The 115573-nt window shown below is 38.4% G+C and overlaps 3 protein-coding genes across 10 annotated transcripts in view; 2 read left to right on the top strand and 1 right to left on the bottom strand.

Annotated features, from left to right (window-relative positions):
- Positions 1 to 17935, top strand: part of dnaaf9 (dynein axonemal assembly factor 9) — a 36950-nt gene extending 19015 nt beyond the window's left edge. Inside the window, exons 29-37 of one of the 2 annotated variants that reach the window (XM_077538176.1) lie at positions 6043 to 6080; positions 6477 to 6612; positions 8618 to 8704; positions 12403 to 12509; positions 13059 to 13133; positions 14639 to 14811; positions 15972 to 16037; positions 16115 to 16208; positions 17630 to 17935. In XM_077538176.1, coding sequence (XP_077394302.1) covers positions 6043 to 6080; positions 6477 to 6612; positions 8618 to 8704; positions 12403 to 12509; positions 13059 to 13133; positions 14639 to 14811; positions 15972 to 16037; positions 16115 to 16208; positions 17630 to 17730 — 877 coding nt within the window. In that variant the 3' untranslated portion in view covers positions 17731 to 17935. Of the gene's footprint in view, positions 1 to 6042; positions 6081 to 6476; positions 6613 to 8617; positions 8735 to 12402; positions 12510 to 13058; positions 13134 to 14638; positions 14812 to 15971; positions 16038 to 16114; positions 16209 to 17629 lie in introns of those variants that run through there. The other variant, XM_077538177.1, reaches the window with a different exon arrangement.
- A 14143-nt stretch (positions 17936 to 32078) lies between these two features.
- On the bottom strand, positions 32079 to 34230 carry ky (kyphoscoliosis peptidase). The gene is made up of 3 exons (XM_077539248.1): positions 33961 to 34230; positions 33645 to 33835; positions 32079 to 33400 (listed from the first exon to the last, which is right to left on the bottom strand). Exons 1-3 carry the CDS (start codon positions 34017 to 34019, stop codon positions 32079 to 32081), a joined length of 1572 nt encoding a protein of 523 aa, XP_077395374.1. The 5' UTR covers positions 34020 to 34230.
- Positions 34231 to 42884: 8654 nt separating this feature from the next.
- Positions 42885 to 113880, top strand: slc4a11 (solute carrier family 4 member 11). 7 transcript variants are annotated; one of them, XM_077538836.1, is made up of 21 exons: positions 42885 to 43043; positions 72186 to 72236; positions 72504 to 72638; positions 79381 to 79424; positions 80812 to 81040; positions 83330 to 83353; positions 87324 to 87405; positions 87589 to 87712; positions 91242 to 91451; positions 93758 to 93842; positions 94990 to 95115; positions 96127 to 96240; positions 97735 to 97867; positions 98423 to 98496; positions 99900 to 100128; positions 101160 to 101266; positions 103855 to 104020; positions 107522 to 107695; positions 109212 to 109407; positions 110722 to 110891; positions 111928 to 113880. In XM_077538836.1, exons 1-21 carry the CDS (start codon positions 43004 to 43006, stop codon positions 111992 to 111994), a joined length of 2580 nt encoding a protein of 859 aa, XP_077394962.1. In that variant the 5' UTR covers positions 42885 to 43003; the 3' UTR covers positions 111995 to 113880. The 7 variants fall into 7 exon arrangements, with proteins under 7 accessions (XP_077394962.1, XP_077394968.1, XP_077394967.1 ...); XM_077538842.1 differs by having other exon boundaries at positions 42899 to 43043; positions 72509 to 72620; XM_077538841.1 differs by having other exon boundaries at positions 42899 to 43043; positions 72509 to 72638.
- The last annotated feature ends 1693 nt before the right edge of the window (positions 113881 to 115573 follow it).

Genomic DNA, 115573 nt, shown 5'->3' with positions numbered 1-115573 from the left:
GAGGCCATTTTAGAGCTTCACTTGGGTGAGAAGCAGCGGACAATTTTTGTCAAATGTTCTGCAAACGAGATTTTGGAAAGGGACGTCTGGGGCTTCTAACGGGGCCTAAATTACCACCAAGATATATGTGCTTACCTAACCTGATGAATATTGTGACATTTTAGAGTCCCCTGAAAGGCTATTTCAGGTGGTAATCACCAAAAAAATAGGCCATTCTTGCTGTAAATAATAATAAAAAATAAAGCATGATTACATTTTTATATCCTGTCGCAACTGCAGGGAAACGCAGCGAATGGGAGTCAATAAAGCAAAATGAGCCGAAAACAGGATTCCCTGCGTCTGTCTGACTGACTATTTACTTGACGGGGCCAAATGTTAGTCGTGAGATCTCACGTGGTGCTTTTACAGCTATTGAAAGTCCAGGCGGATCAGCCTTACATTTAATCTGCCGCTCTTTGTGTTTGCAGGCTTTTTAGTGAGCCACTCCGGTTAATAGACTCTTCACATGGCTACATCATGGATATTAGCACATGATGATTTATTTTATTTATTTATTTCTCCCAAACAGCTTGTGGAACACTATTTGAGGCGTACTCCAACCCTGCGACGCCCTATACATTGCGCCGAGGTCTCGTGTTAATTTCATCAACAAAAAGTAAACAAAATAATTTTGTCAACACACATTTTTCCACCAGAGTAAAACTTGACGAGACTAAAACCCTCATTAATAAACAATAACTGGGACTAAAATCAGTCTGCGTTTTCGTCGACTGATGTAGACGAGACGAAAATGTCCTTCACTTCATAAAAACTGGACTAAAATCGATGGACATTTTAGTTCATGACCAAAAAAAAACGAGACGAAAATTATAATTTTGTTAAATTTGGCTCTGCTAATCTGTCACGTCTGTGACAATGTCATGTGACACACAGCACAAACACATGGGACAAACAGGAGGTGGACACTCACGGTGAAAGGTTAAAAAAAAAAAAAAAAAAAAAGTAATTTATAGTTATAATGTAACATTAATCCAACGGCTGTAACGGTTTAACAATAATGTTAATGTGACCGCTAACTAATCCTAGCTAACTGGCTAGCTCATAGCATGGAGCCATAGTAGCCACTGTAATTGTGTGTCAAGTTGTTTTTCATCAAAAAGATGAGAAAATATTACGTGAAATAGTTTGAGATATGAAAAGGTTTAATACAATCTGCTGACAAAAAATATACAGGGGTAAAATGGTTGTCCTGACTAAAACTAGACTAAAACGTTGACAGTTTTTGTTGATGAAATCTAGACGTATGGTTTAAAAAAATAAAGACGAAAATGCTAGATTTATAGTCGACTAAATAAAAATGGGTTGAGGTTGACTAACCGTGATAAAAAACTAACAAGCGTGACTGAAATTGGGCGAAAACTGGGACTAAATTTCAAAATGGCAGGCAAAATTAACACTACCGTGGTCGTTGGACCACCAGCCTCATTGCTAAGCCTATCGTAGGTAGTGGTGGCAGGCAGGTAGATCCAAATGTCGATATTATCAATACCAGGTCAGTATCGATGTCTGATCGATACTGTTACTCAAAATATCGATCTAGTAGTTCAGTTTCAGTTTGGCTCTTTTATGCGCTGCTGCGGTTTGGTCCAAACATGCAGTATTGTACTTGAAAAAGAATTATTTTTTTTATGTTGTTTTATGTTTTATATGATAAATATATTTTATATTATGTTGTTACATGATAATCTTTGACATTGTTTATTTAGGTTGAAAAAGAAGCGATTTATTTTATTTTTTAAATTTGTAACAGCACAAAAAACTGAAAGGTTGAAATTTGATTGTGAATAAGCAATTCAATAATACAGCTACATGAACTATTTGCTCCCAAAAACGTATAAATACGTTCTATTTGAAATGTTACCAGTGTACCAAAGACGTATTTTTTTTTTTATGCTAAAGCCTACAGAAGGCTTTGATGCAGCTTCTGAACTGAAAAGAACAGTTGAAGCAATAGTAGTTATTACACAAACTGCCAGCAGGTGGCAGCAGAGTATAAGAGATCAACCATGTTGCAACAAGCTCTTTTTGCCGGTGTTTTTACCAGGAATGTGAATTAATGATGAAACTTACCTATATTCTAATGCTAATCGCTGCAAAACGAAAACAGATAGAAATTTACTTCTTTTTTCCTGATGAAAGAAGAGACTCTAATCTTTCTTTTGGTAGGTTCCATGTTTTTATTGCAATAGAACACAATATTCTGGAGGCCTTGCAAAATCAGTCAAAATCCAGTAAGACAGCCAGGAAGGATTGGAGTTGCTTCAGTGAAAATGGCTGGGAGTGAATGAGGTAATTAAAAAATAATAATTATATATTTTCAGTATTGTATACCACTAATCTTAGGCCTGACCCGCCCGTCACCTCCCTCAACAAAGCCCGCCTAATCCCCCCACCACCACCACCACACACGCCGCCATCCTCGGCCGAGCTTATCAGTCAGTCATGATCCATTTTTTTGTGATGGATGCAGACAGACAGTTCATTACATCAGGACAGGGAAGATAAATGCCTTTCAAATGACTGATCCGCAGAAGGCGGGCGGGTAATGGATGTGTGTGTGTTGGTCTGCTAATGACTCGGTTACCATGAAGACTTGCCCGGACCCCGCCTGCTGCCCCCCCTCAACCAACATTCCAGTTCCCGCAGTCGATCAGTTTGGACGCTAAATTCAGAGACGGTGACATCATTCAATGGCATCACAGGGGAAAAAAAAAAAAAAAAAGTCTGATTGCAACGAGCGAGCGCCACATGCGCACGTCTTCTTATTCGTGTCTCAGTCATGATGGGTGCTCGTCCGTGTTTGGAAAATTCAAACCCCGTTTCATTTCGGAACATGAAATATACTCGATACGCCTCACATCAGTGGACCCACAAAAAACAAAAAATTCAAGGAGCCATAGTCTTCCATTCTGTTTTGAAGAGGCAATTTCAGAGTCAGTTTGGACATTTCCAGGTGTCCGAAGAACAACTTGTCAGAGATATTTTGAAAATTCTAAATTCAGTAGAACATGAAATTTGATCAGGATGTCTTATCAAGCATTGACCCGCAAAAAAAGTCTGAAGTAGCCATGCCCGAAAGGACGCAGGCTCGGAGTGTGCCGACATATTGATATCGCGATAAATCAACATACTTTGTATCCCGATAGCTTATCTATACGCCTACTCAAGTATGGCAATATTTGTAGTTAATATTCAGCCACTATAACGGCTCCATTGTTCATAACTTATTGTGCAATTACTTGGTAGCCCACTAGGGGGAGCGCCTCCAAAGAGTGGTGGGGAAATGGACAGAAGTCTTCAGGCGAAGAAGACTTATGAGCTTAGTTTTATTATTATTATTATTATTTTAATTATGTATGTTTATATTTATATATTATATTATATATTATATGTATACATTTCATTATTATTATTATTATTATTATTATTATATGATTTTTTTTATTTTTATTATCTAGTTATTATTTATTAGTTATTTATTATTATTATTTTTTTTTATTATTCATTATTTCTTTTATTATTCTTACTTTTTATGATTAGTTTTATGGTAGATTATCGTGGGTTTATGACCTGACCAATATATCGCTAATTGCGGTATCGTCATGTAGTGAGATAATCGTTATCGTGAGCCTTGTATCGCGTATCGTATCGTGAGGTACCCAGAGGTTCCCACCCCTAACAGGGCGGTCTGCCATTTTTCAGTAATTTAAAAAAAAATTACGGGTGTCATCTAAAAAAATTGTCCCAGAGGTATTTTGAAAGTTCAGCCCAAAGCCAGTTTGACTTAGGAACATGAAATTTGGTTGAGAAGTCTCCCCCCAAAAAAGTCTGAGGACATCATGCTCAGAAAGAAAAAAATAAGTCTTGGCTGATAAACTTGTCCCAGAGTTTTTTTGTTTTTTTTGTTTTTTTTTTAATTCTGCAGCTGAAGATTGTTTCACTTAACAACATGACATTTGGGTGGCATGCCTGTCATGAGTGGAACCTAAAAAAAAAAAAAAAACTCAAGTCATGCCCGAAAAAAAACACGGAAGTCTGCCATTTTGAGTTCGCAGACATTTTTTAAAAATACAGTTTTGACATAACATGAAATTTGGTTGGCATCTCTCTCAAGGCAGCGAGCACCACAAGTGTACCACTTCTTATTAAAGTCTTAGTCACTATGGAAGCAAGTCTACTTTAATGAGCGCCTCGGTTGTGTTTGGAAAACTCAGCCCCTGAATAGCGGTGTCATTTAGGAACATCATCTACGCTTGGTAACTTTGGTATGTCGATCATAAGTTGGAAAGACAACCATTTTGTTTCGAGGGTCAATTTTGCCATTTCTGGCTAACCTTGCCAGCAAGCTGAATTCTCGGGGTATTTGTGAGTTCACAAGCTGATACGTTTGCAGCCGACCTTTTGTATATATATATATGTATATATATATATATATATATATCGCGATACTACATCGCGCAATTCTCGAATCGATTCAATAGGCGGCTGAATCGATTTTTTATTTTTTTTTATTTTATTTAATTTTTTATTTTTTTTTATTTTTTAAAGAGCTCAGAATTGTTCATTCGGTAGTCTTACCGATTCAACGTCTTATCATCATTGCCTCTTTTTTTTTTTTTTGTGTGTGTGTGTGTGTGAATCGATTTTTAAACTTCCATTTTTAATGGAAAAATATTCAACAAAACGTCTGACTTCGGGTTAGGATTCACACCTTGAGCATGGAAGAATGTTATATGAACGGACCATTAAGCCTTAATATTTTATTTGAATGCTGTTCAAACATGAAACAGATTACAACCTCTATAAGACTGAAATTTCAGATAAATAAATAATACATTTTCATATAAATCTTACACTCTACAAGCTTACTGATTAGTATTTTCTAAATTTGAATGAAAAAAAATCGCAACAATCGAGTTATAAATTCGTATCGGGATTAATCGGTATCGAATCGAATCGTGACCTGTGAATCGTGATACGAATCGAATCGTCAGGTACTAGGCAATTCACACCCCTAATGTGTATATATATATATATATATATATATATATATATATATATATATATATATGTATGTATGTATATATATATATATATATATATCACGATATTACCGTTATCGTTATATTACTATTCATAATGAGTAGACCCACACAAACTGAAAAGATGATTATGTTCTGGAGTTGGATCCCAAAAACTCAGACACAAATAAGATTTTAACTCTTTATTCGCATAACATCAAGAGCCGTCGAACAAACTTGACTAGACGAGAAACAACGAGAATGTATCGAGAATCACGAGACGCTAAGCTAACTTGGGGTGTGGAGGTGCACAGAAGAACAGAGGTAATAATCCGACAAAAACACACTTATCAGACCGGCTTATATAAACAACGAATCGATCTGATTGGCTGTGGCTAGACATGTGGGTAACAGGACTGACATGGTATTATCTGATTGGCTGTTGACCAGATAAAGAGATTAAAGATTCCTGACATAGCTTAAGACCAGTTGAAACTAGATGCTGGTTACATCAGTTCAAAACAGACACTTGACCTCATGGTCATGACCCAAACATAACCCTTACATGACAGTAAACATAACCATTACATGACCCTAGTCACGACAGTAAGCATAACTCTTGCATGACCTTAGTCATGACAATGATGTCCGCCATAAAGGTATCAAACCTTGTCCAAATTGGCTTTCGGAAACCTCCCATGACATTAAAAAAAAATAAAATAATTGTTACCAATTTGAATTTGCACACTAGACAGATTGGTGACCCTGAATAGAGAAGAATTTGTGTTTTTCCATTGCACGTGGGTTGTTTGGCTCAAAAGTTTGACGACATGTCATAAAACAGCAAACGCTGAATAATCTCAAGGTCAGTTGTCCCAATTGAATTCACATTTTTCATTCCTTGTAGGCAAGTCGGTCTGAAAACTGTCCTCAGTGCTTCTTTTGTCTGCTCCTTCTTCAGGTTTGCTTTTCCCAAGCTGCTGGAGCAGTGCAGCCAAGGTAAGTCCTCTCGCCTGCTTTTCACATCCCTTAGGTCTCTCCCTAACAATGACGACACGTTCAATCCAATGCCTGCCACGTATTCATAAACACTTCCGCAAGGGGTGCACAAAGGGGATCCGCCGTGTGTCTTTCAAACCGAAGGCAGGCAAACCGGAGACAATTGATATGCTAATTCTATGCAATTTGCAATTTTTTCATGTCGGTGAACGTTTTGAAGTTTTGTCAAAATGAACGAAGCCCGCCTGGGAAAGCCATCCATGCAGTCATAGGTTCCATTATAGGTGATCAGTGGATCTGAAGTTGAGCAAGAAATGGCACTTATGACGTAATTGCAAATCCGGATGTGTACGTTGAGTGATGTGTCAGCATGTTTTGCTTGTGTTTCGTTTGTAGGTGTGGTGAGCACGGTGGTGTTCACCGGTGCCGCTGCGGACCCGACGCATCCCCTGGTGCGGCACGTCCAGCAGGTGGTGCGCGCTGCCAACCCCACCGCCGCCTTCATCTCGGCGGCGAGAGGAGCCGTCACAAGGTCGGTCGCCCACAGATGCTTTTTTTTTTTTTTTTTACCGTAACAATCCGACTGCCGTGAAGTTACGATCAAGTGTTGCCCTACTACATCGCGCTTCATCATTGGCACCCATTCAGTATAAAGCAATTGCAGATTCTAGGTTCACTATGCTATTTTGCAGATAGTAAAATTTCGATTTTAACTCATTCACTGCCTTTGACAAGTATACTTGTCAATTGTATTTTCTAGAGCGGTGCTAAATGGGGGCGAATCTGATTATGCTCCACTGTAAATATCAAACTTGGAAACAACTTTACTGATGCCCAACCACCGGTAGATGACATCATTGCCCCATTTTATACGAAATAAACACAGTTTCAGAGTCCAAGCATGAATGGGTGTATTTTGCGCAACCTACATTCTTCTGCTGTCAATTATAAAAGAACGGGACGGGGCAAAAAGTAGGGAATCTAATCTATTTGCTAGATTCGGTTTATATATAATTATTGAATGTAATATCACGTGAGTATTGAAAATTTTAAAATTTTCTAAAATGACTGGCAGTGAATGAGTTTTAAAAACTCTTGCTTAAAGGGAAAACTTACCATCATCAATAATGATGCCCAAAATTGTACATAAAGAGAAACCCAAACTGTCACTTTATGGAGCCGTAAATAGCAGGATTGCTATTCAGAAACAGAAATACAGTATGCACTTCCTGTTTGTTACTTTTTCTTCTTCTTCTTCCAATTTCACGTGTTAGGTATGCTGCCAGCTAGTGGTCAAAAGTGGATTGATCCTAATTTGAAGGGATACTTAACTCATTGAGCCATTTTCAGCAGTAAAAAGTTAATATTTTGTCCATAATTACTGTGGTAACGTCATTATTTTTCATCTACAATTAATACCTTTAAAAAGTAATTTTTCCACTTGCTGTCGACTGATGATGACATCACTTGTGCTGAGGAAGTAGGTAACGACCAATCATGGCTCATTTTACTGACCAAACCCAGAAAACAGGTGAGCCACGATTGGCCATTACCTACTTCCTCAGCACAGGTGATGTCATCATCAGTCGACAGCAAGTAGAAAAATTAATTTTTTAAAGGTATTAATTGTACATGAAAAATAATGTAGTTACTAAATGAATTCTGGACAAAATATTCACTTTTCACTGCTGAAAAATTGTTCAATGAGTCAAGTATCCCTTTAAATCAGAGTCAATCCACTTTTGACCACTAGCTAGCAGCACACTTAATGGTGTAAAATTGGAAGAAGAAGAAGAAGAAGAAGAAGAAGAAGAAGAAGAAGAAACAAACAGGAAGTGCGTACTGTATTTCAATACTGCCAAGTTTGTGATTGACTGGCAATCCTGCTTTTTACGCCTACATAAAATGACAGTTTGGTTTTCTTTTTATGTACAACTTTGGGCATGATTATTGATGTATATTATGAGACGTTTAGTTTGTTAGATTTGAAAACAGAATTGGTTTATTATAAACACATAGAAGAATTGGTACATCAATTTCTGTTGCTCCCTGTCAATATATTACGTATTTAAATGTGTTTGCATGATTGTAAAGGTTTTTTTTTTTTTTAGCATACAGTGGTACCTTGACTTACAAGTGCCCCAACGTACAAGTTGTATTATTTATTTATTTTTTTATTGCTTTGTGTTGCAACTCAGCAAAAATTCAACAAAATCAGCCTCAGTCACTGTGCCACTAGATGGTGACAGTTTTTTTTTTTTTTTTGGTGCTGGTATTTTGCCTAACATGGAAGATGTCCGGAAAAAAATGGTGCCACACTTACTGATGCATTTTTTAGTTATTTTGAACACCAAGCAAACTCAGGCACACAAGCTCAATAGGTGCAAATTTATTTTCTATACATTTTTTTTTGCGTGTGTGTGTGGGGGTGTGTGTGTGTGGGGGTGTGTGTGTGTGTGTGTAAATTACAATCATGTGTGTTTGAATGAATTTCAATCTAATTGGGTCTTCTTTACTAAATTGTCATCTTTGAACAGGAATGAAGATGTCAAACTGATTTTGTCGGAGAGCAGCTTCAGCGGACCTCAGATGCTGCGAGCGCGTTACGTCCTCTACCCTGGCTGGTGAGAGCCTTCCTCCGCTCTCAATTCCGTGTACGGCCGGCTCTAAAATCTCCCCTTGTATGTCTTCCAATGTGTTCTCCGTTATGATCATCATGACACCCTCCCAATTACCTTTCCTTTATGTTCTCCTGTAAATCCGAATTTATGTCTCCACGTATGTCCTCCTGCATGGAGTCCTTTTGCATCATGCCTCGTGTTCTCTTGTTATATTATACTATGGTGCATGTGTTTTTCTCCCGACCTCTAATCCCGTATCCTTGCCACGGAAGAACCTCTGATCCCAAAGCACCGAAACGTAGCGCTAAGACTGCCAGTTAGTAGTCCTTTGAAAACAAAATGGCAGATTGCCTGTGTCTTTCCAGGCAAAGGCTTCTAGGGAGAATAGACATGCCTTGTAAAATTCATGTTTCAAGTCAAACCGGATTCAAGGTCTTAATATTTCTACCGGTAAAAATTCTAGAGGACACGACCGAGCCAAAATATTCACTTCAGACTAAAATGACAGACTTCCCTTGTCTTTTCAGGTAAGTCTTATTTAGACACTATTGTTAGTCACGATAGATATTTGACAAACATCACATTACCCAGTTGAAACTAGCTTTGGGGGGGGATGATTTTTATTTTTTTTTGTAGTACAACACACTTATGTGCCAAAAAGACTGCTTTAAACCAAAATGGCAGACTCCTGTCTCTCCTGTGCAATGAATCGTTAATTCAATTACAATTTCAGTTATTACACTCCACGATTACAAAATCAGCACAACCATAAAAAAATTATTAATACTAATTTTGAGTCGTTATGAGTTGTTCATATTTATACATTTGCACCTCTTTTAAATTTTAAAATAACTAATTTAATAACTAAGTTTTGTTTTGTCTCAAAGGAACTTGCATAATTATAGTGTTTTAAAGAATTGTATTTGTCTTAATATTTTTTAACGTTTAAACATTTTCTTGGTTTGCACCAAAAAAATAAATGATCATCCTAATTGTGATTTCAATATTACCAAAATAATCATGATTAGTATTGTCTTCATAATCGAGCAGCCCTACCTTAGGCATAACTTCTTCAGATTTTTTTTCAGAGTATGCCACTATTTCCCAATTATTTATTGTTATAGCCCCTAAAAAAAGAGAAAATATTTTGCACTCACCCTAACGCTCCACCGTGACTATAAATAGTATCATTTGTCTCTAAAACTCTTTGCACACTCTCTAACAATGAGATCACGACTGCCACCTACTGTAATGGATGTATAATTACACTTTTTGGGGGGAGAAGCCATCTCCTCTGGCATTCCACTGCTTCCCCCGCCATGAGAAGGATCGACATGTCTACCAAACTACGAGGTGGACCCGTTTTTGGAAGCCGAATATTTTTGCTTAGTTCTTCAGGGTGCTACCATGGCAAAATGGCAGACTACGTGTGTACTTTTGGGCATGGCTTCTTAAGACTTTTTTTTTTTGGGGGGGGGGGCCTTCTTGTGCTAGACATGCCTACCCAAATATCATGTTGCGAAATGAAACCGGGCTCCAGTTTTCTCTCCGTAAGCAGCCTTATTTACTCAGGAACGAGGCCAGCGAGGACATTCGAGAGCGCTCAAATGTGGAGATTAACTGCTAAAAAGTCCAGACTCGTGCCAGAGTATAATCTTGGGAGAAGGGAAGAAGAGGAGGTGGGGGGAGGAGAGGGATTAGTGGGGGTGGGTTTCTGAGCACTGAGGCACGAAGACGGGATGGAGCAGGTCCAGGCGGGAAGGCGATCCCTGTGCGTACATGGCAACTGGCCTGTGTGGCCAACAGCTTGTTACTGGGCTGTGAGCGGGCAGCTGCTGATAGGACACAAGATGCCCGGCGGGCTTCACAGCAATTGCACGCGGCGGAGCCTGGGAACACAAAATTGGAGTTTAATTAACTCATTCACTGGCCGCCATTTTCACTGAAGCAATCCCCCCATCGCTCCCGGCTGTTTTACTGGATTTTGACTGATTTTGCAAGGCCCACAGAATACTGTGTTCAATTGCTAGAAAAACATGGAACCTACCAAAAGAAAGATTAGTCTCTTCTTTCATCATGAAAAAAAAACTACATTTCTATTTGTTTCCATTTTGTAGCAATTAGCATTAGAATATTGTTAAGTGTCATGAATAGTCATATTCCTGGTGAAAACGCTGACAAAAACAGCTTGTTGCAACATGGCCCTGGTTGATCTCTTATACTCTGCTGCCACCTCCTTGCCGTTTGTGTAATAACTATCATTTCTTCAACCGTTCTTTGCAGTTGAGAGGCTACATCAAAGCCTTGTATGCTCTAGCATACAAAAAAAACATCTTTGGGAACATGGTAATATTTAAAATAAAACGTATTTATATGTTTTTGGGACCAAATGAGTTTAAGGGGCTGTCTGCCGGATTCATTCAGGAAAATGCACTTTTTAAATACAGGATGTACACACTTTAACTTTCTCTCAGTCTACACATCTGTGTTTTTGTTCATCTTTTGTGGTAATTTCGTCCTAAACCCCCACCTCCCCAGCCTGTATTTTGCCATTTTGTGTTTTTTTTGTTAACAGCGGGACGTTTCAGTGGAAAGACAGTATTTACAACCCTCCAGCCAATCGCAGAGTGGGGGGTGGCGTGTCGCAAACGGGGCCGGGCGAACGTGTCTGCTGCGTGACGTCACTCCCGCGGCAATTTGAAAGCACGCACGGATTTTTTTTTTCTTCACTCACTCATTCACACACGTAAGCTTCTGTGAGTGAGTGAGTGGGAAAAAAAAAATTAAAAAATCCGTTTAGGACGAAATTACCACAAAAGATGAACAAAAACACAGATGTGTAGACTGAGAGAAAGTTAAAGTGTGTACATCCTGTATTTAATCCGGCAGACAGCCCCTTTAAGCATACGAACGCGTAAAATCCAAAATAGAACAAAATGGTACCAGTACCAGAAACCAGTTTGCTTGACATGTTGATCATGTGTAGACCTACAAAAAAATAATAATAATAATCCAAAAAGAGACAGGAAGTCAGTTTTTATTGTTTAACATGGAGCCATTCAGTGTCCTAATACTTTTGTACAATTGCTACCAAGGTTATTTTAGTGAATTAAAGCTAACAAAAAAACTAAAATTCAAAAAACAATTTCGTTAATGAAATCAAATAAAAACAAAAATGCTTTTTTTAAAAAAACGAACTGAAGCTACATTTTATGTTTACAAAACTAACTATAATTACTGAAAAAATGTCCTTTGTTTTAGTCTTTGGTAATTAATTTAATGCATGAGCATTTGGGAATGATTTTAAATGTGATTTTAAGTAGATTTATTTTGATATTAACAGAAGTGATGTCATTTAGCAGCAGCCAATAGAAAAGCACCTTCAGGTGACATCGCGCCCATGGTGTTTTTTTTAAATATTGCGCACAAGTGATACACGTTTTTTTAAAACTAAAATTATTACTGAAACTAGCTAAACTAAAACTAAGCATTTATTAAATAACTAAAATAAAACTAACAGAACCACTCTGAAAACTAATTCAAACTAACTCAATTTAAAAAACAAAACTCAAAACGAACTAAAATGAAAATTCCAAAACTATAATAACCCTGATTGCTACCAAACATGAACAATTGCGTAGCAGATAGACCAGACGCTAAATTGAGAAAAATTTGTCCACATGACGACCTTTTTGTTGCAGGTGCAATGGCCGCTTCCTCTCGGGTTCAGGGTCGTTGGTCCTCACCCAACATGGCGTAGCCTTCAGACGGCCCCTGGAGAGGATTCTGTTTGTGGCCCGCTGTAAAGGTAAGAGGGAACCAGCTCCGTCTTATCTCCCTTTTTTATTCCCCTCACACGCGTGACACAAGCTTCAGATACGAGCTGGCAGAGTGCGGAGCGATTACATAACGCCGCCATGGCCTCCAAATATGAGCACGGCCGCCGGTGCCAACGAGCCGTAATTTGTCAGCGCAGGCCTGCCAAGCTTCTGCCTCGGCGCTAGCAACTGGACAATCGTCGTGCTTTTTAGCACCGCGTGAAAGGGCTACACGATATTGGAAAAACATGCGATTTTTTTATTATTTAGAACTCGATATCTCCTCCCCCACAGGTTCTTCTGGATTGTGTATTTCCAAATTAATTTGAATTACTTAAGAAATTTTAAGGATATTTTTTAAAAAAACCTAAAAAAAAACCTCTAAGGTATATTTTGCGGCACAACCACAAACACAAGAGGGTTTAGATCATCGTTTTTCTTTCTAGTTTTTCTTTCTAGTACAATCATTACGAAAAGTTCTGTTGGCATTTAAACTGTAAAACACGTTTTTGCTGCTTTTGTCTCTCCTCTTTATTTAGCATTCAAGGCGTCACTCAGGCCGAGCCCCTTCAAAGGAAATGTCTACAATGTGTGGGGGAAAGTCAGGTTTTCTGGTAGGAGACTTTTTTTTTTTTAACCTTACTTGTAGGCCTAATTAATTATAATAATAAGTATTTTATTATTATTATTATTATTATTATTATTATTATTATTTGTATTATTATTAGTATTATTATTAGTATTATTATTAGTATTGTTATTAGTATTGTTATTATTGTTGTTATTATTATTAGTCACAATTAGTCAGGTTTTCTGGTAGGATATTTTTTTAACCTTACTTGTTGGTCTAATTAATTATAATAATAATTATTTATTATTATTAGTCACAATTAGTCAGGTTTTCTGGTAGGATATTTTTTTAACCTTATTTGTAAGCCTAATTAATTATAATAATAATTATTTATTATTATTATTATTATCATTATTATTATTATTATTATTATATTATTATTGTTGTTGTTGTTATTATTATTATTATTATTATTAGTCCCAATGAGTCAGGTTTTCTGGTAGGATAATTTTTTTTAACCTTACTTGTAGGTCTAATTAATTGTAATAATAATTATTTATTTATTTTAATTATTATTATTATTATTATTATTATTATTATTATTATTATTATTATTATTATTATTATTATTATTATTCACGATTAATAATTAGTCAGGTTTTCTGGTAGGAGAATATTTTTAAACTTACTTGTAGGTCTAATTAATTCTAATAATTATTATATATTATTATTATTATTAATATTATTATTTATAATTAACTAATAATTAGTCAGGTTTTCTGGTAGGAGAATTTTTTTCAACCTTACTTGTAGGCCTAATTAATAGTAATAATAATAATAATAATAATAATAGTCATCATCATTATTATTATTATTATTATTAATAATAATAATAATAATAATAATTATTATTATTATTATTAGTATTAGTATTATTATTAGTATTATTTATAATTAATTAATAATTAGTCAGGTTTTCTGATAGGAGAATTTTTTTTACCTTACTTGTAGGTCTAATTAATTATAATATTAATATAATAATAATACTTATTATTATTATTATTATTATTATTATTATTATTATTATTATTATTATTATTTCAGACTCCTCTTTGGAGGCCTCTACATGCCCCAAAAACTCAATTTTTACACGCATGTCTATCCTGGTGAAAAATCCATCTTTCGCAATCTAGCTCCCCCTGGAAAGTTACAAAAAAAAAAAAAATCGACTCCCGACACCACTTTCAGCCATCGACCCGAAATTGGGTGGACATGTTTATGTACTTTTAACAGTAAGCACTTTGCAAAAATCGAATAGGAAGTCAACCATTTTGTTGTGACATAACTCCTACTGAAGAATTTTAACCACGTCATGTTTTTATTACTTTTTCTTGACTCTTGAGTACACATTCCTCCTTCACTGCGCACATACGGTGTTCGAATTTTTGCCTTCGCGCCCCAACGTGGGCTCTCCGAGCCGTTTAGGGATCACAGGTCTCATTTCGCCCCTCGGCTGTGAGCTTTTCCGTGTTCCACGGGGCAATCTAGACCGGCCGCACGTGACGGAGGTGAGCTACAGCGCGGCCAGTGGCGACCTCCGCCTCGTCCCGGAGCAAAACTCCTCGGAGCCGACAAGCGGCGCTTCCTGCTTCCTGGTTTTCGATGGCGTCGGCCTGACTGAGGATGCGCTCAAGGACTGGCTCAGACTCTGCACCAAGCAGGTAGCTTTGAACTTTTATGATAAAAAAAGAAAATCATAATTATCATTATTGCGTCATCATTATATTATTTAAACTGGATTTAATGGAGCAACAGCCTTGACTAAAATGCTCGCACTTAATGGGTCGATTTTTGTATTTTAGATTTTTTGCCTTATGTTGCGAACAACATTTTTTTACTTCTGAGTGAACAGACAAGGTCCAGACTGCTGTACATTTTTTTTTTTTTTTTAAGATTGATGCAGATTCCTATTTTTGGTAGAATGTCACCGATTAATGACAAAGATATATATATATATATATATATATATATATATATATATATATATATATATATATATATATATATATATATATATATAATATATATATACTGCGGTTGGCTGGCAACCAGTCCAGGGTGTCCCCCGCCTACTGCCCAGAGCCAGCTGAGATAGGCTCCAGCACTTCCCGCGACCCTTGTGAGGAATAAGCGGTCAAGAAAATGGATGGATGGATGGTGTATGTAAGTGTGTGTGTGTGTATATATATATATATATATATATATATATATATATATATATATATATATATATATATATATATATATATATATACACACACACACATAATGAGTAAAATAACTAATTTTTTGGTCCCTTAACGTTTACAACAATAAAGTTATGAATTACAGGCAAAATATTTGACTTGTAACTTTTAAGCAGGGGCAGTGTTTGAACGTCATTTTCTTTTTGGCAAAAATCGGCTGATTTTTTTATTTATTTATTTTTTTGCAGATTTGTTTTCAGCAAAAATCGACTGATTTTTTTTTTTTCGCAGATTTTCTTTTCCGCAAAAATGGGCTTATTTATTTAGTTTTTTTTTTTTTTGCCGATGTTAAAACAACTAATATCGGTTGATTAAATCGGTTTAGATGATTAATGCGTCGGGCCCCACTTAAGACATTTCTGTTGTCGTATTTTCCATTTTTCACATTACGATTTATTTATTTATTTTTGGCTGGGACAGATTAATGGAATGTTACTTGATTTGAGAGGCGGCTGATTTGGGTTTATGAGCAATAGTTAGGGAACAAATCTAACTCGTAAGTCAAGGTACCACTGTATATTAAAAAAAGATGTCAATAAAAGCAGACGTTATTCAATTGCTTCTGCTGCACACAGATGCAGACCAAGAAGACTAAAAAGACGGAAATGACGCTTTCGCCTGAAGAATTGAAGAACATTCACGTGAGTGTTTTGAGACAGATGTCATGTTTATGACATCATCGAACTGCTAATGTTTGATGCCAGCCTCCTCCGCGCAGACGAGGCGACACTTGGACCCACTGCCGCCGGGATTTTTCTACAACGGTTGTCAATACGTCGACATGTTTGGAGAGAAGCGAGACCACCATCCAAGTATCCTTCACCGATGACGCCAGGTGCAAAAAAAAAAACATCAGCGGGAAAACGGGAAACGGCATCGTGATTAATCCATAAAAATGTCACATTTATGAGGATGATTTTTGTAACGGTTGTTTTTGGTTGGGTTTTTACAGATTTTGATGTTGATATAGCAGTGGTTCTAAACTTTTTTACCCCAAGTACCACTTGAAAAAAAAATACTTTTTAGTACCACCATGAAAGCCAATTTTAAAAGACATCAAAAGCTATGCAGAGGTTTTATTGTTAAAAAAGTATATTTAATATCATTGCAAGCACACTGCGCCTCAAGAAGAAAATCAAAAATAGTACTTGGACCAAAATAAATTTAATGTATATATGTATATATGTGTAAAATACTGTATATGATTAGTACTACTACAAGTATGCACATGCAGATGTTTTAATTTGTTGATTTTTTTGTGTGTTTAGGGGTCTAAAAAATTCTTACCCCCCCCCAAAAAAAAATAATTATTTCAATAGGTGGCTTAAAAAAATTAGGATTTAAATAAAAAATATTTCTCCATGTTTTTGACATAAAATGCAGCATTTTTTTAGGGGTTTAAAAAATTATTCTTAACCCCCCCCCAAAAAAAACAATAATAATAATAATAATTTCAGTAGGTGGCGTAAAAAATTATGATTTAAAAAAAAAAAATCATTTCAGTAGGTGGCTTAAAAAATTAGGATTTAAAAAAATAATAATTTCTCTGTTTTTCATGTAATATTCAGCATTTTTTAAGAGGTTTAAAAAAATTATTATAAAAAAAAATAATTTTAGTAGGTGGCTTAAAAAATTATGATTACAAAATTCATTTCAGTAGGTGGCTTAAGAAAAATCTGATTTAAAAAAAAATTCTCCCTGTTTTTAACATAAAATGCATAAATTTTTTTTAGGGGTTTAAAAATTTACTATTAATTATTTAAAAAAAAAATCATAAAATAATTTCCGTAGGTGGCTTAAAAAAATATTTTCAGTAGTTGGCTTAAAAAAAAAATGATTTAAAAAAAAAATTCAGTTTTAATTTTAAATGGATTTTTGCAATTTGTGGGCCGCTCCAAAAACATTTAACTTGGGCGTTCCACAGTATTGTATTTAAAAAAAATAATAATTACATTCAGTCCATGAAATACATTTTAATTGCATTATTATGTGAGTCCAGGATTTTATTTGACTATATTGAAAGCAGTCTTTTAATGTTCACAATAAGCAGTGTCTTAAGATAATCTTTTATACTTTTGAGGAACCTTATTTTTGATGTGTTGGTCATTATTGTAATAGATTATTTATTTATTTATTTTTTGGTGGTGTTTGGTGCAAAAGGTTTGAGAAACCAGCGCAGTCGTAGAAAACCACTTTGGTGTCCATTCTCCTTCACCCTCGCATTCCCGCGCAGACATGTGTCAGTTTGTAGACGAGTATGTGGCCGAGGCCAACAAGCACATCGAGACGTTCAACCGCCAGCTGGACTTGCAAGCCGACTTGTTTGATCCCTGAAGTGAAGTCGAAGTCGTCAACTTGGGGTGGGGTGGGGGGGGGTTCACTGAACACTCAAGGTGAGCTTTTGGATTCTTCTTCTTCTCCCGGACCCTCGCGCAAAACCTTGACGGGAATTTCCACGGCCGCTCTTTTTTTTTTTTTTTTTTGCGTTTGTCAGGCGGCCAATTAATGCCTCTATTTGCGGCGGCAGTGGGCGGGCTTTCTCAAGAGTTGTCGTCACCCAATCCGCCCCTGCACCTGTCTGCCCCGTCCGTCCCCGATGTAAACAACAAACGTTGAGGCCACCGTCACGACGACAACGGCACGTTATTTTAAGAATCCCCGCCGCACAACAGCTAATGAAAGTGCAATTAAGCGCGCGCGGGTCCCCATCATGGCGCAACAGCTGAGGACGGTATTACGTGTCGGCCGGAATCTACTCTCCACATCACCGGCCGCTTTTTTTTTTTTTTTCCGTTTTTTCCACTCATGGTTACCAGGAAAAAAGGCAACGATAGATGCCAACATTCCGTTTTTTTGTTTTTACAAATAAATTATTTGTACAATTTTTAGGACTAAACACAATTTCTCTTCATAGCATTATGTGGCCCTTGCGTCCTTCTAATTTTCTGTATGTGGCCCTCAAATGAAAAAGTTTGGACACCCCTGGTTTATAGTACCGATACCACTGTTTTAATGCAATATCGGCACCTCTGCCGATACCAGTATCGGTATTGGAACAACACTAGTACTAATGTTTGGGGTTAGGATGATGCTGACTTTCAGTGAGGTTGTACAGTACACATTGCGTCTTTACATGAGACACTAATGGTTGAGATTAGGAAAGGCAGTTGTACAAAAAAATGTAGTCATAACTAGGGATGTAACGATAAGGGCAATATCGTGATATTAAAATCGTCATGTTCACAATATTTAAAAGGAACGCATCTGTTAAAAAAGTCAGGTTGATTTCCATTTGTGCAGTTCTAGTACCCTCTAGTGGCTACTTTATTAGTGCAATTTAATTTTCATTAGGGATGTTTTGGCCTTCTATGTTTAAAATCTATGCTAATTGTCAGATGAAGGGGAACCTAATTTGCTTGTGAAGCGATCAATGTGGGCTTGCATTAGCAAGTAAATGGCAAAATGGCACTACATTTTATATAGCGCTTTTCAACCTTACAAGGCCCTCAAAGCGCTTTACATTTCAACTACCCATTCACCTACTGATGACGCAGCATCAGGAGCAATTGGGGGTTCAGTATCTTGCTCAACAATACTTCGACGTGTTCACCATGGCATGGGATCGAACCCACAACCTCTGGGTTGGGAGATGGCCACCATACCACTTATCCACGCCGCCCCCATAAGTAAGTAAGTGCCTCAATATTGTTATTAGAGATTATAGGTGGTTTATATGCAGGGGTGCACATAATTTTTTTTATGGGTTACTCACATGAGTACCAAGAGATTGTGTTTGGTACTCACCGAGTGGTCTTAAGAAGAGTCTTCCTCAATGTCCTCTTCTGTGTCGCCACCGCTATCATCCGCTTCATCCGTTTCCAACATGGTATATGATGATGAAGTTGATGTAGATGCAGCTACCTGTCCCTGGTTGAGCCTCCGATTAGCGGTGTCCATCCATAGGTCAACAGCTGGCTTTGGGTCATACGTCACTGTGGTCTTTCGAGACAGGTGAATTTGCATCAGGGCTGTGAGCCGAGCATGTGACAGACGAGATCTGTACTTGGTTTTTATGATATTGAGATGTGAGAATCCCCTCTCACAAGCTGCACTGCTTAAAGGCAGTGTAAGAGACAATTTAATCAGTTTGTTGATGTTTGGATACATATCCAGGTTACTTGAATTTACTATTCGAACCAAGTCATACACAGAGGAGGCTCCCAAGCGTTTTCCTGTCTGTTTTAAGTGCATCCATTCTCTCACAGTCATTTCACTGTCAAGTTGTAAGATGACTTCATATTTCTGAAGAATGCTTTGAACAGTTGTGTTGCCAAAACGGTGGAGGTCTTGCATTTCTTGAGGCCATGTTGTGGGATCAAATACTAAGAAGTGGTCACATGACTTGAGGGAGTTGTATCTACTTTCAAATTCTTCAATTAACCCTCTGAGTAAATTCGACTTGTCTCTGTCAGCATCAGTATTGGAAACAGCGTGTGTCCTGTGGTGACCTTTACTATCAAGCAGAAGTGTGAACTGTCCAATGGCCACCATTAGTTCATCTTTACATTCTCCAATGGTCATTTTTTCCTTCTGAAACCTCAAAGATGTGGTCTTCAAAATGTTACCAATATCAAGCATGTTGGCCAGAAAACATTGAAAACGCTCTGTGCAGATATGCTGAAATTCCCTTGTGTCACTTGTAGCCAGCTGCATTTTAATGGCTGGCAGTAGTCTTGATATTTTTAACAGTGTTTCATGCCTCCATGCAGACCATCTGATATTATGAAACTTACCCAGTTTCACAAAAGAAATCCCATTCTCTTGACACATTTTTCTCAATGTAGCAGTGTTTTTTGCACCACCTTTCTGCAAGTAAAACTGCAACAGCTTGATCAAACAGCGATTAAATGTCTCACAGTAAGGCACACTTTGATCAGCTGACTTTGCACAGTTCTCTAGTGTGTGTGCGGTGCACAAAATGTGCACCAGGGAGCTTCCAACTGCAACGAGTTGCTTAAGTTTTGGCACAACACCGTTGTACGCACCAACATTAACAGCAGCACCGTCTGTGCACACAGCAACCAGCTTGCCCCTCCAGTCATCCAATCCTGCGTCCTGAAAAAGTTTCACGAGTCCGTTGGTAATGGCTTGTGCGGTTCGATCAGCACCCAGTTCAATTAGTCCAAGGAAGTCCGAGGAAAAGTCTCCGTCAGTGGACACTGACACAATGTAAACAATCTCATGCTCAGTTTTTGTGATATCCTCCGATCCATCAAAAAGTAGCCCCCAAAATTCAGAAGACTGCAGCTTTGCTCTCAACTCCCCGCTGATGGTTTGCGCAATGCTCTGAACGATCCGCGTGCCACCTTCACGCGAATGATACGCACTGCCGACATCCACTCCAAGCCGCTTCAGTAAATGAATATCTTCAGAATAGGAAGACATAGGACGTGCATGCTTAGCCTTATGAAAGGCGAGGAGAAAAATATTGCACAGAGCTTGTCGTTGTTCGTCATTAAGTCTGTCTCGCCACCTAGCAAGAGGACGACTGGCTATTTCTTCACGGCTAGCTTGTTGATTAGCAATAGCTTGCGCTATATTCGTGTGTTCTTTGCTCTTTTCATGTTTGTCAAATAAAGGATGGCTGAAATTCTTTGATCCCTTAAAAAACGCACCTGTTTTGTCCGCAAGATGTGGATGTGCGCGGCAAATGTTGCACCACATTTCAGTGCGCTCGTTATTAGCATCAAGCCACGGCACTTCTTGGAGCCACTTTTCAGAAAAAGCCCTCTTCGGCTCAGGATCGATTGTCTGTTTCTTTTTTGGTGGTTCGACTCCAAAGAAGCTGCTTAAAGTCTGTTGTTTCTTTGGCATCTTTCAAAGTTCTCTCCTTCACTGTGCTCGACAAGAATGAATGAGATGGCCGTGTGATATGTGAAAGACAGGTACGCAAAGGCGCGTCGTGACTTACTTGACGTTACGCTTCCGTGATTTCTGTTGCGCATGCGTACCTGCGTACCAATTATGTGCACTCCTGTTTATATGCATTGTTATGTACAAAAGCACAATATTGTGCTTTTTTTTTTTTTAGTATGAGCTCTTCTTTTTTCAAATATTGTTCTTTTTTAAATATCGCCAACCCCGCCACAATATTGTGATAATTATCGTATCGTCACCTTCATATCGTGATAATATCTTATCGTGATGTTTGGATATCGTTACATCCCTAGTTTATACGGTAGTCTGCTCGCGAGGTGGGAGTGACAAGATGGCCGCCCTGTGACTTCAACAGCTCCCACTGGCGCGTATGGGCTATCGGCTATCCGGTCATATATACAGGTCAGTGGTTGATATTAGCTCTTTACAAATTGGCAACAACAAAAAAAAAATCTAGACAATACTTTGCGGATGAAAAAAATGATAATGACCTTCATACATTCCCCTATAACCAAATTAAATCAACAAAATAATGGGCAATGTACTGCTGTATACCTTTTGAGAAATAGGTTAGCAGCTACCTAGCGAGTTTTCTCTCGGTCGGATGGTTTATATTATTTTGTCGGCGGCTTGCCAGCCAGCCAGCCAGCGAGAGGAAAGCAAAACAATAAAAGCGTTTTCTCCAGGTCGACAGGGCAAAAGTGATAAAAGTTATTTTTCTCCGCCCCCACCTAACCCACCACCAGCGTCCCCCACTGTCAAGCCATAGCATCCAGCGCTGGTGTGTTTGCGCCGCTACCGTCTTTTCCAATAACGGAATGCTTAGAATAGAAACCAACTATTAGTATTATTATTATTATTATGAATTTTACAATAGAAGTGCAATTGTATCTATAGTTTGATAGTGCACACCTTGTACTAATCAATTGTCCCCACTGGCTCTTTAAGGACCTTTAAAAGTGTTGTAAAATGATACATGAGGTGTGAAAAAAAAATGCCTCAGTGATTTTGTCTTTCAGATTAACGGCGGGATTACAGCCGTGCGGGATTATGTGTAAGTGACATCCTTTTGTATGCAAAAATGATAGAATGAAACTGGATGCTGGGGCCTCTCGTTCCAGCTCGCCTCCCGCTAAGCCCCGCAACAGTTGCCGTCCGTCTATCTCGCGGTGTCAGTGACGTAATCCCGCCGGGGATTTGTCTCCACAGATTGGGGGGGAGAAAAAAAACGCTAATTGGCCGAAAGAAGTCCTTAAAAAGACGAGAGGGATCTATCTGCGGGGTGGCTTCCATGCAAGCGAGGTGTGACAACAAAGAAATGAGACTGCAGCGGGCCGCACGCAAAAAAACAAAACAAAACGTAACAATCTTCATGTGTTACTAATAATGGAAAAAAACACATTTAAAAAATGTAATAGAAACCAATTCAAATGCATATGTAAATATGTTTATTGATTTTGTTTTTTATTTTATTGGATTTTTTTCATGTATTTTTATTTGTTTCCTTTTTTTCTAATGATTTAATTATACAATATTAATTTTGAAAAAAAATCATTTTTAATTAAGCCTATTTATAAACTTCACTTTTGTCATTTAAAAAAAATATATTGTGATAGAAACCAATTCAAATGCATATGTAAACGTGTTTATTGAATTAGTTTTATTTTATTGGATTTTTTTTCATTTATTTTAATTTGTTTTGATTTGTTTTCCTTTTTCTAATGATTTAATAATACAATATAAATTTTTCAAAAATTAACAATTTTTAATCAACCTTATTTATAAGCATCACTTTTTTCTCATTAAAAAAAAAGTTACAATGGTTATATACATAAATTAAAACATCATTCTATCCATCCTTTTTCTAATCGATTGGCATTTTTTTCATCATTAATATTTTTTCTCAATTTCTGAACTAACAAGATATTTTCAATTAATATAACTCAACTAGATTTTTAATTCCTTTTAAAATATGTTTAATACACGAAATTAAACCAATAATAAATATTAAATTCATTCATTCATCTAATTAAGTAATTGGTTGATTTGTTTATTCCAAATAGGAATAATTATGAGCAAAAAAATGTTTATATATATATATATATACTTATCCATATTTTATATTTATTGAATATATTTCATTCTATTTTAATAACTAATTGGTCAATTTTTTCTAATTAAATTAATTATAAATAATTCTATACCAATTTTTACTATTTTACTATAAAAAATAAACTTTTATATAAACATTTGAACTGTTTTTATGAATAACCTGGCTCATCTATGCATTTAAAAAAAAAAAAAATATGGCAGACGTTGCACAATCACGTTTTTTTTGTCACAGCTCGTACACCACTGAGATTATACCTTATACTGTACCTTCATATACTGTGTATGATTACTACTACAAGTATGCCTGCACTGTTTTTGCACGTGTTATGACGTTACCCACAATGCCTTTCACCAAGCAGCTGATTGAGCAACAAAGATTTTTCATATCTGCATAGGAACAAAACATGCACAAAGTGTATTTTTGTAAAACTGCAAGAGTACAAAAAAAAAAATGTTTTTCACATCCTGCCTTGGCTGAAAACGAGACCTTCATCACCGTCATGGTCGGCAAGGACACGTCTTTAAAAACAAAACAGTGTTGGTGAAAGGAATCTGTGGAGTCATTGTTATTATTGATCTATTTTTATTTTATTTTTTTTTACTCAGCCACAGCCATATATATATATATTAGGGGTGTCAAAATTAGTGCGTTAATTTAAAGCTCCTTTAATCGCCACAAATTTTTTAACGCGAATAATGACCACCCCTTACTTGGAAAGTAAGTAAGTAAAAATTTAGCAGTACTAATGCATATATTTGCGGAGACTGGGGTCAAGTTGTATTTTACAATTTTAAAAATGTGCAGAATTTCACAAGTTATATCATGCTAAAGATGAGCTATCTCTTCATATGAAAAGAAAAATGCACTGAGCTGTCACCAACGTCTTACAATTGCAATTTTGCCATCTAGTGGCAGAAAAATGGCCTCAACACAAATCAATATCACCTTCATTTTTTACAGGACAGTATACCTTTTTAATTTTTTCTCACTTTTATGAAAGATGCAGCCATATTAGTTTAAAGGGATACTTTAGTTATTTAGCCCATTATAGCATTAAAAAGTTAATATTTTGTCTATAATTAATGTGGTACTTTAATTATTTTTCACGTGCAATCAGTACGTTTAAAAACACAATTTGCAACTTGGTGTAGACTGAAAACGACATCACAAGGGCTCAGGCAACCAATCACAGCTCAGCTTGTGAATGTCACATGACCAAACCTTGAGGGTTACCTAAGCCCTTGTGATGTCATTATCAGTCGACAGCAAGTTGCAAAATGTGTATTTAAAGGTACTAATTGCACATGAAAAATAATGAAAGTATCAAATTAATTATAGACAAAATATTCATGTTTACCAAAAATGGTTGAATAAGTAAAGTATCCCTTTAACATTTTTTTTCTACTTTGAAGTTCACAAGAGTATGAAAAATTATTGTACATTTTAGTGTACATTTAGAACAGTTATAAAACTTATGATTAATTGTGAGTTAACTATTGAAGTCATACGATTAATTACAATTAAAAAATGTAATCCCCTGACACCCCTAATATATATATATATATATATATATATATATATATATATATATATATATATATACGTAGCCGTAGCAGCACGTCTCTGCAATGTAGGAGGAGCCTAGATTTTCTAACCCACGGTGGTAGACTGTGAGCCAGATGCGTTAATCACTAGGTCACCCACCACGCTGCCGCGTTTTGAGTTTTGATCATAGTGCTAACGAGAAATAATTTTAATTTTAACGGAAGTTAACCGTTTCTGTTTGGGAGGTAAAACCAAAATCTGTCAACAATGCAGTTTGGGACCAAATTTGGGACCCAAAGGGCCCTCCTTACACCTCCCTAGCTCGCTAGCTTTCCGGCTAGATTAATGTTTTCTAGCTGATGTTATAGGACAAAAACAAAGTTTGGTGTGACAATGAAGAGAAATACGGAATGTGTTAGCCTGTAAAAAATCCAAGTGCAAAAAAATATTTTCTCAGGCCTCGTGGGGGGTGCGGAACGGACGGCGTGAAATAATTGTCTGAGCTCTTTGCATACATGACCCGTATCGTCCGTCCGTCCAATCTGCATGACTAATAATGTCCGCGTGCAGCAAGAAGAGGAAGCTTTTACGATTGCTGTCCCCAGTTGAGTTGCGATGGATTTTTGATGTCACGCCGACAAAATTCGATTACGGGAACAAGAAAGGGGGAAAAAAAATAAAACAAAGGGCTCATTTGTTCTCGGGTTGGATCCAAAGGTGCCAAACATTTGTCTCAAGGGGCGTGTCCAATTTGTATTTTGCACACAAAATTGCTGGAACTTGTGTTGTGTTTTTTTTCCTGTGACTGATGCTTCTGTTTTTTTTGTTTTTTTTCTTGACCATACAGTAATAATCTCATTGTGTGTGTGTACTATTTACCACATTAAATATTTATTATACTGGATCCATGGCAGCTTTGTGTTCAAACCGGTGGCGGGCTGTAAATTTGCTACTTGGACTTTCAGTCTTTTAAAAAAAAAAAAAAAAAAAAAAAAATAGTGATAGACTGATGGTTTTTTTGGGCCGATAGTGATTATTAGTAGTCAAAAAGTCAAAAGAGAAAATATTAGTGTCATTAAAAAATAAAAATAAAAAAGACATTTACAAACATCTGTTTTTACTTTGGAAAAGAGTGACCAAACCTGGAACACAATACAACATCAATCCCACCTTTTTTTTGAAATCACTTTACAAATACGAAATAAAAAAATAATTACTGGTTAATAAACAGAAAACTGGGGGGGGGGAATGCTTTTTGTAATGCACTTTAATGCAAAATTAAAATGAATCTGATTAGTCAATTAATTGATTCTAAAAATATTGAGACCAGGGTTATTTATTAGAGTTTGGGAATTTTCATTTTAGTTAGTTTTTATTTTGTTTTAATTGGTTAGTTAGTTTTAATTGGTTTTGAGGGTGGCTCTGTTAGTTTTTATTAGTTTTAGTTTTTTTTTTTAAATGCTTAGTTTTAGTTTAGTTTTAGTTAGTTTCAGTACTAGTTTTCGGGGGGGGGGGGGGGGGTATGTGTATTGTGGACAATATTTAATAAAGAACATAGATTTTTTTTTAAGTTTTGTTTTTTAAATTTAGTTTAAATTTGTTTTTTTATTAGTTTTATTATTTTTAAATGCTTAGTTTTAGTTTAGTTTTAGTTAGTTTCTGTACTAGTTTTCACTTTTTAAAAATGTGTATTGTGCGCAATATTTAATAAACAACATAGTTTTTATTTCAAAATTAATTTTTGTTTTTTAAATTTAGTTAGTTCTAATTAGTTTTCAGGGTGGCTCTGTTAGTTTTTATTAGTTTTAGTTTTTTTTAATGCTTAGTTTTAATTTAGTTTTAGTTAGTTTCAGAACTAGTATTTGTTTCTTTTTTTAATGTATATTGTGCAAAATATTTAATAAAGAACATAAATTTTATTTTGTTTTGAGTTTTGTTTTTTAAATTTAGTTAGTTTAAACTAATTTTCAGGGTTAGTTTTTAGTTAGTTGTTAGTTTTTATTAGTTTTAGTTTTCTTTTAAATGCTTAGTTTTAGTTAGTTTCAGTACTAGTTTTTGTTGTTTTTTTATGTGTATTGTGCACAATATTTAATAAAGAACATAGTATTTATTTCATTTTGAGTTTTGTTTTTTTACAGTTAGTTACTTTTAATTAGTTTTCAAGGTGGTTATGTTATATTTTATTAGTTTTAGGTTTTTTTAATGCTTAGTTTTAGTTTAGTTTTAGTTAGTTTCTGTACTAGTTTTCGTTTTTTTATGTGTATTGTGCACAATATTTGATAAACAACATAGTTACTTTTTATTTCATTTTGAGTTTTGTTTTTTACATTTATTTCAGTCATGTTTTATTAGTTTTAGTTTTTTTATGCTTATTTTTAGTTAGTTTCTGTACTAGTTTCAGTTAGTTTTTCTTTCCTAAAAAGCATTTTCGTTTTTATTTTATTTCGTTCACGAGATTAATTTGTGAATTTTAGTTTGTTTATTCCTTAGTTTTAGTTAACTAAAATAACCTTGATAGTCACAGTACTACTTTAGTACTACTGTATCGCCGTTTTCTTACTTTGATCGACCAAACATTGGAATTGAATGTTTGTAAATGTCAAACAAAGCAAAGCTTGGCTGTTGATGGCGACCACCTGTTTGATTCCGTGTCACTTGACGGGCGTTAAAGATGGAGGACGGCTCAAAAAAAAAAAAAAAGTGCCAAGAATGCCTCCCCACACATGCTGAGCTTTTACGGCTCCCGTTTCCTCATGTTGCGTGTGCGTGTTTATGAGTGAGGGAAGTTGTGTGTGTGTGTGTGTGTGTGGTGATGTTGTTGCCAGGCAGATGGAGCGGTCCACATGGCTAACCTCTGACATCAGCCTTTCCTGCCGCCTGTTTTACCCCCCCCCCCCCCAGCGACTTAAGGCAAGGCCGCTTGCACATAAACACACACATAAACGCGCACGCACCTTGACTTCAAATATCCAGCAAGTGTTTTTAAGCCCCGCCCCCTCATTGTGTTGGTTTATTTGCGGACCGCCGTGACAGCCTGGCGTAAACACTCGTCACTCTCACTAGGGTTGAGTGGACGCAGGCCTCACATGAATGTTAATCGAGAGAGAGAGAGAGAGAGAGAGAGAGAGAGAGAGAGAGAATATAAAAAGTCTACACACCCCCGTTCTGGTGCTGTTCACTGGAAGGGGAAAAAAAAAAAAAAGAACTGTTCATAATTCCCTCCGCTCTTGAATCGTACAGGCGATAGGCCACCTGCAGCCAAGTGCCTCTGATTAACCCCAAATAATGTTTGGCTTTTCTAGTAGGCTTTTCTCTGATATTTGCTGCCTTTCAAGCAAGGTCAAAACGTTTTGTGGCAACACGAATGACGAATATTTTGAACACTTCCAGTCTCAGTTTAGCCCGAAAGCATGATGCCGCCTCCAACACCGTGTCTCACTTTTGGTGATGAGCAGCGTTGTGTTTGAAAGAAGAAACTTGTTAAAAAAAAAAAAAACAAGGAATGAAGAAGTGACGGTTGTTTTACTTTGTGTTAATGTACATTTTTAACAAATGGCAAAAGTAATGCTATTGATTGGGAGCAAATCAAAATTGGAACTCAATCATAAGTTTATTACAAACTAATATATTTAGTTTTGTATATTAATTTATTTATGTATATTAATTTATATTTATTTATTTAGTTATATTTATTAATTATTATTATTATTATTAATATTTTTATTCATTTATATACATTTAAATGAATGTCGGCATTACACACAACACTGATATTTTCGGCAATATTTATTTCAAATGAGATAATTGCTGAAAAAAAGAAAAGTCTAAATACAGTGTTCCCTCATTTTCCGCTGGGGTTAGGTTCCAAAAAATACCCGCAATAAATGAAATCTGCAAAGTAGTTAGCTTTATAATTTGCATTTATTATAAATGTTTTAAGGTTCTAAATCCCCTTACCACACAGTTTATACACTTTTCCCATTGAGGCATTTACATTTTCTCACATTTCTTTTAAATATCCTCAATGTTCAAACCTTCATAAATTTGATAAAATAGGTACGTTACTGTAAAAAAAAACAAAAAAAAAACAAAGCATGCAAAATTGCACTAAAAAAAATCTGCGATAAAGCAAGGCCGCGAAAAGTGACCCGCGTTATAGCGAGTGAACACTCTTTTTATTTTTAGTTTGTCCAAATAGTTTTTTTTTTTTTTTTTTTTTTTTTGTCATTACTGGACATACATTGAAGTGAATGTAGACATTACAGCACAACACAATGACATTTCCCCCAATTTTTATTCCAAATTATATAATTGCTGAAAAAAAAGAAAAGTCTAAAATACGAATACGTTTTATTACAAAGCACCTGCTCTTGCGGTTACACAATACAAATACGTACAAAAGCAATCAGCACCAGAGAAAAATGTTGAAACTTCCTGCCTAATAAAAAAAACCTCAAGCTTTCAAACAATCAACCAGCTGAAGTTGAATTGTGCAACCTTTTGCACATCTCTAATGACAATCGGCTGCATCATTAAATTGCATACTGAAAGCCATCTGAGGATTTATTTCTTGCTCTTGTTACCCATCTTATGGTCTCTAGTAGAATTTTACGATGTCACTAGTGGTGCAAAGTTTTTCCTCACTAGTGACATTGTTGTCCGACTAGTGTACTCAGAGCCAACTCGAGCATTGTGGCCTCCAGGGGGCAACAGTCATGAAATGAAGCAGCAGTTGTACTGCGTTGGTTATTTCGAAAAATTGCATTTAAGTTGAAAACTGAACAGCCCACCAAAATGTCCCCACAAGGTCAAGTCAGTTCCACAAGTGTGAGCTATACCGGGAATATGGGCCCCATCATGTAGCAAAAACAAAAGTGTGGTGAATTATGCAATGCAATGATTGCGGTCTGTGGTCACCATGAGCTTGTTCAACACGGCCATCTTTCGATACCAGCCAGAACCGAGCCAAAAAGGCGCCTGCTTGGAGAACGGGGAGCAAGCGAGTCGGCATATCTGGTGAGTGTCTTCACTTGTTTACAGCTGTTTGAACTTTCGTCAACCAAGATAGCATTTAGCATTAGCCCAGTTAGCAGTAGCCCACCTTGTATTTCACCTTGTATTTAGAGAAGTTCTTCTCCACGTGAAGTAAAACCTTTTGTAGTTCCTCCACAAACAGACGCACACGAGACACGCAGGCCGACGCGATATTTCACGTTCAGTCTGAAACTAGCGTACTATAGTACATGGACCTTGAAGTAGACATCAAGGACAGCAAATGGCGTTCAAACCAGTTTACGTCCTCCCATAAATACGACCACATTGGTCGTTTTCAAAAGGTGCCAAATTATGACCAAGTGTTGTGTATTTTAGTTTAGCAACCTCTAGCGGCCATGTTAAGTAGCGCAAAAAACACTAAAGAGAGTTTCAAACTCAGTGTTTATCCGACCGAGCTATTCGTCCAGTGATTGCGTTTAGTGTTGAAACATATTTTGTTATTTATGACTATAGGAATATAACGATATCCAAATATTGTAAAAAAAATAAGCTCATACTATAAAAAAAACAAAAAGCACGACATTGTGCTTCTGTACATAACAGCAATATTATGTTACGTACTATTACGTTCCCCTTCATCTGACAATTAGTGTATTTGAAACATAGAAGAGCCAAAACATCCCTAATGAAAATTAAACTGCACTAAAAAAATTAGCCACCAGAGGGTGCTACAACTCCACAAATGGAAATCAACCTGAATTTTAACAGATGTGTGGCATTTAAATATCGTGAACATGCCGACGACGATATTGTGGCAGTTTTAATATCACGATATCACGATATTGCCGGTATCGTTACATCCCTACTTATGACTACAATTTTTTGTACAACTGCCTTTCCTAATCTCAACCATTAGTGTCCCATGTAAAGACGTAATGTGTACTGTACAACCTCACTGAAAGTCAGCATCATCCTAACCCCAAACATTAGTACTAGTGTTGTTCCAAAACCGATACTGGTTGTAAAAGACGGCAAAAGAGACTCTCGTCTTTCTAACACGTTTCTTTATTGACCACCGGAACTCCACGCGCCTGCGCACACCTCCCTCGCGAGACTCCGCGAGTTATTGACACTGAATTACCATGCAGCTATAATATATGCACAAACATAAATGTTACATCATTATATGACACTGGTTATCGGCAGAGGTGCCGATACTGCATTAAAACAGTTGTATCGGTATCTGTGAGTACTCACAAGTAACGTGCCAATAACATTAATTCCAACGCTAATATAGGATTTTGGATGCAGCATCTTGTGTCTTGCTCGTGCACGACATTCACTATGTGACATGTTCACTGCATGCCGATCACAGATATCCTATTGGCCCTTGAATGCTCTGAACCAATGGCAGGACAGCTTTTTCATGGTGAGGAAAAAAAACAAACATAGGTATCGGTATGTTATTGGTATCGGCCGATACTGCAAAGCTGGGTATCGGGATCGGTATCGGGGGCCAAAAACGGTATTGGAACAACACTAATTAGTACCTGACATCCAATTGACATAAATGTCACGACTAAAACTGAACACGAATGTCGTTCCTGGACGGTTAGCTCAGTAAGTTAGACCTAAGTTAGTCTTTCGCACAGAAGATCCGAGTTCGAGTCTCAGTTTTGTATTTTTTCACGATTTAACATGGCCGACAGAGGTCGCTAACCTACAACACGCAACACTCGGTTGCATTTTGGCGCATGGCGCATAAAACGACCAAAACGGTCGTTAGTGTTGACTGAAAATGACATCACAGTTGCTCAGGGCTCAGGTCACAGCCAATCACGGCTCGGCTTCAGAAAACAGGTGAGCCATGACAGCTGTGCGAGTGGCAGTACAAGGCAAAATGGCAGCTCCACTGTCGGGTGGATTTTTCAGCTCATTCCATATTCCACAAATGCAATAATCATCAGAATATCATATTCTAAAGAATGTTTCTGACTTCTAAGTTTGAATTGTCTCACTGGTGAGAAAAAAAGAGCATACGAGGACCTTGAGCTGGATCTCAAAGATATCGAGTAAACACTCAAAAAAGTCTTCACGACGCCTTTTTGACGTCAAAGGTCATCAAGACCGCCATTTCTCCGGAATCTCCAGACTTCGCCGCCAGTTTGAACTCCGCCACGCCCTCCCCGCTGAACACCTCGCCCTCCCACACCCGGCTCTTATTCAGCTTCAGTTCGGTCCGCCCGTGACCCACCACGCACACCCGCTGCGCCCCTGGGATCCTCACCCGGAAGCGGACCCAGGAGTCAGCGTCCAACAGGCCCACGCGGGGCTCAAACAGCACGCAGCCTTTCCTCCAGGCGGCGTAGACGCACGGGAAAGGGAGTCCCGCTTGGTCGCAAATGTTCCTCAGCACAAAGTCGCACATGGGGTTGAACTCTCCACCAGGGGCTGTCCTGGCGTACAGCCCCAGCCGGTATGTCCCGGCGTCCGGCAGGCCGACGCTCACCGTCACCTTGCTGTCAGTGTGCGTGCAGAAAAGATGCCGCGCCAGTGGGAAGGGAGCGGATTTTTTCTCGTCCGCCCGGCTGAGCGTGGTATACAGCTCCAAGTCTCGCTGGTTGTGGAAGGTGATGTTGCATTTGCCCTGCGGCGTGCTCACCAGCGCCGCCGTGTGGCTGAATTTGGACAGCCCCGCCTCCGACGTGCGGGTTCCCGGCCCGCACGTCGAGCTCAGATTGGACGGGAACAGCTCGTCCGGGCCTGCCATCTTGCCCTTGCAGTGCAGCAGGAAGTTGGCGGCGTTCTGGAACTTGACGTCTGTTTTCTCAAAGTCACGCACAAAGACGGAGAGGCGGTAGAAGCCCCGTGACGGGCAGAGGACGTGGCAAGTCAGAAGCTCCGGTTGGATTTGAGATACTATGCAACGTTTGGTAATGGAAGTCTCCAGGTCCGGATGGACCAGCTCACAGAGCACCATAAGCGACCGGGACGTCCTCAACGTCAACTTGAAGCGACCTTCTTCCACTTCTGCCACTTCGCTGCCCTGATTGCTACCTGACACTCCCAGGGATGCCGCCGCCGGCTGCAGCCCCCACGACAGGTAGGGGTTCTCCGGGATCTCCTCGGTGGCCCTCGGTTCCTGGCATTCCACTGTGAAGGAGCACACCCAGCTCAGGGGAGTGGTGGCACTCTCGGGCCTGGCGTACAGCCTCAGGTTGTAGGTCCCACTGGCGGGAGGTAACAGCTGCAGGTTCATGCTGCGTTGGGACACCGTCAAGAGGCCGAAGGAGGAGTGGCTGCTCTCCTTGTGTTCCGGCGTGCCGCAGTGGAGGAAGTCCTGGTGCGGCGTGATCTCGTAGGTAAAGGTCACAGGCCGGGAGAAGCCCAGGGAAATGTTTGCCTCGCCTTCATCTGATGACAAAAGTTTTAAAAGAGACATTGTCCAATGTTAAGAGTTCCCGGGTGTCTTCAGAAAATAAAAAGATATTGAACTTCAAATCTTGGATCTTGCGCCAGCCAGGGTACCAAGTCACGTGCGATCAAACTCGATTTGTCAGTTGAGCGAAATTCCGAGTAACTCATTTACAGACACGTCAATTTTCCCTAACATCATTCACGGATTTACGGGGTGAAATGATTTGCGTGTCAGACTGACCGGTGACGAGGTGGCAATGATGAGGCTGGATGAGTCTAAGCCCCATGGCGAAGAAAGCCGAGGTCTTGAAGACCCGCCTCTCAAACTCCTCCAGGGTGAAGGGCGCCTCCAGAAGCTGCCATCTCTCCTCATCGGGGAAATGTGACTCGATAAACTCCTCCGGGTCCGTCAGGAAATAGAAGTCGTCGAACCTTGTGGGGACGACACGGAGACAGGTGCTTTTTCAGACTCTGGGATGACTTTTTACCGACGCTTCACTGCTAATCGCCGTTAAAGCGAGCGAGGCATCGGAATAACTCTCAAGTTCTTCTCGGACCTTTTGACGAAGCTCTCGTGTTCCATATCCACTCGTCCGGCTCCCCAGCAGGCGTCCATTAGGAACCACTGTCCCCCTAAGAGCACGGCGTTCCACAGGTGATCCGATTTCACGTTCCTGAGACTCTGGCCCTGGCGGTAGCCTATGCCCTTACTGTGGCCCGCCACCTCTTGGCACTCGATGCCCACCAGCCTGTCAAAACAAGCAGAGCATGCACCCACCGATCCCCTCGTCTTAAATTACGTCCGCTCTCCGAGCGTGTCGTCCGGGACGGAAAATGTCTATCTTGAAAATCCAGAGGGATTAAGGGCAGAATGCCGCTCTATTGTGAGCCGATGAAAAAGTCAATTCAATGTATTCCACTGTGGAATATGACTCAGTGTGTCTGGCATGCTGCTCGTGATTGAAATATTAAAATTGGCATTCTTAATAAAGAAAAGCAAGATTTTTTTTTCTGACATCCGTCAAGGCCACCGCGGCTGCTGTCCTATTCAATCTAGTTCCTCGGTCTACATACTTAATACTAACTAGCAGAGGTGGCATTAAGTCGTAACATTCAAGTTTCAATAATGTCTTGAGTTACCAAGTCAAGTCTTTACTTGAGTTAGGTGAGGGTTTCCCAAACCTCATTGACCCAAGGTTCATATTTTACATGCGAAAATGTCAAGGGACACCAATAATGATGATCTCCTCTCAATTTACTCATCTTGAGCTTTGGAGCTGTATGGCATAAAACTGTTACTCTGTTGTATGAATATCAACCGACTTAATTGTACCTTCCTCCATCGAGTGGAATAGCCTATAATTGTTCTGCCTGTCACTATCACGTGACGGTCACGTGACTACTTTTCCTAGTGAGTGTCATCTGACCCAAGGGAACAAAACTGTCATCTACGCGTAGCGGAGCGGCAGACAGAGGGAAGCGTGGCTAAAACTTTAACTAACTATAAAATTGTGGACCTTCCGAATCCTTTTAGAGTTATTGGAGCATTCTGGTGAGATTTTCAAACATAAACAGGAATGACTTGTCAGGTCTAGTTCAAGTTTCCTAGTTGAGTTTCAGTCTCAAGTCCTACAATTGGTGACCTAAGCCTGACCTGAGTCCGCCACCTCTGCTAACAAGTTCATTACAAGCCCACGGGAAGTTGTTACCTGCACATTTCCATACAGAGACTGGAGTAGCCGCAGCAAACTCCGCGGCCGGTCGCAATCACTTCCTCCGGCGAGCACAGCTTCTCCGATCGTCCCAGGAAGCCGCCGATGTCGTACTCTGTGAAGACGGGGATAAACGGTCCTTTGGTGTTCTGGATGCCCCCCCCCCCCAAAAAAACAACAACACCACCACCAAAATTTGGAGCCGAGCTGATGCACGTTGGACTAATACTCACCGATGTTGTGACAGAGCCAAACCCAGATGGCGCGGATTTTCTCCAGCTCGCTCTTGGCAACGCTGGCAATGTTCTGGATGATGGTGGCCACGTCGTAAACGCGCTTTTCCTTAAGCTGAAACGCAAACACCAACCAAAGTACATTTTTAAAATTCAATGCAGTTGATTCTTAACATGTCTGTGACAGGTTTTTGTCAGAATTCCCTATGGACAAAGAACTCCCACATTTGTTTGTCTTGCTCAAATGAGTCTGTTTTGATGTTAGAATAATCCGTCTATTTTTTTAGTACGTGTTCTCACCTCTGCCCCTGCCCTGATGACATGCGAATCGAGCCGGTGGAAGATGTCGGAATTGGCAAAGAGATCTTTCCTCCTCCTCCTCCTACCCACCGCAGTCGTCGCCGCGCACCTCAGCCCGACCTCCGCCTTGGGTTTGAGGTTCCTCTGCGGCTCCTCCGCCCTCACGTTGCTCTTCTTCACCACCGCGACGCTCCTGGAGGCGCTCTCGGACGACAGCTGCCTCTTGGCTGTCGGGCGCTGGTCCTCGGCCTCAGCCGCCAGTTTCTCAAACACGTTGCGGCGGGAGAGCACGGCGCTCTGCGGGGCTTGGACGTCGTCCACGGAGGTTTTGGGAGCGTCCCCCGCCGGGTTGGCGCAGCCTGCCAAAATCCCCACAAATGCAACAGCGCTTGTCGGGCTTAGGACGGGATTTTCAGGAAGCCCGCGGAGCTCCAGGGCCTTCACCTGGATGCGTCCCCCCGTCTGGCTCGCCTCATCCTGTCGGACGGAGCAGGAGAAGGGGAAGGAGAACTTCTGGATTCCGACCTCTGCCGACATTACGCAGAAATCATAACGACCTAAACGGAGAAGGAATAAAAATGAAGAACAACAACAACAAAAAAACAAGACAAGGTCGTCGTTCTCAAACTGAAGATGGACACTGTCTTCGTGTATTCCATACAATGCCTTCTCTGGACGACATTGATGAATTGGCAATTAAATAATTTCTATTCGTGACTGTTAATGATGGCAAAGGTTGGAGTCATTAATCTTTGTCAAAGTTAACAGCAGATTATTTCCACCTTACAACTTCTTCTTGTTCGCATTTTGAAATGATAAAACTACAGCAGAGGCAGTTGTGTCTAGAATCCCCAATCTTTGAGACCTTTTTTGATCATGAAGTAGGCAAAGAGTCGGAGAATATCAGTATCATGCACCTGTGTGCCTTTTGCAGAGATTTTGATCAACACAAATTCGAGAAACAAGAAGTTGCGTTGTTTTTAGCATTGTTTTTAGCGTTAGCAGCACAAAGTAGTCAAACAGCCAACTAAAAATGTGGCTACAAAGGTAGTAGTTGTGTGTCTCGAAATGCGCCCGTGTCTCTTGTGGAGGTTTTGTAACACACAGTAGAGATTTCTCCTCTTGCTTTACTGTTAGCATTACATTTAGCTTTAGCATCACAAAGTAGGCAAAACAACTGGCTAAAATCAGGCTACAAAAGGAGTTGTGTGTTTCTAAACATGCGTGTGTCTCATTCCTGGCGTTTTTGGAACACGTGGATTAGAGACACAAGATGCTATGTTGTTAGCATTTAATGTAGTATTAGCAAAAGACGAAGGCAAAATTAGGTCACAAAATTGTGTCACAATATATGCGTCTGTGCCTCCTTGCGTTTTCGGAACACACAGATTAGAAAACCTCATTCCTTCGTTGCTAGCATTAGCATTCAAAGTCCACGAGCTGACCATTGCTTTGAGAAATGTTTTGGCACGATTTGCCAATATTCACTAAATTTTTCCATAACCAGTAGGTGAAAAGTTTCTTAGATGGCGTTGTTGAGCATTCCAATTCAGGCAACGAAATATCTTAATTTGTTTTGGTAGCCTGAAACAGATTGATTGCAAGCAACCGAAACCTACAGGAACGCAAATGTACGGGAAATTCTCCATTTCCAAAAGGTTTTGCTGTCACAAAGTAGGCAAACAGACAGCTCAAAGCAGGCTTCAAAGGGTGTCTATTTATGCGAAAAGGTTAAAGATGCTTGTTGTTACCATTGTTCTTAGTGCAATAGCAGAAATTGCCCAAACTCAATCTACAAAGGGAGTTTACGTTGGGTCGAATCCTTGTACTTCCAAAATCATCCCTTTGAGGAGACAACCCAAACGGTATTTGTAAACATAAACATTACATTGTCACAGAATGCAAGCCATTTTCAACACTTTAGCTTGGTCAAAATGCCCGGCTTTAATGCAGATCCTTTTCAAATACGCTCTTACTCAGACCAAACAACACTCACTGAAATTCACGTGGAAAACGAAACTTGAAAGCAGTCTTTTTGCGATCTGTCCCGTAAACGTTCCCAAACGTACACGGGCGCGACGTATACTCACCCCGAGCTGATTTGAAATGCCTGCTGTGAGTTTGCCTGAGCGTGCGGCATGGAGTTGTTTCCCCCCCCCCCCCCCCTCGTGTAGTCGGTGGGTGGCAGTTGGCGGGGGTCACATCTTATATAGCCTGCCAGGACTGGGCCCCAGAATAACAGGCCTAAAAATACAACAAAGGAGCAGCCAATAGGGGTTGAGAGCCCACCACGCGCACATATGTGTGTGTGCGTGGTAGGGATGTATGTTGGCTATCACCGACAGCCCGGCATCCGATAATGCGTCCTTCGGCGTTAAACACATCAACAACTCGCGATCGGGAATGACGAACCGAAAAAGAAACTTGAAGCTTTAAAAATTCTTGACGGACAGTCAAAATGCTAACAGACGCGTCCGCTAAGTGTCTCAGGGCTTAAAGGCGGCGTTGGCTAAGTGGCCACCGAAAAAAGCACACGTCTTTGGGGAGGTTATTTGCCACCCCTCTGTTTTTCACCAAGGAGACCACTGCACTGTTTTTTTATACTCAGTAAAAGTTGGGGCATGTTTTGGGATTTGGGGTGACATTTCAGGATGAACCTAAAACACACTATAACCTTTACAGGTGAACTTCATTTGACCTTACGTAAACTTTTAGAAGCTGACTTAACCAGTGGCGGTACAAATGAGCTTCAAATATGCTACTGCTCAATTAGCATTAAAAAAAATTTACGGACAAGTTTGCATTTGGACTTTCTGGCATGAATGTTATCATTCCAGTTAACCCTTCCACCTAGCTAGCCTGCTATGTTATGTGGACCCACACACGACACAAAATCGAGTGAGGCGCTCACTTATTGGATAACACACCAGTCCGCGTTCTGTGACCTAACAAGCTAGCAGGCTAGTAGAGCATTAGCAGGCCTCTCTAGCCCACTAGCCCGCTGTTCTGTGGACCCACATATGACACAAAATCAAGTCACTTACTGTGTTCTGTGGGCTAACAAGCTAGCAGGCTAGTAGAGCGTTAGCAGGCCTTTTTCTAGCCCACTAGCCCGCTGTTCTGTGGACCCACAATGACACAAAATCAAGTCACACTGCGGCGTTCTTTGGGATAACAAGCTGGCCACACTAGCTCGGTAGTAGCGTTAATTTCGTCAACAAAAACTAAACAAAAATAATTTCATCAACTCACATTTTCCACCAGGCTAAAACTAGACTAGACTAAAACCCTCATTAATAAACAAAAACTGTGACTAAATCAGTATGCATTTTCGCCGACCAATGAAGACGAGACGAAAATTTCCTTCACTTCATAAAAATTGGACTAAAATCGATGAACATTTTAGTGAACATGAACAAAAACGAGACGAAAATCATATCCATACATTCATGATTTTGTAAAATCTTGTCCCTGCTAATCTGTCACGTCATGTGACACTGTCATGTGACGCAGCACAAACACATGGGACAGACAAGAGGTGGATTCACGATGTAAAGCTAAAAAAAAAAAGTAAATGAGTTATAACGTAACATTAATCCAACAGCTATAACGTTCCAACAATAATGTTAATGCGACTGCTAACTAATGCTGGCTAACTTACTACCTCATAGCATGGAGCTATAGTAGCCACTATAATTGTGCGTCAAGTTGTTGTTCATCAAAAATATGATTAAAAAATATATATATATTGTATGTGAAATATTTTAGATCGGAAATGTTCAACATAATCTGCTGACAAAAAAAGTCCTGACTAGTTTAGTCCTGACTAAAACTAGACTAAAACATTGACAGTTTTTGTTGACTAAAACTAGACGTATAAAATTAAGTTTTCTTGATTTAGCTAGATTTATAGTCGACTAAAAATGGACTAAATAAAAACGGGATGAGGTTGACTAACTATGATCAAAACTAACGAGTGTGACTGAAATTGGACTAAAACGGAGACTAAATTTGAAAATGTCAGGCAAAATTAACACGAGGCGCTAGCCCACTGGCCTATGTGCTAGCTGTTACGTAACAGTCAGCGACACGTCACGAAACGGTAACCATTTATTAAACACCACAGACAGTTGAGCACATATATTTATTTCATACAGTAACGGATTTGATTGACAAGTGGAGGTCGAGCAGGGCGTGTTTAGCAAACACGCTAAAAACACGCTAACCGATTGCGACAACGGGGAAGAGGACTAATTTTTTTCACCATTTTGGAGCCTATTGGCATTTTCTTTTTAATTCATACGAATTTGACGGTCTTGTCGAATTCATAAGATGTTTTGATGTGAAAATCACTTCACAGCGACTTCAACATACTGTGACGCCCGCGTATTAGCCGTGAAACTCGCCATGTTGAAGTGATACATTGTGACTGTTCTACAGTACGGCAAGATAAGTTTAGCTTGGGGTGGGTTAGCTTGGGATAACTATGAATAAAGGAAATAATGAAACTGATTTTAGGTGGTGTTAATTTATTGTGGGGGAGGGGGTAGTTAGCTCACGTGGGGATTTACGGTATATTTAGAAGTGAAACGCTTAGGCTTCAAACGCTTGGCTATAAATAGCAAAGGCCGTAAATCAGTTGTGATTCATTGATTTAAAAATAATAAATAAAAAAATAATCCGTCACCGCCCGCCGCCATAAAGTTTTACCGGGCGGATACGACGCGACGCAGATGGACGGAATTGCAAGAGTTCCACTTGTTGCTAGGTTGAATTCGCGGAGTGCAAACATCTGCTGGTCATGCCCCAATAAAAAATGTGATTGACAAACGAGCGGCTGCACAGTCAGGAAGATGTGGTTTATTTTTAGCCATCCGTGTTAGACTTGGAGTAAATGCCATGTATGAAATATAAAAACTCAAATCTGGGGAGGGGGGGGGGGTTAATAGCACGAACCACCAACTGATTCGCCACACAATTTAGTAAGACTTACCGCAAAAAAAGTAATGTAAAAACGACTGTTTTAAATCTACAGGTACAAAGTTGATGGCATATTTCACTTGCTCAGTATCAGCAGAATTTTGTAGGATTTTGCACAAAGCACATTTTTAACACTGGTTGCTAGGCAGATTTTATTGGACCAGAAATAAAATAATAGCCACTGCAATGGCCAAATAACCTACCAAGGTTGTTTTAGTGAACTAAAACTAAAAATAAAACTAAAATGAAAAAAAAAATGTTTTTTTAATGAAATATAATACAAATAAAAATGTTTTTGGGGAAAAAAAAACTAACTGAAACTTTCCTTGGTCTTTGGTAATTAATTTAATGCATGAGCCTTTGGGGATAATTTCAGATGTGATTTTATGTAGATTTATTTGAATATTAACCGGAATAAGGAGTTTTGAAAGAGTGTCACACAGAAGTGACATCATCTAGCAGCAGCCAATAGAAAAGCACTTTCACATGACGTCACTCCCGTGATTTTTTTTTTTTTTTTTTAATATTGCGCACAAGTAATACACATTTTTTTAAAAAACAACTAAAACTAATACTGAAACTAACTCCAACTAAATTAAAACTAAGCATTTATTAAATAACTAAAATCTGGCCCACCATTTTAGTTTTTTTTTGTGGCCCGCGCAAGCAAATCATGATTCTGTGCTGAATGGATATAAGCAGCCATCTCGACTTTGATGGAACCCGAGTGTCTGGATTCTTATCAGTTCCCGTTTTCAGGTTGAACCGCGAAGGCGTTTCGATGCATTTAGTCGTCGCTGGTTTTTGTGGGGGAGAAAAATGAAGGTCTCCTGCCTCCAAGCGAGACGTACTGAGACGCTTCCAGCTGCGAGCTGCTCCTGTGATCTCGCTCACACCTGCTGGCCTCATCTTCTTCAAACACCCTGATGAGGATGAGGATGGGGATGATGATGATGATAGCGTGTAGCCTTCAGGCGCTTCACATTCTTCCACTGGAAGGGGAGACAAAAAAAAAAAACGAAAAGAAAAAGAGCGAGCCTGGCCTGGCCTTGACATTGGAGCCATTGTCTGTCGGTTGCCACGGCAACGGCAGGATGAGGAAATTGAAAAATGAAGCGCAGCGTCACATGGGCAGCATGCGAATCATGTGACCGGCGAGACCACTTCCAAGTTCCAGTCCGACACGGTCAGGTGACTCCTCTTCAAAATATTCCGGCAAACATCCCAACACCACATGGTTATTGCATGTTTTATTTTATTTTATTTTATTTTATTTTATGGAACGTATCCCAGCTGTCAATGAACATTATTGTATTTTATTGTTTTAAACAAAAGCTATTTTATTTCTTACATGTTTCTTTAAAATCCGGTTAGATAAAATTCATTCATAGTTATTTATTTTTCTTTTAATAATTGGTTAATTGATAAAAAATAATAATAATAATAATAAAATGTGTTTCATTTATTACATAATTTGTTAATTTTATTGTCATGAATGGAAAATAAATACTAAAGGAAACTATTTAACACTGTTCTTTCTATTAAAAATCTGTGCTGTGTGATTTATTATATATGATATATTGTGAATAGTAAAATAAATAAAATACACTTTGTTTTATTATTGTTTTATATAAATTAATCAACTGTTAATTCATTTTACGTATGAATAAAATTCGTTTTACCTTAACAAATTATTACATATGATATATTGTGAATAGTAAAATAAATAAATAAAATACATTTTGTTTTATTTTATTAAATTATTAATCAACTGTTAATTCATTGTTTGCATGAAATAAAACATGTTTTACTTTAATGAATTATTAATCAATCAATGGTTAATTTATTGACGTGAAAAAGAAAAATGCAAAAACTGGCTCATTTTATATAAATTATGTATATATTTTTTCATCTTTAATCTAGATAAAAGTATGAGAAAAATTAACTAATTTTATTGAAGTGGAAGTCAAATATTTAATAATATATATATTTTTTTTATAATGCTCTGTCACATGTCTGCGTTTAAACAAATAAAAATGGCAACTTAGCTGCTATTTTTCTTCTTCCTTTCTTTCTAACTTCAATAGCCGATGTGACGTCATTAAAACAACTTGACAAACTTTCAGTTTCAGTAAACCAAACAAACGAAGCATCTCGTTCAGCCCAATCGACCCCGGATGACGTCACGCCTTGCACGTGCACGGTGGGCGCGGTCGCGCGCGCGCTCCCCCAGCCTGCCCTCGTGTCAAGCACACCTGCACGTTTTTTTGTTTTGTTTTGTTTTGTTTTGTTTGTTTCTGTAGTTTTCCACTTTTCGCGATGTTTGTGCTGCCCACGCTCACTTTAGGGAAGGCGGACGCGCCCGTGACGTCACCATGAAGAGCGCGACGATGGATGATGGCGTCTCGACACCAGGTCACAACTTTTTTTTCTTTTTTTTTTAATGACTTTAATAGTTGAGGCGGCATATTGAATGAATGAATTGTGTGGCCGCTGCGCCTCATTTGCATGCAGGGTTGTGACGCGTGTGTTTATTTTGCTCGCCTTGTTTGCTTGCTGCTGGGTTTTTTGTTTTGTTTTGTTTTTTGTGAGCGTTCAACTCGTAATGAAATTAAGTTTTTGAAAGTTGTTTATGCTAGCAGTTGGAAAAGTGAGTGACCACAACATGAGCAGGAAACACTTAAAAACGCCACAAACTCTCCTTTCTTGCGTGTTTTGAAAAAGTTCCCATGACTTATTAAATTGATTAGCTATTGAAACGTGTTGTTGAATTTTTTGTCAATGCTAGCTAGCAAATCTGAGCTTTTTACTAAATGATGTGTTGCAATAATAATATCAACATATTTGGCATAAACGTATGATACAAGGACGTATTTTATCACAACAATTGGTCATCAAAAACACTGAAATGTTAATATCTTGTTTTGTTAGTTTAGCTACTTTGTGTTTTGTGATATATGATGCGGTCAATGCACAAATCGAGGAAAGGCAAGGTAGCTAGCTTTGTGTTTACATATTTCCATTTCATACGCAATCTCAATGTGCTTCACACAAGCAAAGATTCAACACCTGTAAAAATATTTACGAACACAACGTGGCTCTAACAACATTCATGAAAAACACAAGTAGCTTATCAAAATTATGAAAAGAATTTTAACATTTAAGCTAATTAACAGACAACTTAAAAAAAAACATTTAAAAGTAAAGAAATAAAAAGTATAAAATGACTCGAAGACCATACTGTCAATCGGATTTATAAACGTTGAAAAGACCTTAATCGAACAGCAACTAGATTTTGTTAGCAGCTTATTTCGATTGCTTGCAGCAGAACAACAAAATGCGGCTTCACCGTATTTGCTCAGTGCTCCACTAATTGACCCAAGTCTGGTTTATACTTTCAATTAGCATTTCCTTGATGTATTCGAGACCTCAACCATTCACTCCAAAAACCGCTGAGTCAATATAACCCAAACTGGGTGAAAAATGGGACCCACCCAACTATTTGGGTTATTCAGTTTACCCAAAAAGTTGGGTCAAGTTAAATTAATAAGCCACACAGCAATGTAATGCAAGTTGTTTTGTGGGTTAATTTCATCCAAATTTTTGGGTTGGATAACTCAAAAAGCTGAATTGGTACATTATGGACCCAATTTGGTTATTTTGATGTATTTTCATCCATCCATTTTCTTAACCGCTTGCTCCTCACAAGGGTCGCGGGGGTGCTGGAGCCTATCCCAGCCGGCTTCGGGCAGTAGGCGGGGTACACCTAAACTTGTTGCCAGCCAATCACAGTTTGTTGTGTTTTTATTTTTATTTTATTTTTTAAAATGTTTTGTATTTTATTTAGAATATATTTATTTTGTTTTATATTTTATTTTTTATATATATTTTATTTTATATATATATTTTATTTTATATATATATATATATATATATATATATATATATATATATATATATATATATATTAATAGTTATTAGTTTTTACCCAACTATTCTCTTTTTTTTTTTTATAATAATAATATTTCATGATTTGGATTTATAGGCCAGGAGCAGTATTTTAATTAGATTTTTTTGTATTTATTTATTTATTTATTTATTTTATTCTATTTATTTTATTTATTATATATTTATTTTATTATTTTTCTTTATTTTTTAATTCCATTTTAATTTTTTTTATATGCTATATATATATATAATTTTTATGTGATTGTAAGTGAAACTTTTATTTGTAACTGTAATGAAAACTGTTTTGCTGCCTCTTGGCCAGGACTCCCTTGAAAAAGAGGTTCTTAATCTCAACGGGACTATCCTGGTTAAATAAAGGTTAAATAAAAAAAAAAAAAAAAATATATATATATATATATAATATTCCATGATATTGGTTCATAGGCTAGTAGCAGAATTTTAATTAGTTTTTTAAAATTAATTTATTTATTATTATATTTATTATATATGTATTTTATTGTTTTATTTTATTTATTTTTTAAATTTTAATGTTAAATATTAAAAAAATATTTTTATAGTTTTTACCTAACTGTTTTTTTAAAAATAATATTCCATGATTTTGATTTATAGGCCAGTAGCAGAATTTTAATTAGATTTTTTTGTATTTATTTATTTAATTATTTATTTATGTTTCTAAAGAGACGTGTTTCCTAACCTCAGTCCTCTTTATTGCTGAAAACATTGACTGTACCTTGTATATTGTTTTGTTTTGGGCAAGCTGAAGGAAAGGCAACACATGCTAACAACATGCTAACATGCAGACTGAACAAAAAAAGGGTCCAAGGATTGACCCTTGAGGGACGCCCGCGTCATGTCCGAGATATGATTTATTGTGTGTATGAGCTGTTGCTAATATTTTTGATTCACTTATGTGGACACAGGAGAGAACATTTGTCTTTGACTTGACCTTCAACCTTGACCTTTGGCGCACTTTTCTTTGGGTACACTTTATGTCACGTTGTTGTTGTTGTTGTTTTTCTGTAAGTCCGTCCGGGCCGCCATCTTTCATTTTCCATTTGTCTGGCACGTCCGTCCGTCTCTCGACACTCTGGGCAGCGGCAAACGTGTTGTTTGGTTCCGGCGGGAGTTCAAAGAGCTTCTCATCTCTCTGCCCGCCGCTAACGTCGCCGCGGGAACGCCCGGCCTGTTAGCGCACGCCAGGATGAGCGAACGCCGCAACGCTCGTGGAACTTTCAAGTACTTTTGAAAGTAACGCTTGATCGTCACGTCTGGATTTTCTCCGTACGTTTCAGGCCGGGCCGCCGGGCCGCGTTCGTCCAACGTAGTGCTGCTCGATTATGGGAAAAATAATAATCAGGATGATTTTTGGCAATAATTGAAATCACGATTATTCTTTGACAAGTAAATGTTTAAGTATTTAAAAGTATTAATACCAATTAATAACTAAAACATAGAAACACTATAATTATGTAAGTTCCTTTTGGACCAAACAAAATTTAAAATATTTTTTTATTTTATTTATTTATTTGTTTATTTATGTTGGCAAAAACTTGAAGTTGAAGTGCAGCAGGACGATCATTTATTTCTTGGTACAAAACAAGAAAATGTTTCAACGTAAAAAAAATAAAATAAAATAAAATATTAAGATAAAATTGTTTAAAACGCTAATTCATGCAAGTTCCTTTTGGATGAAGCAATATGTACTAAATTAGTTATTTAAAAAAAATGTAAATGTGCAAATCTATAAATTAATAATAAAAAACTCACAAATTAGTATTAATAATCTTTTTTTTGTAATTGTGGAATGTAATACTTGAAATTGTAATTGAATTTAGATTAATTGCACAGCCCTAGTCGAACGTACTCTGTAAACAAACACAGTGTGGCTCAGTCTCTTGTCACGTGGATGTCAAGGCTAGCTAGCGATATGCTTTTTTAGCGCTATGTCAAGCTCTGTTGAAACGGCATCGCGCCAAAATTTAAAAATCGGAGCGGCACAGAAAACAAATAGCGCAATGCTAACGCAACTTCAGCTAGCGTCAAATGCTATTAGCGTAATGCGTATTTCTCTCGAGGTGATGAATGGCTACGGGGTGGGGCTGCAAAATGCTAATCACGATTATTTTGTTCAATATTTTTATCGTTAAATATGTTCAAATGTATTTGCAAGTACCTGTATGTTCAAACATACTTTTAGGCTAAATGCTAAAAACTAATGACTCACTGCGCATACCCCGTGGCATTATGGGGGTAGCTAGCAGCTAGCTAGCTAGCTAAAAGAAAAAAAAGCTTTTTCTTTTGTGTGGCATTATGGGGGGAAAAAAATGCTAAAAAAAAAAGAAAGTTTTTCGCACTCAGCCTACAAGCACATTTGAATGTATTTGTCGGTCCAAAATATTTACTCCACATTGGCAGTTCTGTACATAATAATTAGTTCTGATTTATTATACATTAATATTATTGTCGTCATGTTTGATGCTGTTTGGACGGTTTGACTCGCTCACTAGGCAGCATGACGTCACAATTTCCTGACGTTCAGGAAGTACGCAAACATTTCCTGTGTGTGTGAAAAAGAATTTCCTGTATCTCTTGGACTCTTGTTGTTGTAATGGCTGTAGGCTCCAGCAGGGGGCAGTGTGTGCTATTGTGCGTATGCTCTTATCTGTGGTGTTATTTATTTATTTATTTATTTATTTTATTTTATTTTTTTATAATGAGTGTCTTAATCACATGCATGTGTTGTGACGTTTGTGATTGTTGACATGGAAGTTAGAGGACACACTTACTTTCTCGGCGTGTGCATGTGTGTGCGTGCGTGTGCGTAAGGACAATAGAAGGTGAAAGGTTGCGTGTCACCTGCAGGAAGATTTAGAAAAAAAAAAAAAAAAGCCGGCAAATAATCTAAACTTGAAAAACATGGATGGGCAACCAATTTCACTTCATCGATTATTTAATTTTTTCTATTTTCCCACATTATATATATATATATATATATATATATATATATATATATATATATATATATATATATATATATATATATATATATTAATAATTTAACAAAACAATTTGATAATCTATCAATTCCCAATGCATTAGAATATTATGACATTGCTATTGCTATTGTTAATTTCTTCTTATTATTATTATTATTATTATTGTTAATTTAGTTATTTATTATTGTTTTATTTTATTTTTGTTTTTTTTCCATTATTTTTTAAATATTTTAATTTTTTATATATTTTTTCATTATTTTTATATTTATTATTGTTATATATTATTTTATTATTTGATTTATTTTGTTACCCAGTAAGATATTAACAGTTTGATTTATTACCTGATTTATTTAATGACATTTGTGAATTTAATGTTTTGCTTTGTTTTTATTCATTTGCGGTTAATTTACTTAATGGGATATTCAATCATTTTAAAATAAAAAAAAACAATATAATGCTATTTTTTAAGGATTATTTTTTCGTTTATTTAAAGACATTTTAATTCATTCATTCAATTTCACTTCATCAATTATTAGATTTTTTTAATTTTTTCACATATATATAAAATTTTATTTTTTTTAAATAATTTAACAAAATTATTTGATAATCTTTTGATTTCCAATCCATTAGAATATAATGACATGTTTATTATTTATTTATTTATTTATTTATTTATTTATATTATTTTTATTTTATTTTCATTATTTTTTATATTTTTACATATATTTTCATTATTTTTATCATGTATATATAATTATTATTGTTGTTACATAATATTTTATTTTATTATCTGATTTATTTAATGACATTTGTGAATTTAATGTTTTTTCTCTTTTAGTTTTTTGTTTTTCATTTGCATTTAATTTACTTAATGGGACATTTAATCATTAAAAAAAACTAATTTAAATGTATGTAATGCTATTTTTTAAGGATTATTTTTTATTTTATTTAAAGACATTTTAATTCATGTAATGCCTTTTTAAATAATTTAATGCATTAATTTCTCTGTTTGTTTGTTTTTTCTTTAAGTGATTGAATGGATTTTTTGTGATTTTTTTTTTTTTTTTTCCCAATCTACTCCATGAGAACACGATGACATTTTCATTGTTATTTTCCGATTAATATTCATCGTGATCCGCGCAGGCACACGCGCGCACGCACGCACGCAACGATGTAGTGTGTGCGGGCAGCTGAGTAACAAGAGCCAGCTGCTCCCCTCATCCTCGTCTTCATCTCCTTTCCTCTTCCTCATCCTCTTCATCCTTCTGCTGCTTCCAAGGTGTCACTCAAACGCGCACACACATTTTCAGTCGACACGCACGCACTCTGCTAATGAAGGTTGTTTCCCCGGATTCCCCGTTTTTCGCTTCTTTTTTTCTTTTCTTTTTTTTTTCCTTCTGATTGATGAGTCAGCTGTGCAGGAAGCCGTTTTAACCGTCACGCTACGCCGGCGATTGGCCGCTCGGAATTTGCCACGGCGTCCACGTTGGCATCCTAACACACACACACACACACACATGTGGCGCAAGGACGAAAAGGACGGCGGCACCCGTCTGGACTGCTGATCAATTTCTAGTACTGTACAGCAGCGCCACACGCTTTTCAATTTCAAATCCATTGAAATGTCCTTTCAATTATTATTTTTTTTCTTTCCTATTTTAACTGCCCGCCATTTTCAGAAACGCTTTAGAGGTGCGCCACATTTTTCAGTAGCAATGGACCGATAATAGTTTTTCCAGTGTCGATACCGAATGCCAATTAGTGGTAGTCAAGGAGGCCGATAACCGATATTTGAAGCTGATATTTATTTTCATTAAAAAGCAGGGGGGGAATATTGGCGTCAAAAAAATAAAATAATTAAACACAAAAACCAATCTTGATTTTGTTGCGATGTCTTAAAGTATGTTTAGTGAACAATTTTTCAGACTTTTCCAAATGTAGATTTTTAAAAAAAAATTCAGACAACAAAATTCATTTTAAATTTGTAAAAAAAATAAAAAATAAAATAAAAATGTTCAGGGAGTTCCCACGTTAGAAGTAAGTCTTAAAAAGTTAAATTGAAACTTAAACAACTACTGTAAATACTACTACCGATACCAATTATTTGTTTTCAAGGAAGTCGATAACCGATATTTCAAGCCGATATTATTTTTCAGTAAAAAAAAAAAAAAAAAAAAGGGGGGGGTGTTATTGGCGTCTAAAATTGTTTTAAATTCAAATACCAATCTTGATTTTGTTGCAATGTTTTAAAGCATGTTTATTGAACAGTTTTTCTGACTTTTCCAAATGTTTTTTTTTTAATCAGACAACAAAATTCATTTTAAATTTCTAACAAAAAAAAATGTTCAAGGAGCTCCCAAAGTTATCAGTAAGTCTTAAAAAGGTAAATCAAAACTTAAACTACTGTAAATACTATGACTCTCTGTTTTTCAACAGATGGACTGATATGGTTTTTCTACGGCCGATACCGATGCCAATTATTTGTTGTCAAGGAGGCCGATAACCGAAGCTGATATTCATTTTCAGTAAAAAAACAAAAAAAGTGTGGGGGCGGGGGGAATATTGGTGTCAAAATTTGTTTTAAATACAAATACCAATATGTTTTAAAGCATGCTTAGTGAACAATTTTTCAGACCTTTCAATTTTTTATTTTTTTTTAATCAGACAACAAAATTAATTTTGAATTTCAAAAAAAAAATATTCAAGGAGCTCCCAAGGTTATCAGTAAGTCTTAAAAAAAAGTTAAACAAGTAAATACCATACCTCTCTAATTTTCTAATTTTCAAATTTTGAGTAATCGATATCGAATCAATTTTCCTTTTTGAGCCCAATATCAATTCATATTAACCATAAATTGATGATTTAAATATGTCTTTTTCTCCCCATAAATTCTTTAAAAAAATGAATTTTAAAGGCCATTTTTTGTATCTACCTTCTTGAAATTTACTGTTTACATGAATTTAAAATGATTTTCATAAATTTATGAAAGACCGGACTTTTTGCACTTAAAGACAATTCAGCATATTTTATTTAAGTTTCTATTTATAATTAGGAAATTAGAATGATGAAAATATTTTCATCTCATCCTTGCTGATGTCAATGTTTGTGTAACACTTATTATAACAGTTGTTACTTTATTTATTTATTTATTTTTTTATGAATAAACTAAATCATTTGACTAGTTTCTGCCTCCGCAAAATGTTGTTTGGGAATTTAATATTTGTGGATTTTTTTTTTTTAATCATGTCCTTGACATTTAAGAAGAATTGATGTTGTATAATTAATCAATATTGGATTGAACTGAAGTGAATCGAATCGAAAAAAATCTAACTGAACTCTTGTGAATTGAAATTGAATCGATGGAGGAAATAAGAATCGCTACACTAGTTGTTGCTTTTGTTTGATTTTTTTGTTGCTTTTGTTTGATTTTTATTTTTATTTTATTTTTTTTAACTGTCTGCCCCACAATCATATTTGTGTTTTTGGTGCACCGGTGGTGCGTTGTTTTTTGTTGTTGTTTTTTTTGTGTTCCATGTTTGTTGTGGTCACATGGCATCTCCGGAGGCGCGTATCCAAAGGTCTTGCCGCGCACCTTATTGCTTTCTAGCGGCGTCGGTGATTCATCACAGGCGGCTAACACACCCACCGAGCGCCCCCGGCGTCCTCCGCGCACCCCGCCGCTCTCCCGACCGGTTGCCGCCGCCGGCTCTCCCGACCGAAGCGTTATCAGCACGGCCTGGCACAGGATATGAAGGCGGCGAGCGAGCGAGCGCTGGCTCACGCGCTGCCGTTGATGTGTTGAAGCGAAGGCGTGATAAAAGTGCATTGAAAGGCTAACTTGTGTGGCACATTAGCGCTCATGTGATCTTGATGTCAGCAGACGGGAAAAAAAGACGCTCACATGACTCCATGGCGTTCATTTGATGAAATCGTCTTTTTTTTCCTTTCAACAACAGACACACAAGTGTTTGTGTGATGTGAGGAAAAAAAAAAGATGTTTGTTGTTACATTTCATATTTGATGTGAGGTTTGACGCATTGTGTTCAGTCTGATTTTTTTTCTTTCTGTTTAAACTACTAGCCAACTTTAATCAAGCAAACTATCTAACAAGCACCTCCACCCCATCTGTCCAAACAACACAATTAGTCAAATCAGTCTAACCAACCCAAGTAACTAACCAACCAGTACAACCAAACCAAAGGTCTTATGCATCCAACACTCATTCAGCAGTTTATTACAGCTAACCAGCTTTGTTAATCTGTCCAAAAAGCCAACCTAACCTGTCCAACTAACAAACCTCTCCAGTCTAACCAATCCAATTAAACAAGCCAACCTGTTCAACAAACCGATCCCAACCAACTGACTTAAACGAGCACAAACCAGTCTAACCCAACAGATTAACCATGTAAGCCAAATTACTAACCAACCCTCTCATTCCAACAAGTCTGACCCAATCAACTTAGCATCCAACCAAACTGAAATCAGTCAGCCAGACCAAACCAACCCAATCATCTTACCCATCCAACCACATCCAATAGGCCAAACCACTTTTCTAACTAACCGCCCCAGTCAATCCCAGCCAACTAACCAGTCAGTTTAGCCAATCAAACAAATCAAGCAAAGCTGTCAAATCAATCCAAACCAACTCAAGTCCAACTAGTGTCGTACATGCAACCCAAACACCAAACCAACCAACCAACCAGCCCAGCCAGTCCAACTAACTAACATAGTCAGTCTAGTTAACCAATCTACCAACTAGGACAACCCAACCAATCACCCGGTCCAACATGCTCAACCCTTCAACTAAGCTATCAATCCAGTTTGTGAAAGTAACAAATCAACTTAGCATCCAACCAAACCAAAAACAGCCAGACCAAACCAACCCAATCATCTTACCCATCCAATCACATCCAATAAGCCGAACCACTTTTCCAACCAATCACCCCAGTCAATCCCATCCAACTAACCAGCCAGTTTAGCCAATCAAACAAATCAAGCAAAACTGTCAAACCAATCCCAACCAATTAACTCAAACACGTCCAACTAGTGTTGCCCATCCAACGCAAACACCTAACCATCCAGCACAGCCAGTCCTAACTAACTAACTAACTAACTAACTAACTAACTAACTAACTAACTAACTAACTAAGTTAGTCCATCTGACCAAGCTATCAACTAGGACAACCCAACCAATCACCCTGTCCAACATGCCCAGCCACTCAACTTAACTATCAATCCAGTTTGTAAAAGTAACCAACTTAGCATACAAACAAACTGAAAACAGCCAGACGAAACCAACACTAACTAACTAACTAACTAACTAACTAACTAACCAAGTCAGCCAGACCAAACCAACCCAATCATCTTACCCATCCAACCACATCCAATAAGCCGAACCACTTTTCCAACCAACCACCCCAGTCAATCCCATCCAACTAACCAGCCAGTTTAGCCAATCAAACAAATCAAGCAAAAATGTCAAACCAATCCCAACCAATTAACTCAAACACGTCCAACTAGTGTTGCCCATCCAACGCAAACACCTAACCATCCAGCACAGCCAGTCCTAACTAACTAACTAACTAACTAACTAACTAACTAACTAACTAACTAACTAACCAAGTCAGCCAGACCAAACCAACCCAATCATCTTACCCATCCAACCACATCCAATAAGCCGAACCACTTTTCCAACCAACCACCCCAGTCAATCCCATCCAACTAACCAGCCAGTTTAGCCAATCAAACAAATCAAGCAAAAATGTCAAACCAATCCCAACCAATTAACTCAAACACGTCCAACTAGTGTTGCCCATCCAACGCAAACACCTAACCATCCAGCACAGCCAGTCCTACCTAACTAACTAACTAACTAACTAACTAACTAACTAACTAACTAACTAACTAACTAACTAAGTAAGTCAGCCAGACCAAACCAACCCAATCATCTTACCCATCCAACCACATCCAATAAGCCGAACCACTTTTCCAACCAACCACCCCAGTCAATCCCATCCAACTAACCAGCCAGTTTAGCCAATCAAACAAATCAAGCAAAACTGTCAAACCAATCCCAACCAATTAACTCAAACAAGTCCAGCTAGTTTTGCCCATCCAACCCAAACACCTAACCAACCACCCCAGCCAGTCTAACTAACTAACTAACTAACTAACTAACTAACTAACTAACTAACTAACTAACTAACTAACTAACTAACCTAGTTAGTCCAGCTAACCAAGCTACTTAAGTTAAGTCAAACAAGTCCAGCTAGTTTTGCCCATCCAACCCAAACACCAAACCAACCAGCCCAGCCAGACTAACTAACTCAAACACGTCCAACTAGTGTTGCCCATCCAACGCAAACACCTAACCATCCAGCACAGCCAGTCCTACCTAACTAACTAACTAACTAACTAACTAACTAACTAACTAACTAACTAACTAACTAACTAACTAACTAACTAACCAAGTCAGCCAGACCAAACCAACCCAATAATCTTACCCATCCAACCACATCCAATAAGCCGAACCACTTTTCCAACCAACCACCCCAGTCAATCCCATCCAACTAACCAGCCAGTTTAGCCAATCAAACAAATCAAGCAAAAATGTCAAACCAATCCCAACCAATTAACTCAAACACGTCCAACTAGTGTTGCCCATCCAACGCAAACACCTAACCATCCAGCACAGCCAGTCCTACCTAACTAACTAACTAACTAACTAACTAACCAAGTCAGCCAGACCAAACCAACCCAATCATCTTACCCATCCAACCACATCCAATAAGCCGAACCACTTTTCCAACCAACCACCCCAGTCAATCCCATCCAACTAACCAGCCAGTTTAGCCAATCAAACAAATCAAGCAAAAATGTCAAACCAATCCCAACCAATTAACTCAAACACGTCCAACTAGTGTTGCCCATCCAACGCAAACACCTAACCATCCAGCACAGCCATTCCTACCTAACTAACTAACTAACTAACTAACTAACTAACTAACTAACTAACTAACTAACTAACTAACTAACTAACTAACTAACCAAGTCAGCCAGACCAAACCAACCCAATCATCTTACCCATCCAACCACATCCAATAAGCCGAACCACTTTTCCAACCAACCACCCCAGTCAATCCCATCCAACTAACCAGCCAGTTTAGCCAATCAAACAAATCAAGCAAAAATGTCAAACCAATCCCAACCAATTAACTCAAACACGTCCAACTAGTGTTGCCCATCCAACGCAAGCACCTAACCATCCAGCACAGCCAGTCCTAACTAACTAACTAACCAACTAACTAACTAACTAACTAACTAACTAACTAACTAACCAAGTCAGCCAGACCAAACCAACCCAATAATCTTACCCATCCAACCACATCCAATAAGCCGAACCACTTTTCCAACCAACCACCCCAGTCAATCCCATCCAACTAACCAGCTAGTTTAGCCAATCAAACAAATCAAGCAAAACTGTCAAACCATCCATCCATCCATCCATCCATTTTCTTGACCGCTTATTCCTCACAAGGGTCGCGGGGGCTGCTGGCGCCTATCTCAGCTGGCTCTGGGCAGTAGGCGGGGGACACCCTGGACTGGTTGCCAGCCAATCGCAGGGCACACAGAGACGAACAACCATCCACACTCACACGCACACCTAGGGACAATTCGGAGCGCCCAATTAACCTGTCATGCATGTCTTTGGAATGTGGGAGGAGACCGGAGTACCCGGAGAAGACCCACGCGGACACGGGGAGAACATGCAAACTCCACCCAGGAAGATCCGAGCCTGGACTCGAACCGGAGACCTCAGAACTGGGAAGCGGACGTGCTAACCACTCGACTACCGTGCCGCCACTGTCAAACCAATCCCAACCAATTAACTCAAACAAGTCCAGCTAGTTTTGCCCATCCAACCCAAACACCTAACCAACCACCCCAGCCAGTCTAACTAACTTAACTAACTAACTAACTAACTAACTAACCTAGTTAGTCCAGCTAACCAAGCTACTTAAGTTAAGTCAAACAAGTCCAGCTAGTTTTGCCCATCCAACCCAAACACCTAACCAACCAGCCCAGCCAGACTAACTAACTAACTAACTAACTAACTAACCAAGTCAGCCAGACCAAACCAACCCAATCATCTTACCCATCCAACCACATCCAATAAGCCGAACCACTTTTCCAACCAACCACCCCAGTCAATCCCATCCAACTAACCAGCCAGTTTAGCCAATCAAACAAATCAAGCAAAAATGTCAAACCAATCCCAACCAATTAACTCAAACACGTCCAACTAGTGTTGCCCATCCAACGCAAACACCTAACCATCCAGCACAGCCAGTCCTACCTAACTAACTAACTAACTAACTAACTAACTAACTAACTAACTAACCAAGTCAGCCAGACCAAACCAACCCAATCATCTTACCCATCCAACCACATCCAATAAGCCGAACCACTTTTCCAACCAACCACCCCAGTCAATCCCATCCAACTAACCAGCCAGTTTAGCCAATCAAACAAATCAAGCAAAAATGTCAAACCAATCCCGACCAATTAACTCAAACACGTCCAACTAGTGTTGCCCATCCAACGCAAACACCTAACCATCCAGCACAGCCAGTCCTAACTAACTAACTAACTAACTAACTAACTAACTAACCAAGTCAGCCAGACCAAACCAACCCAATCATCTTACCCATCCAACCACATCCAATAAGCCGAACCACTTTTCCAACCAACCACCCCAGTCAATCCCATCCAACTAACCAGCCAGTTTAGCCAATCAAACAAATCAAACAAAACTGTCAAACCAATCCCAACCAATTAACTCAAACAAGTCCAGCTAGTTTTTCCCATCCAACCCAAACACCTAACCAACCACCCCAGCCAGTCTAACTAACTAACTAACTAACTAACTAACTAACTAACTAACTAACTAACTAACTAACTAACTAACTAACCAAGCTATCAGCTAGGACAACCCAACCAATCATCCTGCCCAGCCACTCAACTTAACCATCAGTCCAGTTTGTAAGATTAACCAACCGTGCTCAACTAATCTCAAACTAGTCCAACACAACCAACCAAAGTTGTCCAATCGCTCTAAACCAACCGAGTCTGTCCATCTTGGCCGACTAACCCAACAGCCTACCTTAACCCAACTGGTTCTAGTAATCTCTCTCAGGAAACCGACCCAAACAGAAAAAATGTCCCATCTTTTTGCTTTTAACGTTTTTTTTTTGTTTGTTTTGGTTTTTTGTCTGGGTGTCTCGTGAAGTAGTAAAGGTCAGTTCAACTGAAAAGTGATACTTCTGAAGACACCAAAATGAGGCTGATCTTCATTTGTCTAACCGGCAACATGAGACCTACTTAAAAATCTTAGAAATCATCTGCAGGCGCTTCCTGCTTGTTGACTGACGTGACGAGGAGACGTCAAGTAGACAACGAGGGTCCACTTAACCCCGCAGCTGTTCCTGACGGGCCGTGAACTGTCACGGGCCCAAACGTGACAACACCGACCCCGCAACTCTTCATGTGCCATCCAGTCGACCTTCTTCCCCGAGGCCTGCAAGCCAAAGCATTTCCATCTGTAATTTGTGTAAAAATATTGAAATATTCTCGCGGAATCACATTAGCCGCAACGCTAGCGTTTTTTTTTTTTTTTTTTTTTTCCACGGGATTCTTTACGGAGGCAAATGCACCCGCGAGGCTTCTCGAACAAGCGGCGCGAAATGAAACGCCTCGCAAGAGGTCAAATCGGGACGGCGCCCTCGTCGACTGACACTTTTCGACGCTTCTTTTAGCGACTGACGCGACGCGCGAGTAGAAGGCCTCGTCGATTTTTTAGGAATGCGGCTCCCCAGCACTAGATGGCGTCGGTCAGTTTGTTGACGACGCCTTTAAACAGTCAGAAAAAAAATGGAGGACACGCAAATATATTCCTGAGTCCTCGTTTTTAGTGATTTTTTTTTTTTTTTTAATCGTACGTTTATTCGGCTTGCACTGCAATACATTGGATGTCATTTCACAGGATGACTTTAACTCTTCAAAAAAAAAAAAAAAACGGACATTATTATTACTTACATGTTATTTTTTTTTGCAACTAAGACGTTTCTTTCTTTGCCTAAAATTATGAATTTTCTTATCAATCATAATTGGTCTTGATTGTTGAAAAATGTGCTTTTTTATTCGTCTAAGATTCCAAAAAAAAACAAAATTTTCTTCTTGTAATAACACACATTTATTCTTATTGATTTCTACAATATTTACTATTTTTAATATTCTTAAAAAAAAAAAGTCCAACTTTTTCATTGAAAAATTCCAATTTTATTCTCCTAAGATTCCAATTTATTTTTTATTTTTTGCTTAAAAAACTTTATTTAAAAAAAGACTTTCTTGTAAGATTACCTCTTTCTTCAATTAAAAAAAAAAAAGTCGTAATTTGTGTGAAAATGGCAACTTTATTTCATGTAAATTTGCTCAAATCCACCATCTCTTTGGTGAATAAATTCTGACTTTATCAGAATTATCTATTTTTTCTGAAAAATTTTTTTTCGGATTTTTTATTTTTTTCTCATAAAATTGCAGCATTCTATTTTGTAAAGTCTGACTTTATTCTTAAAAAACAACAACTTTTTTTTGTCAAAAATATCTTGTGACAATTTACTTTTATTCTTATTTTTGTCTTTCTTTCTTGAAAAATTCTGATTTTATTCTTATTATACTTGTAAGATTAATATTAAAAAATATATTTTTTATAATAAAAATATAATAATTATTATAATAAATAAATATATATATATATATATATATACATATATATGTATATATATATATATAATATAATATATATTTTATAATATTTTTATTAATTTTTTTAATATTATTTTTTAATATTTATTGTTCTCCTAAAAAATGTAAGTATTCTTGTAAAAATATTATTTCGTTAATTACTGGTCTTTTTTTTTTTTTGTGTCAAAAACTGATTTTATTCTTGCAAATAATCTTTTTTCCACCTCAAAATAAGTCATGATTTTTTTATCTAGAAAAAAAGCCGACTCGATTCTTATAATTTTTGTCACTCCTTGAGCAACAGGCATTATTCTAATTTATGATTCCTACAATTCTTCCTAAAAAAATGACTTAATTCTTGTAAAAAATCTCTTTAGTAAGATTTAAAAAACAAAAAAAACAAAATAAAAAAAACAATTACCTAATTTTTTCCCCATATTTCTTTTCATATGCAACAGGACTGTTGTGTATGTTTTTGTTGTGTTTTCAACTGTTTAGCTTCACACATTTGCGGTTGCGCCGAGCGCGGCGGGTGTCAAGAGCAGGCCAAACGAGCGCTTGCAGGTAGCGCAACATGCGGCTGACGTGTTCCGACAACACGGCTAGCTAACGCTAACGCGGTGACGCACGGGCCCCCCTGCGGCGCTAAATGGTCCAAAATGGAAAGCGGGGCCGGCGGATGTTTTTTTTTTTTTTATATATATATATGCGGACGTATGCAAATGAAATGAGCAACCTTTCGTAGGCAAACAGTCGTATCCGGGAGGGGAATCGACGCTTTCACCTCCGCGTGGCTCAAAAAGATCCCAAATACGCACACGTGGGCCGGAATTTGTTGACAAATGACAGGAAATTTTTGGAAAAAAACAAACACAAAGGAATTGTCTCTTATGAGAGATTCATACTGGGTAGAAATCGTTTTGACGTTGCTGATGTTTGGTTTGTTTGACTTGTTTTCTTTTACGTTATTTTCCATGGATAGGTTGAGCTTTTGAAAGCTTTTACATGTACTTCGGTTAGGCTTAGTATTAGGGATGTAACAATAACAGCAATATCGTGATATTGCGATATTAAAACTGCCATAATATATCGTCGCTGTCATGTCACGATAGTAAATGCAGCACATCTTCTTTTTTTTTTTTCTAGCACCCCCTGATGGCTAGTTTTTTTTTTTTTTTTAGTGCAGTTGAATTTTCATACGGCATGTTTGGGCCTTCTTTGTTTCAAAACCACGCTATTGGTCAAATGAAGTATGACGTAATATGCTTCTGAAGAGAGTATATATATATATATATATATATATATATATATATATATATATATATATATATATATATATATATATATATATATATATATATATATATATATATATATATATATATATATATATATATATATATATATATATATATGTATATGTGTGTATATATTTATTTATTTATTATTATATAATATTATTTTTATTATAAAATAATACTACAATATTGTCTTTGTTCAAAAAAAAATGCACGCTTTCTCCTCTTTTTGATCAGAAAGCAGCATTTTGGAAACCAGCCCATATTCGACTGCTGATTACTGAAGAACAGTCAAAGGTGGAAACATTTTTTTTGTTTTGTTTTTGTTTTGTTTTGTTTCTTTGTTTTTTTGTGTGTGTCTGGTGCAAGGAGAGAGTCAACTCTTATCACAAAACCGTTTTTGGAAAGATGAAAAACATCTTGCGATATGGGCAACTGGCAGTTGATGTGTTTGCAAATGCGCAGTCGTCGTTGTTGTTTTTGTTGTCCAGAGGCGTACCTAATAAAGTGGCCTGCACAAAGCAGGCCACCTGTCAAGCCGGCGGCGGCGGCGGCGCTGGAGCCCTCCGAGGCGCCGCGCCAGCCAACGCGGGATGCCCGAGCCTGCCTGCCTGTCGCTTCACGTTGCCCAGATGCGGTGGCACGCGCGCGCCTCCTTGCACAAACATCCCTCACGCTCCGATACCTCCTCCAAGGTGAGCTGAGGCTTGTTGTTCACTCCCAGCATTATCGATAATGATAATAATGATGAGGGTCATTTTTAAGCGGATGAAGGTCATGATGTCAAATGATAAGCGTCATCGTCGTGACCTCACACTTGTCGTAAATCAACACTCGGGAGAAGCAAGACCTCCACCAAGGCTCGCCGTTGACATCAACAGCAAATTAAAAGAAATTATTTTTAAGATTCAAGTTTGATTTCGTCTTTAGGATTAGCTGCAATGATTTTATGCCATTTTTTAGGAATAAAGTGGTGGTGGTGGTGGGGGGCAGGAGTCTGTTTTAAAAAATCAAAATGAAGTTGTAATATACAGTATATTGGCACATAATATGAATTACATTAACTAACCAGTTATTTTCTGTTACACCCGCCAGGAAGAAGAAAATATTTTCTGCCCCCAAAGTTTCTGCTGCAACATAAATAGTATTATTTGTGTATAAAATCAATAATAGAGAGCACCACTGCCACCTACTGTAAAGGATGTGGAATTACACTTTATTCTAATACCCCTGCCCCCCCCAAAAAAGAATCATTTAGAGACATTGATTAAATTAAAAACCATTATTTTTTTCCGATTCCTGTAGTCCTCCATGAAATCAGGCGATTAGCTTTTGTTTTTGTTTTTCTTCTTCAAATATGACATTTTCAAACATTTGGTTTTACTTTTGGATAAAGATTCAAGATCAATAATTTTGGAAATTTTCTGACGGACCCAACTCAGTTACTGAATCATAATCAATTCATGTTTGTGCATTTTGATTTGTTTTTTTTGTTTTTTTTAATGAAGGGATGTCAATGTAGCCCGTAGCTAGTATCTTATTTGGAAAGAAATGGCTTGGTCAGAACCATCAAAAAGCCCCAAACAGGTCACAATACAGCCGACAAAAATCCGATTCATTGGTTGACCTAAAAGTTTAATCAATACCTAGAATAATGATTATTTGAATCCTTAGACGACCTATTGTTGTAAAAATGACTTGATTCTCCAACATTTCGGCTTGTTAACTAAAAACAAACAAACAAACAAATAAACCAAGCAATTCTAAGGGAATGGACCACCGGTTGGTGTAGGCACTAGGACCCGGGGAGCGTCGTGTCAGCGGCGGGGCCGTCTGTCTGGGCTGAGTCACTGCGCGCGCGTGCGCGCGCGTCAGTCGGAACCAAGCGAGCGAGAAGGTGATGTCGCGCGCGGAGGAGAAGAGAACGGCGCCCATGATGGGTTGACTGTGGGCCCGGCTTGGGGGGTGGGGGAGGCGGAGGGAGGGAGGGAGGCGCTCGCTCGGTCGCTCGCTCCGTCGGAAAGAGGAAGTGCGCGTGCGCGCGCGCGTTCCACGCCACGCGCTCAACCATGGAGACCAACAAAGTTCTTCATTTCGTGCCGTTGGGTAAGTCAACGCGGCGCCTCCTTCATGGATGGGAGAACCTTTGGGGTTCCCTGCCAGGAAAGAGAAACCCCCCTCCTACCTCTTCTCTCCTCTTCTGACCCCCCCCACCACCACCTCTGTTTTTTAACCCCAGCCCCCCCCCCCCCCCCACCCCCCACCCCCCGTTTTTAGCGCACTTCAACACCAGATGTTTGTTGTTTTCGCTACGTTTGCAACTGACTCATGTTTTGACTTTGTCTGCTTGGGGGAGGTCCTCCAGGAAGACCCCAACACACACACACACACACACTTTTTGTTTTTCCTCCTTTAACCTACCCTAAAAAAATAAATAAAATAATAATAATAATTTTCACGGACCTCCCACCCCCTCTGTCTTGTTTATGTCATGAAGCTGCAAAATGTCCTACCTGGCTGGAATGCGGACAAAAAAGCAATAATACACTTTCGTGTGTGTGTGCGCGTGCGTGTGTGTGTGCGTGAGGATTACGAGCGCGTGCGCACCAGCGTGTCCCCTGCAGGGATAATATGTGCGTGTGGCTCATTTGCATATCATTTGCTGATGCCGAGCGCCAACGTTGGACGCACGCTTCAAACGCAGTATCGTTAGCATTATCGTGAGCGCTCCCGAGGGGCCGCAGGTGGTCTTCTCGACCTCTAGACCCCCTTGAGCTTGGCTGGTGTTTGACGGACGCCTCGTTAGGGACACCTGGAAAGTCGGGATGCAGGAGGAAGTCGTCATTTTTCTAATCGGATCGCATCTGTGACCAAGCAGGCCGTATCGAGCGTCGCATTTGAGCATGCTTAACCGGTCATACAAGTGTTCAAAAAAAAAAAAAAAAAAAAAAAAAAAGCTAAGCACTGCTCCCGTTATATTTTGTTTTATTTATTTCTTTATTTTTTACATTTTTTTTTGTTTATTATTTTTCCATTTAAAAATGTATTTTTTTAACGTTTATTTTTTATTCATTTTAATTTTTTTCATTTAAAGAAATTCAATGACACCCACGTCACTCACCAGGCCAGGCGCCGCCTTTTCAACTTTTCAATTTTTTTGGTTTATTTTTTATTTATTTTAATATTTTTTAATTTTCCAAAAGTCAATATTTACCCTCTCATCCGATGACGCCACGTCACTCACCAGTCCAGGTTCCGCTTTTTCAATTTTTTTTGTTTATTTTTTATTTATTTTAATTTTTTAATAAAAAAAAATAATTACACTCTCATCTGATGACACCCACGTCACTCACCAGACCAGGCTCCGCCTTTTCAAAAAAAAGTATATATATTTTTTTTATATAATTTTTTTTCATTATTTTTTTAATTTTATTTTATTTTTTTAGCATTTTCATTCGATGCCACCCCCGTCACTACAACAGGCCAGGCTCCGCCTTTTAATTTTTTTGTTTATTTTTTATTTATTTTAATATTTACCATTTAAATAAATTAAATTTGTTCACTCTCATCCGGTGACACCATGTCACTCACCAGGCCAGGCTCCACCTTTTCAATTTTATTTTTTGTTTATTTTTTTTTTATAATTTTTTAATTTTTTATTTTTTAACATTCTCATCCGATGCCACCCCCGTCACTAAAACAGGCCAGGCTCTGCCTTTTCAATTTTTTTAATGTTAATTTTTAATTTTTATTTTTTTCCATTTAAAAAATTACATTTTTACACTCTCATCTGATGTCACTCACCAGGCCAGGCTCCGCCTTTTCAAAATTTTTTACGTTTATTTTTTATTTATTTATTTATTTATTTATTTATTTATTCATTTTAAAAAATTACATTTGACCATTCGAGTTCATCCACTCTCAATGTCACTGACGCTCGGTCAAGGTCACTGCTACTAACGCACGCACACACGTGCCATATTTCCAAGTTGTTTTTATTCTTTCGAATACGACATCAATATGTCTGTTATAGTATAGGAATCTAACTATATATAATGGCACCCCCTGCTGGTGAGGGGTGACACGACGTCACATACATTGTCACCTGTCGAGCGCACACGTCAGCGTATGTACGGTGTGTGCGTGTCGTTGCTAATATCTCCATACTTGAATGTGCGTGTGTGCATAAGAACCCTGCAGTGCCGCTTTCATGTCCCGTCCCTTTATTTTTGGGCGTATATTTGCATGTGTGTGTGTGTGCTGTATAATAATTTGGTTGTGTGCGCGCGCGTGCGCGTGTGTCAACGTGACGCTGATCTCTGATCAGTATTCACCGCTGGCAACGCTTCTCACACGCTGCAGCCGGCGAGCAGCCATCTGTGCGCACACACGCACACGCATCCAAATTATTATACTACACACACACACACACACCCACACACACACACACACAAATATGCACACAAAATATGAAGAAACAACACAAGAAAGCGGCACACGTGCGTGAAATTGCATCATCAGAAAGAGGGAAAATACTTTCAGCGCTGACGTGTGCTCAAGTTTTTGTGGTTAACGACGACGATCGTCCCGATTTGGGCAGTTGCGATGGCAATAGAACGTGATCGTCGCTCGCACTTGACATCATTCAAGTTAAAACCGAGTGTCTTATCGTTATTGCATTTATGGACTAACAACAGTTAGCATTTTTTTTTTAATTGTTAGACACACAAAAAAAAAATATTCAAATGTTTTGGTTTTTATAAGGAGGTTTTTCGACTTCAGTCCAGAATCGAGTTTCCAATGCAAATGTGAAAAGTATTGTGGGAAAATATACGATTGACGAAATTGCAGCAAATTGACGGAAATTCGTTCCGAAAATTGCGCGAGCAGTTGCGATGGCGATGTTGCAAAACAAAAACAAAACAAAAAAAAAGAAGAAAAATCTAATCGTGCACCTACATTGAAGTTAAAGCTGAGTGTCTTATTATTTCATTTGCGTATTCATGGATGTCGTTTTTTTTTTTTTTACAATGGTATGAAAATATCAATTTTCGTCATCTTTTTGCGCAAACTGAAACTTTCCCAGGACATGACAGAAAACAACAAACCTATGTTCGTTAAAAAATGTTTGCAAAAGAGATGCATGGAGCATACGTGTAACGTAAACAAAATTTGCACTGTGCTTCCTAAATTAAAGCTAATGCGGAGTGTCGTATTGTTATGACATTTGACTATAAGCTAGGAGTGTGACGATATATTGATATCTTGATAAATCGTGATACTTTGTCTCCTGATAAATTATCGATAGACCTACGGAAGTATGGTGATATTTGTAGTTAATACACCAGCCACTATAACTGCTCCATTGTTCATGACTTATTGAGCAATTACTTGGTGGGCCGCTAGGGGGAGCGCCTCATAAGAGTGGCGGGGAAATGGACGCAAGTCTTCATGCGAAGAAGACTCATGAGCTTAGTTTTTATTATTATTATTATTACATTTAACTACGCTGGTGAACTCATTTTTATGTTTGTGTGACAGCTAAGAATGTAAAAAAAAAAGAGCTGTGAAGTGCAATTCAAATGAGTAATTAAACTTTGTACTACAATTTAGTCATTATAGTAAAGACTGGATGCCTTATTGCTATTACATTGGACTATAAACAGTGGTGAACTCATTTCTCTGCTTGTAAGAATGTTAAAAAAAAATAAAGGCATGAAGTGCAATTCAAATGTAGAGAAATTAAACTTTGCACTACAACTTAGTCATTATAGTAAAGACAGGGTGCCTTATTGTTATTACATTTAAATATAAACCGTGGTAAACTCATTTTTATGCTTGTATGACAGTTAAGAATGTTAAAAAAAAAATAGAGGTGTGAAGTGCAATTCAAATGAAGAGTAATTAAACGTACTACAATTTAGTCATTATAGTAAAGACTGGGTGCCTTATTGTTATTACATTTAAATATAAACAGTGGTAAACTCATTGTTATTCTTGTATGACAGTTAAGAATGTTAAAAAAAATAGAGGTGTGAAGTGCAATTCAAATGAAGAGTAATTAAACTTTGCACTACGACTTAGTCATTATAGTAAACACTGGGTGCCTTATTGTTATTACATTTAAATATAAACAGTGGTAAACTCATTGTTATGCTTTATGACAGTTAAGAATGTTAAAAAAAAATAGAGGTGTGAAGTGCAATTCAAATGAAGAGTAATTGAACTTTGCACTACGACTTAATCATTATAGTAAACACTGGGTGCCTTATTGTTATTACATATTACTATAAACAGTGGTGAACTCATTTTTATGCTTGTATGGCAGTTAAGAACATTAAAAAAATTGAGGTGTGAAGTGCAATTCAAATGAAGAGTAATTAAACGTTGTACTACAATTTAGTCATTATAGTAAAGACTGGGTGCCTTATTGTTATTACATTTAAATATAAACAGTGGTAAACTCATTGTTATGCTTGTATGACAGTTAAGAATGTTAAAAAAAATAGAGGTGTGAAGTGCAATTCAAATGAAGAGTAATTAAACTTTGCACTACAACTTAGTCATTATAGTAAACACTGGGTGCCTTATTGTTATTACATATTACTATAAACAGTGGTGAACTTATTTTTATGCTTGTATGGCAGTTAAGAACATTAAAAAAATTGAGGTGTGAAGTGCAATTCAAATGAAGAGTAATTAAACGTACTACAATTTAGTCATTATAGTAAAGACTGGGTGCCTTATTGTTATTACATTTAAATATAAACAGTGGTAAACTCATTGTTATGCTTGTATGACAGTTAAGAATGTTAAAAAAAATAGAGGTGTGAAGTGCAATTCAAATGAAGAGTAATTAAACTTTGCACTACAACTTAGTCATTATAGTAAAGACTGGGTGCCTTATTGTTATTACATATTACTATAACAGTGGTGAACTCATTTTTATGTTTGTATGACAGTTAGGAATATTAAAAATGTGACTTAGAACATTGCCTGTACTGCTAATAAAGGTTTTATGTGAGCCGACACAAGTGTGCTACAGGCTTGTGTGTGCGTGCGCGTGCGTGTTTGTGCATGTGCGAGCCAAGGCGAGGGAATTCCTGCTAATTGCTCACACATTCTCCTCTTGCCTCGCCTCAATTAAATCCAGGCGCCAGCAGCGACTTCTTGCCTCTGTTGCGTTTTCTCTCTCTCTCTCTCTCTCTCCGCCACCACGCAGCAACAAAACCCTTACCCGCTGCTGCCTCGCTTGCCGCTTTTCATTTGTGCCGCGCCGCCTTCCTTCCCGTCAGCAGCAAATGCTGCATGTTGTCATGTGCGCGCGCGCTGCACGAAACGCGTGTACAAGATGTAACTTTTGGTTGTACAAAAGAAAAGCAAAAAACGCAGAGAGGGGGGAAAAAAGCAGAGCGAGGCCGCGTGACGTGGAAGCGGGGAAAAAGACATTTTCTGTTTGAACGTGTGCGACAGCCGCGCAAAATTTTATTGACGTCCGCTGCAAAAAAAAAGGAAAATCTAAACAAGACGAGATGTCAAATCAAAGAGAAAATGTTCGTATTCTTGACCTTTGCATGCCGGCATTTTTCTTCTTTGTGAAAGCAATTCAAAAATACTTTCCTTTAAAAAATATGAATAAGCTTGTTTTGACTTGTTTTGCTAAGTATGAATAAGTTCAGCGCGTCGAATGAGCAATAGCAAGTGGATGTTTTGGAGGCTAGCTTTGTTGACTTGTTTTCAGAAAATGTTGCCTTGTCTTCTTCTATTGGCAAATAATTTATTAATAAATGGAGTAATAAATTTCTGTCGTTCCTTTCTTCTTGGTTTTTTTTTTTTCCTGAGCCCAGTTTTTGCAGTTTAATGGCCAAATGACAAAGCAGCAGACTGTTTTTCATCTTGTCACATCAACAGCTCAGTTTGAGTATAAAAATGTGAATTTTTTTTTTTTTTCTCTCCGGCTTTCTTGTGGCTGTTGAAAGACGAATACGAAGGCTATGCAGCGCGTCACTATAAACGGCTCATCACCACAGAAAGTTCATCACTTATGGTGGTAAAATGACACTCAGTTATAACTTTTATTATGACAAGCTCAAAAACAAGAAAACCGCTGTTTCTAGCAAAGTGTAATAACAATAGGGCACTTAGTCTTAGTAATGATGAAGGAAGGTATAATGTAAAGGTGATTCACTATGTGGCTCAAATTTGGAATCTTCTTTGACCTTTTAAACTGTCATACAAGTTTAAAAAGAAGAAAAAACGTTTTCACAGTAAAATGTAATAACAATAGGACACTCAGTTTTAACGTTAGTGATGACAGCGAAATGTGGAGGTAATTCTTGTCACGTGCGCCTTGCATTTTTTACATCTTTTTTTAAACTTTTAAATTGTCATAAGAGTTCAAAACGAAGAAACAGTTTTTAAAGTAAAATGTAATTACAATAAGGACACTCAGTTTTAATGTTAATGATGACAGCGAAATGTGGAGGTGAATCTTCTCACGAGTGCCTCGAATTTTTTTTTTTTACATCTTTTTTTAATTTTTAAATTGTTATACGAGTTCAAAACGAAGAAAACCTCTTTTCATAGTGAACTGTAATAACAATAAGACACTCAATTTTAACATTAATAATCTTGTCACATTAGTACCTCGCATTTTAAATCTTTTTTTTTTTTTTTTACTTTTGAATTGTCATACATGTTCAAAAAGAAGAAAACCTCTTCATAGTGAAGTGTAATAACAATAGGACACTCAGTTTTAACATGAGTGATCGCAGCGAAATGTGTAAGTGATTCTTGTCACACTTGTGCTTTGCATTTTTTTTTGCATCTTTTTTAACTTTTAAATTGTCATACAAGTTCAAAAAAAGAAAATCACTTTTCAAAGTAAAATGTAATAACAATAGGACACTCAGTTTTAACGTTCATGATGACAGCAAAATGTGGAGGTGATTGTTGTCACACTAATGCCTCGCTTTTTTTTTTTTTTTTTTTTACATCTTTTTTAACTTTTAAATTGTCATACAAGTTCAAAAGGAAGAAAAACAGTTTTCAAAGTAAAGTATCATAACAATAGACACTAGGTTTTAATGTTAATTATGACGGCGAAATGTGGAGGTGATTCGTGCCACGCTAGTGCCTCACATTTTTTTTTTACATCTTTATTTAACTTTTAAATTGTCATCCAAGTTCCAAAAGAAGAGGAACAGTTTTTAAAGTAAAATGTAATAACAATAAGACACTCAGTTTTAATGTTAATGTTGACAGCGAAATGTGGACGTGATTCACGTTCATGTCACACTTTGTGCCTCACATTTTGACTTTGTTTTTCATACAAGCTGAAAAAGAAAAAGAGAATTACAACAACATATGTAATAAGTTCACGCTGACGTACGTTTGTTTTTTAAAAAAAAACGTTGCAAAAACACTAGCGTTAGCTGCAAGGCTGTGTCGTACAATCAATGATACTTTGGCGGGCACAAAAGTTCTTTTTTTTTTTTTTTTTTTTTTTTTTCCTTCTCCTGCTCATCGGCGGTGAATCACGGCACTTCAAGGTTGTTGGGATGGAAACATCCATCAAATAATGCGGCGCTCAGCCAGTGCTCAAATCTCGCCGCATGCAGCTCTCCGCTTCCACTTGTTGTTGTTGTCAAGTAAAACAGTCGGCAGCCACGCTAGACTCATCAAAACAACAGGAGGGGAGCCGTGTAACCAGGGAAAAAAAACAAAAAAACGCCGGCCTCAAAAGCATCTGGATACGAAACTGGTGAGAAACCTGTGCCGGTGGTTGCCGTGGCAACCATACAGCCGTCATCGTCGTCTTTTGTTTGCACGAACGCTAATGCTACAATTTCACAATTGTGTTGTGTTTCATGTGTAAAATGTTGAAAAGGGGAATGCTGTGAATACTTGAGTGATATCTTAGTTTATATGTTATTATTTGCGTCAAGAAAGGTTGAATTCACAATATAGAAAGTCCCTATTTAAATACACACTTGTCATGTTTTTAATAGTATTTGTCACTTATTTCTTTTAAAGTCATTACTTTTAAAATAATACAAACACATGTAAACATGGATAACACAAAAACGTACAGTGTAGGAATCCCTTTGTGGGTTTATAGTAAGTAAAACATGCCCCCCCCCCAAACTAATCAATTTATTGACTCACAATATAGTGCAGAAATATTCATGGCCAAAGATGTCCATCTGTAGATGCAAAAAAAGCAGGTGTGACATTAAACCTTTAGCAAAAACTAGGGTGAGCTGAAATGCTGAACTTCCTGTTTTCAGTCTTCTTCTTTAGTCAATCGTAGTGTGTCAAAGTACTGTACCACCACCTAGTGGTCAACAGTGGAATTACACTCAAATTAAATGGAACTAAATAGTTCTAAGCTGTATTTATCTTAAAAAAAAAAAAAATTTGCAAAATAGCATGGTAGCGAACCCGCAATAGATTTACGATATATGTCATTTCTGTGCACTGCTTAACTTGAAACAGATCTTCACTGAAAATGTACATATTTTTCTTTCACCCATACCGTGCTCCCTCCGCTAAATTTCAAACACGTCACTTTCTTTTTTTGTGCATCGTCAAGTTGATGAACAAACAAACGGCCATGATTGTGATCGTCATTGCTAATGAATACCTCGGAAAAATGATTATTAATATTATACACATGGAAATTTGTACTGAAAGTCGCTGTACCTAATATTTTGTCCCGTAACTGAAACCTGTGCACCATTCACGCAGCGTGAGCCCTGCACTCTTTTTTTTTTTTTTTTTTTTTTTTTTTTTCCATACCTTCGACACCTGACCCAACATGCCAGCACATTTCCCCACATGTGCATCTAGCGCATGTAGTTAGCATGTTAGCGCTCTCACATTGCCGGAGGCCCAAACGTGGCTTCCCCACTTAAATGGGCAAAAATGCAAGTGCACTCTGGACGGGGGTGAGGGAGAAACTCCCTGTCTTCAAGCTTGCCCGCAGGTGTATTTAGCCCACAAAAGGGCTCCACCCCCATCACCCCCTACCCGACACACGCTCGTAAATATTTGTGGTAGAAACCTGTTTCAAGTTGACGAGGTCTTTTTGATGTTTGTTTAGTCTCCAGCGGACTACTGTAAACGCCTCCAGGCCAAGTTGTATCCTGTAACCTAACTTTGTGGTTGAAGATTTATTTACCCCGGTCCCGGTTTTTCACAGTTCCTTTTCACACAGCCACATCCCCGGCGATTCAAAGTTGAGGCCATGGTCTGATCTTTATTTTGTCTGTTAGTGCACCATCTAGTGGTCGAACGGTGGTCTTAAAAATGCTCACTGACTTAGGACGTAGCGGGTATTTATTCAAGACAACACAGCACATTGAGCTTCCCCAAAAAACAGTCATTTCATGTCCTAAAAATCACTTGGGCCTATACTTATTCCAAAATATATAACCTGCCACTCGGTTTTATGTGTTCATTACTGAACCAGTAGAGGGCAGTCATGCACTAAACATGCCCAGAAGAAGACAGCAACAGGAAGTTATTGACATGATGTAGCTAACAGCTAGCTTTTACTCATGGAGTAACGTCACCTGTGAGTTTCAAGACACTATTACATGTGTAATGTCTGATGTATGTGTAAACTAAATGGTACTGTTTATTTACCTGAAGTGGCAATCGGTAGCGCGCTAATGCTGATCACGCATGCTAACCGTTTAGCGTAGGCTAATTTTGTTGGTGTCTAAATAAATATAATGAAAATAAATTTTAGTTTGGGCTTGGGGGGGGGGGGGGGGGGCGATAACTCGATTATTCAGTGGGATAATCGACAGGATCATCGATTTAAAAAAAAAAAAAAAAAAAAAAAAAAAAAAAAAATTGCCAGTGACAGCACTAAACACAACTGTATTGTATACGCTACTCTAGCAGTTGGCTAATGGCAGCTGGGCAACATGCCCCCCAAAGTTCAACCGACCAATCAGGATTCATCAGCACAGCCCTCCCCCTCAGAGCTTTCCAGTAAGATAGACAACAAGCGTCTTGTCGTGTTCGTACTTGGGTAGTCCCTGCAGATGGAACCTAGCGGACCACCAACCGTTGTGTGTGTACAAGGGGATTGCACAAACTCCCATGGTACATAGAGAAGTATCGGAATTAGTTCTTGCGGTCTTAAAGTTGTGTTAGTGTTAGGCGTAGCTTGTACAACATGTATGCCTGGTAAACAATGTACTTGTCTGTAGACAAGTGTTATATATGTGAGGTTTGATTAGTATCCATTATCCCGCTAATGGCCGTCATGCTCATTTTGTATTGGCGCAGTTATGGCACAATTGCTGTATGGTAATAATTTTGTCGCGTATTTATATCATAGCCGTCGTACAAAGCGTCATGTTGTCGTTTTTGTTTCTATTATGATGCTAATGATGATGACGACGATGATGTCATTGCAACATAGCGCGTCACCATCTAGGTAATGTGACTGACGTCTTTGTTCTTTCTCCCGGCAGAGGCGCCTCCCCGTGGCATGTCCAAGAATGGCTACTACTTTCAGGAAATGGGTGAGTTTGGACCGGAACGTTCTCGCGTACGATACACCAGCGTGCTAAGCCACCGTAACTATGCTAACTATCTCATGACAAAAGGCTATGAAATGACGCTACAACTACAATGCTAACAAAATGAGGTGACCTGCTAGCGCTAAAGCTTGATGGCGAGGGTCCTAGAAGTAACAAGTTCGTGCTAACAACGCTAACAAAACATGGTGGATGGCAATGAGGTGACCTGCAAGTGCTAAAAATGCTAACGGTGCGCGTTGGTGTCCTCAGAGCAGAGGGAGGTGGAGCCGGACGAGGAGCACGAGGGCCCAGAGGAGGTCCAGGACTTGCCCATCACCTCTGCAGACGACGTCCATCTTTACGACAACCAGGTCACCCCTGGACCAGGTCAAAGATGCTCACACCGTAACGACCGCCGACTCTAGAGATGCTAACAGTTGTGCCAATGTTAACTGACTTAGAGATGCTCACGCACTGTCAAATTAGTCATTAAAAGGGATGCTAACACACGTTCAGATGCTTACGCCACTCAATATGCTAACACTATTAACAGATGATAATCACTTATTGATGCTAACACACTGAAAGATGCTTAGTCACAGACACAAACACATTTCAAGATGCTAACTCACTAGTACATCTGTACACTCTCAAAAACTCACTGAAAGATGCTAACACACTCAGAAATGCCAACTCATTTAGCGACGTGAACATATATTAGAATGCTAACTCCCTTGGTAATAGTAACACCACTCGAGATGCTAACATGCTAAAGATCCTCACCCACTGAAAATAGTCATTTAGGGATGCTAGCACACTTTCAGATGCTTACGCCATTCAAAATGCTAACACTATTAACAGTTGATAAACGTAATCACTTATTGATGCTTATTGACACACAGTATTGCCAACTCATTTAGTGACGTGAACATGTATTGGACTGATAACTCGTGTGGTAATAGTAACACCGCTAGAGATGTTAAATGCTAACACTATTAAGAGATGATGAACTTAATCACTTATTGATGCTAACACACTGAAAGATGCTTAGAGACATGAACACATTTCGAGATGCTAACTCACTAGTAAATCAAAACACGCTCAAAAACCCACTCAGAGATGCTAACAGACTCAGAAACGCTAACTCATTTAGAGACATGAACATATATTTGAACGCTAACTCGCTTGGTAATAGTAACACCACTAGAGATGCTAACATGCTAGCATGCTTAAGATGCTCGGACTCAGTGAGATCCGAGGAGGTTTTTTTTTTTTTTTTTTTGTGCAATCCAGATGCGTTAGATCCAAATTTGGAACGTTTGGCCTTGACGAAGGTTCTTTAAAGTTGTTTGGACTGCTTGTCGTCCTCTTCTGATTGACGCTAGTAAAATTAGCAGTACTATTTTAGCCGCCGTGTGATGTTGCACAATGGTGTGTGTCTCCTGTGTGCGTATGTGGGTCAGCGTCTGAAGTGTGCGTTTGTTCGTAAATATATTGTAACTGTCGAAAAATAAAACACACTGACACACACGCACCGTTAACATTAGCGCTAATGCTTAACAAGGCTCATCCGTCTTGAAAAATAAATAAATAAAAGCAACTTTTGACATTCTTTACTGCGGTGTTGCTGCACTGTTTCCATGGTGATGGCATGGCAGGTGTTGATGGCTTCTCGGCTGCAGGTGCGCACCATTTGGACCCGGGTAGTCTCCCCCCGGGTTAACGATTGCCACGGTAACGGTCCCAGGTGCACCCGGAGAGCGACAGACGCCCGCTAGCTTCAAACGTGACGACATGCTGTCGGATAAAATAAGAAAAAAAAAATGTCGCACGCGGCTCGAAAACTGATGGGGTTCAAAATGATATTCTCATTTTTTTTCCCCCCCACTCCCCATGTCGACCTTTCCAGCAGACGCCGCCGCGCACGTCGTCGGCGTCTGCTGGCCGTTTTAAAAGCAGGCGAGCTCACGCAACATCACATATCCAAATATTGATAGCGGCAAGTCAAAGGCAGGACGTGAGGACGCGTAGTAGTTAAACCTCATCAGCGTCAAATATTATTGACTTTATCATTTTGTCAAATATGATTGAGTCGTCGTTTTCGCGTCGCCTGGTTGAGCGCAGATTTACTGTTTAGCCAAAGGTCGAGGCGCGAATAAATCTCCCGCTTTTCCCTTTGAACGGGACAAAGTCGATTTTAGTATTCCTTCCCATCATATAAAATGTCCGGCGAATTATGATAGGATTGCTTTCGTCTCCTTATCTGATGCGTTTGGACGCAGTCATGAGACAGCTCCATATATAGAACAGTTGACTAGTCCGTTCTTACGTAGACTTAGTACAAGTATTTTGTCAATAATTAGCTCTTATAGCATTAATATGACCTATTATGTCAGTATTTCTGATATAGTTGATATAAATTTGATATAGTTTGTCAGTTGTTAGGATTTTGATATACAGAGTTAATATTGGATTATATCAAGAGTTAGTTCTTATATGGGCTTAATGCAAGACTTTTATGTCAATAGTAAGTTCTTAAGTAAGGTTAATATAAGCCTATTATGTCAATAATAAGATAACATGACTTAATATTATTAATATTATGTCATTAGTTCTTATTTAGAGTCTAAGTGTATTACAGTAATGATTCTTATATAGCGTTAGAATCATCTTTTGCGTCAACAGGTCTGATATTGCTGCCGTACAAATATCTGTTGTTAATAGACATTTTCTATGTTGTTAGCTTTATGTCTATAGTTAGTTGTTAGAGATATAGTGCGTGATGTTAGTCGGTAGATCTTAAAAAGTCAATAGATCTTATTTAGCGTTAGCTCATATAGCGTTAACTCATTTGCTCCCAAAAAATGTTGCCATGGTCCCAAAAACATTAGTTTTTTATGTTTTTGTATTTATTTACTTTTTTAACGCTAGAGCATTATGCTAGAGCATATATAGGGCTTTGATGCAGCCTCTGACCTGAAACGGATGCTAAGCAATAGTAGTTATTACAAAAACGGCAAGCAGGTGGCAGCAGAGTATAAGAGATCATCCAGGGCCATGTTGCAACAAGCTGTTTTTGACAATGTTTTCACCAGGAATGTGAATAATGATGAAACTTAGCTATGTTCTAATTCTAATTGCCACAAAACGGAAACAGATAGAAATATACTTTTTTTTCCTGGTGAAAGGATAGACTAATCTTTCTTTTGGTAGGTTCCATGTTTTTATAGCAAGAGAACACAATATTCTGTGGGCCTTGTAAAATCAGTCAAAATCCAGTAAAACAGCCGGGAGTGAATGGGATTGCTTCAAGTGAAAATGGCTGCGAGTGAATTAGTTAATATAAATGTATTATGGCAGTAATTATTTTCTGTAAAGAATTGGTATGAGGTCCTAAACTAGATCACGCTAGCATAACCGAAATATAGCATTAGTTAGTTCTGAAATAAAAATGACTTGACTTGACTTATAGAGTTAGTGTAACATTACGTTTAATCTCCTCTGTAGGAAGTCGGTATAAGTTTATGTCAAAAGTTATTTTAACTTAGTATAAGCCCATTAGCTGCCTGTATTGTGATGAGTGAAGTTATTTGTGAATTTTAATATTTTATTCCACAAGTCAGTGCTTTTACAGAGTTAGTGTGTGTTTTGTCAATAGTCCATATAGAGAGTTAGTAGAGGGCGTTCTTGTCAGTTCTTTGCAAGCTAGCGTTAACCTATTTTCTCAACACTTAATTTACAGACTTCGTATTATGACAGTATGTCACTAGTTGCTTCTTTTATAGGATTAGTATTTTGCCACGAGTCATTTGATGTAAAGACCAAATATGTAGAAGTGTATTATGTCACTTGTCAATTCTAATAGAACTAGAACTAGACTAAGTGCAATTTCTAGTGATAGACCGATGTGCTTTTTTCAGGGCCGATGCCGATACCGATTATTAGTCATCAAGAAGGCCGATAACTGATATTTCAAGCCGATATTCATTGGCAGTAAAAGAGAAAATAACAGCGTAAAAAAAACAACAACTTCTCTTTTAATTTTAAACACATTAAGAATAGACAGCATGTGTTAAGCTAAATTCAAAACTAAGCAAGCAAATAAATAGTTTTCTACTGTAAATAAAGTTTTTCAAATTTTCAACGTAATTTCTAAATTAATTTATTTTTTTATAAATTAAAAAGTGTTGGGACTTCCCAGTAGCAGCAGTGACAAATGTATACAAAATTAAATGTATCTAATTTTGGGTTTTCGTCAGGGTTCAAAAGATCTTTGTAGACAGTGAAAAATTGTCTGAATATGTTTGAAATGTCTTTGCAACAAGTAAAATGTGTCTATAAACATCTTACAAATCTCTCGATGAAAGCACAAAATTTGCTACGTTCGTAAGCATTCGCTGCTCGGTGAGATTCCAGCTTTATCGGCCTTCAGATTCGTAAAAAAGGCCGATGCCGATATTTGTCAACATGCCAAATATCGGCACCGATAATCTGCCCTGCCGATAATCGGTCTATCCCTAGGCCCAATTTCTGTAGAAATTGCGTGGTAATGCTGAACACTAGCTGAATGCTAAGATTTTGAGTGCATGTGGAATGCTTATGAAGTAAATTAAGAGATAAAATATGAAATTATGACCTCCTGATTACTGGACAATGCACTTTACCAACTGTGCCACCAAGCAGTATCAGAAACCTGGTAATGACGGTAAGTTATATGTACGGAAGTACATAAAAAATTCTTATATAAAAAAAAATTAGATTGATATGATGTCAATGTTCTTATGCAGACTTAGTGTGAATTTGGAATTAGTATAAATGTGTAGTGTCATTAGTTCCTCCTTTTGATGAACGTGCTCGTTTGTTGCGATTGTTAAAACAAAAAAAGAGGAGTACTTAATATCAGTAGAGGCGTGTCGCTAATCGTCTTCTTTTATGGATATAAAAATGATCTTCTTAGCATGGCCGCCTGACAGCAATTAGAGCATGGTGTCGGCCAGCCGGGCCACGTGCACGCCGCGCGCCCCCCACCTCCAAACATCCCGGTCACGCAGCAGGGACGACGACGTCTTCCTTAAGCTCCCATTGATTCCCCCGACAGGCCACGGAGGAAAGCCCGCGCGAAAGCTAATAACGTTGTCCCCGCGCTAGACGCTAAGCGCCGTTATATAACGCCATGAAAGGTTTTCCCCCTCCGTAGTATGAATGTTTTTTTTCTTCTTTTTTTTCTTTTTGTCTTCTATCGCCGCAGAGCTCGGAATCACGTGTAGATTAAAAGCGTTATCGGAGAAGCGGCCTCGCATCGCAACAATCCCTTCTTTGCCTTCTTCTTTTTCCTTCTTCGCTTTTCAGAGGGAAAAGATCTCCTCGTCTTCACTTCAGCAACCAGATTTGCTATACGTGGCATTATTTTTGTGGTCCTACTTGCTGAGGAAAGTCCTCTCGAGCAGCAGTTGCAGCCATGATGGAGAGTCTTGAGCCATTTTGATATTTCGCCCCTCGTCTCGTTTGCCTTTTCAAATAGTTACGCAGTATGATCCGTATCCTTAGCAATCTTGGGTGGTGAGAAAATAAAGAAAATATTGGGGTTATAATAAAGAAATATTTTGCAAACATTTTCAAAATATTTTGACAGATCATCTTAATATTGATTTGAACATGTTCATTTTTTGAATGTTTAGAAAAAAAAAAAATCTCAACATTTGAGAAATGGGCAACTAGCGGCCCGGGCACTGGCCACACTCTGAGGGGCCCCTTGATTAATTAAAAGTAAATGGAAGAAATAAATTACTTAAAAACAAATACTTTTTACAAACCCCCCAAAATCAAGAAACATTAATAAAAATGTGTTTTCCACAAACAAGGGCAAACATTGAAAAAAAAAATATGTATCGTAAATCCTCCCCAATTTCTTTCTTTTTTACTGAAAAAAAAAATCTTCAGCTATGGCCGACCACATTCTGATGGGTCCCCTGATTAATTAAAAATGAATCAATAAATAATAACAGGGGAATAATGAACAAATATTTTGCAACTATTTTCAAAACATTTTGAAAGCTCAGCTTGATATTGTTTTGAACATTTTCATTTTTTTTTTATGTTTAGAAAATAAAAAATAGACAAAAAAAATGGACAACCCACACTCTGAGGGGCCCCTTGATTAATTAAAAATAAAGAAATAAATGACAAAAAAGAGGCTTTTATTGCGATCATGTGACCACTTGTTGCTAGGCAGAATATGTGGAGCACAATTGTGTGTGGGCGGCACGGTGGAGGAGTGGTTAGCACGTCCGCCTCCCAGTTCTGAGGACTCGGGTTCGAGTCCAGGCTCTGGCCTTCCTGGGTGGAGTTTGCATGTTCTCCCTGTGCCCGCGTGGGTCTTCTCCGGGAACTCCGGTCTCCTCCCACATTCCAAAGACATGCATGGCAGGTTAATTGGGCGCTCTGAATTGTCCCGAGGTGTGCTTGCGTGAGTGTGGATGGTTGTTCGTCTCTGTGTGCCCTGCGATTGGCTGGAAATCAGTCCAGGGTGTGTCCCGCCTACTACACGAAGCCAGCTGCGATAGGCTCCAGCACCCCCCGCGACCCTTGTGAGAAATAAGCGGTCAAGAAAATGGATGGATAGGTATGCAAATCTGCAAGTACCACACTGCATATGTATGGAGGAATAGACTGTATTTTTAAGTGGTAATATCACCGTTCACCACTCGTTGGCAGACATGGCTTGCACTGGGTCTTATACTGACTGCCTGAATACTTTTTTTTCTGATACAGTGGACTATTCTGTCTTGTTACTATGCAGCCCATTGATTTGAAAATGTTGCTGTAAATGAAAGCCAAAGAAGGAAGATACATCATCGTAAACATTTTTTTTTTTAAACTGGACTACTCAAGGAAACAGGATTTTGTTCATAAATAAGGCTCATGCCAGAGAATCAAACATTAGGTCAGAAAATACCACTTGATCAGTTTTTAAAGTCAAGCTGTTGCTGATTGTAATACCAGGCCACAAACCTCACCACATTCACGTGAATTTGTTGTCTTTTTTTTTTTTTTTTCCTTCCCAACATGACAAGGTCGGCTAAAAGTGCGTGACGGTTAACAACATCCTCTCTTATAATTGTGTTTTTTTGTTTTGCTTCCCGTGCAGAGAGCGACGACTCCGGCTGCGTGCTGCTCAACACGTCCAGGAGGGTAAGCCTCAAATGACTTCATTAATACCAAAAAAAAAAAAAAAAAAAAAAAAAAAAAAGGGTTGTAACGAGCTCGCGGGCATCGCGCTCATTAGCGGCAAGGTGCACGGAAGGACTTTCTGCAACTGTCATCATACCTGCCGTATGTTTGTGAACGTGATTCTGACAACCCAGACGCTCTGCTGTCACACTCGATATCTTCTCTTGTAGATGTAATATCTTAAAAGATGTGTTCTGTCTTTTCTATTAATTCTATATAGCTTGTAAACTAAGCTTAGTTTGTCGGTTCTCAAATGAGCATTTTTAATGTTTACCTGCATATCCTCAGTGCTGCAGCTCCGTATGTTGTGCATGCCGCTTTTGATCTCACGACGTTATTTCCAAAAAAATAATACGCGCAGTTGACGAGAGCCCGAAATAGCCGCCCTCCCGCTTCTCCAGACGCGCAAACAAACACAGTGTGACAATGCGGTGTGTCACTATGTCTTCCATAAAGACATCCTTTCATGTTTTGCAAAGAGCAGCGGGGGCTTCCACCCCGTCTTGGGGGTTTTGTCAATCCCTCGATCAATACTGCTGGAGGGGGGGAGCGCGGGTTGGATGTCTACGCTCCGTATCGAACCGCAGTCATCTGGCCGTCCATTCAAGCGTCTCTTGAAAGATTCGGAGGCTGCCTTTTGACTTTTTGGGTGGCAAAGTATTGAGTAAAGGGGGCGGAGGGAGATGAATACATTTATATTTTTAATAAATTTGCAGAAATTTCACGATGGAGCATTATGTTTAGAATTTTTACACAAAAAAAAAGAAAATTCAAATTGTTGCCTAACAAAGGGGAAATTTGAACACTGCTGTTAGCATGCTAACATTTAGCACACATTATTAATGCCGTAACATCTTACACCTCACTTGCTATTGTGCTACTGAGTACATAAAGGTGATAAATGCTACAATGCTAACAGTTTTATAACAAGACAGCAAAAATGAAGACAAAAACTTAATAAGATTTTACATCATGCGCTGTTGTTATGTATGATTTGAAATGAGAATTGACAACATTCGAACATGCTAACATGTACCATTCTAACATCCAAAATGCTAAAATGTTAATCCCGGTAAACCTTGCTGTCTATATCAAATGCTAACAGTTGTAGCTTAGCTAGCAATGCTATTGCGGTTTGCGCGGTGATTGCTAACATGCTAACACAGTTCGTCTGTAAATACGTAGCATGCTAACATGCAAAATGCAAAAACGTTAATCCCGGTAAACCTTGCTGGCTGTACCAAATGCTAACAGTTGTAGCTTAGCTAACAATACTAATGCAGTTTGCGCTGCGATTGCTAAGATGCTACCTGTTGCTAATAATAACAGCAATGTCTGTGTGGCACAGTACGTGAAGCTGATGAACTTCGAGGAGGAGATCCGGGCCCATCGCGACCTTGACGGCTTCCTGGCTCGCGCCAGCATCCTGTTGGACGAGACGGCGGCGTCGCTGGACGACGTCCTGAAGAGAATGCTGAGACACGTCGGGCAGGACGACAACGCCCCGGAGCCCGGGTGCAACTTTGAGGACATCATGAGTTTGCTCTTCACCGACGCCGGCGCGCAGGAAGTCAACGGTGAGTACGACCTTCAACCTCCTGAAGCTATCGACAACTATCTGTCATTCATAGACAATTCTGTGAAACGATCTTAAATGTCCCACTCTGAACACTAGAAGTAGCTGAAACCATCTTCAATTATTGGAAGCTACGTAAAAATACAAAATTATCGACTACTATGCAAACTTATGGACAGAGTACAAATATGTAAAACTAATCTGTATTTTAACTCGCGCGAGCCGCCTAGTAGGACCACCGGATGGGCGGCAGGCGACCCCTGCGCCCACGCCGTTGACACCTGGGCCAGGTGATAATTGAATGGTGCCACCCGTCGCTAACTGAGCTCCTCGAAGGTCTCTCCAACATGGCAGTCGGCCGCCACTCCAGCCAGCGCTTGCCACCGCCTCATTCCTGTGAGGAGAGGCTCTTCATGCGCACAACAATTATAGACTTTTATAGAAATGTAATTTTAGTTGGTCAGATGGGAGCTTCAATTTATTTTTCCTGGTCATGTAAACCACTTGTTGCTAGGCAGAATTTGTGGAGTAGCATATGTAAATAGCAGCTAAAGGTCAGCAGCATTACTATAAATAATTTGCAAATATCTACAAATATTTTATTAAAAAGTATGAAAATTAACTAATCTTTTTACACTATCTTTCGACCAATTGTTGCTAGACCATGCCCATATTTAGTCATTAAATCACAAAAAACCGTATGGAAAAAAATGGTGCCCAGATGCGCTTCCCTTGTAAGGTAATCACTTGTTGCTCGGCAGAATTAGTGAGGCACTGAATTTTGTGCCTCTGAACTCAATAAATTGTCATTACACCATTAAAAAGTAAGAATCTGTGGGAGTCCTGAGGCTTTTATTGCAGGTCATGTGACCACTTGTTGCTAGGCAGAATATGTGGGGCACAATTGGGTGTGATCCCAGGCTCATATTTTATTATTAAAACACTAAAATGTATGAACGAATGCTGCTCAACTATAGCTTTGTGACTATCTGTTGCCAGGCAGAATTTGTGGTGCACAAACTTTTGTGCCCCACAACCCCATTTGTAGTCATTACGTCACTAAAAAGTAAGGACAAAAGAGAGGGCGGATATTTTCTTTCCTTATAAGGTGATCACTTGTTTCTAGGTAGAATTTGTAGAGCAAAACTACACCTCAAATGTTATCCTTAAATATTTAAGTAACAACAAAGGGAGCTCGGAGGCTGTGCTTTGGTTATGTGATCACTTGTTGCTAGGCAGAATTCGTGGAGCACAACCATTACTGATTTTGACCGAGAGAGGGGGGAAAAAAGTTTTTGTTTTTTATCTTCAGCATACCGCCATCTGCTGGACGCTATTATGCAAAATTTCCAGCGCACTCAATAGTAGTGTGCCGGAAAATAAATGAAGATTTATGGAGCATTAATTGGAAATATGAGCGCTGTCACACGTTGAAGGTCAGTGTAACATTTATGAGGTGGATATATTTAAGCAGGACTTTCCTTTGCACAACTTTTTTAATGGGAGAGGAGACGCACTGGAGTAACCCTCTCGTTAGCTCCGCGTTGGTGAGGGAGACTTTTAATTCGCCCAAAAAATAACTCAAGCAGCTTTTCTTCCCGAGGAAACATCTTAGCAGCAACAACAACAACAATCATGGCCGACGCAAGCAAGCCAGGAGCTAATTAGCGGCGGCGGCGGAGCTGCAGATGTGATGTAACGATTTGTCAGTTATGCAAGCAAACACACCGCCGATTCGCATTCGGTGAGAAAAACATGGCACATTACAAACACTTCTGATTGGAAAATATAGCCATTTAGCAACAAAATCGCTCGTGATGCTTCCCGGTCGCCTGTTGCCGGGCAGATGCAGCGATTGATTATTAGCCTGTTTTCTTGATCATGTGATCACTTGTTGCTAGGCGGAGTTCATGGGGCACGATCGTGTGTGCCCACAGATTTATTTGTCATTTAAATCGCCAAAAAGTACCCCAAAAAAATGAGTTCAGATGTTTGTTTGTTTTTTCTGGTCACATGACTACTTGTTGCTAAATAGAATTTGTGAAGTGCAATCATAGCAATCGTTTTACTGATTATGTGACCATTTGTTGCTGCACATTACTGGGGCACAATCATGTGTTCCCCCCAATTTTATAATTTGTTGTTCAAGCACACAAAAAAAGTCATGTGAAAACTTGTTGCCAGGCAGAAGTCGTGGGGTACTGTACTAACCATAAAAGAGCAAATGTTCATTTTTTTTACCTGTGACTTTTCTGTCCTCCTCCTTCTTCTTCCTTTGTTTTGCACGCAGACAGTTTTGTTTTCTTTGACGACGGTAAGCGAACACGAGAGCAAAAAATTTCATATATCATTTTTTTTCCGCCCGTATCCCCATCACAATCTGTCACGTCGTCATTCCACCCGTGAATACTCGTGACCCCGTCCATCCGCCTGGATCTTCCTCCCCGCCCATGTCACGGCTAATCTTAGCCGTTAGCCAAATGGCACCTTTATTGTCACATTTTTGTTGAAAACATAGCCTGTTTGTGAGCAAAATTGAAAAATAAGGAATAAATCACTTGTTTGTTTGCTAGGTTGCAAGCTACTTCCTGGCTCGTGGAGCATAACGTAAGATGTGGTGTTCTTAGCCAGTTAGCGTGACATGTAGCATCTTATTTACCATTTTGTGATTTGTTAGTTTGCAAGCCACGTTGCTCTTGGGGAATAACGTAAAGTAAAAAAACAAAACGTAAGTAAACCTAACGAGAATGTCTTATAATCGTGAGTTAGCGTGTTTGTCATTTGCGTCGTATGTCAGTTAGCAAGCTACTTCCTGGTTTGCGGAGACTTTACAAAATGTGGAGTTAGCATGACATGTTAGCGTTATTATTTGTGTCGTATCCTCGTTTGCAAGCAACTTCCTGATTCTTAGGGAAAACGTAAAATGTGAACATAGTTTTGTTAGTATTTTAGCAATTCATGTTAGCGTCATATTTGTTGTTTTTGTTACATGCTAGTTTGTAAACTACTTCCTGGTTCTTGGAGAATAACATAAAATTTGAATATAGTTTCCGTAGTATTTTAGCATGAGATGTTAGCATCTTATTTGTTGTTTTTGTTACAATCTAGTTTGTAAACTACTTCCTGGTTCTTGGAGAATAACAAAATGTGGAACTTGGCTGGTTTTCATAAGCGAATATTTTACAATTGTGAGTTCGCACAACATGTTAGCGTCCTATTTATAATGTTTCCTAGCGCGACGGCGTTACATAACTGCAATTTAGCGTGACATGTCAGCACCACTCGACCTCAGTGTCACCGTACGATTGGCGTCCTCACGGATTTGCACCCCTCTCCCGCGTCCACCCTTCATCGGCGTGGTGTGACATCATCAGCATGCCGCGCGCCGATTGGCCCGTGATGTATTTGCCTCCATATAGGATAAGTGTTTCATCTGCCACCTCGTCTCATTTAATCACCTCCTTCACCGGGCCCTCCGCCGGCCATGAGGGAAAACCAATCATTCCTCTGTGCGTGTGCGTGCGTGTGTGGGTGTGTGGGTGTGTGGGTGGGGGTGTGTGCGTGGGTGCGTGCGTGTGTGTGTGTGTGTGTGTGTGTGTGTGTGTGTGGGTGTGGGTGTGTGTGTGTGGAGGGGGGGGGGGGGGGGGGGGGGTTGTGACAGACAGTTAATCTCCGAGGCTGCATAAGATTGTGGGGTTTTATTGAGGTCACCTCCAAAAGATGCTCCTCAACCTGCTGCGCACCTCCAGCCAATACAACATATATTAGAATCCACATTTGGATTATTACAAGGCACATTTGTAATATGAGGCCGATTTGGGACAGTCCTCGTGTGTGATTTCGAGCCAAAGTTAAGGTTTAAAAAAAAAAAGGGTTAGGGTTTCAAATTGGAGCTTGAAGGCAAAGTTGGGGTTTCAAACAAGGGTTAGGTGTCAAAGTCGGGAGTTGGTGGTGTCAACTTAGTTAGCTCAATTCAATTAGAGCTTCCAAAGAGGAGTTAGGGTTTCAAATTGGGTTTCAAATAAAAAATTAAGGTTGGCCTTTCAAATCAGGTTTTTAAGAGTTAGGGTTTCAAATTAGGGTTTTAAGGGAGGGTTGGGGCTTCAAATTAGGGTTTCAAACCTTGGTTAGTCTTTCAAGTTAGGGTTTTAAGAAACAGTTAAAGTTTCAAATTAGGCTTTCATGAGAGAGTTGGGGTTTCAAAAGCGAGTTTGTTTCAAGCCTGAGTTTGGTTTTCAAATTGGACCTGTGAGCAAAAATTGTTGGGTGATTCCTGACTGAGGTTTTGCGCTGCGTCAATAATTGAATTGAACTGAAACTTTTTTTTCTGCCTCGTCCTTCTCTTCCCGCTCGTCTTTTATCAGCGGCCGCCTCATTCCGCCTTCCCGCCAGTGGTCTCCATGGCGACGGCCATCATTTTTTTTCCGCCGTCGACGCGAGCCGCTCAATTCGCCGAGACGGCGCACGTGATGGGGGAAACAAACGCATTGCAAATCCAATCAAAGCCAAAAAAGAATGAAGGGTGACTCATGAATATTCACGAGCAGGAAGATTCTCCCGTGCAATCGGAATCAAGCACGTCTGTCGCCTGCTGACCAAACCAGCCGACATCCAGTCGAACGCCGGCTCATTGGCAGCACATCTTTTTCTGCATTTTGGCCTCCATCACGGATGGGTTCAAGTGAAGTGAAGTCAAGTTTGGTTAGGGTTTGGAATTATGGCTTTTAGACAGAGTGAGTGTTTCCAAGGTTTCAAATCAAGTTTTGAAGCCTAGATTAAGGTTTCACATTAGGGCTTCAGATAAGGATTTGGCTTTCAATGAATATTTAAGGTTTGAATTTAAATTTTTGAGACAGAGTTAGGGTTTCAAATTAGGGTTACAGTTTCTGAGTAAGGTTATGACAGGGTGAGTGTTTCTAACTTTAAACTACAAAAATTTCCACGGAAATTTTGGATGTGACTGCTGACTCTTGCAATGGCACTTGGCACTTCATTTATTAGCACTTTTCCACCTAACAAGGCCGTCAAAGCGCTTTACATTTTTGACAACCCATTCACCTACTGATGGTGCAACATCAGGAGCAATCGGGAGTTCAGTATCTTGCTCCAGGATACTTTGACGTGGTCACAATGGCATGGGATCGAACCCACAACCTCTGGGTTGGAAGACAACCACCATACCACTGAGCCATGCTGCCCTGCAAGGTGGAGAGCCGCATGCACTGAACAGTTTGCCAAATCCTGTTGAAATCAGGGCAGTTCTGGGTCACTTCCTGTTGAAATCAGGTCACTTCCTGTTTATTTTAGGCCACTTCCGGGTCACTTCCTGTTGAAATCAGGTCACTTCCTGTTGATTTTAGGCCACTTCTTGGTCACTTCCTATTGAAATCAGGTCACTTCCTGTTGATTTCAGGCCACTTCTGGGTCACTTCCTGTTGAAATCAGGTCACTTCCTGTTGATTTTAAGCCACTTCTGGGTCACTTCCTGTTGAAATCAGGTCACTTCCTGTTGAAATCAGATCACTTCTGGGTCACTTCCTGTTGAAATCATGTCACTTCATGTTGAAATCAGTCAGTTCCGGGTCACTTCCTGTTGAAATCTGGTCAATCCCTAGGTGCTTGATTTGTGGATCTTTTCCCCCCTTCTCTATTCATTCCTATGGGACTTTTTGTTTTTTTTGGGGTTTTTTTTTTTTTGGGGGGGTGATTGCGTCGCCATGGTAACTCGGAATTCTGGAAAAAAAAGAAATCCCCGCCGAGTCAGATCGAGCTGCATCTTTAGATACCTCATTTGTGTCGGTACGTTCAACGGTTCGGGCCGCATTTTGTCTGGAAAATTTTGGTCAATAAAAAAATAATAAACGCCGTTTTCGACGATAGTAATATGTGCCTCTTTTGCCTCGCAAGCGGCTCCGTAGAAGTCACGTAAATTAAACTTTCCATCTTTGGTTTCAACTCGACAAAGTTTAGGTTTCAAATTCACGTCCGGGTTCTGGTTTTGAAAGAGGATTTCAAACAAGGATTTTAGGCTTTTAAATTAGCGTTTCATTAGTAGTATTTGGGTTTCAAATTTAGGTTTCAAGGAAGAGTTAAGGATGGCTAAGGTTTGAACTCAGAGAAGAGTTTTCAAGTCTGGGTTTGGGTTTCAAATTTGAGTTTAGGAAGCGTGTGCGTGCCGGCATGTGCGACGTTCAACTTGACCTCAAAGCTCCTCTCACGTGCTCCCTTCATTGTCGTATGTTCTTATTACGTGTCGTTGCATCTTCTTTTCTTCTTCCGGCCAGTTCACCTTCTGTCCGAGACCATCCAGGGCGTGACGGCCACCGACACGGGAATTCACTACCAGCAGTCCTGGCTCTGCATCCTGTGAGTACCGGGAAACCAATCATCAAGCCACATGCCTCTTCACCAAGACATTTGATTACGTCACCATCGGAACAACTGGACCAATATTTTGCATTTTTTATGTAATCGGCTGGAATGTCTTGATTTGCTGAATCGATCAATACTTGCAGCCTTGACGTACTTGTATTGTGTGCGTGTGCGAAGGTGCAACCTGAAGAACCTCCAGCGGCGCCACGTGTGCATCTCGCGGCTGGAGAGGCCTCAGAACTGGGGGGAGAACTGCTGCGAGGTCCGTTACGTCATCCTGGTCCTGGCGCCCCTCAAAATGGTACCAAAAAAAAAAAAAGCTCTTACTTTTCTTTATCTTATATAGTTTTTATGTATATATTTTTTTATTTATATAATTACATTTTTATGGGATTTATTTTTGTATTTTAGAATATTTTATATTTTATTGACTTAAACTGATTTTTTCTTAGTTCTTTTTTACACTTATGTGAGAGAAAAATGTGAATCATTGTAGACTGTGTGATTACTGTGCAGTAAACATACATTGCTTCCAGTTTATCTAGTTAAGAATCAATTGACCATTTTTATTCTATATATTATAATTTCTGATCCTTTAAAATGGTATGGTTCATTTTCTTGTAAAGATTTGAAGTATTCTGTGTGCCCTGCGATTGGCTGGCAACCAGTCCAGGGTGTCCCCCGCCTACTGCCCAGAGCCAGCTGAGATAGGCGCCAGCTCCCCCCCGTGACCTTTGTGAGGAATAAGCGGTCAAGAAAATGGATGGATGGATGGATGGATGGATACCTTTTTATACTTTTAATATAAATATTTTTATTTGTATAAATTACATTTTTATAATATGTGATTTATTTTTGTATTTTAGAATAATTGTTATTTTATTTACTTAAACTTTTTTCTTTTAGTTCTATTATCATTTATTAATTATTTAGTTTATAGACATTTTTTTATTTATTTTCATAGTTATTATTTCTACATTGTCTTTTTTCCTTATTTTTATTTTATAAAGTAGTGTAAATATACCTTTTATACTTTGACTACAGTATATGTATTTGTTTGCATTATATTTTTTCAATTTGATTTAGTTTGACATTTTTAGTAAATTTTAGCAAATATTTTTAGACTTAGTTTTTTTTATTTAGTTCTTATTTTATTGTATTGTAGTTTTTTTCCCCCCTTGCATTTCTAGCCATGTATTTTGACACGCGTACACGGTGAAGGTGGATTAATCACCGTCCTGCCCTCGGGTGGCTGATTATTTTTTCTGTTAGTCTCTGCTGGACGCCGACGCCTTTTGGTCTCGTTAACTCAAACGAATATGCGGAATGAAATCCCCACAAAGGAAATACTGCCAACTTGTTTCTTTTTCCGATGCTGTGACACTGTAACATCAAACAAACCGTATTGACAAATATGCAACATTTCCGCTCTCATCTTGCGAACGCCTTCTGCCTTTTTTTTTTTTTCCCTATGGCGCTTTTGATTCCCAGTCGGCGGGATTTGTGCTGGTGGGTTCCCCCGCTTTGTATTCCGACTCGGGCTGAAACAAATTACAGCGGCGCGGGGATCCCGCCCAGTCACGGCGGCAATTATTTTCATCCCGGTGCAGCAAAAGTGTCGTGTCGCATTTCACAAAGTGGCCTCTTGCTCGCTTTGCCTCCGTTTGCACGCCACCTGACCACAAGGGATTCAAAGCTCTATTTTTTTTTTTTTTTTTTTTACACCGGTAAATGCAAAATAGGTATGAATTAGTCACAACATGGCAGTTTAGAAATCCGTGGTCACAGTTGGATCCACAACAATCCGATCCAATTCTTTTGCAACCCAAAACAGCACATTTTTTCTTTTTTTTATGTTTTGAATCCTAACCTGTTTTTGTTTCCTTTATTTTATTTTATTTTTTTTAATATCCCCGCTGAGGAATCAATAAAGTTTTATGAACTCGGATGCTAATGCTAGCATTTAGTTGAAGGCCAGTCCAAGTAAAAAGCGCGTTTGAGTGCGCAGTTTTGGATGAAAAGGTCACTTTTGATGCCAGCCGGTGAAATATTGATCAAGTATTGATGAAAAATTCCTTTCATGTCTTCTCGGTGGGCTCGTCCATATTTCAGTGCGTCAAGAAAAGCTTCAAGAGTGTTTCAGATGTTCTTGTTGAGATTTTGCCTTATTTGAGGGGTGCGTGCTGAAGGAGAGGGGGTGCACCAACTGTGGCAGGATTTAGAAAGGGAAAATTTTGTGCAACTGCCCTGTCAAGATATTTAAAATGTTTCTTTTCCTTTTTTAGTTTGAGAAATTTCATGGAAGTAGGGGGTGCGCCAACTGTGGCAGGACGTTGTAGGGGGCATGTGACTTTTGACTTTGTTTCGAGGGTGTGCAAGGGGGGTGTGGCAGCACAGTCTCTGTGCGTTGCTTTTAAAAGGTTTGGGGAAAATTCAGAGGGAAAAGTGGGTGTGCCAAATGTGTCAGAATTTTAATGGGAGGGTATGACTTAAGTGTGGAAAATTTCACTTTGGTGCAACCACTCTATTTAAAATGTAAAATTGTACAATTTAGAAAAAAAAAATAATATATATATATATATATATATATATATATATATATATATATATATATATATATATATATATATATATATATTCCACAGGGGCAGGGGTGCGCCAACTGTGGATTGTTTTTTGAAGGTCTTAAAAAGTGTGAAAAATTACACAGTGGTGAAGTAGTGTGACCAGCCAGCCAGGATGTGTATTGCGTTAGAAGTTTGGAAGATTTCACAGGGGCAACGGGTGCGCCAACTGTTTCAGGACTTTGTAGGGAGCATGTGATTTGACTTTGTTTTGACGGTGTGCAAGGGGGAGTGGCTGCACCTCTTTTGAGATGTTGAAGGTATTGCTTTAAAATGTTTGGGTAAAATTTAGAGGGAAAAGTGGTTGCGCCAAATTTGTCAGAATTTTGAAGGGAGGGTGTGAATTAAGTGTGGAAAATTCCACTGGGGTGCTGCCACTCTGTCAGGATGTTTAAAATGGTGCATTTTGTGGGAAAAAAGGAAATGCCACATGGGCAGGGGTGCGCCAACTGTGGATTTTTCTTAATTAACTCATTCACTGCCTTTGACAAGTATACTTGTCAATTGTATTTTTTAGAGCGGTGCTAAATGGGGGCGAATCTGAGCATGCTCCACTGTAAATATCAAACTTGGAAACAACTTTACTGATGCCCAACCACCGGTAGATGACATCATTGCCCCATTTTATAGGAAATAAACACAGTTTCAGAGTCCATGGGAGAAATGGCTGTATTTTGGCAAACCTACATTTTTCTGCTGTCAATTATAAAAGAACGGGACGGGACAAAAAGTAGGGAGTCTATTCTGTTATTTGGTAGATTCGGTTTATATATAATTATTGAATGTAATATCACGTGAGTATTGGAAATGTAAAAATTTTCTATAATGACTGGCAGTGAATGAGTTAAAGGTGTTAAAAAGTGTGAAATTTACACAAAGGCGAAGGGGTGTGACCACTTAGCCAGGATGTGTATTTTATTAAAGGTTTGGGACATTTCAAAGCGGCAGGGGGTGCACCAACTGTCTCAGCATGTTGAAAAAAGTTTAGGACTTTTGACTTTGTTTAGGGGATGTGTAAGGGAGAGGGAGTACACCATGTCTGTTGAGATGCCGAAAATATTTTTTGTGGGGGTGCACCACAATACAAAACTCTATGGAGAAGTAGAATGAAGTTTGTGTAAAAACAATCTTTACAGACATGAGGCGGTGCGCCAAGTGGTTTCCTGCACTCTAACCCCGACGTTGCGTGGCTGTTTTGTCCCGCAGAAGAGCACCAAGACGGCGATGGAGCTGGGCCGGACGTTCGCCACGCTCTTCTCGGACATTTCCTTCCGCCAGAAGCTTCTGGAGACCAAAACCCAGGAGGAATTCAAAGAGGCGCTGGTGTTCCAGCGCCACCAGCTGACGGCGGCAAACCAGCAGCCCACCGCGCTGGGCAAAGAGGAGACCGACCCCCGCAGCCACAAGCCACTCAAGGTGAGCGCACCTCTTCCTGGCAGAGCTTCAGCCAATGAGGCCCTCCCAACCCACATTCACTTCTCGCTTTCATCTTCTAATCCCAGCTTGGTGTTGCACATGCTCAAGTCATGACCTTATTCCCCACGCACCCCCTCTTAACATAACATTGTAATATGGCAAAGAAAAAAAGGCAAATTCCCCCAACCTTCTGGAAACACACACCCATTTCTTATCACTGTAATATCTCCCAAATATTTGTCAATGCCAGTGAAATGGCGCACCCCCTCTAAACAAAGTGACCCAAACTTTTTAAGAAACATCCTGACAGTTGGCGCACCCGCTCGCCCCCACACTTTTTAAGTCACATGACATGCTCCCTTCAAAATCCTGTCAAGTGTTGGCGCACACTCTCCCCCCTTTAAAACGTTTAAAGCAACACACCACTTTCAACACACCATGAAAAGTTCTCCCATTTCATATTCTGACAGTTAGTCTACCTCCTTCCCTGTTCATTTTTTCATGCCAATGAAATGGTGCACCCCCTCTTGCTTGCGCATATCCTAAACTTGACTTGCCTTTAATTCAAAATCCTGACACATTTGGTGCACCTCATCTCCAGCATTTAATTTTCCAAATCCACACACTCCCTTCAACATCCCATTATATTGCGGTGCACCACCTTCCCCCCCTTGCACACACCCACAAAAAAAAAGAACATTTGCTAAACATATTCCAACATCCCTGCAGAAATGATGCATCACACCCACCCCTTTCCCAACCTTTTTTGGCGCACCCCTGGTACAACTTCTAGAAAAATGTCCACATTTCGCCAACCTGCAGCAATTTTGTAGCTTCTCTGTTCTAAAGCGCCCATAAAACCGTCTCCGCTTCTTTCCAGCTCTTCTTCTGCACACAATCAATCAGCTTCCATTCCAAGGACCTCACCGTACATCCCTCAAAGCGCTGACACACACGTGTCATGCTGACAGTTGAGGGCTCGCAGACATTTTCCACTGGTGTGTTTCCTCCACTCGAGCGTTTTGTCGGGTGTCCTTCCTCGGGCCTGAAAAAGAAAGAACAGGAAAGAAAGGAAAGAAAAGGCAAAGTCATTCAATGGAGGAAGGATGCACAGAGGGTGACAAAGTAGAGGAAGGAAGGGTGATGAAGTAGAAGGCAAAGTCGAGGCGGAGTTAGAAAAAATAAAATAAAATAAAAAATTAAATGAGGTTTTGTGCCCAAATTAGAAACCTCAAGTCCATTAAATTAAAAGAATGGGAATGAATTTTATTTTTTTCTATTAATTGCTTTTTAATCTTGTCTATTTTGGCTCATTTCATTTTTCAAATTTATTGTTTTTCTTTTTATTCTTCGACTATATTTTTTTCCAGACTATAATTAATTAGCAATAGTAATTTAATGTGTACTGTGATCTGGAATAGTTAAACATCATTTAATTGATTAATTTATGTTTCTGCACAAACTCTTATTTAGAGAAAATTCTAAATTTATTTAAAATTTGTGTATAATCTGAATTAGGTGCAAACAAAATGAATGCAAAAAATGTACATTATTAGATATAATTGATGAATACAATATATATGAAATTAATTCATTAAGAATACAATTAATAGGTACATTTACTAATTTAATTTAAATGTGAATTACACTATACAAAATTACTTCATTGATTCTATTAAATATATGAAGCTCAATACAAATATTTCTGATCCCATTTCTCATTTAAATGAAAAAAATGGGCAATTTAATGTATTTAGAGAAAATCATGAATTAATTTAAAATTTGTGTATGATCTGAATTGCAGACAAATGAATGCATAAAATAAACATTATTAAATACAATATATATTAAATTAATTCATTTAAATATATATAAAATGCACTTTTACTAATTTAATTTAAATGTGAATTACATTATACAAAAATGTTTTTGAAAGTGTATTACACAATTATTTCATGAATTGTATTACTTATATTAAGCTCAATACAAATATTTCTAATCCCATTTCTCATTTAAGTGAAAAAATGGGCAATTTAATGTAGAATTTAACAATATACTGCCTACAGGAATTAAAAAGAAATACACAGTCTCTAATTATCCTCAAAATTTTACAATATAAATACTTAAAACAACCTAATTGAACTGAATATATCCAACAAAAATCAGTCTGTGGATATCCGCTGTCCCTCAGTTGCCGGTTGCCATGTCGACGATGCCGAGCCGCTCGGGTCGTCCTGCACCGTCGGGTCGCAACGACCTCATTAACAACAACAACCCCCCTATGTGCTCCCCTTTTGTGTTCCTAGTGTACAGACTTCTTCCTAGCGGGCCGCGGGATTTACGAGGACCTGTGCCGCCGCCTTCCTCTCTACGCCTCTGACTTCACAGATGGTACGAGTCACCCGCCGCCTGGTGTCGCCTAAACTAAGATAAGCTAAGTGTCGCCAAGCTAAACTAAGCTTCTTGTCTGTGCCAAAAGGCACGTTAGCCTCTTAACGTCCTGCCGCTAATATTGACGCGTCAACATGATAGTGGTATTTGGTGAATATTCTGTTTCCAAGTGCCACCTGTGTCACCTAAATCATAAATATCAATGGTATGCTAATATAAACTCAACAGAAAGTCAAACCCACTTCCTGTGCGGTGTCTTGCTAGCCACATTATCTTGTGTTTGCCAAATAATCTGCTCAAATTAAATGCTAACCCGCCTCGTGTGTCCTCGTTAGTGTTTATTAGCCGTATTAGCTTGTTATCTCCAGAGATTCTGTCCAAACTTGACGCTAACACACGTAGCTAACCAGCTTCCTGTGCATTAGCAACATTAGCAAATAATCTGCCCAAATTGAATGCTAACTCGCCTCCTAGTGTTTGTTAGCCGTGTTAGCTTCTTATCTCCATAGATTTTGTCCAAAATTGACGCTAACTCAGGTAGCTAACCAGCTTCCTGTGCGTTAGCAACATTATTAAATAATCTGTCAAAATCTGATGCTAACCCGCCTCCTGTGTCATAGTGAGTGTTTGTTAGCCATATTAGCTTCTCTGTAGATTCTGTCCAAAATTGACGCTAACTCAGGTGGCTAACCATCTTCCTGCGCGTTAGCAAAATTAGCAAATAAGCAGCCAAAATTTGATGCTAAACCTATGTGGCTACCCTGATTCCTGTGCTTGTTCGCCACATTAGCTTGCCCAAATTTGATGCTAACATAGCTAAGCATTTTTGGGGGGAAAAAAAACAAAAAAACGTAAAAATGTGTGATTCTCAGTTTTTGCTATTCAGTTTGTTTTGATGAGGCGCAAAATGCTAATTTTGTCTCGCTAACTGCTATGCCAAACCGCTTATTTTGCCTTGCTTTTCTAGTGTGTTAGCCACGTTCAGCTTGTGTTCTTCAAATCTTCAAATCTGTTATCGTTGCCACATGCTAACTAGCTGCTAACAATAGCTGTTGTAACTGCGAAATTTGTTACAAACTCCATTAGCAAATGCTTGTTAGCCACATTAGCATGCGATTTTTCTGTGTGCGCTTGTCTCCCCCTGCAGGCATCGTGGGTAACAACAAGGCCCTGTTGAAGTACCTGACCACGGCCATTTTCCTGTACATCGCCATCCTGCTGCCCGCCATCGCGCTCGGCTCGCTCAACGACGAGAGCACGCGCGGCGAAATCGGTACCAACAGCTTACCTGTCACCACTGACCCGGCTACATAGTCGGGCCTGATGATAGCAATAATGTACTTGTCATCACGTTACAAGTAAATGAGTCCGAAAACTCTACCGACAGACTGATAACAATCTTTATGTTCTTTAGCCAGAAAACGGCACTGACTGACTGCGTGGTAGGACCTGATGACAATAATCTTTATTTACATGAGCCAAAAATTTCTACTGACTGTGTGATCGGGCTTGATATCGACACAAGCCCTGTATCGGAGCCATAAAACACCACTGGCTGCATTGTCGGGCATGATGATGGCAATCATGTACTAAGTGAGGCAGACAACACTTTTGACTGACTGCACGGTCGGGCCTGATAACAATCTTTACGTTCTTGAGCCAGAAAACAGCACTGACTGACTGCACGGTTGGGTGTGATGACAATAACTTTAATGTACTTGAGCCCATAAACAGGTCATAGTCGGGTCTGAACATTAGCAATAATCACGTACTTGTCTTTACGGAAAACCACACTGACTGACCGTGTAGTTGCGCCCGTGGAGAATAATTTGAGCGTATTTAAGCCATAAAACATCATTGGCTGCATCGTCGGGCCTGATGGCAATGTCCCTCATGTTCTTGAAGTGTAAAAGAACACTGACTGACTGCATAGTTGGGCCTGATGACAGTTATCCTGGCGAATTTGAGCTTTTAAACAACACAGACTTTCTGCGTGGTCGGGCCTGATGAGCGCGTTTGTGTTTTCCGTGCTGGCGCGATTTTTTTTTTAGCAAGCGCTTATGTTTGTGACTGCTGACATCGCAACTCGTTTGGGAGACGGCCCGGAAACCTGCAGCCTGCGGCGCACGCACACACATACACGCTATGAAAAATGGTTTTCATTTTACGAGCGGTGTTATTACATTGACGGTTTCTCTTGGGAGTATTTTTGCCACATTATCACTCCTCAATATTCCGTGTCTGACCGTGCGTGTTTTTTCTCTCTCCGTGTGTGTGCGTGAAGACGTGAGAAAGACCATCATCGGCCAGTCCATCGGCGGCGTCATCTACTCGCTGTTTGCCGGTTCGCCTCTGGTCATCCCGCTCACCACGGCCCCACTCGCCATCTTCATAAGTGGTACGCTCTCCCCGTCCAAAACAAACCAAATTTGGAGCACAAAAAAAAAAAAAAAAATCCCTTTTGAGACAACACCAATATAGCAATTTGACATTCACTAAAAAAAAATGTGTATATGTAATAGAATTAAAATTTTTATTGTATTTTATTTATTTAATCAACACTAAAACAAGTTTATACTGATTTTTTTTTTTTGACAAACTGCATTTTTAATTATATTAGTGTAATTTGTTTCTTAATTCATTTTTGTTCTTTTTTTTTTTAATTGGATCATCACCTTAAGAGACGTTTTTTATATGCATAAAAAAACATCCCAGCAGTTTTTCATTGACTTTTTTTTTAATCATTTTTAATTTTAAAAACACTCATCTGATTTGTTTTTTTAATTTATTGTAATAAATACCTGTCTTCTTATTTTTGTTTATAAAAAAATGTATTAAAAAATAATTCAATAATAAAAATTAAATAAATTAAAATGAAGTCAATTTTACACCAAACAAAGAATATGAATTAGACTAAAATATTTATAAATATTCATATTTTATATAAATATATTCTTTCAATATAAAGCATTTTTTAGTAGTATTTTCAACTATTTTCAATACAAAATATAAAATAACTATAAAAAATAAATATTCTAAATATTTTAAATACATTTAATTGTATTATCACATAAATGCATTATTAGTACAGATTTTTATGAATAAAAATAAAATGACAGATAAATTCAAAATGAATGAGAATAAACAACATATTCCAAAAAAATCAGGGACAATAATAAGATCAGTACAAAAAGCTTAAAAAAGAAATAGTCCAACATAAAATCATTACATATACTGTAATAAAATCAGTATTAAAAAAAAATAAAAAAAATCATTATACGAAACATTAGACATCTTCGTTGTGTTTTACGATATTCATATCCATTCCATTATTTCCTTGAGGTGGAAATGTGCCTGTTAGTGTATACAAAAGAACTTCACTGGGTGTCCCAATATTTTTGCCCCAAGCCATTTTTTTTTCTTCCCCACCACAAATATCAAGTGTTGTACTTGATGATGATGAGGATGATGTTGTTGATTGTCGGTGCTCCCTGCTGAACGAACGATGCTAGCCGCAGCGGCACCCGTAACTAAAAATCCGTTTTTGTTACTTAACAGCTTGCTTGGGCACCCCGCAGCTCGTGCAAGATGGCCACTGGCCTGCACACGCACATCAGCAAACACACACACACTGACTCAGGCCCATGGTGGTTTTCCCCCGGAATTTCAAGCATCCTGACTCTGAGGAAAGTTGGGGGGGAAAAAAAGGAAAACAGACAGAAAGCCAAACCGCTTATCGTACTGGCTGTACAGTCGGGGCGAAATTTGTAAATGTAGGACAATGATCACAAAACTGCTAGCTAGCCACGATAATGTACTTGAGCCAGCAAACGCCACTATCTGCATATTCGGGTCTGATAGTAAAGAAAAATGCTACTGTATTCGTTGGCAGTGATCCGCGGCGTCTGCGATGACTACCAGCTGGACTTCCCAGCCTTCTACGCCTGCATCGGGCTGTGGAACTGCCTCTTCCTCATCCTGGGAGGAGTCTTCAACCTCAGCCTGGTCATGAAGCTCTTCAAAAGGTATGAACACGTAATTCATTGACTCTCAGTCATTTTTTTCCCAAGCAACCCCCTTCACTCCCAGCTCTTTTACAGGATTTTGACTGATTTTGCAAGGTCCGCAGAATATTGTGTTCTATTGCTTTAAAAACATGCAACCTACCAAAAGAAAGATTAAACTATCTTCGTTCATCAGGGGAAAAAAAAAACTATTTATATCGGTTTCCATTTTGCAGTAATTAGCATTAGAATACAGCTAAGTTGCATCATTAGTCACAAATCTTTTTTAGAACTGTGGTTAAACCAGCTAGTTTCAACATGGCCCTGGTTGATCTCTTATACTCTGCTGCCACCTGCTGTCACCTTGTGTCATAACTACCATTTCTTCAACCGTTATTTTCAGTTGAGAGGCCGTATGCTCAAGCATTAAACCCCCCCCCCAAAAAAAACGTATAAATACGTCTTTGGGACACTTAAAACATTTAAAGTAGAAAGTATTTAGACGTTTTTGGGAGAAAATTTGTTAAAGAAAAAATGAAAAACGAAATTAATAAGCTGTTTTTTCGTTATTTGCAGGTCAACTGAGGAGGTGATCGCTCTGTTCATCTCGATCGCGTTTGTGGTGGACGCCGTCAAAGGAACGGTGAAAAGTGAGTAGCGCATGCTAATGTTAGCGCTAAAGCTAATGGCGTCATGCAGCTTGACTAGACTGCAAAATGGACAGTAGAAAATTTAAGAAAAAAATACAGTAAAATAAGAAAATTATTCCTTCAAATGAGCAAAATTATCTGCCAACATAACAATAAAAATTTACTTAAATTTACCTGTAAGATTTAGAAAAATAAGAAAATAATACAATTCCCATATCAACCACACCGGTCTTGAAAATAGTATTTTTATACAAAAAACAAGTTACCGGTATATTGACTTTTTCCAAGCTGTAATAAATAGAACTATTTTCTTAAAATCGTTCTGTATTTTTTTTTTTTACTCTTGATTAACTTTGCCTGAGTGTCAACCAGGTAAGTAACAGGTCACATTTTTATTGTCTTTGGTATGACCAAGGCCGGTATTGAACCCACAACCTCCAAGTCTGAGGGCAGGCACACGACCATTCACCCGCTGAATTTGGATATCGGAACATTGGAAAGATGAAAAATGAGCTTAGTAAATATAACGAAACCAACAAACTATTGCACTTTTGTCTGATTGTTTTCATACTTGTATTTTTTCCATTTGTCTTATTTCTAGATTACGCAAAATCTTAAAATAAGAAAATTCATCTTATGAAACCCCAGTTCAGACACTCAAGGTTAAGACTGCTTGATCAAATAAGATAATTAAGTAAAAAGTATCAAAACTAAGCACAATGATCTTGTCTGACAATTTCATTTGAAGTAAAAATAACTTGTCAATGCAAAATAAGCAAATTTAGGTTAAATTTAGGAAATTATATCTTAGTTAAGATTTCGTTTTTTGCAGTGATGAGTCTGCTTACGAGCGAGCGTCGATGCTAGCTAGCTAGCTAGCTAGCTTGCATCGATGCTAATGTAGCCTCCTCCATGTCATCCCAACGAATCCGATGAGCTGCCATGCTAATGCTAGCATGACGAGTCAACTCTTATGCTAACGCTAACGTTCATGTGACATTGCAGATTGTTTTGCCGTGTTCTCTTGAAGAACTCCAATTAATGTGGTGTCATTTTTTTTTTTTTTTTTTAAATGAGCGAGAATCCCATATCCCCAAATGTCCCGCTGGCCGTCGCAGCCCTTCATAAATATTTGACGCCATTTTAATTTCCTCAAATGGAGCCCTCGCTAGCTGCTCTGCTATTAGCATAACATTAACCTCCTACTCCGCTAATGCTAATTCCTTCTGCATTTTGATACATTTGTAACGTTGATGAACGAGCGCACATCTTTTTAATAAATCAGTCCCGACAGAGCGGCGTCCATTTTGTTTTGATAGATTGGGGACATGAGGACGCCATTTTCAGAAGCCGTTTTTCATCATCGGAACAATTAAAGTTCAATTTTTGCCATTCCTTTCCAGTCTTCCAGCGGTACTACCACCCACCCACGCTGGGCAACGCCAGCGTGAGCGACGGGCTGCCCCACGTTGCAGTGACGGGGGGCAACGGGAGCGAGCTGGGCGTGGCCACGGTGCTGCACGCCCTACCCGACTCGCTGATCAACTGCACGCGTGAGCGGCCCGTCCTGTGCCTGCTGCTCATGATGGGCACGCTGTGGATGGGCTACACGCTCTACCAGTTCAAGAGGAGGTATGTGGCCACGTGCGGGCCCCGGACTGACTGCATTGTCGGGTCTGGACACAATTACCGTAATGCACTTGGGCGGACGTGATAAGAAAATACTTAACGTTGTCTTTATAGCATTCAAATGAGCCATCTAGATTGTCGGGCCTGATGATGTTAATCCTAATATAATTAGAAACCATCACTGACAGCATAGACGGGCCTGGTACTGAGATACTTTTTATTGTCTTCATTGCATTCAAATGAGCCATTAAACTCCAATGACTGCATAGACGGGCCTGATAACAAGAGTAGTCACATTCTACTTAGAAAACAACACTGACTGCATAGATGGGTCTGATGACAAAGTACTTTTATTGTCTTCATAGTATTCTATTGAGCTATTAATTAAACTCCAATTTCTAGATTGTCAGGCCTGATGATGTTAATCCTAATATAATTAGAAAGCATCACTGACTGCATAAACGGGCCTGATACTGATACTTTTTATTGTCTTCATAGCATTCAAATGAGCCATTAAACTCCAATGACTGCATAGACGGGCCTGATAACAAGCGTAGTCACATTCTACTTAGAAAACAACACTGACTGCATAGATGGGTCTGATGACAAACTATTTTTATTTTCTTCATAGTGTTGAGCCATTATTTAAACTCCAATTTCTAGATTGTCGGTCCTGATGATGTTAATCCTAATATAATTAGAAAGCATCACTGACAGCATAGACGGGCCTGATACTGAGATACTTTTTATTGTCTTCATAGCATTCAAATGAGCCATTGAACACCACTGACTTGATAGTCTGGCCTGATGATAATACAAGTCTGAATTTAAATCATATGACTGCATAGTTGGGCCAGAAAATGAAATACGTTTTATTGTATTTGTAGTTTTCAGTTGAGCAATTAAACTCCACTGACTAGTCGGGTCGGATGGCGACCGATCATGTGTGTCACTCGTGTGTCATTTGTCACTGACAGGCTGTTGCATAGTCGGGTCTGATGACTGCAAATGTCTTGTGTGTTTTTTGTTGTCAGTCCGTTCCTGCACGCCAAAGTGAGGGAGGTGTTGTCCGACTGCGCTCTGCCCATCTCGGTTCTGCTCTTCTCCTTCATCGGATCATACCTGTTCAGCGACATCGAGCGTCAGTACCGCTTCCTGTTTTTCTTGTCACGTGACACAAACACTTGAACTTTCGTGATGGGTTGGCCAGCAGATTATGACGTAATTGTCAGATCACGCTTTTTTAAATAGAAAATTAGGACTTTTTCTTTCTTTATTTTTTTTTTCCCAAAATTGTATTTCATCTAAATAAAAACAAAACACAGTCTTTCTTTAATTCTTTAATCTCAAACTATTACCTTTTAAAACTCCATAAAAACATTTTATTCAAATTTTTAATCATGGAAATAATTGACATTATTGATAGATGGGGTTTTTTCCCTTGGAAAAAGATTAGAACTGTTTTCTAAAAAAAATAGAAACAAATTTAAAATAATCTGACTTAAAATGTAATAATTACTTTAAAAAATGCCCTTTATCTTATTTTTTTGTTTGAAGATTACAATTTTTTTTATTTAAATATAAAACTATATATAGAAAAAAAAAATGATTTTACATCTTAAATTTTTATTTTTTTATTTATTTTATTTTATTTTTTTAAATATTTGATTTGACATCTTTTTGAAAATGACTCTCAAACACTTTAAGTTTCTTGATGGGTTGGCCAGAAGATTATATTATGATGTAATCAATCTTCTTAAATATAAAGATGTTTTGTTTTTTTTTTCCCCGTGGATAAAAGACAGCTTTGTTGTTAAAAGATTAGAACTATTTTCTAAAAAATAAAAACAAATTGGGGAAAAAAAAAATGACTTTAAATCTTGTAAAAAAAAAAAACTTTTAAAAAACATGCCCTTTATCTTAAAAATTAGAACTTTTTTGTTTAAAGATTACAATTTTTATTTCTTAAATATAAAATTTTATCTAGTAAAAAATAGATTTTAAATCTTCAAAAAATGCTTTACTAACTTTTTTAAAGGGATACTTGGCTCATTGAGTCATTTTCAGCAGTAAAACGTTTATATTTTTGTCTTTAATTAATGTAGTAACGTCATTATTTTTCATGTACAATTAATACCTTTAAAAAGTAATTTTTCTACTTGCTGTCGACTGATGATGATATCACCTGTGTTGAGGAAGTCGGTAACGACCAATCATGGCTCAGTTTGCTGACCAAACCCAGAAAACAGGTAAGCCATGATTGGCCGTTAACTTCAGTATGAAGTTTAATATTTGATTGTATATATTTTTTGAAAATGGCTCTCAAACAATGAGTTTTTAGCTGAAAAAATTGCAGTTTAAAACAAGATAAAAATGATCTTAAAACATAAGGAGTTTCCATCAGAAGATTAGTGTAGCCAAAGCTACGAATTTAAATGTGCCACTGATAGCGTTAGCTTAGCGTTGTGTAGCTTGCACACACACATACACATTTACAGGTAATTTAGTGCTGATGTGTTGTGATACGTTCAGGTGCACACAAGCAAACATTTAACCGGAGAACAAAGCGACGAGCGCGCACGTTAATAAGTGGGGCACGCCAGGCCGAGGGAATTGAACGCCGATATATCAGCCTTCTACCTTATTATTAATGTTTGTTTTGAAAAATGGTTCTTCTGAAGATGTTTACTTCATGGACGAAAAGTATGAGCGTCTGCTGCGTGTCCCTGCGGGGAAACACCTCAAGGCCTCGCCGACCTACAAACGCTTACTTCCGCTCCATACGTCATTGATGGAAAAACAATCGTGAAAAAACATTTTTTTTATATTTGGACTTGCCCACCTCAAGGTCCTTCACTGACGGCGACTATAAAAACATTTAAAAAAATAATAAAATCTTTTACGATGTTGTTGTCTGTTCAATTCAGCCTTATTAGAGAAAATAATAATTTGTTCTTCAAAAATCTGATTTATTTAAAAAATCTTTAACAATTTGTTGTAAACAATATTTTTTGTTGGAAGATTATGACTTGTATACAACAATATTGACTTAATTATTGTAATGTTGCCACAACAACTGACTGGAAAAAATATCTAACTTTTTTTTTATGCTGATTAAAAAAATATTGTAAGATGAAAATTTGATTCTAAGAACAATGCAGATTTTTTGCTTGAGAAAAAAAAATATTATTGTATTGTAAGATTACAACTTCATCTCAAATATATGACCATATTGTTGGAATATTATGACGTTTTGTCACAAAAATATTAAACTTTTCGTCTAGAAACAATCGTACTTCATATCTTGAAAAAAACACAAATACAACTATTATTTGGAAGTTTCTTTTTTTTTTTAAATCAGTGCAACTTTTTATCTTGACAAAAATACAAATGTATTGCTGGAAGATTATGACTCCTCAGTAACATTTAACTTACCTTGAAGAAATATGACTTTTTATGTGAAAAAAAAAATCTCCTTAGGCCAGAATTTTTTTTTGACTTTTCGGGAAAAAAAATACTTTTTTATTGCTGGGCAACTTAGATTTTTTTTTCTTAGTAAAATTTACCTTATTATAAAAAAACTTTCTACCTTTCTACCTAAAAATACATGTAAAAATTTTATCTTGAAAAACATGATATTGTTGGTAAATTCTAACTTTGTTTTTCAAGATATCCAAAACATGTTGATTTGTTTTTTTTTTGTTTGTTTGTTTGTTTGTTTTTTTGCAGTTCCCGTGTTTAAAGTCCACAACAAGCCGACGTTCAGCGTGGCGCCGTTGGAGCGCCTGTCGGCCTTGAACGTGCTGAGCGCCATGTGCCTCGGCTTCCTGCTCGCCTTGCTCATCTTCATCGACCAGAACATCGTCGTGTCGCTCACCAATGCGCCCGAGAACAGGTGAACAAAAAACAAACAAACTTTGTTTACAAAAAAAAAAAAAAGTTGCTTCATATGTTGGCTGAGGGCCCGAGCAAGGATTTCAACCAAAACAGGAAGTACAAAACTCACCAAAATAAAACCAGGAACCTTGCCTGACTGAAGCAAACTGATGTCCATGCCAGTGACAGAAGATCAAAACCAAAGCCGTATTTCTGTTTTTAATAAAAATAATAATAATAATAATAATAATAATAATAATAATTATTATTATTATTATTATTATTATTATTATTAATTTGTATTAATAATATTATTTTTTATTTTTTTATTAATTGATGATAATAGTATTAATAATTATTTATTTTTAATAATAATAATAATAATAATAATAATAATAATTTATTATTATTTTTATTATTTATTTTTATAAAATAACTATTGTTATTATTATTTATTTATTAATTTTTATTAATAATAATAATAAATATTGTTAATTTTTATTAATTGATAAGAATTATTTTGCAAATAAAAATAATTGTTATTGTTTTTGTTATTATTATTATTATTATTATTATTATTATTATTATTATGCTGTTGTTGCCTTTGCCTGTTTGAAAAGCCACGGAGGACCTTTGGGGATTTTCGCCGCGTCGCCTCGTTAGCGACAAGTGAGCCACAAAAGTTGACATCTGAGTCAAGAAAGCCTCGTAGCCAAAACAGGAAGTCTAACCTTTTTTCGACCAGTCGGCCGTTCGTCATGTTAACAACGCAGCTCTCTTATCTTGCTCCGTTTGTCACTTAATTGGAGGAACCTCCCCACACGGACAAACCACAGGTCGATGTGAGAGCGGGTACCTGATTGTTATGCCGCCAGGGAACCACAAGTCAAGACAAGTCATCTTTATTTCTATAAGTCATAAATTACTAGCGTATTAACGACAATAAATCGCATCCAAGATTCTTCAAATTATATATAAAAAAATACAAAATTGGTTCATAAATGAAAGGTAGTAAAAGGAACTCCATTGAATTTGCTGATAACGTAGCTGGAACAAACACAGGGAGTCAGCCATTTTGTTTTCAAGCAGCCATTTTAGTAGGCTCATTTTGTAGTCCTGTAGACAAACTGCAACGTTTTCAAAAATTCAGCCCCCAAAGCTACTTTGACTTGGCAAAATGAAATTTTGTAGGGTTGTCTGTCTGTCATGAGTCGACCCGCAGAAAAAAAAAAGTCACAAGATGGCACAAGACACAACAATCCTGACATTTTGGTTTGAAGTGGCCATTTTCTCGGCATTTCTACCATTACAGTTTTTTTTTTTTTTTTTTTTTTTTTTTTTTTTTTGGTCGCGTCTTGCGTCTGGAGCGTAGCAGTTAAGTTTGATGACCGGAGAGGACAAAAAAAAAAAAAAAAAAAAAGTGAAAAGTTGAGCGTCGCTAAAAGTCAGGCGACGTCGCGCTCCGCTTGCCGCCGCTGACATTGATGAATGCGACGGCACGTGTGAGCCGACGCATGGCGGACGTTCTTTCAAGTCTGTGAAGTGTACACACTTCAAATGGATTCCATACCTTCCAAGGTCAATGTCACTCTTATTTTAGTGCTTTGTATCAGTTGTTTTTAGGTCTCAGCAACTATGATACTGTATCCTCAAAATGTTAGCTGAACATATCTCATTACAGCCTGTTAATTCCTGTACATGTAGATCAGTTCTTCTTAATGAACCTGGGTTCGATGGAACCTTGGCTGAGTCAGTCTTGGGGGGGGGGGGGGTTGGGGGGGGGGGTCCAAGAAAACACACCTGACTCAAATGATTCGTGCTGATAGGCTCCACTTAAGCCATCATTGGCTGCGTTGCTTGGCCCGTATCTGTGCTGCAGGGAATTTGGTGCGCTCAATAGTCAACTTTTACTTGAACTTGTACTTGTACTATGTTGAGCAAAAAATTAAAAAAAGTAAGTGATCATACCAATACAGGCAATATGAATTCACTTGTGTAACGGACGTTATGGTGTTCCACAGGGTTCCATTCTGGGGCCGCTACTGTTTCTAAAAGTTTTTGGAACTTCAAAACTTTGTATTTCAACTGCAGGAAACCGTCATTTTTAACTTACTTCCACGATATTAATTGGAAAAAAACCTGCAAAGGCAACTGTACTCTTCTTGTTTGTTGAATTTGTTTTTTCCTTATCGTCCGACGACACTATGTGAAAATATGCTACCAAGCTAACTGATCAGAAGCTTTTATTTCAGGAAAACTACATGTACCAAAAAAAAAAAAATCACAAGTTCCAGGAACTTTAGGTGGACATACTTTCAGCAAATAATTGACAGGAACGTTACTTGGTAACTAAAACATTTTGGAAGACTATTGAGTAGGGGTGGGAACCGCTGGGTACCTCACGATACGATACGATATGCAATACGAAGCTCACAATAACGATTAGCTCACGATATGATAATACCGTGATTATCGATATATTGCTCGGGTAATTAATCTACGAAACAACTACTCAAGACATAAAGTGGTGATTTTTCAATGAGAAAATTGTTTCTTTTTGTACCATCACTGAAACACAATATTCAAACTGGTGTCTTCTTCACAGTGAGTACTTGTACAATGTATTTTTTATTAAAACAAATACAATTATCTTCTTAACAGAGACCACTTTCTGTCAACAAATTTGTGTCTTTCTTAAACACTGTTGAAACATGTCAGTCACATAGTCAATTGTTTCATTTTATAAACTGACAACATTTTTTGTGTAACTTCAAATTAAATCAGTATTAATATTTGTCAGAAATTGTGTGTTTCAAAAAGTCGATTCATAAAATATGTTTTAAAATGTTAAAATTGAAGACATAATACACATTTTTCGTAGAAACGTATGCAAAACGGAGTCCGTTGCTGGAGAGACAAACACAAGTCAAAGTAAGTTGATGAGTCTTCTTCGCCTGAAGACCTCCGTCCATTTCCCCGCCACTCTTGCAAGGCGCTCCCCCTAGTGGCCCGCCAAGTAATTGCTCGATAAGTCATGAACAATGGAGCCGTTATAGTGGCAGTAAATTAACAACAAATCGCGATACTTGCGTAGGTGTATCAATGCTCTATCGGGAGACAAAGTATCATGATTTATCACGATATCTATATATACTATAATTGAGTGTTCATAACCTTTGAATTCCAGGAGATACATGTGCCACAAATGGAACATTCCTGGAGCTGAAGGACCATTGCGTCTTGTAACCATGGGAACGGTTGTCACCGTGTTTTGTTAGCCTAATAGCATAATTGCTTCAGTAACTTTTTGAGCTTTTTTTTTTTTTTTTGCAGAATCGCATTATTTATTGATGTTGTGAAAATACGTTGAAAACGACTCAACCTTTTAGCCGCAGCAGCTTCCCACGTAAAGCGAGAAGTTGCCGGCACTTTGGACGGCAACGGCAGCTTTCACATGGCATTTGGGTGCGTTTGTTGATGTTGTTGTTGTTGTTTTGTTTTGTTTTTTTGCGGCGCGTAGGCTGCTGAAGGGCACGGCGTACCACTGGGACCTGATGCTGTCAGGCCTGATCAACATCCTGATGTCGGTTCTGGGGCTGCCCTGGATGCACGCCGCCTTCCCGCACTCCACGCTGCACGTGCGCCAGCTGGCCTTCGTGGAGCAGCGCGTGGAGGGAGGACACCTCTACGAGACGTGAGTGGAATGGCACAAGCGCAGAGGAGCCGTCCATCCGTCCGTTCGTATTATCGCACTGGGACAATCTTGACAGTACGCTGAGAACAGGGATGGTTAATTAGCGACGCGGAATGATAAAGAGCTTCTCTGTGAATATTTTTGAAAGGTTAATGTCCCTCCGAGTGAGATACAAAAATATTTTGCCGTCTTTCTGAGGTGAATCCGAGTGCACTGAAGCATACTCACACTTTGCTGTAGAACAATAATTAAAAACAGGAAATGTAAAGCTACCAACAATAAATCCACCATCATAATTGTACTGAACTAAAACCAGCCACAGAAGATCCAAATTCATCCTCCTTTTGTTCACAAAAAGCTCCTCTATAACAGTCTTTTAGAATAGAACACAAGCAGGAAGTCGAAACCTACAAAAATAAAACGGATAACTTTGCTGAACCGGACCAACATCAGTCACAGAAGATCCAAATGAAAGGAGTTTTTGTTCACAAAAAGCTCCTCCACAACGGTCCTATCAAATAGAACACAAACAGGAAGTTGAAACCTACCAAAATAAAACCGATAACTTTGCTGAACCGGACCAACATCAGTCACAGAAGATCCAAATGAAAAGAGCCTTTGTTCACAAAAAGCTCCTCCATAACAGTCCTACACAAACAGGAAGTTGAAACCTACCAAAATAAAACTGATAACTTTGCTGAACTGGACCAACATCAGTCACATAAGATCCAAATAAAAAGAGCTTTTGTTCACAAAAAGCTCCTCCACAACAGTCCTATCGAATAGAACACAAACAGGAAATTCAAACCTACCAAAATAAAACAGATAATTTTGCTGAACCGGACCAACACCAGTCACAAAAGATCCAAATGAAAAGAGCTTTTGTTCACTAAAAGCTCCTCTATAACAGTCTTTTCGAAAAGAACACAAACAGGGAGTCGAAACCTACCAAAATAAAAACGGTAACTTTGCTGAACCGGACCAAATATGCTCCATATATGGGCTGAGAGGTAAATAAAAACAGCAAGTAGAAACCTACCAGAAGTGCTTTGTTCACAAAAAGTTCTGAAATACTTCCGGTTTTGAGTTTGTTCAAATCAGCTTGTTCAATCAATTTGTCATGGAATATCCAAATTGTCGTCGTTGTTGTTGTTTTTTTTTTTTTTTGGTTCACAAAAAAAGCGACATATTACCAACCCTATATACTGGATTGAAAACAGGAAGTAGAACCCTACCAAACCGACATGTCTGAGCAGAACCAACACACATGGAAGATTGCATCATCATCTAGGTTGCTTGAAAGAAAGCAAACAACTTGGATTAGGAACAAAAAAATCTAGCGCCAACAGTTGCCACATTTGATCGATCATATTCACTGCTGAGAAATGAGTGCTGAGTGCCCCCTGTTTGTCAAAACAGGAACTGAAGGTTGATTTCCTTTCCAGCAAGGTGCGCCGATGTGAAAAATGTGCTCAGGATGTGGCTTGGGCCAGCGTGTGATTTGGTTTGCGTTCAGTATCGTGCAGGTGAAGGAGACGCGCGTGACGTCGCTGGCCGCCAACGTCTTCATTGGCGCGTCCGTCTTCCTGCTGCCGCTGCCGCTGCAGTGGATCCCCAAGCCGGTTCTCTACGGACTCTTCCTCTACATCGCGCTCACCTCCATCGACGGAAACCAGATGTGCGACCGCATGGCCCTGCTGCTCAAGGAGCAGGTGAGGCGCTCCACCGTTTTCGACGGGCTGCGTGAAAGGTGAGCGGGGGGGGGGGGGGGGGGGTGCTTCCGTCCCACGCGGCTCGCCGGTGTGTGCCATTTCACACAGTCCTGAGGGGAAAAGTTGGACTTTTGTTTACCTATTTTGCAACGTCCCCTTTTACGCAGTCAAGTAACAGGGTGAAAAAAGCCGGGGGAAAATGTCCAGTCCGGCGACATGGGGAAAAAAATTGATAGTGTGAAAGGGGACTTTGCACTCTTTCTTGCTGTACACCCTTTGACGAAGCAGCTGTTTAAAAAAAAAATTGCAGGTCACCTTTATCCATTGGTTCTGTGTTGGACCCTTTCACACAGTCCTACAACACAGAAAAAAATTCAGCAGTGTAAAATGACTTCCATCTTTACTCGTTTTGACAAAGCTGCTGTTTAGCCTCTCAAGCAAGGACATCTGTAGTTGCCTTTGTTCCTCTGAATCTGTGTCGGACCCTTTCACACAGTCCAGCAACAGGGAAAAAAGTTTGAAAGGGGACTTCCAGCTTAACTCTACTCCTTTTGACAAAGCTGCTGTTGAGCCTCTCAAGGAAGGAAGGAAATTTGCAGGTTGCTTTTGTCCCTCTGAATCTGTGTCGGACCCTTTCACACAGTCCAACACCACAGGAGAAAAAAATTAACCAGTGTGAAAGGAGACTTCCAGCTTAACGCTACTCCTTGTGACAAAGCTGCTGTTTAGCCTCTCAAGGAAGGAAGAATCATTACAGGTCACCTTTGTCCCTCGGAATCTGTGTTGCACCCTTTCACACAGTCCAACGAAGGAAATAATTCAGTAGTGTAAAAGGGGATTTTCGTCTTGATTCTACACCTTTTGACAAAGCTGCTGATTAACCTCTTAAGCAAGGAAATCTGCAAGTTGCCTGTGTACCCAGAATCTTATGTCGGACCCTTTCACACAATTTAGAGAAACAAGCGGAAAAAAATCAGCAGTGTGAAAGGGGACTTTGCACCTTTTTTCCTGGCTGTAAGCTATTCCCTTTGACAAATCTGCCGTTTGGCCTCTCAAACGTGAAAATTCGCCTTCACCCCTCGATGTGTTCTATTATCAGTTTGGGTCGCTACCTTTCACACAGAGCAGCGAGAAAACAATTGCATGACAACGGTTTATATCTATGTCATCAACTTTTGTTGTCACGTTGATCCACACGGTGTTTTCCTCCAGTTGTTCCTTTCACGACAGCATGGAGGAAGCCAGCCGGAGGGATTTTAGTTTTCCGGCTGCTTCCTGATGGTCTCCCGTCTTTTTCTCACCCCTGTCCCACAGACGTCGTACCCGCCCACCCACTACATCCGCAAAGTGCCCCAGAGGAAGATCCACTACTTCACCTTCCTGCAGATGATGCAGCTTCTGGTGCTGTGCACGTTTGGCATGTACCCCATCCCCTACATGAAGATGATCTTCCCATTGGTCATGATCCTGCTCATCCCCATCAGGTGACACCCTCGCAAACAACTACAAGCTCCTCAAAACAAATACTTTTTGTTTTTTGTTTTTAATGAAGCAATTCATACAAACAAGTACCAATGTAAAGGTTAATTAAAAAGAAAATACAAATAAAAACTCATAAAAAAACAAACAAGGAAAATTGAATTTTAGAAAACAAATTTACAAAATAAGTAAAGCATACAAATGAATACAAAGCTAAATATTAATTGAATCATTATTTGTAGGTAAAAATAAAAAAAAGTAAATAAATAAAATAAAATTAATTCATTCAAAAGTTAATATTTTTTTAAATAAAGTACAAATTAAAAATCAAAACCTCATAAGAAATTAATATGCATTTATTAAAAATGTGTAAATTGAATTTTATAAAACAAAATCCCAAAATAAGTAAAGCATACAAATGATACAAAACTAAGTATTAACTGAACAAATTATTTGTAGGTAAAAATAAAATAAATAAATAAATAAATACAATAAATTCATTCAAAAGTTAATGTATTTTTCTTAAATAAAGTACAAATACAAAATCAAAACCTCATAAAAAATTAATATGCATTTATTCAAAATGTGTAAATTGAATTTTAGAAAACAAAATTACAAAATAAGTAAAGCATACAAATGATACAAAATATAGTACAAATTTAATCATTAAAAAAAGAAAACAAATACATAAAATGCAAATAAAAATTTGATTAATTAATAAGTAGCATTTAATTAAAATTTTATAAATAAAATACAAATAAATGAATAAAATGTATTTTAAAATAGAAAAACTCATAAATCAATTCCTAATGTTATGTAAAACCTCATTAAAAATAAGTAAAACAACAAATAAAAAAATTTTTAAAAAAAAGAAAAAATTCACAAGGCATGTCCAATCCAATTGGCACGCATTTTGTGTGGCGTTCCTCAGGGAAATGTATTTGTCCTTAATATATTCTTCTATGGGTTGAAGCCTCATCCTTCCTGTTCATCTACTTGATTGTCCTGTGTATCACATGCCCGTTTGTTGTTGTCGTGTAGGAACAGGGTGCTTCCTCACATCATTGAGGCCAAATACTTGGACATCATGGATGCCCAACATATGTAGCTGCAGACGGCGCCAGATGCAACACAAAAGACCTGCCGAAAAACGGCAAGGAAAACTTGTTTTGTTTTGTTTTTGTATTTTTGACACCAAACTGTGCGGAGGCGTAAACGGACATCCAGCGGCGACTGTTGCGAAAGCCGGGAACATTCCGACAGGCTGGAAAAATCCGCCCGAGGAACGATCGGTTCCCACACATCTCCGATTCAACCGCAGTTGTCGTCCTCGTGTGTGCTTCAAGTACTTGAACTACTCACTAATGCCGTGTAAGTGGCAAACTTCATTTGGAAGACGGTGTAAACGGCACAACCCCCCTTTTTTCCTCTTTCACACCCGCGTGTTTTGACACCGTGCTGGTGGTGTTTTCGTCCACGTGACGTGTACTTACACTGTGTTGATGAGTAGTCGAATACTAGATCCAAAAGTGTTTTTTTGTTTGTTTGTTTTTTTCCTCTTCTCAAAAGCATTCCCTTTAATGTTTTTGGAGGCAGCGCCGCTTGGCTTCATTGCGGGTTGTCGAACCCTTACCAGGTCCTTTCCATGGCTGCACTCGTCGTATGTCTACAAAGACGGTCAAAAACTGCAGTAAAAATGGGTAATATTCAGATTTTTTCCGCCAACATCTCGACACAAAATACACAATTGAGATTTTGACACTTGAAGAACAACACACGAACGATTCAGATTCTGTGCATATTCATTTAAAAAAAAAAAAAAAAAAAAGTCTGTTAAGGATGTCGTAAGGGTTCGCTCTTCCTGGCCCAACCGTAACCGTGTTCTGTCCTGACCCATTAGCCCTAACCTTAACCCTCCCTTTCTCTCACTTCTTACGCTTGTTGTCTGGTACTTAACCACAACTCTGCCCGCTAACACTTGCTGTCCTGTCCCAAACCAAAACTCTATCTGATAACACTTCCTGTCCGGTCCCAAAGCATAACTTAATCTGATAACACTTCCTGTCCTGTCCCAAAGCATAACCTCATCTGATAACACTTCCTGTCCTGTCCCAAACCATAACTCCATCTGATAACACTTCCTGTCCGGTCCCAAACCATAACTCCATCTGATAACACTTCCTGTCCTGTCCCAAAGCATAACTTAATCTGATAACACTTCCTGTCCCGAACCATCACTCCATCTGATAACACTTCCTGTCCTGTCCCAAACAAAATGCTATCTGATAACACTTCCTCTCCTGTACCAAACAAAATGCTATCTGATAACACTTCCTGTCCTGCCCCAAACCGTAACTCTATCTGGTTACACTTCCTGTCCTGTCCCAAACCAAAACACTTTCCCTTAACCCTCCCAGTCTTGTCCTAACCACCTAACCTTTATCCCTTAACCATTCAAGTCCTAACTTTTCCTATCTCCCAACCCTTGCTGTCCTGTTCAAAGTCTCGATCCTTTCACCATTCATGTCCTGTCACTTATATGTAACTCCCAACACCAACCTTACCATTCTCCCAACCCTTCCAATCCTATGCCTAAACCCTATCCATAATCCTTCCCATCGATAACCCTTAATCCTATTTCTATACCTGTCCTGTGCCTAACCCCGATCCCCAACTCTTCCTGCTTCTGTCCCGTCGCTAACCGTAATCCTTGCGAGTATCCCCACTTGTCCTGCCCCTTACTGCTAACCTCGACCCCCAAAACCAACCCTTTCTGTCCTGTCCCAGTCGTTAATCCCTCCAGCCTAACCCCCTTCCTGTCCTGTCCTTGACCCCCAAACCCTCACCTAACGTTTTATGGGGAATGGAAATCAAAACATATATACGCTATATATATTGTGTGTAATTATTTAGAATGGCAGCACAAACCAAAACATGTAGTTTTACGACAATTCTCAATATATTATTGCATTAAAAAAACAAAAACGCTTTGAATATTTATTTACCTTTTTGTTTCTTTGAAAGAAATGTGCACTTTTGCATTGCTCATCATTTCTTGTGTTGGGATGATTTGTCCGCCATTTTGGCTTCATGTGTTTACACGTAGGAAAGCATTCCAGACCGAGCGAGCGAGTCCACGCTTGTTGTGACATAAGAAGCATTAGAATGCATCATTTTTTTGGGAAAGTAACGTCACGTAATCGCCCCCGACGACGTTTGGGTTTAACAATGTTTTGCTAAACTGAGCTTTGTACGCATGTTGTTGTTTTTTTTGTTTTTTTTCCCCTACAACTCATCGTCAATTCACAGACGGTCCTTGAATGCAACACGTGACCATTCAGCAATACTGTGTATAAAAATAAAAATAAAAGTTCAGCGAGCTCTATTTTTGAAGATGAAAAAAAGAAAAAGAAAAAAGCTCCCCTCGTGCAGTCGGACCACGCGGGAGAAGCCGTAAGCCGACGTGGAGACATTTGCATAATCCTCGGAACGATCCTCGCGGGAAAAGAGAGGAAAACGAGGAGTCACATGGACTCGTACAAACTTTTCATCATCCCAAAAAGTCTTTTTTGCATTCACGACTTAACACTCCAAAGTGGTTTTCTTGTGAATTAGTTGTGTTCTCTGTGCCCAACTTTTCTTTCCCCTTGACATTCCGGAAACTGTTTTTTTGTTTTGTTTTGTTTTGTTTTCTTACTACTTTTAGCCTACTTTTCTAACCATGAATGTAAGATGTGTGCATTTTCTTATATATATATATATATATATATATATATATATATATATATATATATATATATATATATATATATATATAGTCATTAAAGAGTTTTTTTTTCTCTGCTGTTGGAAAAGATCAGCTATATTTGTAAGCTGGAATATGATGTAAAAAATATCTTAAGAGAATGTGTTGTTTTATTACATAGTATATAAATGAAATATATAAATATATATATACTTACACTGAAAAAAAGAGACTATCTCAAGCTGTTTGCCAAATAAAAAGTAGTAATGTTGGGGGTATACATTTTTTTCTTTTGTTTTCTCACAAACCACTCATGCCTCATATGAATATGAGCGAGCTTTGCTCTATTAGATGCCGTGTCACAATTAATAGCCATCTGAGCTCTCGCTAGGGGAGAAAAAAAAATTAATAGCCATCCATGAGCAAATAAATACCTCAAATAGTTGCCTGCGTACTAATATAGGCTGTGCGCCATTTAACTACTTGAACAATACACCTGTGTGGCCTCAATTAATCATCCACTTGAACAAATAAACATTTCACAGATGTCAAATAAGAAAATCTAATTTTATTTGATGAGAAAATACTACATAATAAATATAATGTAGATTTGCGCTCACTTGTCAACACTTTCTGCTTCAAGCTGTCCTCTTGCGCCACCCTCAGGCCATTACGTTCACCTCAATAGTTTAGGAGTATTTAAAGAAAGATTCCGGTTTTTCTTTTGTTGTTGTTTTTTCTACAACGACAAAAAAAGGAAGTTTAGTCCAGGATTATTTTAGAGACTTTACCAATCTCCTTTTTTTAAAGACCACTTGAAAGAATGGACATAAATCGAATACAAAGCCTTGTTTTGTTCATTACAAATGCAGTACAGCGAAATTGAGGATATGTGAACAAAAAATACACCTGTTAATAACAATTGCATATTTAGTGTTGAGT

Source organism: Festucalex cinctus, chromosome 12, assembly GCF_051991245.1.
Source record: "Festucalex cinctus isolate MCC-2025b chromosome 12, RoL_Fcin_1.0, whole genome shotgun sequence".
Lineage (NCBI taxonomy): Eukaryota > Metazoa > Chordata > Actinopteri > Syngnathiformes > Syngnathidae > Festucalex > Festucalex cinctus.
The sequence above is the reverse complement of the archived record's forward strand: the minus strand, read 5'-3'. Positions and strand labels throughout refer to the sequence as shown.

Excerpts from the sequence above, each read along its gene's own strand:
- ky (XM_077539248.1), bottom strand. The coding sequence starts at position 34,019 with ATGGACGCCTGCTGGGGAGCCGGACGAGTGGATATGGAACACGAGAGC. Across the intron at positions 33,836-33,960 it reads CACGAGAGCTTCGTCAAAAG|GTTCGACGACTTCTATTTCC; the intron begins GTCCGAGAAGAA and ends CGTCCCCACAAG. Across the intron at positions 33,401-33,644 it reads TCATTGCCACCTCGTCACCG|ATGAAGGCGAGGCAAACATT; the intron begins GTCAGTCTGACA and ends TTTTGTCATCAG.
- slc4a11 (XM_077538836.1), top strand. The coding sequence starts at position 43,004 with ATGAAGAGCGCGACGATGGATGATGGCGTCTCGACACCAG. Across the intron at positions 72,237-72,503 it reads CTACTACTTTCAGGAAATGG|AGCAGAGGGAGGTGGAGCCG; the intron begins GTGAGTTTGGAC and ends TGGTGTCCTCAG. Across the intron at positions 109,408-110,721 it reads CCCTGCTGCTCAAGGAGCAG|ACGTCGTACCCGCCCACCCA; the intron begins GTGAGGCGCTCC and ends CCTGTCCCACAG.